The sequence below is a fragment of the Miniopterus schreibersii genome (genome assembly GCF_964146895.1).
Source record: "Miniopterus schreibersii genome assembly, chromosome: X".
Taxonomy (NCBI): domain Eukaryota; kingdom Metazoa; phylum Chordata; class Mammalia; order Chiroptera; family Miniopteridae; genus Miniopterus; species Miniopterus schreibersii.
Genome location: NC_138104.1, coordinates 5,426,191 through 5,570,369, shown reverse-complemented (window position 1 = coordinate 5,570,369; position 144,179 = coordinate 5,426,191). Strand labels below are relative to the sequence as shown.

At 37.3% G+C, this 144,179-nt stretch overlaps 1 pseudogene across 1 annotated transcript; it reads left to right on the top strand.

Annotated features, from left to right (window-relative positions):
- Positions 1–28,627: 28,627 nt before the first annotated feature.
- Positions 28,628–137,429, top strand: LOC308551702 (large ribosomal subunit protein uL30m pseudogene; annotated as a pseudogene). Its single transcript has 3 exons — positions 28,628–28,808; positions 29,626–29,636; positions 136,908–137,429. The product of its transcript is annotated as a large ribosomal subunit protein uL30m pseudogene (transcript).
- The last annotated feature ends 6,750 nt before the right edge of the window (positions 137,430–144,179 follow it).

Below are 144,179 nucleotides of genomic sequence, written 5' to 3'. Positions count from 1 at the left end.
GAAACCCATTGATGCAGCACATCAAGTTAGCTTCCTGGGCACAAAACTGTAAAGAAGCAGGAAGAAAGTATCTGGAGGGGGAAATGAAAGCTTATTTAGCCCACCTACCTCAGCCCTATTTTATTAGCTCTATTTTACCATTTTAGATGAATAAACGGAGACTCAGTGAAATTAAGTGACTTGTCAGAAGCTCTATATTAAATTCAAATACCTGATTCCTCTAATGAATGCACCACCCATAATCTTTCAAAAAATCTATTATCTCTTTGGCCAGTGGAGTAACTTAGGCTCTCTTAGGTCAACAATGTTTGATAATTGTTTTTAGATTGACTGAATAGAATGAGTCCTTAAATACAGAAAATAATTAATTTGTACTAATCTTTCATCAAAGAAGTGGATGAAATATTAAATTTTATTTTTTAAAAAAATCTATCTGCTTTACAATATATATTATTGGCTGTTATACCAGTGGTAATACTTTTATTCACAGTGCCAGTATGGAATTACAAAGCAAGATTTTATTTGTGATTTAATTGGTAACTGAACAATTAGAATGCATTGTACACTTGGAAAATAGTTTCCTAATGTTTACGCTTGCCATCTATCAGTATTGTTCTGTCCTTCAGGCTCACTTAATGCTGCTGTAGAAAAAAAGGATTATATTTTATGGATTTAATAGGTACTACATTCTAAGTCAGAACATATACTATCCCATTGTGGTGAAGTCATTTGCTTTCCTGTTTCACAAATATTATTAAAGGCAATAGTGGTATTCTTTCAGTTAATTAGAAAATCTAAGTAATCTGAATATTCATTTCATTGATAAAATCTAGAAGTTGATTTTAGAAGATTCAGGAAGTACTTTGGTACCATTCCTTAGAGGGTTAGTGTAATAGAAATAATCATTTATAATGAAAACAATCATGATCAAAGTCATACTTGTTTAATATTGAAAAGACAGCATGTTCCAATGCTTTGAACAATTTGGTTTAGATAATTCAAGTCTCTTTCTCAGATCCCAGAGGCATTTACCCCGAACAAGAGTTCCTCATACACAAACTGTTTATTTGGTATTTAAAAGGTAGCTTCAGCATATGCATCCTCTGGTCAGGACTCAAGCTCATTTGCATGTGTTATTTACATAAATAATTATCATAGTGTTCTTCCTATACAGAGATAATATTGCTGACCCAAAGTCACTCAGCAAAATTGAGTTAGCTTGAGGTCCTTCCTTGTTACTGGTATTTTATCTTTCTCCCTTACTAATTTTCTCCTTTAATTCCTGAGGATTGTCTGCTTTTTAGATTCCCTAGATTTCAGACTTCCAATCTTCCTCTACCTTTGGGTATCTTCATCCTGCTGGTCTGTGTCAATATTCCTAGATTTTACCCCTTGCTTGGTATTGACTTTTATTCTTTGCATGCCCTGACTTTGACTTTTCTACTCACTTGTGACATACAGCCTTATTCTTGCTTTCAGTATCTGAATTCACCATGACTCTGAATTAACTAGCAGCTTCCAGATCTGTGACTTTGCTTAGCCTGTGTCCAAACTCAATGATCAATCCATTGTTGTATTTTCTTATGCCCTGTATTTTCAATCTGATCCCATCTCTTCTGGCCCATGCTCATCACCCAAAAGTTCAAAACTTGTTGGAACTTCCTCAGAGACAGATTATACTGGATCAAGCAGTTAGCAGTGTCTCAGTTAGCTTCCTAAGACCTTATACATTAGAAAACCAGATCCAACCAGTGCTTAGGAATCTGATCAGTCACATCATCATTGTTCCTCTTTAGAAAGGAGTGGGATAATAATGGGTGGGGGGGGGAAAGATGTTGGAATTGAACCCATTTCCTTGGAGGTTGACTGTTCACATGGTATAATGATGGAAATGGGATCTGGTTGTAGAAGATATGAGCTCTCCCCCACATACCGGCTGTATGATTTAAGAAAAGTCACTTTAAACAAATTCTCAGAGCTTCAATTTACCTGTCTATAACATGGGGGATACTACTACCATTTATTTCAGAAAGATGCTGTGAATATCAAATGGGAGTATATATTTACATTTGTATGCATAATATATACACACATACATGTGTGTGTTTGTAAACACTAAAGAAACACAACTGACTTATTCAGAGAAATTTCTCTTTGCCCAGCCAAAGAAGAAATAAGATTGGGATATGAGTTATTTCATTCCATAAAACTCAAGTTTTGGGGTAAAACATGATACTGAAGGAAGTCTTCAGCCTCTGACCAAGCTTGAGTAAAAGGGACTAGATTTACCTTATGGCCTGAAAGAACTTTAAAACCCTATAAAATATATGAAACCAACAATGGTTTTCAAGACACTGTATATCAGATAATGAAGAACACTGATCCCTATGTCATGGGAAACAAATTAAGTAAGCCCTACAATTACCCAGGCTTACTACTGAAGGGAATTTTCAGGCTGTGACATTGCAAATGGCAGGGGGTGGGGTGTCTAATCTCACACAGGGCTTTAATAGTTCACTTTTCCACCAGCCAGAATGAAAAACCTCATAATCCACAGGACATTCAATAGAGTGCTCAGGAGGGTTTTACTTTAGTAGTTGGGCAATATTAGCCTTAGATTAAACACTTCTCTGGTGCTAACAGGTATCAAAACCAAGATCTCTAAAGAGAAACTTTTCCCAACCAATTTAATTGCATCCCAGAATAAAGCTCAAGAATATTTATAAGAAAACAAAAATATCTAGCACTCAAAAGTTAAAATTCACAATGTTTGTCATCTAAACAAAGTGATGAATGGATAAAGTGTGGTCTATCCATGTAATAAAATATTTGTCAATAAAAAGAAATGAAACACAGATACATGTTATAACACGGATGAATCTTGAAACATTATGTTGAGTGAAAGAAGCCTGTCACAAAGGACCACATATTTTATGATTCCATTTATATGAACTATACAAAATAGGCAAATATAGAGAGGCAGAAAGTAGACTAATGGGTATGGGGTAATTGGGGGAGATTCAAGGAGTGTGATGGCTAAGGAGTACATATTTTCTTTTGGGGACGATGAATATGTTCTAAAATTGATTGTGGTGATGCATAACTCTGTAAATATACTAAAACATTGAATTTTATATTTTAAATGAGTGAATTTTATGGTATGTGAATGGTGTCTTTAAAAAGCTGTTAAAATTAAAACAGATGCAAAAAAGTAGCAAAATATGCTACAGCCAGGAATAAAAAAACAAATCAATTGAAATTGAACCAGAAATGACACATATGATAAAATTAGTACACAAGGACATTAAAATAGTTATAATCATATTCTATATATTTAAGAAGCTTGCACATGTTTTGTTTGTTTTTTAAATTTTGTTTAAAATATTACAGATGCCCCTTTTTCTCCTTAGGCCCATTCCACCCTGTCCCCTCCCCCTCCCCAGGCCCTCTCCCCATCGTTGTCCATGTCCTTGGGTTATGCATATATGCATGTAAATTCTTTGGTTAATCTTTCCCCCTCCACCCACCTGCCCTCCTCTATCCCTCTGACATTCGTCAGTCTGATCTATGCTTCCATGTCACTGAATCTATTCTGTTCATTAGTTTATTACATTCTTTAGATTCCCCGTATAAGCGAGATTGTGTGATGTTTGTCTTTCTCTGCCTGGCTTATTTCACTTAGCATACTTTTCTCCAGGCCCATCCATACTGTCCCAAAGGGTCCAAGGTTCTTCTTTGAAGCTGCGTAGTATTCCATGGTGTAAATGTCCCACAGCTTTTTTATCCACTCATCTACTGATGGGCACTTGGGCTGTTTCCAGATCTTAGCTATTGTAAACTGTGCTGCTATGAACATAGGGGCGCATATATTCTTTCTGATTAGTGATTCAGGATTCTTAGGATACATTCCTAGAAGTGGAATCACTGGATCAAAAGGCAGCTCCATTTTTAATTTTTTGAGGAACCTCCATACTGTTTTCCATAGTGGTCACACCAGTCTGCATTCCCACCAGCAGTATAGTAGGGCTCCCCTTTCTCCACACCCTCGCCAGCACATGTCGTTTGTTGATTTGTTGATGGTAGCCATTCTGACAGGTGTGAAGTGATACCTCATTGTGGTTTTAATTTGCATCTCTCTGATGATTAGTCACATTGAACATTTTTTCATATGTCTCTTGGCCATCTGTATGTCCTCTTTGGAGAAGTGTGTATTCAGGTCCTTTGCCCATTTCTTATTTGAGTTGTTTGTCTTCCTCTTGATGAGTAGCATGAGTTCTTTGTACACTTTGGAAATTAGCCCCTTATCAGATACATCCTTGGCAAATATGTTTTCCCAGACCACTTGAGCATGTTAAGTAGAGACATAGAAGATACAGAGAAGATCAAAATCAAGCTTCTATAGATGATACAATGTGTGAGATGAAACATACACTGCATGGGATTAAGAGCAGATTAGACACTGCAGAAAAAAAAGATTCATGTACTTGAAAACAAAACAAACTATTCCAAATGAAATAAAGAAAGAAAAACAGAGAAAAAAATATTGAGCAGAGCATCAGTGAGCTGATGGACAAGTTCAGGTGCCTAAGATATGTGAAACTGGAGTCTCAAAAAGGGGTAGTTGAAAAAATTTTTTAAGAAATAACGGCTGAAAATTTTCCAAATTAGATAAAAACAAAAAACCCACAGGTATGAAAAGCCAAACAAATCTCAAGCTCAAGCTAAAAACATGAAGAAAACTACCCCAAGGCATATCATAATGAAGTTTCTCAAAGCCAATGATGAAGAGAAAATAAAAAATTAGCCACAGGAAAAATGATACTTTATGTAAATACAAAGATATGGATGAAAGCAAATTAATAGTTGGAAATAATGCAAGTGAGAAGACATTGGAGCACCATATTTCAAGTGCTGAAAGAAAACAAACAAAACCTGCCAAGCTGGAATACTGAGCCCAGAAAAAATATATTTCAAAAATGAGGGTGATATATTAAAACATCAAGTTGTACAGCTTAAATATATAAAATTTTGATTTGTCAGTTACACCTCAATAAAGCTGGAAAAAATTTTCTAGCCAAAAAAATAAAAGGTGAAATAAAGACTGTTCCAGATATACAAAAGCTGAAAAAAAAAAAAAATTATCACCGCCGCATCAGCACTACAAGAAATCTCCTAAAAAGTGTTTCTGGCAAGAAGAATATGGAACCAGATAGAAATCTAGATCTACGCAAAGGAAGAGAGAGTACTGGAAATTATAACTATGTGAATAAATATAAACAATTTTTTATTTAAATATTTTTAAAGATAATAGATTGTTCAAAGCAAAAATAATGGCAATGTCTATGGGACTTCTAACACAGGTAGAAGTAAAATGTGTAACAAAAAGAGCACAAAAGCTGGAATGGAAACAAATAGAAATATTATGCTTCAAGTTTCTTGTAGTACTGTAATATCATTGGAAGATAGAAGATGATAAATTGTATATGTATATAATTCCTAAAGCAAGCACCAAAATTAAACAACAAAGTTATGGCTAATAAGGATGAACAAAATAGACCCAGAGACATGGAAGCATGCAACAGACTGACATATAGCAGAGGGAATGGGGAGGGGGGGGGTGGGAAGTGATTAACCAAAGAATTTATATGCATATATGCACAACCCATGGACCCAGACAATAGTGCGGTGGAGGCCTGGGCAGTGTTCAGGGTGGAGGGGGTCAATGGGGGGAAAAAGGGGACATCTGTAAAACTTTCAGCAATAAAGATACATTTTAAAAGGGGAGGATAAATTGAATAATTAGAAAATACTCAATCCAAAGGAAGGCAGAAAAAGAGGGAAAAAGGAACAAAAACAGATGGGAAGAAGAAAATAGCAAGATGATAGATTTAAATCCAATCATATTAATAATTGTGTGAAATGTAAATGCTCTAAAAATACCAATAAAAAGCAAACGTGGTCAGATTGGACATGAAGCAACTTTTTGCTGCCTGCAAGAATCCCAGTTTAAATAGAAAGACTCAAAAACATTAAAAATACAAGTAAAAAAGGTATAAAAGAAATGTATGAAATAATAGAAAATATATGTATCTGTCTCTTTCTCTGGTTCCTAGCACAGAGCTCCTAAAACCCTTGTAATTTCCTAAGCAATAAGAGTGCTAGGAGTATCTCTTGTTCTAATATTTGGTCTTTGACTCTGGTTGCTGACTCAGAGTTCCTAAATCCCATGGAATTTCCTGGGCAATAGGAGCCTCTTTTGTTCTAATGAAGTGACTCTTGGTGGGCTCCTGGATAGCAGGACTTGGGTATGTAGAAGGGTGGAGGTTGATGGGAAGGGATTGGAAAAGAAACTATTTCTATTTTTTAATTATAAGCCTTGTACTACTATTTGAATTTTTAAACATATATGTATTACTTGGTAAAAATACAATTTCAATCTAAAAAAATAACTCTGGAGAGTTGAGTAAGAACTAATTGCTGAATGAAGTCAGAAAATACCAAGAAGAGTCGCATTTGATTATTTTGTTGGTTTACAATCAGTATAATAAATGGAGAGATGGATCTATTTATGGGTCATAAATCTCAACGGTGTTAACATATCAATTTTCTCCAAAATGATTTATAAATTTCACACAATACCAACCAAAATCTTATCAGTCTGTTTTTTGTTTTATTTGTTTTTTTGTAGAAATCCATAAGCCATTTATAAAATTCATATGGGAATACAAAGAACCTACAATATCTATCCAAAGCTATTTTGAAGGATAACGAATTTGGAGACTTTACACTACCTGATTTCAAAACTTATTATAAAGCCACAGAAATCAAGACAGTGTGGTACTGGCATAAATGTGAAGATATAGATCAATGATTGAGAATAGAGTTCAGAAGTAGACCAAGATATATATGTTCACTTGACTTTTGGTGAAAGTGCAAAAGGATTTTAGTGATGAAAGGGTGGTCTTTTCAATAATCAGTACTGGAACAAGTGGATAACCATATGCAAAGAAACAAAAACTGATCCATACTTCAGACCTGTACCACATTAGATTAAAATGAATCATTGACTCACATGTAGATTTCCTACAGACTTTGGAGATATCTTTCAGTGCACCTCTCTCATCTCTGGGACTCTGCCCTGTGAACTTAGCCACCCTGGCCCCTCTGGAGTCCCACTTTTATCTCCTCCATTCATGGCAACCACCAGACTCCACTTGGCTTCCCCTTCCTTTCTCCTAGAACTGCAAACAGGGACTACTGTTCTTTGTTACCTGGTGTTCAGTGTCTTGAAAACCATTATTTCATATATATTTTTCTCTTTAAAAAATCTTTGTGGTAAAAATACATGTAACAAAATTTATTATCTTAACCATTTTTAAGTGTAGAATTCAGTAGTGTTAATTAAATGTGTTCATAATGTTGTGGAATCAATCTCCAGAACTCTTTTTAACTAGCAAAACTAAAAATATATACCCATTCAACAACTCTCTGTTCCCTCCTCCCCATTTTCTCTCTATGAATTTGACTGCTCTAGGTATCTCATGTAAGTGGAATCATGAAATATTTCTCCTTCTGTGAGTGCCTTATTTCACTTAACATAATGTCCTCAAGGTTCAACCATGTTGTAACATGTGTCAAAGTTTTCTTCCTTTTTAAGATTGAATAATATTCCATGGTATGTACATACCACATTATGCTTATTCATTCACCTGTTGATGGATATTTAAGTTGCCTCCACTTTTTGGCTATTGTGAATAATGCTTATATGAACATGGGTATACAAATAGCTCTTAGAGATCCTGATTTCAGTTATTTTGGGTATATACCAAGAAGTGGATTTCTAGATCATATGTTAATTCTGTTTAATTTTTTGAAGAACTGCCATACTGTTTTCCATAGTGGCTGAACCATTTAATATTCCCATCAATAGTACACAAGTGTTCAAATTTCTCTATATCTATCATTGAAAACACTTGTAGTTTTCTGTGTTCTGATAGTAACCATCTTATTGGTTTGAGGTGACATTTCACTGTGGTTTTGATTTACATTTCCCTAATGGTTGGTGAGGTTCATGTGCTTGTTGGACATTTGCAAATTTTCTTCGGGGAAATGTCTATTTAAATCCTTTGCCCATTTTTTAATCAGTTTTGTTGTTGTTATTGAGTTGTAGGAATTGTTTATGTGTTCTAGATATTAACCCTTTATCAAATATATGATTTGCAAATATGTTCCCCATTGAGTAGGTTGCCTTATGTTTCTTTTTATCCTCAGTTTTTTAGTTGTTTTGAACCAGAGGGTATATTCGATTTCTGTTATTCTATCATTGCTGGCAGTGTAAGTGCTCCTGTTCTCTTGAACCTGTCACTTCACAAAAACTGCACTTTTATGTTCACCAATTACTCCACATTCCCAAATCTAATAATCATTGTCAGATTTCATATAACCTGATATGGAAGCAATACCTGAGTCAGTTGATCACTCCTTCCTCAGGCATTTCTTCTCATTGCTTCCAATATACCACATTCTTTTGATTTTCCTACTTACTCAGTTACCTCTCCTATTTCAGTGGTCACTTCTTTCCAGTTTCCTTTGCTTGACTCTTCTCATTTCCCTAAATTCTTAATATAGTGCTCTATAATATTTATCAAATCCTCACAATAATCCTATGAGCTAAGTGCTATTCTTTCCATTTTTATGGCTGAGAAATATCTTCATCTCAGATAAATTTATTTTCCAGCTTTACACAGCCAGTAATTGGCAGGGCTAATATTCAAACCAAGGCTTCATTTTTTAAAAAATCCTCACCTGAGGATATGTTTATTGATTTTGTTTTTGAGAGAGAGAGATTTGAGAGATAAACATCAATTGCTTGCCTGTTGTACATGTTCCAACCGAGACCAAACCTGCACCCTAGGTATGTGCTCTGAATGGGAATCGAACCTGTGATCTGTTTGGTTTATGGGACAATGCTCCAACCAATGGAGCCACACTGGCCAGGGCCAAACCTAGGCTTTCTTGATTCTAAAGCCTGTGCTAAACAGCACACTAGGTACAACAACCACAAAACAGATATCTTCCAGGAAGATATAAAGAAAGGCTTAGTCTTTGTAAGCATAATGTAGACACCTCTCTCTGTGAGAGTGAATTAATGACTTTCAGAGGTAGAAGTGGTTTAGAAATAGTCTAGGTTGGTCTACAGACTATATCTTACTCTATTTAAAGGAAAACTATATCTATCTATCTATCTATATCTATCTATATCTATCTATCTATCTATCTATCTATCTATCTATCTATCTATCTATCTATCTATCTATCATCTATCTATCTATCTCTATCTATCTATCTATCTATCTATCATCTATCTATCTATCTATCTATCATCTATCTATCTATCATCTATCTATCTATCTATCTATCTATCTATCTATCTATCTATCTATCATCTATCTATCATCTATCTATCTATCTATCTATCATCTATCTATCTATCTCTATCTATCTATCTATCATCTATCTATCTATCTATCTATCATCTATCTATCTATCTATCATCTATCTATCTATATCTATCTATCTATCTATCTATCTATCATCTATCATCTATCTATCATCTATCTATATCTATCTATCTATCTATCTATCTATCTATCTATCATCATCTATCTATCTATCATCTATCTATCTATCTATCATCTATCTATCTATCTATCTATCTATCTATCTATCTATCTATCTATCATCTATCTATCTATCTATCTATCTATCTATCATCTATCTCTCTCTCTCTATCTATCTATCTATCATCTATCTATCTATCTATCTATCTATCTATCTATCTATCTATCTATCTATCTATCTATCTATCATCTATCTATCTATCTATCATCTATCTATCTATCTATCTATCTATCTATCTATCTATCTATCTATATCTATCATCTATCTATCATCTATCTATCTATCATCTATCTATCTATCTATCTATCTATCTATCTATCTATCTATCTATCTATCTATCTATCTATCTATCTATCATCATCTATCTATCATCTATCTATCTATCATCTATCTATCTATCTATCTATCTATCTATCTATCTATCTATCTATCTATCTATCATCTATCATCTATCTATATATATATACAGCCTCTTCTGCTGCCACAGATTCAGAATTTGACATTCAAAGAAAATAAAATTAGGTTTTGGGATATTGGTTAAGAAAACAATCATCATTTAATATATCAAATCCCTCCGTGATCTTTTTTCTTCTTCCCTCGCAAGCCTAAGCTCCCGTTACGGCATTTAATACTCTAGCTGTTTTGTACATCACCTCTGTGATTTTTCACTGTGACTGATCATCCCTTCCCAACCCCTAAAACAAGGTTAATATTTTACTCATCCTACAAGGCTTAGTTTAGGTATTATCTCCTTCAGGAAAATGTTTCTGATCATCTGAGTCTAAGTTAATGCACCATTATGTGCTCCCACAACAGTCTCTGTTGCTGCATCCCAACACCTAGCACAGTGCCTGTTACATTGTAAGTGTTCAAAAATATACTGAATGACTGAATAAATGTATAAATTAATAAGTGAATGAACTGTGGTGGTCTTGGCAAGCAGTTGCCTGAGTATGGTTGATATGGAAGACAGCTTGTTAGAGAAGAGATAAATAGAGATTTATAGTAGCCATCCTAATGGTATCTCATTGTAATAGAGATTGGATGTGATATGGGTTTGAATTACACAGGTCCACTTATGCATGGGTTTTGTTAATAAATATGTACAGTACTATAAATATATTTTTCTTCCTTGTGATTTTCTTTTTTTTAATATATTTTTTAAATTTTATTATTGTTTAAAATAATACAGATGTCCCTTTTTCCCCCAATGACCTGTTTTTCTTAATGACATTTTCTTTTCTCTATAGCTTTATTGTAAGAATACAGTATGTAATACATGTAACATATAAAATATGTATTAATCAACTGTTTATGTTATCAGTAAGGCTTCCAGTCAACAGTAGGCTATTACTAGCTAAGCTTTTGGGGAGTCAAAAGTAATATGCAGATTTTTGACTGTGTGGGTTTTTGGCTTCCCTAACCCCTGACTTGTTCAACGATCAGTGTTATTTTGTATCTGTGAAGTGTACCAAACGTTATTTAATGTTGGGTAAAACATGGTGAATCCGCAGTTTCTTTACAGCTTTCAGTTAGTCACTGTATTTTTTGAGCACTAGCTATAGGATATAATTTGTTAAATTTTAAAAGTAATCTATTGCATTTTGTTACACTAGCCATGGCCCTTCATTTTCATTACTCATGATTATGGTTAGTGTTCTGGTCCCCAGTTTTGGTAGCTTATATCTTACCATGATATTGATATCAAAATCACCCTCTCAAAACAAACAAACAAACAAACAAACACAAATAGCCAGTAGCTTCCAGTGCTTTCTTGATTTGTGATTGAGGGACTTTAATGTGTTCTAACAACTCCTGAAAAGGCAGTGAGTGTGATGAAAACTTCATGTCACATTGTGTCTTTGTAAATGTCTAAGCATGGGTTACTCCTCTCTACTCAATGATAATTATAGGATTATTTTTTGAAAAGCACAAAACATGCATTTACTTTTTAATGCACAAAATCATATTTTAGACTTACCTTTCAAATCTGGCTTCATGACCATATTATTTTCAATGGCTCTATAATTTTCTTAAAGAATCTATAAAACAAAAACAAGATGACTATTTTATTTTTGGCTATTAAATGCACTTTATCTATCCCAGTCTGTTGCTGTGGAGATAGAGACAACACAGGAGCCTTGGCAGTATGACAAGCAATTAAGACACCAAGATGTTTAGCCATGTATGAGTATTTTCTCACAGCAAGACCTCAAAGCTTAGCCTGCCACTGACTTTGTTAGTCATTGAATCAATTACACAAGATGAGGTTGACAGGTGTAATTATATGTTTCTATGGTGATTATATATGGCCTGCCATAAAGACCAATAAGCCTGTTACTTTGCGCTCATTTAAGCAGTCACTTGTCTAGCAAAGTGTTTGGAGTTGGAGAACCTATTTGGAGAGAAGGAAATTCAAAACAAAGTCAAAATCTATTGCCAGTTCTAACTAATGTCATTGGGTTTAGGAACACTGGTATTGCAGTTGGAATGATGTCCAGGTTCTAGGTGATTGATTACTCCCTCATGTGTTCTAGAAATTATCTATGTATGGTTATATGAGACTGGAGTGAAGACAATTGATAGTAAAAGTACCAGATGTTTGACTAAAATCAAACCCAGGTTAGCAATCTGTTTAGAAACCCAGAGCAATCTTTTTTTTTTTTTTTTTTTTTTTTTAATTCAAACTAGTTTGTGTGTGTAGAAACAATTTGTGTCTGTTTTCACCAATTTCAGATTCTATGGGAAGAAAAGCCCAGACAGCATAGTTGAAGACATTATTTGTTTTCTATATGCAGTGTCCCTGTTAGAATAGCTTAAATTTGCTTTGGGAGATTATTCTTTTTATATTCCCATTTTCCCCCAAGTGAGATTTTTTTTGAAAAGGTGGAATTAAACAAAATGAGCCTCCAAGTATTTCATAGAGAACAAGGGGTTTGATTTAAGAAATGTAATTGTCTTTTTAATCTCCCTCCAGTTTCACCAAGGCATCCCTCAAAGGCAGGATATTTTTGTCATTAATGAAATCTTAATTAGCATATGTCTAGATCAGTGTTCAGTGCTGATCTGGGTCAAAGGCACCTATGATGCGTCTGCATTACCAGAGGGTGAAGTTGAGTTCTGTAAATTAGGTCTGTGCTCCATGTGTGAGCATATTGGGAAATATCCAGCAGAGATCAGCAAATGCATAGATTGTACTCATGTTGTCACGTCTGTTCTCAACCTAATTTTACAAATGTAACTCTCCTCTGAAATTCTCAGAACATGAAAGAAATGTAAAACAAATAAACAGCAAAAACTTGAAAACACAACAAGCCTGATTAGCCAAAATATACCATTTGTTATTATGCCAAGCTTTGCCAGTTTTTAACAATATACTAATCATCCTTAATTAATAAAATTATGTGATAAAAAGGATGGTATTTATTGAGTAAATACTTTTTGTCTAGCACTGCCATAGGTACTGAAGGAGAGGCTAAATGAACATTACTTAGGACATGGACCTTGAGGGAACTAAGTTTGGATACAAAGAGAACACATATGTAAAACTGCTCAACTACCTGCTTGCTAAACTGAGGAGTACAAATTAGAACTGCTATTGGACTTTATAGGAGGAGGAGATTAATGCAGCTATAACAGTCAGAAAAGGTCAGTTAGAGGAAATGGAGCAGGAGCCAGAGGCTGTGGATATTGATGGGCAAAGGAAAGATGAAGGCATTTCCTTTGACAGGAACAGCATGAAGTAAGGATTAAAGTCAGCAGTAAAAGTGTTGAGTTCAGGGACCAGAAACCTTCCTGGCTGGATGGGAGGGTCTGTGTTTGTGAGTATTGAGAAATTAGTTGAGGTTGTAGAGAGAGGGTGGGTGGAGCTTACACCCACTAGAGTCTGAACTTTATTGTGTAGGCAATTGTGAGCCACTGAAGTTATTTGTAAAGAGTAATACAAAAAAAAAAAGTGTTTTCAGATGATTGCTTTGGTGGCTGTGCAGCATTTGTTCTCCAAGTGTTGTTCCTAGACTAGTGGTGTCCGCAGCACCCAGGAACTTGTGAGAACTAATTCTTTTTTTAAATGTTTTAATTGATTTCATAGGGGAAGGGAGAGGGAGGGAGAGAGGTAGAAACATCAATGATGAGAAAGTCATCATTGATCTGCTGCCTCCTGTGCGCCCCCGACTAAGTATTGAGCCTGCAACCCAGGCATATGCCCTGACCAGGAATCGAACCTCAATTTCCGGGATCCTAGGTTGATGCTCAACCACTGAGCCACACTGAGCCAGGCGAGATACCAGTTCTTGAGCCCTGTCCCAGACCTATTGAATCAGAAACTCTGAGTGGGTGGGGCAGAAGTCTGTGGTTTAACAAGCCCTCCAGCTGATTCTGATGGACTCTGAGGTTTGAGAACCACTGTATTAAGGGATGTCAAGTAGGAGTCTCTTGCATAATTGAGTTTTTGAACAATAAGGACCTGAATTAGGATCATCTCACTAGTTGAAAGGCCACTCACTTGAGAGCTAAAAAGGTAAAAGTTGTGTAATCTACTTGTTTTCTCATCTGTGAAGTAATTATCTGATTGATGGATATAGGTAATGACATATACAGAAGCATTTTTAGACATATATTACTAAAAATATGTGATAAAGGGGGCCAGTGAGTAGAATGATTTGATTACTGAAATTTTAGAGACCTTTGAGTCTCTCTGCCTAGCTCACAAGGTAGCTATTTATCTTGCTCCAATGTTTTCTCTGTCATCTACATCATTGTAATATCCTCCAGGTTTTTTGACAGAGGCTAGTCATGACTAATCTATGTAACACTACTGGAAATTCTTGTCTCTCTGATAACCTGTTGTTAATTTCTCCAATGCTATTTTTTATGGTTGCCATGTGTTTTGGATTTCCTTATGGTTAAAAGTCATGTTTATTGCATTTGGGAAATTGAGGTGGTACCAGACCAGCTTGTCAGTACAGTCAATGGAGGGCTGGACATGAGGCTGGAGAAAGGAACCTTAGAAACTGTAAGTTTAACATTGGGAAATCAAAGCAGTTAAGTTGGTGATTTTGTGTAGTCTTTCAACCAGTTATTTTGTCAAAATGAAGGCAAATGAGTGTCTTGGCATTTAAAGAGTAGTATATCAAACTTTGGGGGTCAAAAGTCTAGAGTTCAAATCTCAACTTTGCCACTTATTGAGATATGTGACCTTGAGCAAGTTACTCAGTCTCCCTGAACTTTAGTTTCCTCCTTTGTGAAGCTGGGGTTGGTGTTTCAAAGGGCAGCTGTATACCTTTGCAAAATCTAGAGTGCTGAATTAGCTAATATAATTTTTCACTCAAGTTTCAGTGATATGATGCTTAATTAGGCAGCAGAGGCTACCAGAATGACAGAACCAATCCATGTCTGCTCATGGCTGGATGGATATGCCCTCAACCTAAGCCACCTAGATAGTTCCAGTTGGTACCATTTTCTCTGATTCATGGAGTCATGCCCCTTGATGGTTGAGTAAATGTGATGGTAGTTTGACCTGCATAATTAATTGTTCTGGAAGTCCTGGAGTTCATTATTTTCCTTAACTTGGCTATAACTCCAAAATATTTGACATTCAAGGATGTTTGGACAACAGGCAAATAGGAATTTTACTAAGTTTCAAGAGAATAACAACTAGAAGTATGGATTAATTACAGGATGCCCCAATTCAAAGCTTTGCAAAGAAATTCCATTCGGGAGGCAGTGTGGTATGGTGAAAAGAATACTGGATTTTGAAGGAAAAAAAAATCAGTGTTTTAATCCTGTTTTGCTTTACTATCTGAGGCTCAGTTTTCTCATCTGTGAAACGGGTATTATATTTGAACCTACCTCACGGGGTCTTTGTGAGAATTAAATTAGAGAATATTTGTACAAACGTCTTTCACAATGTCTGCAAATGCTGGTTTCTTTTTTCAAGGGCTCATTCTTTAGATACAGAGTTGCCATGAGTTCTCAGGACCTGTTCTTTCATAGGCTCCCAAAATCCTTGGATTCCATAGTATGGGAATATTTTGGAAGCACGAAGAGTTCTGAGACTTAGTATAATGAATGACACTGTTAAAAACAAAATGCTTGAGAATCTGGGGACTCAATGAATTCTTACTCCATATTTTTCCAAGTATAATATTTGCAACATATAAAGGCTACTAATTTCATGCAGTACCTTAGAGTGGAATTTGAGATTCTCTATGATCTGAACCTACCTACCATGAATTTGATTTCCTACTATTTCTCTGAATTGTGTTCCTGTCAAAGTGATTTATTCATTGTTCCCCAAATAAACTAAGCACGCTCCTACTTCTGCATCTTTGCTCAGGATATCCCCACTATAGAATGTCTTCCTCCTTCATACTTGTGTAAAAGTTTCATTCTTAAGACCTAGCTTCGGGAGTGCCTCTGTCATAGAGACTTGTCTGATCACCTCATCTCTTAGGGCAGGGGTGGGGAACCTTTTTTCTGCCAAGGGCCATCTGGATATTTGTAACATCATTTGTGGGCCATACAAAATTATCAGCTTAAAAATTAACTATGAAAAAAGCTCCTAGATTTATTGAATTTTGAGTCCCACCTGTGGCTGCCTTAGCAAGTCCAGACAATATGGCCTGTGGGCCCAATGTTCCCCACCTCTGCCCTAGGGGATCAAGTTGCTCCTCTGAACTACTATAGCATTATTACCCATGATGTTTGAATGGAAGGGTTGGGTGAATGAATGATCAATACTTACATCAGTCTGGAACTAACCCAGGTCCTGGGTAAGAGAGTCTTCTGGATGGGAAGACCTCTTTCACACATTTTCTGAGGACTTACTTTGCACCAGGCACTTTTCCTGATAGTTTACAAGTTCCAACAGTGAAGCCTTTACCATAGACTGCTTTGAGTTATGTTTATTTGTGTTCTCACCAGTCTTTCTCCTTCTTCACATCCTTAAGAACCCAAGTGTAATTTGTTTTTTGTTCTTCCCAGCATTTGGCACAGTACATGGCATATAGTATGTGCTAAATAAATGTTAAACAAATAAACAGAAAAATAAATGAATGAAATCATGTAAGGATCAAAATGTAGCCTTTAATGCTTTCCAATTTTTCTTCTAGAAAAGAGCTGAGTAAGTCTCCATTTAACATCTCAGTCAAAGATAAAAAGTCCCATGTCTTTCAGCTGGTCATTGCACTGCCCTTTTGTGCCTGGCTTTATGAAGTTGTTAAAAAAGTTTTCCTTGGAAAACTTTCACCAAGAAACTACCTAATGGGAGCCAGCTGCAGCCCCAGGTTTTATGAACACTTTGATAGAAACCACATTAAATAGCAACACTGGTTCACACATCAATTTTGCCATGTTAAATCCCAGCTTGGGCACATGGGGAGTTCATGTGATATTGACTTTTCATTATGATCATTGCAGAAAATATGATTTGGTCTGGCTCATTCATTAGCAGACATAAAGCAGAATAATCTCAAAGTGACTTAAGAAAACTGAACTTGGTCACAAAGCTCCCCCCCCCCATCTTCAGAGTTCAGTGAAGCAGGTGAGGGTCAAGGATTACCAGAGAAATACTCAAATAGTTCCCTAAGTGGTAGTAGTAGTTGGGCTGTTTCTTCTCATTGTTAACTTTGGTAGCTGTGTGGCCTCCCAGGTACTGATGCATTTTTTTTTCTTTTGCTGATTGCCACTGCTTTGGTATTTCCCCTTGATGCAGTCTCTGAATTTCATTGGTTCCAGATGTCTCACCCTTTTGCCTCTATTGGCACCCAAGTGGGAGAGGGTACAAATGACCCCGCAACCACTTAATAGATCCATGTGGAGAAAAAATAGGTGTGTCTTTTGAGCCACAGAAATCTGGATTATTACCCTGATTCTTCAAGGGCTAATTGTGTGCTATAGGTAAATCACTTAAGTTTGAAGAACTTCAGTTTGTTCATTTGAAAATTTGGGATAAATTATATCCTATATGATTGTTGGTTTGGTTTGAACAGTGGGTAAGAACATAGGTTTAGAGCCAAGCATATCTGAGTTGTCTCTTAGCTTTCCTACAACTTGTATGACTGTCCCTAATCTTCAAATTTTCACCTATAAATTGGAGATAAATAATCCCTCAACGGGGCTGTGGTCAGGATTAAATGAGATAATGCATGTAAAGTGTCTGATGCACCATAGTAGGTACACAATAATGCCAGCTATTGCAGTTATTTAATAAGAAAGACAAGAGAACAGGGTATGTATATGGCTAACTATAGCTGAAGTTTATGATGAAAGATTACCTTAATTCAATGGTTTTCAATGACAGGTAATTTTGCCCCCCAACCCCAGTGAACATTTGCCAATGTTTAGAGACATTTTTTATTGTCATGACTGGGGGAAGGTGTTACTGGAATAATGAGTCAAGATCAGAGATGCTGCTAAACATCTTGCAATGCACAGAGCAGCCTTCAATAACAACAAAATTATCCACCCCAAATTGTCAATAGTGCTAAGATTAAGAAAGCCTGCTCTAATTTGAGAAATGCAATTTACTTGGCTTATTGGGACTTTTAGCAAGTCATTTGATTTAGTGGTTAGCCTCATATATTTCTAATTTCCCTCCCTTCAATTTATGGGAACTATATACTATAAAATACCAAGTTAATTTATGATCATAGATTCCATCATGGATCATGGTAAAGTTTCCTTTGCAATAGTATTGCTTAGAATGCCCTATCTCCTTTTATTGTCATATTCTGCTGTCCCCAGAATACAGGTAATTAGATTACTTCTGATCTTGTAGTCTAACTCTTCTCACCCTGAATCAAATAAACAAGGTTGCTGTACCTCTAAAGGCCAAACAAACTCCATCCAATAACCCCTGAGACTATTTCCTTCCCTTTGAAGACAGTAGAGACACAGACAAGAAACTGCAACCCCTTGGAACTCGGTCTCATGTGAATGGACAGGATTCACTTTGTGGAAGGTATTTGGCTCTGAAAGTGAATCTGCCTTGAAAACAAAATAATTTCTAATAGCTATCACTATCAACATTTCTAAAGGATTTTAAAGCAGAATATAAGAGAAACATAGAGACTGGAATTGCAAGCAAAAGGAATCATACTAGGAAGAACCTATATGATAACTCTTGAAATGGAATAATAAATTTAGCTTAGGGCTTACTGGTTACCCAAAGTAAAAATGGAAATGCAATTCTAGTGTTCTAAAAAAAGAAAAAGAAAGAAAGAAAGCTGGATTTTAAAAAAAAGAGATTTTTCTGCCTTGGAACCAGATTTCAGGTAGACTTTATCTCATGAAGTATGATATAAAGTTTATTATATGCAGCATTTTATTGGTTTCTTCAGAGAAAGACTTTTGTAGCTCAATCTTGAATAATTTAAGGTTTAATAAATGCATTCTTACATAGACCTAAGACAAATCAATTAAGATAAATTACTTTCTGGTTATGTATTTAATTTGGCATAAAATTAGACCTTGAAGAATCTAAAGGATTGGATGGTCAACATGTTCTTTAGACTGCCTCTTTAATATTGCTTAACCAAATTATGTTTTTCACTTGGTAAAATAGCTTTTTATTCAAACTGAGTCTATCCAGTGAATAACTAAGGTACAGCTCTGGGAATGAAAAGAGCTATAGCCTTAGGTTCTGACCATTATTGTCAGAATAGTCTAGGATATACTGTGACAGCTAACACCACCCAAATCTTAGTAGTTTAACACAACAAAAATATTTTGATCACTCATGCTACATGTCTAGCATGGGTCAAGTTTGTTCTGTGTAGTCACTCCATAGCCTTTCATGATGTTCTCTCAGCACCATGCTTCAGAGATTACCAGGCCAGGGCTAGAGAGCTCTGGAAACTCCTAAATGGGAACAATTAAATGCTTCTACCTGGAATTAAAACATAGCACTTTCACTCACACATCATTGGTCAAAGCAAGTCACATGGTCATGCCTAACTTCAAAGGGTCTAGGGTTTGCATTCTCTAGGTATGCGCATTTCTTTTCCTAGAGAACTACATTTTGTTTAGCAGTTGTAATTCCTATCAGAATTGACAGCCAGCCAGGTGACAGAGTTGGCACTCTGTTTTGTAAATTAAGCAGGGTTCCCAGTGCTCTCACACAGATGGGTGGCCATCCCAAATCAGAATGGGACTGTACTTCAGGGATGTCTTCAGACAAGGCCACATTTCTGCTAAAAATAGAACTTAGGGGCTTCTCTATCGCTTGTTCTGAAATCTGCTACTCAAAACAGTTCATTTCTCTGTGACATGTCATTCCCATTCCCACTGGTTTAAAATTGGGGATATGCTCTCAGTACCTGAACTATCAAGTGATCACTTAAATATCTTCCATGTCTGATAATTTAGGAAGATTCTTTGGATAGTCAAGCAAGCCTATGAGGCTGTCTTACTTTCTGAGGACTTTTAAGCTCCTAGTAGCAGAGGCAAGTTTGGTCCACAGGTCATGCAGTTTTGTGCTTTTCCACTTCACTCTTTACAGGCCTCTTAAAAATGCATCTGTGATGCAATTTGGTTTTGCTGCTCCCAACTTCTTGGAATAAAATGAGGTGTGATGGGGGCAAGGTAACAGTTTAGGGTAAACTGAGGTAGACAGCTAGTAGCCCCTCTACCCTTTTCCTGCTGCCATGGTCCAAGTTGCAGAAAGTTGGAGTTGTATACACAACTGCCCCACAACACACTAACAGGTGTGTCATATTAATTATGGAAGTATTGACAGTGCTAGACTTTTTGAAAGAAATGGCATTACAGTTGTTATTCTTTGTTACTGAATTTACTCAATTTACTTGTCTGCATACCACAAACCACATTGTTTATTGATGTACAAAAATTATTTAATCTTAGCACGTTGGTTAGAATATACAACATGGTATAGGACAGCTGCAGCTAGCTGACCTAGCTATCAAAATTTTCCAGTTGGTTTTGGTACAATTGTTCTTCCTCCTCCTGTAATCAGAAGTGTCTGAGAATGCTTCTTTTGGAGGGAACTTGAAGGAGAAAGAAACCAGGACCTTAAGAAGTGAGATCCTTTGAGGGTGCAAGAGTTATTAGACTTTCCAGGAAGATGCAGTGGGGGGAGGAGATATGTAGGGGAGTGGAAAGGATGCGTAGGTCAGAAGAAAAATATAAGTGGAAAATATTTCACGGGACTGTGAAAAGGAGAAAAGGAACTTTCAAGTAAAGGCTTACTCCATAATATCCATTCTGTAAATCTAATTTGCTGAAGTAACTACCCCCATTGCACTACCTTCTACCTCCCTCAACCTTTTTTTATAACTGCTACCAAATGGCTTCAGTTTTTAATTCTTTACTTTCTGTTTTACGGCCTACAGCTTCATACAAAAGTGTGAGTGCCCTCTCCAGATGGACTGTGCACCTCATTTGGGAAGAAGGGCAGCCGATTTTCATCATCTGGGCCTTTAAGAACTCTCTAGGTAGCACTAAAATACATAAAAGTGCAAATGGTGGACAGGAAATTTAGCAATGTCTCTTGCTGAACAGTCAGAATTTGGATTTTAGTCAGTTCGTTTTTCTTTTACTGTTGGTTAGAACTACTAGCCTTGCAGGCAGGCTAGAATATAGGGGAGCAGGGAGGGAAGTGAGGGGATGAGAAGTGGTGGGAGAGACAAGCACAGAGCATAAGTCTGATCTTGCTAGGTGAAGCTTTTTATTCTGAAATTGCTTTTAGTGCAGACTTTCCCAGCAAGTCTGGGTGCTTCATTCTGATTTTGGCCATATGGCTCTGCTCATGAAATTCCTCAGGCTCTTCCAACTGATGTTTTCCCACTACCGTGACCACAGACTGACTACTTGCTTTGCCTAGAGCTTTAAATTGGTTTAAATAATAAACTCCCCAAGTCTTTGTTTGTTGGCACAGAACTGAGCACACAATTGCAAATGAGTTGGGCAACCTGCTTTGATTCAGTAATTAGTCATTGCTCTTAATTGTTTTTACAATGTCCACCTGAGCCATCAGGAAATGAAGCACTGCCTCACACTTCAAGCAAGTTGCAAAGGGCCTAACTATGGTATTTCCTTATTGACTGTTTCCTTGCTTAGAAGGAGGCTGTGTTCAGATGTTGTGGCTCGGAAGGCGGACGCCACACAGCTGACACCAAGCCTTGCCATTTTAAGCTAATTCCTGACTGACTCTGGGAAGTGATGGAGACAGATTAAGCTCTGTAGCATAAAAAGAGACAGGCCCCCAACTGGACACTGAAGCCCTGGTCACATCATAGCATAAACACGGAAAACATGACTGTGGCTTTGGGAGACAAAGCTTTCCTCTTGTCTCAAAAGAGACCTTTTTGTTTAAGGCGTTTTTGTTTTGTTTTGCTTTGCTTAGCTCTCGTTTATTTTCCTACATTATTGGTGCAGATGGAAGATTAGCGAAGCCTTTGGTTTTTTTCTTTGGTTCTGTTGTATTTTCCTTTGGTGGTCAGGTCTCTGAACTTCTGAAACGTAACTATCAGCAACTGTAATATAGACTTTTTGCTTGAAGAGAAGTTTGTTTTTCCACTTGAGAAGTTTTTATGACAGTTTCCACATGGACAGTTTCCTGTGTCAGGAATGTGCTGAACACCCCCCAGTCACCTACCACCTACGCCTTGTCCCCTTAGTGATTCTTATCAGGACTCAGCTCAAGGGGCTGTTCCTCTTAGAACACCTTGTGACCAGCCCTCCACCTAACACCCCAAACATAAGTCCATTTGAGTTATTTGTTGGCATTTTCCTCCCTTACTGTTACAGTGTGTACCTCCAAGGCAGAAGCCAGAAAGCAATGAGTGCAGGGTCTATTGAGGCTGTGTGGTCTATAGGAGAGGGCAAAGATCACAGATTTTGGAGTCTAAGCTTGGATCCCAGCTCTGCAGATGAATAAACTTGGCAAATTTGGGCAATTTATACAACTTCTCTAAACCTTTATTTCTTAATCTGCAAAGCAGAATCATGAGATTTACTTTGTGAGGTTCTTGGGAGAGTTCAATGAAATATTGAATATCAAGCATATAGTACCATACTCGGTATGGAGCAAGTACTCTGGAAATGGCCAATCCTCCAGGAAACCCCCTCCTTGCTCCCCTCCCATAGAAGGATTCTCTCTCATCTGATTTATACCCTGCCCAGCCTCCTCTTCCTTGGCCCTCACAAACCCTAAGATAATATGACTGATTTCTCTCACTTCTACTTTGTCAACCACCTGGTTGACAGCAGTACTTTGTAGCCTCTTCTGTCCCCATTTTGATGTTCCCTGCCTAATATTGTCATTAGATACGTATGCAACATAAAACTGTATTGAACTTACATGACCTCTTTCATCATGATGAGCCTAAAGTGCTTTGTAGATATAATGAGCTATGGAAGAAAGAGATTATGCTTAAAAGAATGTTCCTTTCTCAAGTATGCATTCTCTAGTTCCCTTCTTAAAAGGGCCTACAGTAAGGAAACATATTTTAAACTTTTTGAATGCTACAATTCCCAAACTGGTTTTACAGTATGCTTACTAACTTCTTCAAGAAATTATGTTTTCTGCAGATCATGCTTTGGAAAATTCTGGCTTATGGTAATAATATTTGTCTTTGCTAATGGAGCTGTATGGTGGTGAGATGGAAAATAACTCATGTAAGGACCTGTGGAGAGTGCAAGATGGTCTGCCTGGTCCTGTCCTCCCCATACAGCATCTTAATGACAAACACCAGCTCCTTGGTCTTCTCAAGGGTCTACATCTCAAACTTGTCTTGGATTATACTTTTCTGCTCTTGATCCCTGCAGTTCTCTATCTCTTGCCTAGCTTCCTTCCCATGGCCTCACTTCTCAGATATGTACCTTTGGCACTGGTCTTAGCTCCCCTCCTCAATTTAGATTGCCACTCAGCTCTTAAACTAGTTCTGCCTCTGGCCATTAAAGATAATGAACCATTGCAATTTATCCAGCTCAGCTCTCTAGAAAGAGAACCAGACATGTCAGCAGGTCATCCCAGAGGCATTACACTAATAGGAAACAGTTAGCGCTTACTCTGTGGCACGAGATATGGCTCCAGAGTCCAAACTATTAAACCCTAGGTGAATCTCCCTCTCTTTATAAAGTAGTAGCAGAATACAATTACCCTTCCTGAGATTCTACACTCAAGCGGAGACCACCAGACAAAATTGGTGGAACAGATCATACTAATACACAGGACACTGGGTGATCAGGTATAATACTACATGAAACAACAGCTCTAGAAATTTGTGTAGAGAGAAAAGCAACTCCATCAAAAACAAAACAAAACAGCAAAAGCAAAACCATCCAGAAGCAGGGACAAACTACTATTTAAAGCTATCAATAGCTTTTTACTTTTGCTTTGAGAATTCATCGTTAAAGAAATATTGGTCTTTCCTTTGGGAAAATCACTCCAATTGGCTTTTGATTTTGCAAAACTCTAACTCAAATTTTGTTCTAAGATGAAGAATTTTGAAAAATGAAGAGCTAAATTGCCCTATAGAAGAGGGTACACAGTGGGCTTCCTAGGGGTCAGAGTAGTATCTCTGTAGAGATTATGATGATTTCCACTGGAGGCAAGGAAAGCTTTCCTTGTCTCTTTGGACCTTGAAATAAAAGGTCAGGAGTGGCCTCTGGATAGTGTGGACAAGGCTGAAAACACTTTCCTCCATGGCAGCTAGGATAGGTAGCCCTTCAACATAGCAGTAAGTGATCGGACTAAAGAAAGAGCCAACCAATGGGGGCTCTTGTGGACAGACCTGGCCAGTAAGAGCCTAGGAAACAGTAATGAATAACCAACTTTAAGACTTTTTTCTACATTGTAATTCCTCTCTGTCTTACTCCACTTGTGCTGCTATAACAAAACATCACAGACTAGATGGCTTTATAAACAACCCAAATTGATTTCTCACAGTTCTAGAGGCTGAATGATCAGGATCAAGGTGACAGCATGGTTGACTTTTGGTGAAGACCTTCTTCCTGGTTTATAGCCAGGTCTTTTCATTGTGTCCTTAAATCGTATAAGGGGTTAGTTGGGATTTCTCTGGAGCTTCTTTTATAAAAGCACTAATTCTATACATAAGGGCATCAGTCTCATGACTGAAGCATCTCCCAAAGACCTCACCTCTTAATCCCATCATCTTTGAGAGTTAGGATTTCAACATATGAATTTTATGGAGGCACAAACATTCAGACCATAGTAACCTCTGTTATTCCCAAGCCTTCACTAAAGCTCCATATCCAGGTCTTAATTCTGTTGTCACTATCTGTGACATGGTTTGGATGAAATAGCAGCAGCCTGAGGAAAGTTGGTTATAGGGAGTCAAGAGGTGACTGACAGAGAAAGCTAGAACAGTTTTCCAAATCTAGAGGGGACAGATGACAATAAGAATGGATTTATAAGTTATAGGTATTCCTTAAAGACTTCCAGGAATTGTTGGCAAAGGGAACCTAATATTATAAAGACTAGCTTTCCCACAAATTAGATGAAACATCAATCAGGTAAAGTCTGTGTTAGACTGAAGTAACAATTCCAAAATTTCAGTGGCTTAAAACAACAAGGTTTGATTTCTTGCTCATGCCATATGCCCTATATCCATTGTGGCTTGGCTGGCTCTCCTCCATCTAGTCACTCAGGGTCATAAGCTGACAGAGACTCCATCTTCATGCTTCTATGATTGCAGAGGCATGGAAAGGTTCTTAAAGTTTCTGGTCACAATTCATTGGCTAAAGCAAGTCACAGGGCCATGCCTAACTTTAAAAGGGATGGCAAAGTGTAATCCTGTCAATGTGCCTGGAAAGCAGTGAGTTGGAAATATTTGGCAAACAGCACTAATGGCTGCCACAGAGGGCACTGAGAGCTTAGACTCTTACTTCTGTGTTTTAAGACTGAAGAACTTGCCCTTGCCAGTGTGGCTCAGTGGGGTGGGCATCGTCCCATGCACCAAAAGGTTGCTGGTTTGATTCCTGGTCAGGGCACCTGCCTAGGTTGTGGGCTTGATCCCTGGTGGGGGGGAATGCAGGAACAGGAGGCATCCAATAGATGTTTCACTCTCACATTAAAGTTTCTCTCTCTCTCCCCTTCTCCCTCTCTCCCTAAAAGTCAATAAGAATATATATTTTTTAAACTGCAGAACTTGGAGACATCTGGGTTGCAGTTCAGGGTAGCAACTGGATTCTGTCATTAATTCGTACTTGCATGGTTGAATTCAATAACATTTATTAAACACCTTCATGCCAGGCACTGTTTTAGGCACTTGAGATACATTCTTGTACAAAAAAAGACATGGTTACTGTGTTTATGGAGCTTACATTCTGGTGTGGGGAAGAGATAGACAGTAAACCTATTTCTCTGGGTGCAACATTCCTTGAACTAATACCTTATCTTAGGGCTCTTCAGCATCTCTTAGATGACCTGGTGTGTGTGTGTGTGTGTGTGTGTGTGTATGTGTGACTGTGGCCTTCTCACTGATGCTAGAGAACCTGTCAGCTTTTCATAGTCTCCTTTCTGAGTACAACAATCAGTGGCCTGGTCCATTAACTGTTTCTTTGAGCATCATGATTTTTTGTTCTTGTTATTTGAGTTTTTAAAAAACTTTATCTTAGTTGTTCTAGGGCTTAGGTAGTATCAGTGTCCATGGTAAGTCCTTTATTGGCTTCTCTGAGGCTCTGTATTCTTGCAGGAACCCGGTGTCTTGGAGACCACCAGGATATGCATACTGTCACCCTATTAATTCCATTCAGTTCTAGTGTTCCAAGCACTTAGCAAAAACCCAGGGTTACCGATTTTCTTGTTATTACATGTAGTATTTCACAGTGGTTAGGATAACTAGTTTTGGCCTCAGACAAACCTGGATTTAAATACCTGCTCTGCCACTTTCCAAACATCAGTTTTTTTATCTTTCAAGTAGTGGTAATAATAGCACCTACCTCACAGGGTTAATTCATGATTAAATTAGTTATACTTAAAATACTTAGCACAGAACAAAGCACATGGTAAGTAGCTAATATAAGCTAGCTGTTATCATTTATTGGCATAGAGTCAGCTCTCATGCTCTTAAACTAAGGTCCCCAAATTGATATAATTAATAGAGTCATTACCAATTCCAAATCTCTGCTCATGTATTCCTCATCAGACACAAGGCACATATGCAAACTAAATTCAGCTCTGAAGAAATGTTTTCCTAAGAAATATGCAATGTAAATTGTAACAGTGGGGTGTTTTCTTGCCTCATGTCCATGCCTGCCTCTCTTCCTGTTTCTTTCCTCTCTCTGGGCCCCTTCTTCCTCTAAGATTCTGTAATTTTCACATGAACTTCTAGTTTAAATGTCATCCCATCCAAATAGTCTATATTTCAGAGTGCACTTTTTTGGCAAGAAAATAAAGAAAATAACACATGACTTTTGTCATCGAAAATATGCTTGTGAACTTCCTTAGATACATGCCATACAGTTGATGCTTTCAAAAAATTGCACATCTTTTTACAGTGTGGCTATAACCACAATAGATGAGACAGGAAGAGATTTCTAATTTTGTGGCTTCTCTGTCCTGGGACCAACATGCATGCCCCAATCAGGTCTTTCTTGCCAGTCACCAGTGGCCTAATATCTCAACTGTGTAGAGTGGAGTCATATGGCAAACTTGTCTGCCCTGAACATATGTGAAAACTAGGAAGAAAACCAGAGGCCTGTGAGGGGCCAAAACAACAACCACAAAGCTATTCATTGAAGAGGCCCTCATTCTGTAACAGTTTTCTTTCTCTCTTACACAAGATGTAAACATGATTGGCTGTCTTCATTCTATAAGCATTTATGAAGTGCTTACTACCTGAAAGGTACAGTGCTGAACAGGAGATTAGAATGAGGAAGAGAAACAGTGTTGGCAGGCACATTAACAAAGAAGGGGACTGAAAAACCCCAATAACAAAGCCCACAAATATCAAAAGTAAAGAACTCTAGGGCCATTTAGTGTGGGAGAAAGTGACCCTATTCACTTTAGTAGCCTTAAAGACATTGTTTATAATGCACATGAGTCAGTACTAAAGTTACTCTTTCAGAACTGTAAAAAGTCAAATGCTCTCAATGTTCTTTCTTCAAAAAGAAACAGAAAAGTCTAACATGTTTTAGGTAGCTTTTCCCCCACAAATGGTTAAGGTGAAACATTTTTAGTATTTTGTTCAGGTTTTCTAGCACTCTGAGAATCCCCCAGGTTTCTAGCTAGGTGAGATATGAGTGAAGGTTGCTTAACATTTTTGTCAATATCGCTATAGATGAATAACCAGATTTCTGTACAACTAGCATTTTCTGACTTTCCATAGGAAGTTGAGAGAAATAAAGCCCACTAAACCAGATGCTAGCCTTAGAAAAAATAACACACAGAAAAGCACCCACCACTTCAGCCCAAATTGCCAGCATTATCTTTGAGATCTAATTGGAGTTTGATGACTTCTTACCTCCTCCACCCCTACCATCATCTCTCACCATAATTGTTCATCCAGCCTCTTAACTGGTCTCTAGCTTTCAGTTTTGACATCTGCTGTCTAATCTCAACATGATAGTTAGGGTGATTCTTTAAAAATGAAAATCATTGTACACCCATGTTTATAGCAGCAGTATTCACAATAGCCAAGGTGTGAAAACAACCTAAGTGTCCAGTGATGGATGAATGAGGGGAAAAAAGTGGTATGTCCAAACAATGAAATACTATTCAACCTTAAAAAAGGAGTTCTGACACATGCTACAACATGGATAAACCTTAAGGACATTATCCTAAGTGAAATAAGCCAGCCACAAAAAGACAACTCTAGTATTGTTCCACTCATATGAGGTAGCTAGAGTGGAAAATTTATAAAGACAGAAAGTAGAATGGTGGTTGCTGGGGGTAGGGAAAGAGGGAAATGGGGAGTTGCTTAATGGGTGTAGAATTTCAGGGATGTCCCTCAATCTAAAGATGGTGCCTTCGGCAGTGAGGGGCTCTATGGCTCTGCAGACAAGTACTGGCCAGCCCATTGCTTTTGACAGAAAAATTTTCTGGACTGCCACCTCCAGTAAGCTGGGAGAGCACTTTGCACAGTTTGGCCATGTACGAAAGGGTACTGTATCTTTTGACAAAGATACTGGCTTTCACAGAGGTATGGGTTGGATTCAGTTTTCTTCAGAAGAACTTTAGAATGCATTACAACAGAACAATCATGTTATTGATGGAGTAAACCTCCATATTCAAACTCAGAGACCAAAAGTTTTGCAAGGGGATCAAACAGATGATGAAGAGAAGGATTTTTGAGATTATTACTGCCTATTAAATAAAGTAACAAAACTGGGGAAAAAAATAAAAGAATTTCAGCTTGGGAATGATGAAAAAGTTATGGAGATGAATTGTGGTTATGGCTGCACAACAATGTGAATATAATTAATGCCCTGAACTGTACACTTAAAATGACTGAGATGATAAATTTTATGTTATGTATATTTTGCCACAATTAAAAATAATACAAAATTTTATTACAAAAAAAAGAAAACTGGATGCTATCACTGCTTAAAAGCTTCCTATAACTCCCCAGCATATTCAGAATAAAACCTGAAGGACTTACCCTCACTTCCAAGGACCTATCTGTCCTCTGGCAGACTCTTTATTTCTTACCATCTATTCCCCCACTCTTTATGTTGTGGATTGGTCTTTGAACACTTCAAGCTTTTCTCTTGCTCACGGTCATTGTTGCTGTTTCCTCTGTCTAGCACACTCTTTCCACAGATAACTTTGTCGCTTTTTCTATCACTTTCTTCAACTATCTGTTCAGATACTATCTCCTCAGAGATGACACCAGCCTATCTTAAGATAACTGCCATTCTAATCCTGCCCCAGGCTTTCTTCACCCTTACACATTGCTTTATTTTTCTCCATAGCACTCTAGATTACATAGTTATTTATGTGTCAATTGTCTGCCCCAGTTCTCCGTGAGGTAAGCTCCATGAGGGCAAGAACTTTGTTGTCTTCCACCATATTCCCAGCACCAAGAGAAGTGTCAAGCACAGAGCAAATGCTCAGTAAATATTTGCTGAATGAATGAGTGTTATAAGGGCTCTTTTAAAAACTCAGCTCCGACAGAATAAAGTCACTTGACCTCACTGAATAAGGTTCATTAAACCTTAGAAAAAGGCAGCTAAATGCAACAGTGCCAGGCACTGCCATCTCAATATGATACCCAACTTGTTTGCTTTCTTTTGCGAATTCTTTCAAGTTTATATGGTAATATCCAACAAGGGTTTACTCAAGAGATTTAGAAATTAGGTTCATTTAGTGTAATCATGGCACTTGACTGTTTGGATGATTTTTAAATACTAAATGTGACTATTCATGCTCACTGGTAGAGAGCAAGTATGGCATTTCAGAATGATTTTCACAGGCCACAGTGTCATGCCCAGCCTTTTCTTCACTTGAAGAGCTATGGAGAACCTTCTTTCAAGTGAAAGCTGCTGCCAGCTATAGTTTCTCTTGGATTTTAGTAGGCGTGATGACTCTAGGGACCCTTAGCAGAGGAGGAATTCCACTAGTGGACCTGGACTGGCTCAAAACCAACTTGGGAATTATGATCTGATTAACTCCAGTCTTTGGTCTTCTTTTCTGTGTCTTTCCCAGCCTCAGTACCCAGTGCCCTCCCTGGGAACTTTTACGAGTAGGAAAGTCTATAATAAACCTCAGCCTGGATAGAGTTTTACAGATTCTTCCTCAAAAATCCATTTGCATATTAGAAGAGAAGTGACCTGGAGAAAAACCCTGGAGTAGCTACAGTTTCTTCAGCAATTACTATGGACCAGGCTCTATCCTAAGATTTTAACATTTTACATCAGGATTGCAATTCATCCTCAGTTTTTCTCTGAAGTAGATACTATCATTTTCCCCATTTTATAGGTAATGAAAAGCAAAACTCAGGAAATGTTACCTGTGGACAATGTAGCTGGTGAGTGGCAGCTAAGGTATTCAGAGAAGTCTTTGTGGAAAAAGGCCTAGTAAATGTCCTTGCTCAGAGTAATATTCAACAAATATGTGTTTAATTACATTTTATAATAAGGTGTTTGGACTTCATCCTATAGATAATGTAAATTCATTCAAGGATTTATTTTTCTTTCAGAAAATCAGGTAAAATTACATGAAGGCAGGGACCATGTTTATAACCCAGGTGCAAAGCACAGCATCTGACAAATAGTAAGCGTTCAATAAATGTTTGTTGTACAAATAACAGAATCAATCACTGCATATGTTTGGATAAACCAAGTAAAAGTTCCTGGAAATACAACTACATACAGTAAATTCCTAACATAATGTGGTTAAGACCAGAACATAGATACATAATGGTCTTGCCTACAACCACTAGAGAAAAGAGTTTCATTATAATGATTGTGATTCTTAGGAAAATGACTTGGGTATACTTAAAATCAGGATAATTGTTCATTTTGAGCACTAAAGCATGAGTTCTGATAACCCCACTTAGCTTTATTCTCTCCCCTCTTTTCTTTTATTATTTAGGGCTTTTAGTGACATGATCAAGCCTGTGTTTTTAGAAATCTCTCTCTCATGGTGGATGTGAAAGACTGATTACAGGGGGAAAATTTGAGGATGGGGCACAGTGGAGGAGCAGTTCAATGATGGGGGGGGCATTGGAAGCCTGAACAAAGCAATATTTGCAAAAATAGAAAGGGGGAAGAAATTAGAGAAAGACTAAAGTGGTTGAATTTAGTAATAGTTATTAAGAAATCTTTGTAAATGATGGGATGCATTTTAAGAGGTTTAGGAAACTGTCAGGGATGCCCTTGAGATTTTCAGTGGGGTGTGGATAGAAATAGGGAAATCAAGAGCCAAACTCTTTTTGAAGGTGGTGCAAGGATTGATAATGAATTTGGATTTGAGCATCTTAAATTCCTTGTGCCAGAGGATATCCAAGGAGAAACATCTAGTAGATATTTTAAAATTATAATCTAGTAACAATTCTTTCCCCTCTCCCACTCCCACATTGCGATGTTTACTATCCATTTGAAAGAATGTGGTTCTACAAATTAGAGACTGCCCAATATTTAGATGCCCTACAGAAACTATGTATAGGCTAGTAGTGCTCTAGGAATCAGTATTTCAGACTGGATTATTTGGGGGGGGGGCAGATGTAGAGCTGCTATTGTGGGGCAAGGTTGTAAAGAGTGGGCTGCTTCCTCCATTCAGGAAGTACTGTGTGCTTGTACCTCTCCTTCCTCTCCAAGGCAGGCTAGCGAGTAGTGATTTCCAAGAATGTTAAGGCACTTAAATACTTAAGTACTTGGTAAGTAAGATTCTATATGAGCAATCAGTTGAAGAAGCAAATAAGATTCTGAGGGGAGCATTAATCATCTCTGTTTCTAATGGGTCTTCCTTCCCTAAAGCCACATCTACACGAGTGTGGAATTTTAAATAGGCTTTATTTTTGTAGACTTACAAAAGGATAAGAATTTTTTAAAAATAGATTTTTTTTTTCTGGTAACTCTTCCTATATGAAAATAAACTTTGGACCAAATGTTGTTTTAAGAAATACACATGATGAGTTTGCAAATGCTTCCTCTTGTTCTTTCCCCTAAAGCTGAGCAAGTTTTCTTCAATTCACAAACATTTGCTAGAGCATCTGGGGAGCTGAGCTAAGGCCAAAGGCTTTTGAAATGTAACCAAAAAGGCTCTTGCAGTTAAGTCACTTCTTCCTGAAAGTATTTGTGTCTATCAACAACATTTTCCTTGCTAAAGTAGACTTAGCCCAGCATTTTACATCTTCTAATTGAATAAATTATAAAGCTTGATGTCTTTCTTTAGGATTTGTGGCTATTTCACTTTCTTTTACATAAGAACTGAAAACATATTGGCAGATGTTAAGAGTTACCTTTGTTTCATCTCCTGAAATGCAGCTTACTTCAAAAATTGAGAGGCTGTAATATAGTCATGCCTCTCTGACAAGAAATATACCATGGAGATGGTTTCTTCCTTTTCTCTCAATGACAGAAACATGGAGAATTGTTAGTAAAAGTCGTCAGCATTGAAATTCTTAAAATGACTTGAAAAGAGAGTTTACAAGGGACACCGCCACCCAAACTCACTCCAGGTGTGGCTACTTTCCTGGCTCCCTGACTGAAAGTTGAGGGTACAGAGGGCTCTGCTGTGATTGTTAAGAGACATCTGGAAAACGGGCCATGGCTGCTGCATTAGAGATCTTTTGGCCTGAGAAGGAATATTAATTACTATTTTTGTCCCAATTCTTAAATTGGAAGATTAAGCAAGATTTATATCTTCTCAATCTGATTCTGAGGACTTGGTGACACATACAGCCTACATGGGGCAAGGCAGATGTGTTTTTTATTACCATGATCTTCCATTTCCCCCTCTGCTATATAGGGCTAGTAAAGACAGGAAGCACATTCATTAAAACCGGGTATGTGTGAGAATATATTTCAGAGATATTTTGTGTTCTGATATGTTTTTATATTTAAAAGAGAAAACCCACAATGGGCAAATTCATCTAAAAGGTTTATAGAGTAAATTATAACTAAGGAGCCCTAGGAAACATTTCTCTAGGCTGTGCCTGAAGCTCACTTTCACAAACCCTGAGAACATTCAAATAACACTCAAAACAGACATATTTAATAGACACCACAATGTTTGGAATACTAAAAAAAAAAAAAATTACTTACCAGTTTGAAATGTATGCCAAATCTGTGTCCAAATGAATAACCCATCCTACTTGAGAACAAATGATGATGATGATGGTGGTAATGATGATTATGCTAATAACCATCATCATCATAATAATAGCTGCCATTACTAAGCAATTACTATATACAAGGCACTATATTAAGCTCTTTGCATGCATTTTTCTTATTTAATTCTCATATCAATACTAAGGAGTAGGTACATAGTTATCCCTGTTGCTAGAGATTAGAAAGTGAGACTCAGAAAAATTTAAGTAATGTGCCCAAGGTTGCACAACTAGTTACTGGTAGATTTGAGATTCAAAACCAGGTCAATCTGATTCCAAGACCCAGGTAATTGACCATACATTATATTGTCTATCTAGTACATATAGAAATGGCAATGAACACTTACTTACTACCAGGAACACTTACTTTACCAGGAACCTGAGTAGGTTATATGAAAACAGCATGACTCTTGACTTCTTTTCTCCATCTCAACTGATTACAAAAAAGCACAAGATATCTTTCTTTTAGTGTAAATGAACCACTTATCAAGTTGGAATGTCATAGAATATCAGGAGAGATGTTAAGATTATGTAGACAAGTGCTTCTCAAATTTGAATGCATCAGAATCCCCTTGGAAGGCTTATTAAAACAGTATGCTGGGCCCCACCCCCAGAAATTCTGATTCAGTAGGTCCAAAGTGGGCCCAAGAATTTACACTAACAAGGTCCTAGGTGATGCTGATGCTACTGATCAGGGGAGAACTAGTTTGAGATCCACTGATGTAGTGATGTGAAGGCCAACATAAAAAATAAATTTATGAAAGGTAACTAGCCGATGGTCATATTAGGTTCTAACTGGAGCTTTTTTTGCTAGCTAGCTATGTGATCCTTGGGAAGTCACGTCCCTCTTTATGGGTTTGGCTGTTTCCTCTTCTATAAAATAAAGGAGTTGGATCAGATGATAGCTTAGTTTCATGCCCCCCAATTGCATCATTCTTTGAGGGAGAAGACCAGATAAGTAGAGCTCATTTGAAATTCAAGCATGGTCTTTGTATCTAGAAACTTAAATCTGTTTTCAGTGACAACAAATATCATACTGTTGAGGTTATTTGGGCCAAACTGATGACAACTGCTGGGAAGCAAAATCTCAACAGATTGAGAAAATGTTCTGGAAAATGGCAATTTTACCACTTATTTTATACATCAGAATCAAAGGGGAAGATGTAAGGGGCTACATAAAATTCATTGGTCGTAGATTGGGGAAGCGGGAGAAAGCCAAGCTGGGAAATCTCTGAGATTGGATAAAGAGAAAAAAGGAAAACACATACTTTTTTTTACATTGGTGAGTATAGGATAGTTAACAATTAATATTTATGGCACATAGAGATGGTATAAGGGAGAAGAAGATAACAATGAGGGGTTCTGTGTTCTCAAGTTCTGATGGAAGATTGTGCCCTGAGGGATTTAGAAAAGGCAATTTCTCAGACATTCCAAAGGTATGTTATTTTAGATGCAAAAAGACAATAGAAAGGCTCAGTTAAGGTAAAGATTGACCTTTGTCAAGGAAGATACCAGCCTAGGATATGACTACCCCCCATGACTCACTTTTACTTAGGAAGTTTTAATTTCATACCATCCTATGTGGTTACTTTAGGTCTCTGAGTTTGTAAGGCTACCATGCAGCCTTTCCCTGAGCTTGTCAGGTTTAGTATGTGGTCCATTTTTCATCCATAATACAAATGCAAGTCACATAGCTAGCTTGTGTCTAAAAGATTTTTACTTATTCAATGTATTTATTGAGCACCTATTATATGCTGGGTGCTGTACTAGGTACTAGGGATTCAGTAGTGAACAAAATGACATAATTTACTCTTATAGAGGTTATAGGCCATACTTTGGAAAACAAGAATTTTTTTTTCTTTTTTTTTGAGTTGTATGAGTTCTTTATTTTGTTTTTTTGTGTGTTTTTTTGTTTTTTTTTAAATTTTATTATTGTTTAAAATATTACAGATGTCCCTTTTTCTCCCCAATGACCCGTTCCACCCTGTTCCTTCCCCCTCCCCAGTTCCTTTCCCCACCATTGTCCGTGTCCTTGGGTTGTGTATATATGCATATAAATTCTTTGGTTACTCTCTCCCCCTCCACCCACCTGCCCTCCTCCATCCCTCTGACATTTGTCAGTCTGATCTATGCTTCCATGTCATTGAATATATTCTGTTCATCAGTTTATTAAGTTCTTTAGATTCCACATATAAGCGAGATCATGTGATATTTGTCTTTCGCTGCCTGGCTTATTTCACTTAGCATAATATTCTCCAGGTCCATCCATACTGTCCCAAAGGGTACGAGATTCTTCTTCTTTACAGCTGCGTAGTATTCCATGGTGTAAATGTCCCACAGCTTTTTTATCCACTCATCTACTGATGGGCACTTGGGCTGTTTCCAGATCTTAGCTATTGTAAACTGTGCTGCTATGAACATTGGGGTACATATATCCTTTCTGATGAATGTTTCAGGATTCTTAGGATACATTCCTAGGAGTGGAATCACTGGGTCAAATGGCAGCTCCATTTTTAATTTTTTGAGGAACCTCCATACTGTTTTCCATAGTGGTCACACCAGTCTGCATTCCCACCAGCAGTGTTCTAGGGTTCCCTTTTCTCCACACCCTCGCCAGCACATGTCGTTTGTTGAGTTGTTGATGGCAGCCATCTGCTAGGTGTGAAGTGGAAAACAAGTATTTTTAATAAAACTAAAAATAAGCATTACTAGAAGTTCAACTCTATTTTCCTACCTACACAGATCATATTTCATACTCCTGATTTCATAAATAACTAACTATACAAATAATGTTAAGTATATCTATGATTGGTGATATTTAATATAGAACAAGTTTATGTTAAAAAATGAAGTATAAAGCAAAGAGCTACTTGAGATCACAGCCTACAACTAAAAGAAAATAAACTGCAACTTTTATCCTAAAATAATAAACAATAGCTCAATTTAAAAATCTAGTTTAAAAAACACATAGACACAAACAACAGTATGGTGATTACTGGAGGGAAACGAGGGTGGAGGGAGAATGAATAGGGTAAAGGAGGTCAAATAAATGGTGATGAAAGGAGATTTGACTTTGGGTGATGAACAGAACACAAAATACAGATATATTAAAGAATTGTGCACTTGAAACATATATAATGTTATTAACCAATGTTACCTGAAAAAATTTAATTTAAAAATCTAGTTTAAAATCTTTATGTTTAAAAGTATAGTGTTATATTCCATAAATGCTTTATTTTCTGTGAATGTTTTCTTTGTACACACACATGAATACATACAGCATATGCACAGTAAGGGTAAAAGGCAGTAGTTAAGTTTGTGACATGACAATACTATTAGAGTAGATGTGCTGGGCTGGTAGTCAGGAAAGCTGTGTTCAATACTGGGCTCCACTACCAATAGTGACCTTGGGCAAATCATTGACCATTTTAGGGCCTTGATTTCTCTACCCGAAAATCAAAGTTTGCAGAAAGTGTTTCACGATATCTTTCTCTTACAACCTGAACACTTTATTAAGTCAGATGCTAACAACTAATTAAATGAAAGCACAACACAGCATTTTCACTCTCTCTAGAAAGCATATATTTATTATACTAAATTCAACATATTATTTTGCACATTGAAATCTTATACTATGAGGTACTTTCAAAAAAATCTAATACTATTCCACTGACTTTGAAAGCAAACTGGGCACATCAAACACTTCCTTTTAGATGGTAATTTCACAAGGGGACACACAGTGGGCCTAGCAAGCCTGCTACCAGAGACAGCCATGGGATAGTTTAAAGGTTGTAAGGTTTCCTTTCACTTGTGTGTTTACTGCCCAACTGGCTATAATAAGAAAAGAACCATGGTGGTGATTCTTCCTTCACCAAAATTTTCAGTTTCTGTGATTAGTATCTATGATTTTAGTCCAACTGTGTTGGTGTTAGAAACTTCAAAGCAAGTCGAAAGCCCACTATTTAGGGGAGTATATTTTAAAGGAATACTCACTACCAATTAGCCAAGGCGGTAATGAAAATCATCATATATTTTCAATGATGAAAGATCCCAGTAGGAGGTCTCCTAATGGATGACAGGTGCCAGAGTCAGGGGCGTCCAGCAGGCGGAGGGCAAAGCCTGTTTCTCAGTCAGCTTAAGAGAGCACAACATGTCCTTTAAACTGGACTCAGAACACATACAGAGTACAACCCACAATTTTTTGTTGTATTTCATTCAGAACATTGCCGCTTGGAGTCAAATAATCTGAAACCATCTAGGGAGACTAGATAGGTTACCACAAGTCCTTTCGGTGTCTTGATATAGCTACTGATCACCTAAAGCAAAGAACAGTATATATAGTTGCTGGAGGTTTAGGTTTTGGGATCCCTTTGTATTTCCTTCAAAAGGCTACCACACTTAATGCTAATAGGATATGACTCTCACTAAAATGTGAGTGCCACAAGGGCAGAGGTATGTGTTTTCTTCCTGAATATTATCCCAAGCATTTAGAATGGTGACTGTCATATGATAGTTGCTCAAGAAATATTTATTGAATGAACAAGTGTTACAATTACAAGAATAATTATTTGCCTGGCTCTCTCTTCTTTCTATTTTTCTTCCCTAACAGCTTTTCCAAGAAGTTCAACCACTTTATTCCTGTCTTTGTTTTTCCACATTTAAACCCCCTTTATACAGTAGTTTTATTGGTACTTTACTTTATTCAACTTATTAATGAAGTGTAACATATATACATAAAAGTATAAAAATTGTGTCAACTTTATGAATTTTCAAAAATTGAATATACTGATGTAACCAGCACCTAGATCAAGAAACAGAACCTGCATAGCACCTACAAGACTCCCTTAGTCACTACCTTCCCCTCCCAAGGGTAATCACCATCCTGACTTTGAAACCGTAGGTTAGTTTAGACTATGTCTACCCTTTATGTAAATGGAATAACATAGCACATCCTCTTTAATTCTGACTTCCTTTTTTCTAACATTCTATTTTTGTGATGTGTGCATGTACTTCATCCTCATTACTTTATAATATTTGAATATGATGCAGTTTATTTATCCATTTTACTGTTGATAGGCATTTGGGTTGTGCCCAATTTGTGGAAATTATGAACAAGCCTGCTATGTACATTCTTGTACCTGTTTTTTGCTACACTTTGTATGCATTTCTTTTGTGTATTCTTAGTCATTTCTGGCTGCTAAAACAAAAACACCATAGACTGGGTGGCTCAAACGACAGACATTGATTTCTCACAGTTCTGGAGTCTTGAAAATCCAAGATCAAGGTGCCAACTGATTTGGTTTTGGTGAGGGCCCTCTTCCTGGTTTGCATGCAGCCACTTTCTTTATCCTCATATGGCAGAACAAGGGAGAGAGAGAGATCACCTCTTGTGTCTCTTCTTATTATAATCCCGTTCATGAGAGCTCCACCTTCATAACCTAATCATTATTTCCCAAAGATCCCACTTCTAAATACTATCAAATTGAGGATTAGGGGGTTAACATGTGAATTTTGTGGTGACACAAATGTTTAGTCCATAGCAGATATATACCTAGTTTTGCACTATTTTCAATGGTTTGCATCTGAACTATTCCTCCTCTGTATGTCTTTTCCACTAGGTTTCCTGGCCATGGTAGAGAGGATTAGCCTTGTCAGTTACCACAAAAGTAGCCCTTTTAGCAAGAGCTAAAGACTGAAATAAGATCTGACTGAAAAGACTCCCTGCTATATGGCTGATATTCCTGCCATTAATATCCTAAGGGTTTTCTGGGAATCATGCACTCATGGAACAAAAATGTTATTGGTCATCTGAATGTATCAGTGTTCAGATATTGTGTACATTTTATTGATTGAAGCATTGGATTACTTTGTTGGTGACACATCAGTTAATCTGAATTAACCCATTACCACTAATCGAAATCTAGTTGAGAGCAGGGTCTTGTGAAATGAAGACACTGAACAGAAAAGTTATGAATAAAGCTGCTAGGAAAGGAGGATAATGGACAATTTATAGGCCCAGTGCAAACTGGAAAGCTAGGAAACAGCATGGGATTTGGTAGGTCAGGAGGAAAAGGGACTTTAACATGGGAATGAAAGTGCCACTATGTGAAACAGAGGAAACCAGAAATCCAGGAACATTGTTGACTCTGCAGCCTTGCCCAGAGCTTATGCTGATCCTATAGTGTACTCTGTCCATAGTAACTTATCTGATGGGGGTATACTGAGGTCAAATTAAAAACTATCATAGTTAATAATACTGTACTGTATATTTGAAAGTTGCTAAGAGAGATCTTAAAAGTTCTCGTCATGAGAAAAAAATGTAGCCATGTGTGGTGATAGATGTTAAATAAACTTATTATGGTGATCATTTCACAATATATACAAATATCAAATCATTTTATTGTACACTTGAAGCTAGTATGATGGTATATGTCAATTATACCTCAATGAAAAATAAGCCATTAGGAAAACTAATTTATCAGAAAGCCTAAGAAACAGCAAACCCAGAATGATGGTACAGATTATGTAGTACATACAGATAGGTGTTTTATTCATTCAGAAAAATTTAAACATCCCTCCACACAGCAGGAATAAAATCAGGAGCAAATGAATGAGTGATTTTATAGTCTGATGAGTAGACCCTTTACATGCTAATGGTCTAGCAGCTGAGGAGTACTTAAGCTTAGTACTTAAGTATACAACCTAATGCCATGATTGTATTTACATGGTCTTGGTTTCTATTTATAAAGAGCATTTTTATTGCCACAACTGTCCATCAGCTTTGACTACAATCCCACCAGGTAGCAATTGTGGAAGCTTAGGTCAAAGTGGGGGAAATGGTCAAACCAGCTGACTCTGAACAGTTTCAGAGACAAACAAGGCTGAGGTGATGGATGAATTCTGTCAAGGCTGAAATTGAGTATTTTGTGTCTCTTAAAATACTATTCACTGAAATGCTGTTACAATCATTGAAAAACTCAGCAGGCTTTACTTTTTTATAAATATGTTATTTTATTGGAGGTTTAATGAAACTTTTTTTTTTTTCCCTACCAGATCCCCTTTAGCTGATATCCTGCTTTAGGCAATTTTCAGACTAATAATAATGTTTCTGACAAGGAAATATCATCATGTACTATGCCTTCTTTTATAATACAGCTTTATCCTTTCAGGTATTTCATGTCAAGCCAGGCTTTCCTCTGGCTTGCCAACTTTTCTCAAGTCATATACTATGCACCTATCTTGAATTTATTTATTCCTACAAGTGTGTATTGAGCACCAATGAGCTAGGAAGTGCTAGTTATTGTTGGGGAAACTAAAGTGTATAAAATCTGTTCTGTGCCCTCAAAGAGTTCACAGGCTAGCAGGGGAGCTGAGGCAGGATTACAATTCTAATATAAGGAGGAATGGGAGAAGTGCCAACAGAGAAGTACAAAGGGCAATGATGTTCAAAGGAGAGTGAGATCATTTCCAGATGGAGAGATCAAAGAAGGCTTCGTGGAAGAAGGGGTATTGGTACTGCGCCTCCAGGGGTAAGATTTCTAGTGGAGGAGATGAGCAAAATAAAAGGAAAGCATTGTAGGTTCAGGACTAGTGAGAGTTGAAGCACAGGATAAAGTGGCTGAGCTGGAAAATATCTATCCTTTTGAAAGGACTGAGGACTTTGCAACAGATTCTGCTAAAATTTGTTAAGTAGGCTCCACTAAAGCCCAAGGCTATCGTATTACAAGCACACAACAGAAAAGCATTATTATTGACCAGAAGCTGTAAGAGAGAAGTTCTGTGAGACATCTGAACATGTATTACCCATTTGTTTATTCTTTAATCAGTACCAAGCTCCTACTCCATGTAATGACTTGGGCTAGGTAACCAGAATGCGGGTGAGAGGAAGAAGTCATACAATGCTGAAATATATTATTCTGGCCCCTTAGGACTTTACCATGTTTATTTCCTCCTTCCCTATAGGTGAAAACAATTAAATGGCAGTCAAAATAGCCTAGAGCCTCAGAAATTTAGATAAAGTTCAGGCCCTGGTCAGGTTTAGATGCTAAAATAGCCCATAGTCTGTCTGGATAACAAAAACACCAACACTAATAGCTAAATTTTTGAGCTTCACTTTTGTGCTAAACACTGAGCTAGCATTTTATATCATGACCTTTAAATTTTGCATCAGCCCTAGTAAGTAAGAATTTCCACTTCACTGTGTTGTCTCAATATGATGAGGTAGATACTGTCAGGGTGTGTAGAGGGTTGTGTGTCTGTGTTTGTTGGGGACTAGTGCTGGTGAGCAATGGGACAAGATGGAGTTTGTTTAGCAGAATATAGCAAGTTTTTCCTACATCCTGGAATGAGAAAATTCTTACAAAATTATCAAAAAGCCAATCTGTGAGAGAGATTTGATCATAATAGAAGCATACTTCATGAATGAACCCCCTTACATGAACACTGATTCTGTGCCTGTACTATACTAGGTATTTTACATACATGAATTAATTTAATCCTCACAAGAATCCTGGAAGATAGCATCACCATTTTTTAGATGATAAAACTGAATCAGAGAGACATTGGGGCACTTCCCTAAAAGTATACAGTCAATATAAAACAGAACCATAACCCATAATTCCATATTTTGTCCATATTTATGCTGACTCTATGAACAAGTGTGACATATTTGGTTCCACTACAAGGACACCTTGGCATCTGTTTTGGCATCCAGTTGAGCACAGAATCCTAACCTGTAAGAATAAAAAAAAGAACCATTATTTCCCCCTAAGTGCTGTCTATCTTAAACTGAGAGAAAGAGAAAGGCCAGGGAGATCGAGAGAAAGAGGGAGAAGGCCAGGGAGAAATTGATAGAAAGGTGGGGAGGAAAGTGGAGAGGGATAGAATGGGGGAGACAGAAGGGGAGGGAGAAAAGAGAGGAGAGGAGAGGGGATGGGATGGGAGGGGAGGGGAGGGGAGGGTAGCAGGTGGGTGGGAGGGGAGAGAAGACATGAGGACATGAGAACAAAAGGTTCTCCATAGGTCAGCCTCAATTTGGGCAACAGGCTGAAGAGGCACAGCCAAGGCTTTGGTAGGAAGGTTCATGTTTGTTGACCAAGAGTTCTGCTTTTTAATACTTTTTTTTTCATTTTTCATGAACTTCAGAAACATCCTGCTTTTGCTTCAAATCTCTATTCAGCCTGGATTTGGATGACTCTCCTTGGAGTTTTATTTTACTTTGTGCACTCCTAGCTATAATAGACTTAGGCAACTCTGAACTTCAGCTTGTTCATCTTTAACATGGGAATAATATTAATAATAGTCATAACAATAGCAACAGCAACAATAAATATCTTTCTTATAGGGCGGTGTTTATGAGACTTATAATAGGTAATTTGCGTGACTTGTGATACAGTTTGCAAACATTAGATTTTGTTACAACTTCTCCATTCCATGCAAAGCCATCTTTACTGGAGAAATTTCACTGTCTAAATACTAAATTAAATATTACATCTCAGAATGACACCCATAAAAGTGTTCACTGTCCATAAATTTTGTCTCAAAGTTCAGGAATAGTGATTACTGTTTTGTTCCTATTGCAAATCAGCTGACTCAGCAATTTCTCAAAGGGTGGACATGCTTCTGACGTGGTAGTCTATTTCATTTTATGTCTTAAAGTTTTTCATAAAGGAAAATATGTGAACAAGGCTGTTAGAAATGACTTAAGATGATTAATTTGTACTCATTAATCCTCAGAAAGTAATTATTTTCTTAGAGCTCATCTGTGATTTTTTGGAAAACTTTAGCTTTGAAGCAAAATACCCACATCTTAGTAGAATCTACATGTCCTCACACACTTCTACCCCAAATCTCTTTATTATTCTGTGTGAATTGTATATTTTCTAAGAATCTATCACTAGAATAGTGGAGTTTAATATTCTTGTTTCTTTGGAATAATCCAATAGTTTAAGTTTATGTTGTCACAGAATTATTGTGAGGTAATTAAGTGTGTCTTTAACTAAAAACAGTAGCACCCAAAACAGAAGAGACTTATAAGAACCAACTTAATCTTTATTCAAATAACTGAGTATACATAGCAAATGATCTTCAAAATGACAGAACACACATACAAAATCTCAAACATACCTCCAAATTTCCCCAAACTCGGGACAAAGGTTTTGCTGGTTTTTAATAAAATATAAAGCTTAATAATCTCATTGAAAAATTCAAAGCCTTCTTTTGACATCACATACCTATTAAGAAACAGTATTTGGAAGATTTTTCTGTAAATGAGTCACAAACATATGGATTAAATTTCTCACAAAATATTCACAGTTCCAGAATTAAGTGAGAAAGTGTTTCAAAGAAATGTGCAGATCTCAGAGGGAAGGCAGGAAGGAGGGCAGGAAGAGATTGACCAAAAGAACTTATAAGCATATATGAATAGCACATGGACACAGACAATAGACAGGTGAAGACCTGGGATGGGGTGGGAACTGGGTAGAGGAGGTCAGTGAGGAAGGAGAAATGGGGGACATCTGTAATACTTTCAACAATAAAATAAATTTAAAAACCAGAAATGTGCTTTGAGTTTTCTTAACTAAAATTATGGTATAATTAGTGAAATCCTTAAGAGGTCATACAGTGAGTTGGTTTGCTTCTAATTGTACAAAGGACTGTACACACTTTGGAATCAGACATACTCTTCCCTTTCTAAGGAACTGCATGACCTTGGATTAGTTGTTTTACTTTCTTGAGCTTCAATTTCCTCATCTCCACAATGGAGTTAGTAATACTTAACTCACAGTGTTGTTGTGTGGATTCATTAAAGTGGCTCATTTATGCATAGCATTTGCTAAATGTGTATGTATATGTAATTTTGAATGTATGTATTAGTGTATAAGTTTGCATATGTGTTTTATGCATATGAGTGTGCATGTGGTGTGAATATATGTGAGTGTATATGCATGAGCCTCCATGCAGATGGTGTGTGAGTGTGCATGAATGTGCAAATGTGTTTGAGTTTGTGAGTATGCACATGTATGTGTATGCATATTTAGGTGTCTGGGTGCCTCTTTCTCCATAGCAGTGTCAGCTTATAGATTATAAATCAATGTAACAGGATGTACAATGATGGACTCTATATATTGGAGTTTTACCCAATGCAAATTTGTCTGCTTGTTAGTAGGAAGGAATCAATTCATTAAGTTTTGAATTTCCAGAAAGCTGCCATTTAGTGAATTCATTCTGAAGCATTTTATACATTTGTAACCTAAAGACAAGAATGCTATAAGACTCTTTGTAGTGTGTATAAAGTCATTTTATATAATTTATGAAAAAAAGTTTCTGTAAGTTTTAAATTAGAATAAAGGTAGTTTAACACAGAGTAGGATGTTGTATGTATCTGAATAAAAGTAAAATTTATTACAATATACTTATGCTCTTTTCTTTAGGATGCCAGTGTACTTAGAAAAATTAAAGAGTCAACCGACATGCTTGTCATGATGTTGGCAACTACTCCTCTGTTGTCAGAGAGAATTTTGGAGACTTGAGATGGTTTTCTGTAGTTGTCATTACCAGCTTTAGATGCATCCTAGCTCAGGTTTCCACACAGAAACCTCAGTTATGCACAGTCCAACAAGGTATATGCTGCCTAATCTCTTTGGTAGAATAGTTCCTTGATAAAAGTTATGAGGTCTTTAGCAGCTTCTGGACTTTCTTCAACATGCTTGCCCTGATGGGGAGCTTGCTCCTTGGCTTCAGCTCCCCCTAGCATGTGGTCTCAACACTTCCAGGACCCAATTCTTCTGCTAGAGAGGATCATGTCCACTGCTCCAGGACAGGGTCTCTCCACTGGTGAGGATTAAAGCACAAATTTCAAAGGTGGTCCCATTTCTCCAGCTGACTACTTTGCCTTGACTTGGCTACTCCATGAGGGTGGACTGCCTAACTGTTCCCAATGGGCTGTGCTTCTCTCTTTGAGAGGCTTACCCATTCCACAGGCATAACTGGTTTAGTAGTCTGTGCTGGGGTGTTTTGGTCCCCTTGCTGTGGCCTCCTTGCTCTGCTGTGGTATTCTCCCTTCTAGTGTGTTGTGCTCTCTACTGGCACTCTTTCCTTTCTAGGGAGCTGGCTTCAGGTTTTCTCTTAGCTGTTGGATTCGTGCAGGTACCCGGCCCTTATTGAGGAATCCTTTTGATTTGATCTGGAGTTTCAGTCCCTTTCTGCTTCCCCACCCTCTGCTGCATTGCTCTCAACTCCAGAAATCTACAAGATTATCTGCCCGGAGCTCTTTCTCTCTATCTCTTCTCTGCACCCCTGGTGTTTCCAGCTCAGTGCTTCCTGAAAACAAAGATGCACCTAAGAGCAGGGTTTAACACAGTATCCTCTCCTCTATAGCTCATTTTTGTCCAACTCTTGACCTCCTTGATTAGGTCTCAATCTGCTTCTGTAAACTACTGGAACTAATTATGTAGATTAAGAGCTTCCATGCAAATTCAAATAATCACCATGAGAGTAATAGAAAATTTAAGAGGTTTTTAGTACAGGTCAGATCCTTTACATTAAGCTCCTGACACCCTGTCTATATTCTTTGTTGTTTAAAAAAAATTGTATCAGATATTTCTTGAATTTGTGATAATGTAGCTAGGATTTGGTCCCTTTTTTGTAATAAAGAGATTTGGGTTATAATAGAAATTGGCCTGTGGCATTTTGACAACCATGTACTATGACTGGTCAGCAAAGTCAACTCAATTTTTATTTCCTCTTTATCTATTAGTAGCCTTTATAAAAAAAAAAAAAGTAAAAAATAATTTTCAAGCATTTGTAGCTCTTTCAGCAATGTGTCAAGTTACATGGAAATTATAAAAGAATAGTCATTAGTGAGTTGGCACAGACTTTGAGAGACTCTCTATTACATGCTTTGCCAGTATCCAAGGCGAGTGCAGCTCTGGGTTTATGTACCAACTTGGCTTCTTACTAGCTGTGTGATCTCAGATTTTTACTTAACCTCTCTGAACCTTAGTTTCTACATTTGTAAAATTGTTCAGTTACACAAAAGGTTGTTTGCTCATAGTAATGGAAGCTTACATTTATTCAGCTTTTAAATAGCAGTTACTGTGCTGAATTGCTTTGTAGGCATTATCTCATTTTATTCTTATAATAGCATTCAAGGCATGTATTATTATTATACCCTAATTTTACAAGTGATAAAAATGACGCTCATGAAAATGAAGTGATTTTTTTCCCCCAAGCCAACCAGCTGATAAGTGGTTGAGACTTGAATCCAGATGATGGTGTGAAGATTTCCAGTGCACTTTGTTTTTAAACACTAGAAAGTGTTACTCTGAAGACCAAATGGGATAAAATTCAGAGGGTGTAACATATCATAAGGTGCTATATAATTACTTATTACTGTAAAAGCCATGATTACTACCCTGAGGTAATCATGATTAGTTTTATTTTATTTTAAGTTTTAGTTTTATTTTTCTTAAGCTCCTTGAAGCAAGACTATACAGAGCCAAGATCCCAACCTCACTGATTCTAATATTTGTGCTCCTATTTGATATTTCCAAATGATGGAAGGCACTATGCATTCACTTCTCTTTTGAGAGGAACTTGATGCAAAGGGAATCCTTTCCCCCTTCACTTGAGGATTTCTGTAAGCTGCTTCTGATTATTTTGATGTTTTCCTTAACTTTAGTGATTCCTGACTCTGATTTAGATACTGCTCCCAAGGAATCTACAATGATCCCCAAGATGGTCATGAAATTATCAAGAAATATAAAACACAAGTAATATTTAGTTTAAAAGAAATGCTTCCAGGCTTGTTAAAAGGTAAAAGAGAAGTTACAAAATCAAAGAATTTTCACTAAAGCCTCCTTGTTAGGAGTAGAGGCCTGCCTTAGGAGTCTCTACCCTTCTATTACTAGTTGTGTGACCCTGGGTAGGGTGTCCAATGACATCAAGTCTAAGATGTCATCAATTATATGACACATTATTATTTTGCATACCAATACATAAGAAAAGAAATTTCCAATTAAATGGTGACAAATGCCTTAGCTATAGTGCTGTGCAATGCATAAGTTGGTTCTCATTGCATACACAGGCCTCTCATTGCATGCCTTGAAATTTTTTGCATTTCTTTGTCGAGTTATTTGACAATTTCTCTTTCCTTTGGTTGCTTTGCTTGGCAATTCTTTTAGATATAGTAGTAACAAAATATAACAAAGTTTTCTTTTTGTGGGCATCTTTCTTCCTTATGGTCCTGTAAATCACTTAATTGTCACATTGGAAAAAACTAAGGAATTGTGGACACTCCTCCAATGATATATACTTGTTTCACTAATATCCAATTGCCACCCTGCCACTGCTTCCAGTGCCTTTCAGCATGCACAATACCTTTTCCTTTCAGTGTCAATTCAGAGTGAACACTCTTGAAAACATTTAAAATGGCAATAAAACTCACATGTTTAGTGCTACCACTGTATATAATATATTCAAGTGAACTGACAGTAGTATCAAGTATGACCAAGTATACACACACACAGGTAATAGCTATTATGCCAGGCTATCTTCTGGACAATAGTGATTGTAAGAAGCCACTTATTACAAAGTCATCCTGATTTCAGAAATGTGAAATGTGTTTTTAGGATCAATAAAATATAGTCCTTAAGCTTTATCAGCCTATTTCCTTATTTGAAAAAATGAGATTAGTGATGATATTTAACTCTAAAGGATAGCATGAAGATATAGTTAAATCCTTTAACACAATGTTGAGCACACAGTAACTGCTCAGACATATTAGTTAAAAACACACACAAATGCTATAGTGAATATTACTGTAAAAAAACAAACATAGAGCAGAAGATTAAAGGACAGCTATAGGAATATCTTAGCCAAATAGTAATCACATTTTGGCAATGAAACCATAAAACATATTTGCTGACAGAGGCCATGACTTCATAATGCCACAGTGACAACATGTAAAGGGGTCCAATTGGCTTATTTTAAACCATTTAACTGTGTTTTTTTTTTTAATGACAGTAAAAAGCAAGCTTAATTTATCTTTAATGGACTACTTTAAGATCCCAAAATATCTACTTTACTAAAATCCTACATATAAACTTTAAGCATTGTTTCCTCATTTAAAATCTATTATATATTGTAAAATGATGCAACTGCTATGGAAAACAACATGGAAGTTTCTCAAACAATTAAAAATAGAAATGACATATGATCCAGCAATTCCACTTCTGGGTATATATTAAAAGGAAATGAAATCACTATCTCAAAGAGACATCTGTACTCTGATAGTCATTGAAGCATTTTTCACAATAGTCAAAATGTGAAAACAATCTAAGTGTACATAGATGGATGAGTAGTTAAAGGAAATATAGTATATATATATACTATATACAATGAAATATTATTCAACCCAAAAAAGGTCATCCTGCTTTTTGTGACAGCATGGATGGGCCTTTAGGTCATTCTGCTAAGTGAGATAAGTCAGACAGAGAAAGACAAATACTGTATGATATCACTTGTACATGGAATCTAAAAACATGACCCATAGAAACAGAGAGAATTGTAGTTACCAAGGGCCAAGGGTGGGGAAATGGGGAAAAGGTGGTCAAAGGGTACAAACATTCAGTTATAAGATGAATAAATTCTGAATATCTAATGTACAGTATGGTGACTATAATTAACCATACTGTATTGTATACTTGAAAGTTGCTCTGAGAGTAGAGCCTTAATGTTCTCACTCTAAGAACAACAAACAGCAAAACAGTAATTATGTGAGGTGAAGGATGTGTTAACTAACCTATTTTGGTAAACACTTGCAATATATATGTATATCAAATCATATTGTATGTCTTAAGCTTACACAATGTTATATGTCAATTATATCTCAATAAAGCTAGGGGAAGAAAAGAAATGGCTAACTCCAGTTACAGGTCACATCATGAACTGATGTTGGGAACATGATATTAAGAAAAAACCTTTCAGGAGAATACATAAAGTATTCTATTTTACAGGGTTCAAAACATGGAAAACAGCAACTTATTGTTAAGGGTTACAAATATATAGTAAACACTATAAAAAAAAGCAAGAGGGAGATACACACAAAATTCAGGACAGTCTTTACATCTGGGTGCAGAGGGGCAGACATAGGTTGGTAGAGGTGCTAGCAGGGAATTTCCAATGCAATGGTAATATTTTAAAAATCTAGAATAGTTTATATTTTATACATATTCTTTTGTATATAATCTATAAAACCCCATCTCTTTCTCCTGATTCTAGATTCACTATTTTCTCCTCTCTAACAATAGTAAATCATTTTTAAAAAACCTAGTTAACACCCCTCTTGATATTTTAGGTTAGTGAGGATGAAGACAGAAAAGTTTTAAAGCAAGACCTCCTATGACACCCTGGAGTAGATGGCTTGGGGTGAATGGAAGTCCATGATAAGAGTGGAGGAAGTCGGGTGAGAGTGCATTGGGAATATAAACAAATCAACTTACAGAATCCAGTTGTTTTCTCAGGTAATTGTCGATAGTTCAAAACACATTTTTGTTCAACAACTTTTAAGAGCTGCAAACGGACTTACTGGCAGATTTTCTGATCTATTATGGCAATGGAAACCATCTGATGCCTGTTTGCAAACGTGTTTGTAGACGGCCAGAACTTATGACTCAATTAATAAAACAAACATGTCTATGAACTTAATATAATCCTTTTGACCTTAATAAAGTCTTAAATCCCAAGTAAAGCTGTTTAAAATTGAAAAATGTACACAAAAGTGAAACATTCCATACACTTGCACTGGAGTTTATGACCCTTGCCTCTTACCACTGCTCCCTGGCTAACTTAGTGCCATTTAAAGTGCTTCCTTTGGTGGTAGCAACTTATAAATCCATATCTCTGTAAGATGTTCTCATCAGCCACAGATTTATACATAAGTGCACATGCATGTACACACACACACACACACACACACACACAGTTTTTTCTCAGCATTGATTTTGTTGGCAGGTTGAAAAATGACCAAGGACCTTCTGTTCCTATTCTAAATATCATTGTTTGTAATGATAATATGCTGTTCATTTTCCTGGATTTTTCACCATGGAAATGCTAGACACATTACAATAAAATATATTCTTATGCAAATAATCCAAATAGGGTATTTTTTAACCCCCAGAAGAAATGTCTGAAAGAACGTCCTGTCAAAAGCAAAATACTAAAGTTTCTCAATAGGCCACTATTCTTTATTTGAGCTGTTAAGTCTCTAAGTTATTATATTACTGAATTGAAAGGATAATAAAATAATGCTGAATAGTCAGCCCCTAACCCCTCCCCATACATAGCAATTACAACTGCAGCTGAAAATAACTGAAATTTTATCACATCAAAGAAGACATCAGCCAGCCATGGCCTCATGAAAGCCTTTCTGGAGTTTTGAGTTAGATTAAAAAAGGGAGTTGTTTGGCATATTCTATAGTTTCACAGGCCCCTGTCAATCAGCACAGCAGTTAGTGAGGAACTCTACTGCTTGCTACCACCAGCCAATAGGCAAACTTGTTTGTCTCTTTTAACAGCTGGTTATCTAATCTATTTTTATTATGAAAGAAAAGTTAATAGATTTGGTCAAGGCTGAAATTAAGCCTGGATGTTTTAATGACAACAAAATTATTCTTATGTTACTTATATTCAAGCCTATTTTGAAAAATTATGTTAGTGGGAAAAGGAGGAAAGATCACTGAACTGGAAATAAGGAAATGTTGGTTCTATTCTCCTTATGAGTACAACTACATTCTTAAGATGCTTTGCAATGTCACCCCAATAAATTTAATAAGAAAAAAAGAACCTTGAGGATCAAGGCTTCATTTTAGGAGATGGTACTGGTTTTGTTTTAAAAGGAAGATTAATCATTTCTTTGACAAGTCAATATAGCAGGACTGAAATTGAAAAAAAACAAATGGGCTCCATATGTAGCATTTGGTATTACCTAAAACTTACATCTTGCACTGGCACCTCCAATCTTGTTGATGGTGGAAAACTTAAACTTACCACTGAATGCAACTCAATTTCTTCTAGTTTAAGACTCTCTTTTAGGCAGTCATTTCATTCACTGTTCTAACTCTCTCTCAGGGCTACATCAAGGGTTTCTTCCCTTCCACCAAGATGATGTCTGCATGCAAAGGAAGGTCTGTATATGGTGGCAGCAGCAGGACAAGGAATTTATAGTTTTTCTTCAAATATTCTGTATCCTGCTGACTTATGGAGGGATCCAGTGCTAATATTTACTGTCATATGGATGTTTCCCTGTATTATCCCACTGCAATAATCCAGAGCCCCTTTGGCCTTGTGTTCTCTGAACTTCCTCATCCTGTACCAGACCTCTTCTAGTTCATCAGTTCTCTCAGTGTCTTCCCTTGCCACTTACAGGCTGTCGTTCAATTGAAAATGTCATCTCAGAATTATCTACTTAGACATCTCTCCTGCTGATGCTTCCATACTCAGGGTTTCCAGTATATCATAATTTATCTTTCTCTATTAGAACATGACCATGAAAGTAGACCATCACCCAGTATGTTCAAAGTTCTCTCAAGACATGGAAGCATGGAACAGACTGATGCATCTCAGAGGGAAGGCAGGGGTGGGTGGGTGGGTCAGGAGAGATTAACCAAAGAACTTGTATGCATATATCCATAACTCATGGACACAGACTATAGTGGGCCACCACAAAATAGATTGATTGACTTCAACAAGTCAGTCAAACTACTTTGGGCCTCCAATTTTTGTATGTATAAAAATGAGAACATTTAACTGTGTAATCTCTAAATCCTCCTCTAATATTTAGTGAGTCTATGGGAAGTTCATATCCCACAGATCTATCATGTCTCTCCAACTCCCCCCAGTACAGTAAGGGTTTTTTCCTTCCTGGGTGGCAAATCCATTATATAATATGTTCTTCAAGCACTTTTACATTGCAGCTAATAATCTTTATTCTAACTGCCTGAGAAAACTCTTGCTATATAATAGCATTTAAAAATAGATTTAGAAACCCTCAGCTAAACCCAGCTTTCAAGATCATCATCCTTCTATGAACTTAAGAAATTTATGTTTGAAATCCAAACTGAGCATAGACTTTTTTGTCCTAGGTTGTATTGGAAGCCTCCACCCTACTCTTCCTAGTCCTGACACATTTATTAAATGGATGAGGAGCCACAGGAAAATATTTGTGGAGAATTAAATATACATTATTTCCACATTTATATATATATGTATATCAGCTCCATTATATAAATACATCTTTCTCTTCAATTATTGACCACCTTTTATAGCATAATTTTGATGCACAAGATTGCCTTGTCAGTGTTAAGCACCAGATACCCAATACAGAGAGTTAGGGAGAAAATATACTTCATTTGTCAAGCAAGGTTATTCAAATTGAAGAGGAAGATTTGGAGTATCTTTGACTTTGTAGACCCTTGTGAAAGTGATTGAGAGTATGCACTGCCTCAAAGTGCTGGTACATTACATAGCACAGTTATGTTTGAAAATATATTGGAAGTACATGTGAAAAAATGCCTTATGGTGTCTGAGACAGCAGGGTTGAAACTATCACTAGACAGAGGTATGCAAACTAAAATTTATTGTTAATTTCTCACTCAAGCTTCTCTGAGTTGATCCTGTCAATGATATAGAACCCAACTAGGAGTATTGGTGAGTAGGAGGAAGTAATGTAATAATTTTATACTTACTGAAGAAATGGTTGATCCACAAACATTTCTGAATTTGCCACATTTCAGGGTTCATTGTTTTCTAACATTGCCTACCTCTACAGTTCATAAATCTTATTTACTTTATGTTACAGGTTAGAAAATGAGATGGAAGGAGAAAAAAAAGTTACTATGTATCTTGTGGAATTTTGTGCTACAATTATGCTCAAATTTTAACTACAAAATAAATATCTACATAAAGCTCAACTTGTGTTTCATAGTTATGGTCATATAGCCACAGAATTATTGTTCAGATCAAATGTTGTGGGAGTACATAGCAAAGAAAATATGGAAAGCATTCAAATAATTTTGAGATTAATTTTCATCTTTGGGGGTTTTAAAGTATAATACTGTTATATCAATCTAGACGTTACATAAAATTTATTGAAAAAATACTTTATTGTGAGCTAGGAGATCTTGGTCCTTGGCCCTGGGCCACCACAAAATAGATTGATTGACTTCAACAAGTCAAACTATTACGGGCCTCCAGTTTTCTTATGGATAAGAATGAGAACATTTAACTGAGTAATCTCTAAGTTCTCCTCTGATATTTAGTGAGTCTATGTGAAGTTCACATCCCACAGATCTATCATGTCTCTCCAATTCCTAGATAACAATCAATCACTAAGCTCTGCTGACTCTATCCTGAATATTATTTGACTTTGTCCATACCCTTCCAATCCCAGCTACCATTCCCCTTATTGAGAGCCTCAGTATCTTTCATCAGCCTCCTAATTGTTTTCACTGATTCTCTTGACCCCTTTCAATATCCTTTCTTTAATGGTGTCCAGCGTGATTTTTCTAAAACATTAATTTGTTGACATCATACTCCAGGTTATAAGCTTTCTGTGGTTCCTCTATTGCTGTAGTATAAAGCATGGCTGTTATGATCTGGCTCCCCATTTTTTTCTACTCTTGCTCCTCATTTTCAATAATTGAACCAAGTTAGTCCTGTTACTGCCCTGCTTAAAAACTGCAGAAACAGTGTCAATATTCCCAGGGCCTGGTGTTTAGTAGGTGCTCAATAAAAGTTTGTGGACTGTAGTGAATGAATTTAGCTATAAGCTTGGCTCTATAATGGCTCTGTATCATGGCAATCACTCAGTCTCAGGCTCTTCATCCAGAACCTCTAGTATGAGTAAGGTACCCTTCCTCTTTGCTTCATCAGCCTGATCCACTGACTCCAGCACTCATCACACTGGATGATAATTGCCTGCTTGCTGTTTTGTCTGCCCATGTAGACAATGAGAAACCTGGGAGCAGAACCCAGGTCTTAGTCATCATTTTAATCAATGCCTAGCACATGACAGGTACCCAACAACTGAATGATTAAATAAATGAATGAATGAATGAAAATATGATAAGAAAGGGGACTCAGTTATATTAATAGATGCCTCTTTATATCACACTGGCTGCTACTTTTGTCAAAATAAGAGGTTAAAACATTCATTTAAAGAAGAAAGAGACTTTACCTTAATAGCAAATGTCCAAAAGAATGGGTTCTTTGGCCTTCAGAACTCTGACTTCAGCCACTTGATCCATTGAGGTACTTATGAAAGATGCAAGTGTTGGCCAGCCTAGGAGACTGCATCCCTAGAATGGGGAAAGGGAACAGTACTCCTTAAAGAATAGGGAAGAGCTGGAACTATGTGGCTTAGGCATCTTGAGAAAGAAGACAAATAATAAACTATCAGGCAGCCAAGGCTGAGAACCAGTTTCCACTGTCTTTGTGTTGATTTTTGAAAATGAGAAGTATTTATTTTACATGCTCTGGTAATTAAGCAAACAAAAACCTATATGACCAAGAAGTGAAGATTGATGCTTGCATTCAATGAGAGCAGGGAAAATTACACTCGTGGAGGAAAAGATTCCATATGTTCTCCAATACCTAGGCACAACTGGGTGCCGCTTTAATGACTTTCCAAATGCACCCCGTTGCTCTTAAGTATTGAAGAACATATGGCACGTTTCCCCTTTAACTGTGAATTTCCTTGCTTTTGTCAGTTGGTGTCTCAAGCTTAATGTATTTTAATGCAGCTTTTGTGGGTGTGAATACAGTCCAACGTTGTTGTTAGAGAGGCCATGTTAATAGTATATGCAGATGTTATCTCTTAGTCTTCCCCAAATATGCTGTGAAAATCTACATATACAGGTCTAACTTTGAAATTGTTAATAAAAGCCCTTCCAGAGTTTCCAAATCATTCTTCTCAGCTCCAAACTTAGCATGGATGATAAATGGCCATTTAGTTGCCAATATAGCACAATATTTCAATTTCCTGCCTTCCCAAAGGTATTTGAAAGGTTGTACGAAGTTCATACTCACAGTATGTGTTGTCTACAATGCTGTGATCTCCGACTGGCTAACTTTAACCAAAACCTTTTCAATTAACTCAACACATTCCTTGAGAAAACCAGCCCACTCTAGGCTCTGTAAAAATATCTCTTTATTGATTTTCTTGGCAAAGCCTCTCTAAATTATGGTGAAATCTGTTCTTTCAGATGATGTAAAAAAGGAAACATTGTCCTTGTAAAGCAAACACTAAATGAACAGAATGATGCTCAACATTTTATCTATAAAAGGTACAGATTTAACTGTCTGTATTTTTTTCACAAACAGCCTCTGAGAATGTTAATGAAAATCCAAAGGAAAGGAAAAACAAATCCTCATTCATAGTCCTGCCACACCCCTGCAAACCAAATTGTTTTCATTTTTTTCTCATCTTCCAATCCCTGTCCATGTGCATACATAATTTTTACATAATTATACTTCCAGTGTAGAAGCAATTTTGTAACCTGCTTTTTTTCTACTTAAAATTATAGCAATTGGATTCTAAGGAAAGCTATATAGCACATTGTTGTGGACAAATAAAGCCGAACCCAGAGCAGAAAACTGAAACTCATGTACTGAAAATTGCTGAACAGCTGAAGCCCAGCATTTAAAAATATGGAAAGGTCTCTGACTAGACTAGGTTAGCTCATTGTTTGCTTCTGAATCCTCATTGTAGGCAGGGGAGCCCAAAGAGGGCTGTTTGTGATTGTCCCATTATTCTGAGAGCCAGGCTTCCCAGAGAAAGGAGCCCAGTGCAGGCCACTGGTAAACTGCACTGGGGGCTTAATATCATCCAAATATATTTATATTATGGTATGTGTGTGCATGTATATGCTCTATATCTATCATCTATCTATCTATACCTATCTATCTATATCTATCTATCTATCTATCATCTATCATCTATCTATCTAGCTATCTATCATCTATCTATCTATCTATCATCTATATCTATCATCTATCATCTATCTATCATCTATCTATCTATCTATCATCTATCTATCTATCTATCTATATCTATCTATCTATCATCTATCTATCTCTATCTATCTATCTATCTATCTATCTATCATCATCTATCATCTATCATCTATCTATCTATGTATCATCTATCTATCTATATCTATCTATCTATCATCATCATCTATCATCTATCTATCTATCTATCATCTATCTATCATCTATCATCTATCTATCTATCTATCTATCTATCTATCTATCTATCTATCTATCTATCTATCATCTATCTCTATCTATCTATCATCTATCTATATCTATCTATGTATCATCTATCTATCTATATCTATCTATCATCATCTATCATCTATCTATCTATCATCTATCATCTATCTATCATCTATCATCTATCTATCAATCTATCTATCTATCTATCTATCTATCTATCATCTATCTATCTATATCTATCTATCTATATCTATCTATCATCTATCTATCATCTATCATCTATCTATCTATCTATCTATCTATCTATCTATCTATCTATCTATCATCTATCTATCTATCATCTATCTATATCTATCTATGTATCATCTATCTATATCTATCTATCATCATCTATCATCTATCTATCTATCATCTATCATCTATCTATCATCTATCTATCATCTATCTATCAATCTATCAATCTATCTATCTATCTATCTATCTATCTATCTATCTATCTATCTATCATCTATCTATCTATCTATCTATCTATCTATCTATCTATCTATCTATCATCTATCTATCTATCTATCATCTATCTATCTATCTATATCTATCTATCATCTATCTATCTATCTATCTATCTATCTATCTATCTATCTATCTATCTATCTATCATCTATCATCTATCTATCTATATCTATCATCTATATCTATCTATATCTATCTATCTATCATCTATCTATCTATCTATCTATCTATCATCTATCTATCTATCATCTATCTATCATCTATCTATCTATCATCTATCTATCTATCTATCTATCTATCTATCTATCTATCTATCTATCTATCTATATCATCTATCATCTATCTATCTATCTATCATCTATCTATCTATCTATCTATCTATCTATCATCTATCATCTATCTATCTATCTATCATCTATCATCTATCTATCATCTATCATCTATCTATTTATCTATCATCTATCTATCATCTATCATCTATCTATCATCTATCTATCTATATCTATCTATCATCTATCATCTATATCTATCTATCATCTATCATCATCTATCTATATCTATAATCATCTATCATCTATCTATCTCATCTATGTACCCTACATATCTAGTTGCAGTAATATTCTAGGTGAATGGTCTCTACATTCTTCTTTTTTATTAGTGGAGCATCTGTTGTCATATTGTTAGAGTTCAAACCCAGATTCATCATTACTTAGCTGCCCCTCACTTTTTTCACTTATAAAATGTGGGCAATAGCCCTGGTCAGTGTTGTTCAGTGGTTATTTTTTATGCCCTGAATCATTTTTATTTGACTTTATTTCTGCCATAAAAGTAGTTCTAATAGCTCAAATGTTTTATTTATTTATTTATTTATTTTTATTTATTTATTTATTTATTTTCGTTTTGTTTATTTTTCTTCAAAATGTTACAGATGTCCCTTTTAATCCCCAGTGACCCATTCCAGCCCACCCCCTCCCCCTCCCCAGGCCCTCTCCTCACCGTTGTCTGTGTCCTTGGATTGTGCATATATGCATACAAATTCTTTGGTTGATCTCTCACCCTCCACCCACCCGCCCTCCTCTATCCCTCTGACATTCGTCAGTCTGATATATGCTTCCATGTCACTGAATCTATTCTGTTCATTAGTTTATTACATTCTTTAGATTCCCCGTATAAGCGAGATTGTGTGATGTTTGTCTTTCTCTGCCTGGCTTATTTCACTTAGCATACTTTTCTCCAGGCCTATCCATACTGTCCCAAAGGATACAAGGTTCTTCTTTGAAGCTGCGTAGTATTCCATGGTGTAAATGTCCCACAGCTTTTTTATCCACTCATCTACTGATGGGCACTTGGGCTGTTTCCAGATCTTAGCTATTGTAAACTGTGCTGCTATGAACATTGGGGTACATATATCCTTTCTGATTAGTGTTTCAGGATTCTTAGGATATATTCCTAGAAGTGGGATCACTGGGTCAAAAGGCAGCTCCATTTCTAATTTTTTGAGGAACTTCCATACTGCTTTCCACAGTGGTTGCACCAGTCTGCATTCCCACCAGCAGTGTACCAGGGTCCCCTTTCTCCACACCCTCACCAGCACATGTCATTTGTTGATTTGTTGATGGAGCCATTCTGACAGGTGTTAAGTGATCCTTCATTGTGATTTTAATTTGCATCTCTCTGATGATTAGCGATGTTGAGCATTTTCTCATGTGTCTCTTGGCCATCCGTATGTCCTCTTTGCAGAAGTGTCTATTCAGGTGCTTTGCCCATTTTTTTGATTGGATTGTTTGTCTTCCTCTTGCTGAGTAGTATGAGTTCTTTGTACACTTTGAAAATTAGACCCTTATCAGATGCATCCTTGGCAAATATGTTTTCCCAGACCGTGGGGTTCCTTTGTATTTTGAGGCTGTTTTCTTTTGCTGTGCAGAAGCTTTTCAGTTTGATGTAGTCCCATTTGTTTATTTTTTTCTTTTGTTTCTCTTTCCCTAGGAGGTGTATCAGTGAAAAGTCCACTATGTGGGATGTCTGTGACTTTACTGCCTATGTTTTCTTCCAGGATTTTTATGGTTTCATGACTTACATTTCAGCCTTTTATCCATTTTGAGTTTATCTTTGTGTATGGTGAAAGTTGGTGGTCTAGTTTCATTTTTTTGCATGTATCTGTCCAATTTTCCCAGCACCACTTAATGAAGAGACTGTCTTTACTCCATTAGATGCTCTTGCCTCCTTTGTCAAATATTAACTGACCATAATGGCTTGGGTCTATTTCTGGGGTCTCTGTTCTGTTTCATTGATCTATATGCCTGTTGTACCAATACCGGGCCATTTTGATTACAATGGCTTTGTAGTACAGTTTGAAGTCAGGCAATGTGATCCTTCCCACTCTGTTCTTTTTTCTCAAGATGGGTACAGCTATTTGGGGTCTTTCTGAGTTCCATATAAATTTTTGAAATGCTTTTTCTAGGTCTGTGAAATATGCTGTTGGTATTTTAATAAGAAATGCATTAAATTTATAAATTGCTTTTGGTAGTATGGAAATTTTAATGATATTAATTCTTCCAATCCATGAGCTTGGTATGTTCTTCCACTTGTTTAAATCTTCCTCTATTTATTTTTTCAGTGTCTCGTAGTTTTCTGAGTACAGGTCTATTACATCCTTGGTTTAGTTTATTCCTAAGTATCTTATTTTTTTAGTTGCAATGGTAAATGGTATTGTTTTTTTTTGTTTCTCTCTCTGAAAGTTCATTGTTGGTGTATAAGAATCCCATTGATTTCTGGATGTTAATTTTGTATCCAGCTTCCTTGCCAAATTCATTTATCAAATCTACAAGTACTTTCATGGAGTCTTTCAGGTTTTCTATGTACAATATCATGTCATCTGCAAATAATGACAGTTTTACTTCCTCCTTTCCAGTTTGGATATCTTTGATGTTTTCTTCCTATCTGATGACTGTGGTGAGGCCTTCCAGTACTATGTTGAATAAGAGTGGTGAAAGTGGACACCCCTGTCTTGTTCCTGATCTTAAGGGAAATGCTTTTAGTCTTTACCTATTGAGTATGATGTTGGCTGTAGGTGTGTCAAATATGGCCTTTATTATGTTGAGGTATGATCCCTCTATTCCCACTTTGCTGAGAGTTTTTATCAGAAATGGGTGCTGGATGCTGTCAAATGCTTTTTCTGCATCTATTGATGTGATCATATGACTTCTGTCCTTCATTTTGTTTATGTGATGTAACACATTTATTGATTTGGGATGTTATACCAGCCTTGCATCCTCAGAATAAATCCCACTTGGTCGTGGGGTATGATCTTTTTAATGCATTGCTGGATCCGGATTGCTAGTATTTTAGTGACGATTTTAGCACCTATGTTCATCAGAGATATTGGCCTGTAACTTTCTTTCTTTGTAGTGTCTTTATCTGGTTTTGGGACTAGGATGATGCTGGCCTCATAAAAAGAGTTTGGGAATTTTCCCTTCTCTTGAATTTTCTGGAATAGTTTGAATAGAATAGGTGTTAATTCTTTGAATGTTTGGTAAATCCATCTGGTCCAGGACTTTTGTTTGCTGGGAGTTTTTTGATTACTGCTTCAATTTCATTAGTTGTTATTAGCCTAATCAGGTTTTCTGCTACTTGATTCAGCTTTGGAAAGTTGTATGCTTCTAGGAATTTGTCCATTTCACCTATGTTGTCGAATTTGTTGGCATATAGTTGTTTTCTGTTGGGTCAGTTGTTATATCACCTCTTTCATTTCTGATTTTATTTATTTGGGTCCTCTCTCTTTGTTTCTTAGTGAGTCTGGCTAAATGTATATCAATCTTATTTATCTTTTCAAATAACCAGTTCTTGGTTTCATTGATTTTTTGTATTTTTTTTTTAGTCTCTATGTCATTAATTTCTGCTCTGATCTTCATTATTTCCTTTCTTCTACTTCCTCAGGGCTTTTCTTGCTGTTCTCATTCTGGTTCTTTTAATTGTTGTGTTAGATGGTTCATTAGATCTTTTTCTTGTTTCTTGAGATAGGCCTGTAATACTATGAATTTTCCTCTCAGGACTGCTTTTGCTGTGTCCCATAGATTTTGGATTTTTGTCTGTTCATTTTCATTTCTTTCCATGAAGTGTTTGATATTTTCCTTGATCTCATTGGTAACCCATTCACTGTTTCATAGCATGCTATTTAGCCTCCATGTGTTTGAATAGTTTTGAGTTTTTTTATACTGGTCGATTTCTAGTTTAATGGCATTGTGATCTGAGAAGATGCTTGATATGATTTCAGTCTTCTTCTTTTGTGGAGACTTGCCTTGTGACCTAACATGTGGTCTATTTTTGAGAATGTTCCATGTGCACTTGAGAAGAATGTGTATTCTGCTGCTTTGGGATGAAATGTTCTGTAAATGTCAATTAAATCCATTAGGTCTAGTGAGTCATTTAAGGTCTGTGTTTCCTTGTTGATTTTTTGTCTTGATGATCTGTCCCATGCTGACAGTGGGGTGTTAAAGTCCCCACTATGATTGTGTTGCTGTCACTCTCCCCCTAAAGTCCACCAAGAATTTTTTTATATATTTAGGTGCTCTTATATTGGGAACATAAATGTTTTTAAGGGTTATTTCCTCATGTTGGATTGATTACTTTAGTATTATGTAGTGACCATCTTTGTCTCTTGTTATGGTCATTATTTTGAAGTCTATTTTGTCAGAAATGAGTATTGCTACTCCAACTTTCTTTTCGTTTTCATTTGCATGGAATATTTTATTCCATCCCTTCACTTTTAGACTGTGTGAGTCTTTTGCTCTCAGGTGGGTCTCTTGTAGACAGCATATATTTGGGTCCTGTTTTCTTATCCATTCAGCTCCTCTATGTCTCTTGATTGGACCATTTATTCCATTTACATTTAAGGTTACTATTGATATAAACTTATTTAATGCCATTTTTCCCCTTTATGCTGATGTACCTTTCAATATTCTTTCTTTTTCTTAGAGCAGTCCTTTTAGCATTTCTGGTAATGCTTGTTTGGTGGTACTGAACTCCTTTAGCCTTTTTCTGTCTAGGATACTCTTTATTTCACCTTCAGTGTTAAATGACAGCCTTGCTGGATAAAGCAATCTTGGTTGCATGTTCTTGCTTTTTATTACTTTGAGAACTTCATGCCACTTCCTTCTGGCCTGAAGAATTTCTGTTGGGAAATCAGCTGTCAGCCTTATGCGGGTTCCCTTTTAGGTCACTGCTTGTCTCTCTCTTGCAGCCCTTAATATTTTCTCTTTGTCATTGATATTTGCCATTTTAATTATGATGCGTCTTGGAGTGTATCTCTTTGGTCCCTCTTATTTGGAACCCTCTGTGCTTCCCGAACTTGTGTGGCTTTCTCCCTTGCCAGCCTAGGGGAGTTTTCTGTCGTTATTTCCTCCACCAAGTTCTCTATCCCTTGCTCTCTTTCCTCCCCTCTGGTATTCCTATAATGTGAAAGTTGTTTCACTTCATGTTGTCCCAAATCTCCCTTAGACTGTCCTCATGCTTTTAAATGTTTTTTCTTTTTGCTGCACTGATTGATTAATTTTTTTTACTTTGACTTCTAAGTCATTTATTCTATCTTCTGCTTCATTGAGCCTGCTTTTAATTCCTTCCAGTGTATTCTTGATATCAGATACAGCATTCTTTATTTCTATCTGATTTTTGTTTATGTTCTGTATCTCTCTTTTCATGTTTTCCCTGAGGTCCACGATCTTATCCTCTATTGCCTTGTTTTTCTCATTAAGTTTCTTGAACATCTTCATAATCAACACTCTGAACTCTGTTTCTGATAGCTTGCTTAACTCCATCTCATCAAGGACTTTTTCTGGTGAATTTTCCTTTTCTTTAATTTGGGGGTTGTTTTTTTGTCTCCCCATTTTGGTAGGTCTTAGTGTTTGTATCTATATATTAGATATATTTGCTATCTCCCAGTCTTGTGGGGTGGGGTTTTCTCTTGTGAGTCCAGTGGAGCCCAGAGGTGTGTTTTCCTTATATTTCTGAGCTCTTTGCTCTAGGTGTGTCCCTTTTGTGGGTGTCCCTTTTGTGGTTTCTTTATGTTGTCTTGCTGTGTTTGGGTCTAGATTGTTGTTGACCAGTCCTTGGGAGGACCCTCCTCTCAAGTTGACTAACTATGTCTCAGCCCCAACCTCATTGTGTAAGCTGTTGTACAGATGCTGGCAAGGCAGGACAATACACAACTAAACTTCCAGGAAACAAGGAGTATGTTACAAAATATCTTGACAATCACAATGAAAACAACCCAAGTGAAAATAGAACTGAGCGAGTGAAGGGAGAACACAAATTCTAGAGGGGAAAAAAAAAGTAAAAAAAAAAGAAAGAGAGAAAGAAAACCAAAGCTTAGAGAGAGAAAAGTATATTGTTGTTAATACTGACAAAAACTTAGAAAATAATAATAAACTAAAATGTAAAAAATAGAGAAGCTACTGGGAGATAATAGAGGCAGAAAAAAGATTCTCAAAGAAGGGCCAGCAAAAAATTAAGGGAGAGAATAGGAATAGGATAATAGTTGAAAATGAAAAAAAAAATAAAAATTCAGTAAAGAGAATAAGAGAAACTAACAATCTAACAAAAAGACAGGAAGACAGAAGGGAGGAAAACAAAGGAAAGAATAAAAAGAAAAAGAAGAAAGGAGAGAAAAAAGTTATGCCAATGGATTGAGAGGAGAGAGAGAAAGAGATAAAGCCTGGGCAGGGAGGGAGTCCAATAAGAGATTTGGGGGAAACTATAGAGAAAAGCAGTAAACTTGATGTTAAAATGATAAAGTCCTAGGAATTAAGCAGGGAATATCAAGAAAGTCTTGATAGTAGAAGCCAGGAAAACAAAACAAAACAAATAAACAAAACAAAAAACAAGTAAGCAAAACAAAATTCTTTAAGGAAAAAAATTAATTAAAATTTTTAAAAATTAAAAAAAAATTGTAAAATTTAAAAAGAAGAAAAATAACAATATTTTCCCCCCCTTTTCCCTTTTTTCTAAGGCAAAAAGAGAAAAGAAAAAGAAGACAATCATGTGAGTTTCTTTTGGGCAGCTTATGTTGTTTGAGGCTCACTGTTTTTGTGCTGATTTCCGTTCTCCTAGGAGGTACTTGTGTATCAGCCAATGTGAGGAGCTGTCTAGGTTTGGCTTTGGTGTCCTTAGGTAGATGGTTGATCTGAGGCTCTCCGTGGACCACCTCCTCTTGTCAGCTATTTTGCAAACTTGTAGTTGCCTGGTCTTACTCCAGAGTCTTTTGTACAGTCTTTAGCGTGCAGGCTGGCTAGTGTAGCTCAGGGTATCACTTCCCTTACTTAGAGGTTTTGCTGTCAAGCACTCACTGTGAGGGAGTTAATCTCTGCTCCACAGCCAGCTTCTCAGTCTTTACCTTATCCCCCGATTCTAGTTCCCCATGCACTGGCCTGCTGCAGTTTCAGATTGATTTCAGCCTGTATGGGCCATTTCAGCAGCCTGGGCTCAATAGGATCGATTAAAAAGCATTCTAGTAAACCCTTTGCCTGTCCAGCCCCCAGCAGGGGTTTTCAGCTTTTCCTCCTGTTCACAAACAACAGTCCCTTAGTGTCTTATTCTTGTAATGTCCTCCTGTGAGTTGTTCTCCCTTCCCTCAGGACTGTGCCCTTCAGGGAATATCTGGGGCCTCAGTGAGCTGAACCAACCCCTTTCCTGTTGGGGGTGGTGCTTCTAAGCTGCAGGAGAGGCAGGCATGCTCCGTCGCCCCTCCCTTTCCAGATCTGGTTGGCTGGTTGCACCAGTTGCACCATGCCTCAAACAGTCTACTGTGCGGACACAAATCCCAGCTTCTGCTGGTCTGTCTACCCAGTGCAAGCCAGGAAGGCGGGAGCCGTTTCAGCGATCAAGAACTCAAAAATGCACAAAGCAACACACAAGCAGAGTCCACCCTGCAAGTTCCCGCTGCCTGCAAGCCAAGGCCCCCAGCATGAGGGGACCCAAAGTCAGCTCCACCCAGCTCCCCTGCACTGCAGATCTCAGTAAAGCTGGGGCAGCTCCACATACACCACCACTGTGACCTCCAGGGCTGGTCCAAAATCCCAGATTTTCCCTACCAGGAGCTCAGGGAGGGAGGGCTCTCCTGTCCTTTCTCATGCCACACAGATTCAATGCTTTCTGGGGCTCAATGCAATGCCTTACAGGAAGGCAGAGGGTCCCTGTATGTGGCTGCTCAGTGCACACCTCTGGTCCCTTACTACTCAGGTGCCACACACTTTGGGACAGCCTTTCCTATGGTTAGCATCCTGAGCATAAGACACCAGTTGCAGCCACCATTAGAAGCTTTGTTTCACTAGGAAGGTACCATCTCCGCCTCGTGGACTCACAGCTCCCCTGGATCCCTCTGCACTCTGCGCAGGGCACTCCTTCCTCTCTCCTCTGCTCTGAGTGTGAGATCCCCACTTTTGGATGCCGATCCACACTCCCAAGGGGTGGGAACTTTGCAGCCTCCAAGCCTTGGGGCTCGGAGCCCAGCACAGGCTTCAGAGGGGACTCCCCCTTTCTATAGCCCTCCCTCTCTTATTGGACTCTATGATGTTTCTTCAGTGCTCCCTACTCACAATATGTCCACTCGGATATGTTTCTCTGTTTTTTGCAAGTTGGATCTATAGTATTTTAGGAGTAAATTGAGTCTGTGGCTGGGAGCTAGGGCACTCTGCTTCTTCTCACAGTGCCGCCATCTTCCCTCTGCTGAAAAATATTTAAATTTATGGCATTTCATTTAATCTTCACAACAGCCTTATGAAGTAGGAAATATTTTCTCTTATTTCCCAGTTGAGAAAATTGAGGCTCAGAGAATCAATATAAATCACCTAAAGTTATACTTAGCTGGTGGTACACCCAGGATTTCAATGAAAATCTTTTGACTCATCCACTACTTTTGCCATACTGTCCCTATTTGCCCATTCAGGGGAAGAAGATCATTTTCTTTCTTCATTTGGGTCTTATTTTGACTTCCTGTCCTAGGGGATGTTATAACTATATTCCCAAATACATTGTTGATAGTGTAGGTTGGCAATTAAGAGTATAGGACCAACCCGGCCGGGGGTGGCTCAGTGGTTGAGCGTCAACCTAGGATCCAGGTGATTGGGGTTTGATTCCCAGTCAGGGCATATGCCCGAGTTGCAGGCTTGATCCCCAGTTGGGAGAGTGCAGGAGGCAGCCGACCAATGACTCTCTCAACACTGATGGTTCTACCTCTCTCTCTCCCTTTCCCCTCCCTGAAATCAATAAAGATATATATATATATATATATATATATATATATATATATATATATATATAGAGAGAGAGAGAGAGAGAGAGAGAGAGAGAGAGAGAGAGAGAGTATAGGACCAAATTTGAATTTTACCTCTACTACTTTTTAACTATGAGACCTTTGGCAATTAACTAAAACTCTTAGAATCTTAGTTTCCTCATCTATAAAACGGAGACATTAGCACCTCACTCAAAGGGTTATAATGAAGCTGAAATTAGATGATGGCTGAAAAGTACTTCACATATTGTTGAAACATAGTGAATTTTCATTATTCAGGTATTATTATTATTACTGTATAAATGTAGGAAAGGAACAATACTAGAAGCAAAATATCCACTGACGTAATTATCATGGTAATCCAGGCATCAATTCCATTTAAAAAAAAATACTTTTATCTTAATTGATTTCAGAGAGAGGGGGAGAGGGAGAGAGAGAGAAAGAAATCAATGTGATAGAGAAACATTGATTGGTTGCCTTTGTGTTCCCCAACCAGGGATCAAACCCAAAACCTGGGTATGTGCCCTGACTGGAATCGAACCATGACCCTTCTGTGCATGGGATGACTCTCCAACCAACTGAGCCATACCAGTCAGGGCTCAATTCCTTTTTGATCAAATTACCCATATGTGCCAATATATGTGATCTCTCTGTTTGGCCAACTTTTTAGAGTCTTTTGAAATCTAGCTTGAGTTCCATTTTCCATGAAGTCTTCTCTTACTTTTCTATCCTGTATCAATTTCTCCCTTCTCTACATGCCTATAGAATTAGTATTGTTCATAGCATATAACTATGCACTTCTAAAATCTTTTGTGTGGTATCAGCTAGTAAATAAACCAACTGTTTTTGTCTCCCTAAAATTAGTATGTTGAAGCCTAATCTCCAATGTGGTGTATTTGGAGGCAGAGACTTTGGAAGGTGATTAGGTCATGAGGGTGGAGCCCCCATCAATGGGATTAGTGCCCTTAAAAAAGAGGCCCCAAAGAGATCCCTATCCACTTCTGCCATGTGAGGACGAAGCAAGAAGTCCGCCATTTGCAACCTTCGCCAGCAGGTGACCATGCTAGTACCCTGATCTTGGACTTTTAGCCTCCAGAACTGTGAGAAATGAGTGTGTGTGGTTTATAAGCCACCCAGCCTATAGTACTTTGATATAGCATCCCAAACTAAGACAGCTATATTGTAAACCTCTTAAGGATGATGTTTGGTTTCGCACAGTGACTAACACAGGGCTAAGAGAGCACAAAAAATAGCTACCTAACAAATGCTTGTGGATTAATTTTCCTGGATCATTAACAATATATAAAAAATCTTGAGTAATAATACCATATATGACATGACTTTATTTTTCAAAGCTCCTTCACAAGTATATTATGATAGCCTAATGATCCTCTGTGAGGAAGGAACAGAGGATTTTCAGTTACTTTGTTATGACCACAGAGCAATGAGAAAAGGCTTTCTTGTTTTTATTTCATTTTGTTGTGCTGTCTAGTGGAGTGAGTCTATCTTTCTAACTTTCTGTGCTAAAGTTTCCTTAAGAATAGATCTGGTTTTAACTAGGCAAACAGAAGACTTTGATAGTTCAGTCTTTAAGTAGCATCATATGTAAAAGGGAAGGGATTACTTGAAGGAGTCCTCAAGCAAAAGATCCATTGAAGTAACTTGTACAATGACTCTGAGCCTCAGTATCTCTTGCACAATGGAGGAGGTATTTAAGGGTCTTTTCATATATGCTCCTCTGTGACTTGCACAGCATATTAGTTAGGATAATTCTAGCTGCTGTAACCAATAAACACCATAAATTCAGTGTGTTAGCATAGTAAAAGTTTATTTATTGGTCACATAGTGGTCCACTATGGGTGTTCCTAGTCAGTGGTAGTAATGATGGGGCTCTGCTCTGTGTATGCATTTAGGGACCCAGGCAAGTGGAGGTTCTGACATCTTCAACTAGGGGGTATCCAAAGTTGCCCTTGGTGTCAACATCCAGCAAGTAGAAGGGGAAAGAGCATAGAGGGTTGTGCATGGAAGTGCTAGGCCTGGAAGGGTTGCACATAATTTTGTCCACTCTTCTTTAGCTAGACATGACTACTATTAACTTCAAGGAGGGTGGGGGTGGGAAATGTAGTCTAGCTAGGTGCCAAGGAAGAGAGGAGAACATACATGTTAATGAAGTAGCCTCTACCACAGATAATAATTAACATTTTGGGATAGTTCTTCTGTGCCAGGTCCTGTGGTATGTGAGTTATATGCATTATCTCTTTTAAGCCTTGCAACCCAATGAGATGTGCACTATCTTTAGCCCTGTTTTTCAGATGAGGAAATTTAGCTTTAAATCATTAAACAAGTGAGTTCTAAAGCTACACTTTGAACTTGGGTCTATCTGACTGTAGGGTTGGATGTCTTCATTTTTATAGTTTTGTAACTGTTCTATGTGATTTTTCTATGTTGGAATATATTCTATTGGTTTCTAACCTAATGGAAACAGTTGCTTTAGTGAAAGGCTTTTTTAGTTCTTTGGGTGTTTATATTATGTTATAGCTGGCCAACTTCCCAGTCATATTTCAGCTCTCCACAGGTGAGCCTTCAAAAAATGTCCATAGATGAAATATACTGCTTCAAGCAGATTCTTATCCACAGTTTCTCTTGGAAGGTTGTCCACACAGGGCATGTGAAGTGTTTATGAACCTAGGGAATGATGATTGGAAATGAGGTTGGAAATCTCACCAGCTACCTCTCTGATGAGGTTTCCAGTTCCCTTTGAGTCACATGGGACACTGCTCTAATGGCACTCTTGTGGTATTGGGAAAGTTCTGCTTTGGGTCTTGGCCATCATCAGGAGGGCTGGGAAGTGAAGCATTCAAGGATGCAAATTAGCACTGCTCTTTTGCCAAGGCTGTAAAGAAGCCAGACTGCCTGAGGTCAGGAGCCTAACACATAGAAGGCAACTGGCCTTTCAGGTGCATGGTTTTCAGAGGAGGAGTGTGCACCTGGAGAGAGCAGAGACCTAGTTACAGCAAAACCTCAGCTCTGTGAGAGGAGGGGGGCTGTGACAAACTTACATTTTATACCAATGACCTGAAATGGTAGCCTGATTGAGAGGGTTAGAAGCCTGCTTTGAGGTTAACCAATGTTGGGAGAAAACTATATAAACTCAAAGATTTGAAATCTGTAGTGCTTGCTTTTCAACCTGTTATTCTGGTGTCTCGTAAATATACTGTTTTTTCTTACCTAGTTTTACTCAGTCTGACTTTAAATTCTGAGAAAAACAACTACTCTTTCAATTAGCCCTTGTGGCCTGGACATAATATGAAATTTAAAACATTCTTCCATGCCCCCTCACACACCTCTCTCCATACTAGAAGTGGAAATTTTGTGTTTGCTGTTTAAAATAGGGAAATAAATTTCTAATGTAAATTTGCATGGTGGTTCCTCAACACCAACAGTACAGGTGACTGTCTCCACCAGGGAGCAGAAAGGAGCACATCAAATTCTGTTTGTCATTCAGATCACTTCATTTGAAAGGACTTCAGTAGTCCTAGAAAGTAGCTATAACCAAAGCATATATTTTTGCTTCTGTGAAAACATTTCCAGTCCCTTATTATGCAGAGTATTGTAGAATTTTATATCTAGGAGGTAGATTTAAGATCATTTAATCCAGCTATCTTATTTCACAAATGAGGCATCCAGACTTGAGCAGTCAGGCAGTTAGTGGCAAGACCGGGAACAGAACCAAGGGCTCCAGACTCCACAATATCAGCATAAAAGAGATGGTAATAAGTAATTATACTATCATATCATGCATTGACATCCATGAGAGCATTTAACACATACCCTTTGACACAGAATTCTCTTGAAATTTGCTTCTTCTGTCCCTTATTTCCCTCACACCCCAATTTAAAGGTTTAAACAAACCTCTTTCTGTCTCTATGATAGACTTTATAATATAAATGTTGTATGTAGTACATAGTATTTTACCAGAAAACTACAATAAGATAAATTTAGACTATGGTTTGAGCATATAATTATAACATGTCATGAAACAAAGAGAGTTAAAAATACAAAGCTAAGCCCAGAGCAATAAATATTGTATAAGACACTCATTGCTTTACGGAAACAAACAAACAAAAAAATGCAAAATCTCTTTTTGAAGAGTTTCATTTGACTTCATAGTATGGAATCATCAAATTGATCTGTGCTGTTGGATATGCCCATACCATACCTTTTAAAAATGCTAGCAGTTAAGGAGATTAGATTGTATGGCTTTTGGAATAGATACATAAGCTATCATATTTAGCTCACTTGGCCTAAATCAGCTCTGAGCAGCAAAGACCAAAAATTATGTTCACCTCAAATGTACATGTCCTCTTGAGAACTGTTTGGATTGTAACACTTAATGCTGTGAGCCCAAGCAGCATGGTTGTATTCCAACAATCTGCAGGATCGGAAATAAAGATCTTTGATGGGAGGTCTTGCCAAAAAGTTTATATTGAATGGGCAGAGATCATGCAAATTTGAGAAGTAATTATGTAGACAGGATTTAAATTGAGGTAGAAGGAGATTTGAAAGAGGATGGGAATCCATGATTCTATTCCTGTTTGAAAATATCTGATACATAACTGCATATTTCAGTGTCAGAATTCAAGAATGTTTTGTATCTCCCACAAAGGGAAATTTTTATTATGACAGTGGATAAGGGAGACCTCTGCCAATCTTGGAAAAGAAATCGTCTTAGTGGATGAAAGTCATGCACTACCAAATTTCTACTGTTGGGTTATATTAAAATGTTATGTCCCTCATTCTCATCAGTAAAGAGTTGAATTCCCTTTAGGTATGTGCCATGCCATTAGGCATAATAGAAGCTTATGGACTTGGGGCTACACTTCTGTGGTGGACAGAAGTTAGGCAAAATAAGTTTTAGCTCCATTTCTGTTACTGTGTGTCTGGGCAAATCACTCTTCCTCCTTAGCCTCAAAAGTTACCCTTTCTGAGTCATGAACACCTCTGAGAACCTGATGAATGTTACAGCTTGCTACTGAGAAATGCATACCAATACCCTGCCCCCAACCAACATACACACCACGTTCAGAATCTCTGGATGAGGTGATAGCCAGATCCCATCCTATTCTATTAGGACCTATGTTAAAAAAGATTTCTTCACAAAGTAAATTATAGACATGAAACCATGAATAATATGAGAGGGTGGTCTTAAATTTATAAAAGTGAACACTATCGCTTTAGTGATTACATTTTTAATGAAGGGTTTTCCACATCACATGTGTGTGTGTTTGTGTGTGTGTATACATGTGCATGTGCAACATTTGATGGAAGATAACCAATATGAAATACTTAGAAGCCACTCACTAAAACCATCACCATTCTCTCATTTTGGGTAACTGGTAGTTGCTCTTCACTAAGAAAGAAGGTAAATAAATAACTTAAATCTAATTGTGAGATTCCTATGGTGTGTGACTTTTTTAAAAAACAACTTTATTGAGGTGCGATTTACATACCATACATTCATCCATTTTAAATGTACAATTCAGTGATATTTTTTACTACATTTAAAGAGTTGTGCAACCATCCTCAGATCAACGTTTACATTTTCATCTTCCCCTCCAAAACAATCCCATATTTATTAGTAATAATTAATTCCCCATTTCCCCAGCTCTAGGCAACTACTAATCTACTTAAAAACATACTTTAAAAATTTTAATTATAATTGACATACAATATTATATTAGTTTCAGGTGTACAACATAGTTATTGGACATTATATAACTTATGAAGTGATGACCTCAATAAGTCTGGTACCTATGTGCACCATACAGAATTATTACATTATTATTGACTAATCTTTTGAGTCCATGAATTTTCCCATTCTGGACATTTCATATAAATGGAGGCATATAGTATGTGCTCTTTTGTGTCTGGCTTCTTTTACATAGAATAAGGTTTTTGAAGCTTATCCATGTTGTAGCATGTATCAGTACTTTGTTGCAAAGACTATCATTATAGCATTGAAAGAGAAAGCATTAATGACTGAGGAGAAGCTTCTTCCTTAGCTCTTCATCTGTAGATGTTTCTTACTGAAAATCTTTTGAAGATAGTTGTATTATGGAAACCATTAGAGGGAGGCAATATCAGGACTGCTAGATCTGCAGACAAGTTCGTCAGGTCATTTGTGGAAGTGTGGAAGTCCAGAAGTCCAACAAAGAAGTACCAGCACCTCCTGGCTGGCGTGGCTCAGCAGTTGAGCATTGACCTTTGATCCAAGAGATCATGGTTTGATTTCCAGTCAGGACACATGCCCAGGTTGTGGGTTCAATCCCCGGTGGGGGCATGCAGGAGGAGGCCGATCAATGACTCTCTCTCATCATTGATGTTTATTTCTCTCTCTCCCTCTCCCTTCCTCTCTATGAAATCAATAAAGATATATTAAAAAAAAAAAAAAGAGTACCAGCACCCAAAATTTATGGGATGCAGCTAAAGCAGTGCTTACAGGAAAATTTACCATTGTAGATGTTTTACCAGTTTATTGAAGGATATAATAAAGATATATATATATATATATATATATATATATATATATATATATATATATATAGGCATTCACATGGAAGGGATGCCCAAGGCAAAGTATGAGGAAAGGGTATGGAGCTCCCATCACTTTTGAAGGTACATCATTCTTCCCAAATCTCCACATGTTCACCAGTGCATGACTTTTGAAGTAGCCTATATTTGTCAGTGTGATATAGATGTGTATTTGTTAATGACAAAGACCTTAACCAAAACAGGAATCAAGAGGGCCTGTAGTTGGAGCTCGTACCCTATGTGGTTGCAAAAGTCCCACAGGAAATACTCTATGGTTATTACAGAACTCTATGTTTATAACAGAACTCTATGGTTGAAACAGGCTCCCCTAAATTTCTCATTCCGTCTGTAAATGAGCTTCCTTTTCCCTGCTTTGGGGACTTGAATCTAGCTCATTATGACTGCACATTTTGGATTGCAATCCTTTTTTTTTTTTTTTTCTGAATAAGTTCTATTTGCTGAAGAAATACTTGGTCAATTTCTTGTATGCGATTGACATATTTAGGGGCTGTCTGGGATCCAGAAAAGACCCCACAATATCTCCAAGAATGGTGAGCAAACAGGTGTGGCACACACAGAACCATTTGAGCACATTGTCTTTCTCCACAGCTCAGGAGCTTGAAGGGTTAGTTTTCTCCAGGATCTGAGCTTCTGCTCTTTTTGCATTTTGAAGCTCTCTGGGCTTTATTTGGGACCTCTTTAGAGATTTTGTTTTTCTTTTCTTTTTCTCTTTCTGTTAAAAGGCCTTGTCTGTTTGTGAGCTCTTGTTTGGCACTTTGGCCCGACTCCCTAGGGGATCTGGCTGTTTATTGGGACTGTGCTAGCTGTCAACTTGATTCTTTTGGAACTGGGTCATTTATGCTGGCTGTTCTGATTCTGTCTGAAACTGGACTGTCCTACTGAAACTATGTTGTTTAACTTTTGGCTAGGATCACTTGGGGGCAAGCTGTTCTACTAGAATTATGCTGTTTCAGCCGTCAGTCCCACCCCTTTGGAATCGGATAGTTCTAGTGGAACTGGTTGGTATTAAACCTGCAGGCTGCTTAATCAATTTAAGCTACTTGAGCTTCTTAAACTATTTTAAGCTGTTTGAGTTGTTTAGGCTATCCAGGCCCTTGCTCTAGAGAAAAGTCAAAAAAATGGGATCTCAGTTATCTAAATATTTTCAGGGCATCCTCAGACAGGAACCCTGGCTGAATTTATGTTTAAAAACTGTGGTCCCTCCTAATGTGCATTTTTAACTAAATGGACTGATCATACCAAAAATAATTTAGAAGATCAATAGTCATTATGGGGAACATTTGAGATCTCCACACTTACTTTTTAAAAAACTGAATTGCACAATCATAGCTCTGAAATCGGAAAACTTAATGTAGCACTATTTTGAGTGCTATTTTGAGGCTTCCAAATGTTACCAGGAATCTGAAGTTGCCTCTTTGTGAAATAAAATTTCAGAAATAATTGAAATTAACAAAATTTAAAGAGAAGATGATTTTTGAAGCCTCATGTTCCTTGCTTCTAGCACTTTCTTGCCCTTCCCTGTGAACTCCTTTTTCTCAATCTCCAGCTCCACACCATCTTGCCCTTCACTCCCAACTTCCTTGCCTCCAGCTCCACCTCTAGTGCCATTTTCCAAACCTCCTCTAATTCTTCCTCTGAACCTATCAGTATCTGTCCCTTTAAAGTTAAGCCTTCTGAGGATCCTAATAAATCTCAGGTTTCATATATTACCTGAATTAACGCTGAATGGTGAGCCATAGATAAAGAATTTTCCTAAGCTCCTCACAACTGCTTAACACTAATGGATCATCTCCTGAACTTTTATGATAATTTGTGGGAAACTTCTCTAGGTAACACTAACTTCTCATGGTTTACAGAAGATTATAGAGTGACAATACTAAGTATTGTTCTGGTTATGCTATTGTAACAACTTTTAAAATTGTTGAGGCAGCATTTTTACCTTTGGCTATTTCAACCCAACAGGCTGAATTATACTCTCTCATTTGGGCTTGTATTTTAGCCAAAGACAAAACTACCAGAATTTATGCTGAAAGTAGATATGCTTTCAGAGTAGCCTGTGATTTTGTAATGTGATGGAAGCAACATGGTTTCTTTGTTTCTAGTGGAAATAAAAATGAAAATGGCCAGTATGTTTAGGGATTATTAGATGCTATAATTTTACCTGTTGCTCTAGCTATTATAAAGATTCCAGGGCATTCTAAACTTGACTTTCTGGAAGCTAAGGAAGTCACCTTGCTGACACTTCAGCAAGGAATGCTGCTCTGAAAGGAACAAACAAGAGTCAAACCTCTGTTATGTTCCAAGGGGATATTTCCCCAGCTGATAACTTAGAAACACTGGCCAGAGAAGCCCAACAATTGGCTTCAGAAAAGGAAAAAACAAGATTGGGAATCCAACAATTATTGGTATAATAAAAATAGAAAGCTCTAGTTTGGACCAAATAACAACACAGTCCTGCCAGAGACTCAAAAATTCCCCATCTGAATTACTGTACATGCATTAAACCCACTGCCAAAATGATAGCATATATAAATCAATATTTGTGGGAGAATATTAATAAGGCCATGAAAAAAGCCTACCTCACTTGTCCCACTTGTCCAAAGTGTAACCCAGACTGTTCGAACTGCCCTGTTCACACTGCCCCTGGACATTTTAAATTGACTAATGGACAATTTGAGGTTTGGAAAATGGGTTTCATACAGCCTTCCACATCTCATGGATATAAATGTGTTTTAGTCATGATCTGTACATTTTCTTACTGGACAGAAGTCTTCTTTTGTAGATAAGCTACTGCTCTTATGTGGCTCAAATTCTGTTAGAAAAGTTTATTCCTACCTGGGAACTCTATTCAAATTCCATAGTGATCAAGGAACCCATTTTACTGGTAAGGTGCTTAAACAACTTTGTGCTGTTTGGCTGGTTTTATAACATTTTCCCTGTGCTTGCCACCCTCAATTCTCAGGTTTAGTCAAACATACCAACAGCATTAAGATTCAAATGGCAAAACTTGTAGAAACCCTTCAAATATCTTAGCCAAAAGTGTTGCCATTGGTCCTTTTAAATCTGAGATCTACCCTTTTGGAGTTCATAAAATCTCACCTTTTGAGATAATTACAGGATACCTCATGCATTTATCTCCTGCTCCTTTTGATTATCAGTTGATAAAGAGAGGCATACTTCAAAATTGTAAAAGACTTCATTGCTTCTTTTGAAAATCACCATGCTTTGGTAGAATAATCTTTTCACAGTGCACTCTAAGGAGGTGAAAATTCCAAATACCACACTCTTTGACCTGGAGATTTTGTGAACTGGAAAAGATACCTCCAAAAAGAATCCCTCTAGCTTTGCTGGAATGGCCCCTATCAGCTCTGGTCCTGATGCTTGTCAAACTTTTACACAAGCAATATTTAGACCATGCACTCTCCCTCCAACCTGGGACAACACCCAGAAGAGGTTCTTCCTGGCATCAAGGGACAAAAGGCTCCTGAAACTGGAAGACCTGATTGTTGATCAATGATTCTTACAGAGAAAGATCTTGATCAAAAGAGAAAAATGTCAAAACTTATGACAGAAATCTTAACCAAGATAGGAATTAGGAGGGCCTATAGGAGAAGCTCCCACAGCATATGTTGGTCCTGAAAGCCCTACAGGAAGAACTCTATGGTTATAATAGAACTTGAGGGCTGTAATAGCCCCTTCCCTAACATTCTCTTTATAATTAACCTGTGTATTCTTTGTTTATTTATCTTCTTGCATATGGCCTGCCATGCCTGCACACACTAGCTTGTAATCCTTTATTTTTCCTGAATAAAGTTTTTTTTGCTGAAGGATTATCTTGCCGACTTTTTGTTTCTAGTCAGCAAGGGATATGTGCTGTCATTATAATTAGTTGGGAAAGTCTCCAGGTTTCTTATTTCTTCATTAATTTATTCATTTTGGAATATGGTAATTAAGAAGAAAACAAGTATATGCCCAGATTTTTAGGGCCTTGAGACAGGACTCAGTTTTAAACCTGCTTCTAAATCTCAGTCTCCACCTATCATCTAATTGCCTCTATTTTCAGCTCCAAGTTTTCTTATGTCTTCCTGAAAATTTGGGTGAGAGTCCAATGTGCAAAAGTCAAACAATTGGTTTGCATGCTATAATTGTGGTCCTGTTCTCAGAAAGCGAAAATATTACTTATTAGATAATTATATTTTTCCTTTAGAACACTCTTCAATGGCTAATATGGCTAGGATTTTATATGTCTTTTAAATTGAATTTAAAATTAATAATTGAAGCAACTATTGGCTAAAATTAAGCCCATTATATATCAGAATAAAGTTAAAGATTTGTCATTTTGGGTATTTCTAATGATCTTTGCTTCAACTGGGTTATCTTAATGAGGTTCTCATTTTCATTTAGTCATTTTAATAAAATAATGGAACAAAATGCAATAGCATATTAAAAGGATTACATAAGCACTGGTGGTTGTATATAGATGGTAACCCAGATAAAAATGGAATTGTTGGATAGTAGTGTAGGTTGCATAGAAGTCTAATGTAGAATAGTAAAAAATCACCTTTAAGTTATACGGAAATCTAACCTTTGACAATGTTAACGGTCATCATATGCTCTGCATAGCTCTAGGAAGAAGTTCCAATAAATAGACCTATACAGATCTTTTTAAAATAAATTTTCATTCAGATACTTTGCCCATTTTTTAATTGTATTGTTTGTCTTCCTCTTGTTGAATTGTATGAGTTCTTTGTACACTTTAGAAATTAGCCCCTTATCAGATACATCCTTGGCAAATATTTTCTCCCAGACCATGGGTTTCCTTTGTATTTTGAGGCTGCTTTCTTTTGCTGTGCAGAAGCTTTTTAGTTCGATGTAGTCCCATTTGTTTATTTTTTCTTTTGTTTCTCTTGCCCTAGGAGATGTATCAGTGAAAATTCCACTACATGAGATGTCTGTGACTTTACTGTCTATGTTTTCTTCCAGGATTTTTATGGTTTCACAACTTACATTTGGTCTTTTATCCATTTTGAGTTTATTTTTATGTATGATGAAAGTTGGTGGTCTAGTTTCATTTTTTTGCATGTATCTGTCCAGTTTTCCCAGCACCATTTATTGAAGAGACTGTCTTTACTCCATTGTATGCTCTTGCCTCCTTTATCAAATATTAATTGACCATAATGGCGTGGGTCTATTTCTGGGGTCTCTGTTCTGTTCCATTGATCTATATGTCCAGTGTTGTACCAATACCAGGCCATTTTTATTACAATGGCTTTGTAGTACAGTTTGATGTCCTGTAAAGTGATCCCTCTCACTCTATTCTTCTTTCTCAAGATGGCTGCGGCTATTCAGGGTCTTTTTGGGTTCCATATAAATTTTTGGAATATTTGTTCTAGCTCTGTGAAATATGCTGTTGGTATTTTAATAGGAATTGCATTGAAGCTATAAATTGCTTTGGGTAGTATGGACATTTAATGATATTAATTCTTCCAACCCATGAGCAGGGTATATTCTTCCACCTGAATAGGCACTTCTCCAAAGAGGACATACAGATGGCCAAGAAACATATGAAAAAATGCTCAACATCACTAATCATCAGAGAGATGCAAAATAAAACCACAATGAGGTATCACTTCACACCTGTCAGAATGCCTACCATCAACAAATCAACAAATGACATGTGCTGGCGAGGGTGTGGAGAAAGGGGAACCCTGGTACACTGCTGTTGGGAAAGCAGACTGGTGCAGCCACTATGGAAAACAGTATGGAGGTTCCTCAAAAAATTAAAAATGGAGCTACCTTTTGACCCAGTGATCCCACTTCTAGGAATATATCCTAAGAATCCTGAAACACTAATCAGAAAGAATATATGCACCCTTATGTTCATAGCAGCACAGTTTACAATAGCTAAGATCTGGAAACAGCCCAAGTGCCCATCAGTAGATGAGTGGATAAAAAAGCTGTGGGACATTTACACCATGGAATACTATGCAGGTGTAAAGAAGAAGGATCTCTTACCCTTTGGGAGAATATTATGCTAAGCAAAATAAGCCAGGCAGAGAAAGACGAACATCACATGATCTCCCTTATATGTGGAATCTAAAGAACTTAATAAACTGATGGACAGAAATGATTCAATGACATGGAAGCATGGATCAGACCGAAAAATCTCACAGGGATGGAGGGGGGCAGGTGGGTGGAGGGGGAGAGATTAACCAAAGAACTTATATGCATGTATACATAACCCAAGGGCACAGACAATGGTGTGGTGAGGGACTGGGGAGGGCGTGGAAGGGGTGGAAGAGGTCAGTGGGGGAAAAAAGAACATCTGTAATATTTTGAGCAAAAATTTAAAAAATAAAATAAATTAAATTAAAAATTTAAACATCAAAGTGTTATTTGCAAACAGTTTAGTTTTGCAGTCCAATAACCCTAAAAGGCCTATAATGAAAAATCAGTGTTTTTCCCCACCATGCCCATTCCGTCCCCTAGTGGCAACTACTTTTAAATCTGTAGATGTTTTTTCTAATACTTACTTCCATTCTTCTAAGTTACACACACACTTTTAATTCGCATTTAGACATTATCTGCAAACATTTTGTTAAATTTGTATTTTAGTTCACATATATACTCTCCTCCCTCACCTCACACTTACCAATATATCTCATTTTTTTTGTTTAAATCTATATTATACTTTTACTACTCTGTTTATACCAATAATCATTCACTGCTGAGCCAATTAGTGAACTAAGACATTTACTTTCTTTTTCAACTTTTTGCTTTTCCTGGAGTTATTTATTGAATTTTATGTTGTTGAGTTTTTGTTTATTTTTAATTTTGTTTTGTGTTACATTTGATAAAATTTTCCAGTATACTTCATTAGTTCTGCTGAAAGATTTGTAATAATTTTTTATAACTTGTCAGATGACATAATTCATCTTTGAACTACACTAAAATGCAAATTTTAAGAAGTCAAAAACTTTGTTTTGTTTATAACTGTATTCTCAGTGCCTAAAACAGGCTCTAAAATATAAGTTCTCTATAAATAGTCATTGAATGGGAAATAAAAAGAATATCATTTCTTTTTTGTCCCTGGAAGCATCCCTGTTGAAACCGTCCAATTCTCTGCTCCAGTATGGACTAACTGCTTGCTTCATAGCTAATACCTTGGGATTTACCTTCTTTCCTAGCCACTGGGTTTTCTGTTTCTTGGATCCCATATTTTCTATTTTCTTGGTTTGTGCCCTCCTTTTTGTAAAACACATTCTCCAGAAGCTTCTCTGAAAAGTTTTATTAAATTTATTAGGGTGACATTGATTAATAAAATTTATAGGTTTAAAGTGTACAGTTCTATGATACATCATCTGTATATTGCATTGTGTGTTCATCACTCAAAGTCAAATCTTCCATCACCATATATTTGACCCTCTTTACCCTTTTACACTTCCCTTACCACCTTTTCCTCTACTGATCACCATACTGTTGTCTGTGTTTATAAGGTTTTGTATACTTCTTTGATGCTTTCAGTTTTATATCCCACATCTGAGTGAAATCATATGGTTCTTAACATACTTTTTTGGTTGGACTTATTTTGTATAACATGATATTCTCAAGATTCATACATGTTGCAAGTGTGACAGCAGAAGCTTCTTGCATTTGAAAGATTTTATGGAAGATAGATATTGCACTTATACATCTAAGACTTTATAATTTGGTCACATACCAAATTCTAATTTGAGAATTATCTTCACTTGGGGTTTTGAATGTACTGTTCTTCCAGTATTGATTGCCATTCTCTCACTTATGTTTGAATTTCCTCCTCTTTAATGAGCCAATTATCATTTCTCCACCTACTTTTCACCTCTAAATACTGTGATGTGGGGATTTATTCTAGCATTTCATTATCTATTGCTATGTGACAAACTACCACAAAACATAGTGGCTTTAAATAATAACCATGTTCTTTTTTCTCAAGGTCCTGTGCATTGACTGGTTTCCATCCCGTGAGAGGTCATTTGAGACTGTAGTCATCTGGGTGCTTGACTATGCAAGAATTTCCAATATGGTGCATTCACATGGCTGGCAATTGGTGCTGACTATTTTCTATGTGCTCAGTTAGAGCTTTCACTCAGAGGCCTTTTGATTCTCCTTCATGTGGCATTTCCATTTGGTTTGAACTTTGATTGGATGGCACCTAGTTTCCAAAATGAAGGGAGTGGATGCTGCCACTCTCTTTAAAGCTGTGTTCAGCAGTCTCAGAATGTAAGCTTTGCTTTATTCTATTGGTCAAAGCCAGTTATAAGTTCAGCCATGATTCAAGAGGAGGAAAAATAAGATCCATCTGTTGATGTGAGGTACAGCAGGAGCACAGAGAAAGGAGAGAAATTGTTAAGTATCATCTTTGGAGACTAGCTACCATATCTAGTTTTATCAAAGATAGAGTTTCTGTCAATGGTTTTGTGTGTTTTTTTCAAGAGAAGGAGACAGAAATATTTTTACCATCTCATAATCAGAAATACATTCAACTCTAAAAAAACATTTGCTTATTAGATATCACGAGATTATACTTATGAATTTTTAAACTATTATCATTGTCAGGACTTGATTTCTTAGACTGCTACAGTAGATTGTTTCTCAACATTAACTTTGGCTGCTCAGAGCTGGCCACTGACTTAAAAGGTGACAGAGTAGAAGTTAACATCCATCCATCTATTTATTTATTCATTCTTTAATTGTAACGGAGTATTAAAATAGGACTCTTTATATCTCAATTTTAGTTGAAGTTCCAAAAGGCTGGGAACAATACCCCCAATTCTAAAGTGGGACTCTTTTATATAAGACTTGCAATGGGCATTTCTAGAAGATGGTTTTGTAATCCATGGCTCATTAGCAATTGCGAATGTATTAAAAGGGTTGAAGTTAAGGAAATAGGGAGATAATTCTTTGTAGTGAATTGTTGGATTGCTGTGAATTATTGGAATGCTGTAGCATGCTCTGTTACTTCTCTACCTTGCCTCAATTAGGTTGAAGAAATGGGTACTTTCATACACCTTATGTCAAATGAAAAGGACTTAGACAAGACAATACTGAGTCCTTGATATGTGTCCCTTGAAGTTAAGGAGACATGGAATACAGATATCTGACTCTTTCCTGAGAAATATAGAGTCTATGTCTATGGACTTGAAGAGGAAGAGAAAGGGAAGAGGGAGAAAGAGAAAGCAAGAGGAAGAGTAAAGCAACAGAGGGAGAAAGGGAGATGTACTGTTTTGCTATTGTGTTTTGTTTTGTTTTGTTTTGTTTTAATATATCTTTATTGATTTCACAGAGAGGAAGGGAGAGGGAGAGAGAGATAGAAACATCAGTGATGAGAAAGTCATTGGTTTAGCCTGCAACCCGGGCATGTGCCCTGACTGGGAATCGAACCCCAATCGCCTGGATCCTAGGCTGACGCTCAACCGCTGAGCCACGCCCGGCTGGGCTGTTTTGCTATTGTTGATGATTGGCTTTTGTGCTATGAGTCAAGTGGATAGGTGGGGAAAAGTCATCTTGGAATCTTGTTTTAAGAAGGACTGTCCATGAAGCTATCTTGTAGCAGGAAGTGGAGCTCAGAATTCCATTGCTGAAATTTGAAGTCATAAGAGGCCATCCAGCAGGATAGACATATAGATCAATTTAATAGAATTAAGAGCCTACAAGTAGAAAGAAGACAACAAGATGGTGGGGTAGGTAACCACGGTCCCCCTGCCTCCCACAACCACATCAAAATTACAACTAAAATACAGAACAACCTCACTCAGAACCTCCTGAAAGCTAGTTGAACCTAAGTCCTGTGACAAGGGAACTGAAGAAGCAATGAGACCTGTAGGAAGGGCAGAGATGCCAGGCTGATCTGGGCTGAATCATGGAGACATGACCACTGTCCTGCACCCAGTGCCATGGTTCAAAGCTGGGAGGGATATCTCGGCAGTGGAGGTTTCCTGGAGGGCAGTGGTCCCAGCCCCACATTGAGCCCCCCTGCCCAGGGTTCCAGTGCTGGGAGGAGAAGACCCCATAATTACGGGCTGTGAAAACTAGCAGGGACTGTGGATAAGGGACTCAGAGGCTGAGTCCCAGGAAGCTCCTCTTAAAGGGCCGGCACATGGGTTTGCTCAGATACACTCCCTCTGTGCTCCAGTGCTGGGCAGCAGCTTGAAAGGAACCTGGGACATTCGAGGAGCAACTAACTTGTCTGAAATCCAGGTGAAAGTTGGAGGGACAGCTTTGCCCAAGACAGAAGGGCTGACAGAGGCCATTGCTCCTTTGATGAGCTCTTTCCCCACAGAACCAGCTGGCAGGTACCATATTTGAATTTCCAACAACCTGACTCACACCTTTGGCCCTGCCCTGGTGATTCCAGGACACCCCACCCCTCCCTACTTGCAAGCTCATCCAAGCCATTTCCAGTGGCTTTTCTATGCAAGTGGCCTCTCTAGCCTCATGCTTAGGACTTTCCTAAAATCTCTCAAATAAGCAGCAGCTGGCTTCAGCATGCCTCATATGTCTTGATAAGTGGCCCAGGCTTGGCACTACTGGCAGCCTGCATTGGTTCTTAGCTTGGCCTCTCCTGGGCACCTCTAAGCCCAGCACAAGTAGCAGCCATCTACAGGTTGCTGTATAACTCATGCTGGGTGGCCCTGGGCAAAGCACAGGCAGAGGCTGATTTTCACCTCCCAGGACGCCCCATAGACAGTGCACATGGTGGTCAGACTTGACCATGCTGGATGACAACCCTACTACATCCACGAGTGACACACTCAAGGGGTGCACTTGGTGAACACCAAAGCTCCACTGAAGTAAATCCTGCTCCATAGGGGTGTCTCCAGCACAGCAGCTCTTTGGCTGTAGCTGCAGCTGCAGCTGGTCCTCACAGCTGATTGACCAAGGGGGTCAATTCCTCCCAGTGATGCCAATAGCAACCAAGACTCAATCAACTACAACAAGACAGTACACACAGCCCACACAGGGGAGCACCTAGAGGCCTAGTTCAGGTGACTGGGGAGGATGAGCCACTGGGTCCTACAGGACACCTACTACACAAAGCCACTCTACTAATTCCAGGAGACATAATAGCTTTTCCTAATACATAGAAACAAACCAGGAAGCAACCAAAATGTGGAAGCAAAGAAACATGTCACAAAGAAGGAACAGAAGAAATCTCCAGAAAAGGAACTAAATGAAATGGAGCCAAGCAAGCTACTAGATACAGAGCTCAAAATAATGGTTGTAAGAATGCTTAAGGATGTTATTAAGTCTATTAAGGAAACTAGTGAGATCATTGATGATATAATAAAGTGCCAATCAGAAATGAAGCCTACACGAACTGAAATGAAGAATAATTTACAGGGAATCAACAGCAGAGGATGCTGAGAATCAAATCAGCAATTTGGAATATGAGGAAGAAAAAAACACCCAACCAGATGAGCAAAGAGAAAAAAGACTCCAGAGAGTGTAAGGAGTCTCTGGGACAACTTCAAGCAGCCCAACATTTACATTATGGGCATACCAGAAGGAGAAGAAAGAGCAAGAAATTGAAAACCTATTTTAAAAAATAATTACAAAAAACTTCCCCTACCTGGTGAATGAAATAGACTTACAAGTCCAGGAAGCACAGAGAGTCCCAAAACAAAAGGAACCCAAAGAGGCCCAATCCAAGACACATCATAATTAAAATGCCAAAGGTTAAAGACAAAGAGAGAATCTTAAAAGCAGCAAGAGAATAGTAGTTAGTTACCTATAAGGGAGCACCCATACAACTGTCAGCTGATTTCTCAACAGAAACTTTTCGGGCCAGAAGGGAGTGGCAAGAAATATTCAAAGCAAGAACCTACAACCAAGATGACTCTACCCAGCAAAGCTATCATTTATAACTGAAGGTCAGATAAAGATCCTCACAGATACACAGATAAGAAAAAGCTAAAGTTCATCACCACCAAACCAGTATTACATGAAATGTTGAAGAATCTTCTTTAAGAAGCTAATGAACAAAATAATCTGTCAAACAAAATAGACACAGAAACATTGAAGCATGCAACAGACGATCATATTTCAGAGGGAAGAGGAGAGGGGGATTCGGAGGGGGAGAGGTCAACCAAAGAAGTTACATGCGTATATGCATAACTCAGCAACACAGACAATAATGGGATGAAGGCCTGGGGAGGGGGTGAGAGGGAGGTGGAGGGGGTAAATGGGGGAAAAATATAGGACATCTGTAATACTTTCATTAATAAAGATACATTTTTAAAAAGTCTAGAAGTAAAGCCATACATCTAAAGTCAACTGATGTACTACAAGGATGCTAAGATGATACAATAGAGAAAGGATAATCTCTTCGAAAGGTGGTGTTGGGACAACTGGATAGCCACATGCAAAAGGATGAAATTAGATTTACTTTACACCATATACAAAGATGAACTCAAATGAATCAAAGGTATAAGTGTAAGAGCTAAAGCTATAAAATCCTTAGAAGAAAACATGGGATAAATATTCATGACTTTATATTTTAATAATGTAAATGATAACAGCTATCATTTTTTTGAGTTGTTAGTATAGCCTGAACAATTTTCTTTGCATTATCTAAATAAATCCTCACAACTATCCACTTTACAGACTGAGATTTAGAAAAGTTAAGTTACTTGCCCAAGGCCATGCAGCTAGTAAGTGGTAGGGCCAGGATCCAAATCCTTATCTACTTAACTCAATAACTCAAACACTTAAGCACAATACTGCATAACCACCTTGAAGTCTGCAATTGCTGACCTGATTTTCTTGTTGGGGGAAATCAAGCTGGACCCCTGAGGCCCTTATTGCTGAATGCCAGTGGATGAGCCCCCACATTCACTGCAATTCAGCACATGCCTTGCTCTCTCATTTCCTACCTCTGTACCATCTGCAGCTGGTCTAGGTCCTTCTGTTTCTGCAGGAGTGAAACAGCTGGGTTAACCCTTTATTTCTGTATGGGATCTCAGGGGAGGATATGAGCCAAGGGCTGCTCCTGGAGAGGCCTGGCAATACTTTTACTCTTCATTAAAAGTTTATGTGCATTATACACTTCATTATATGCAATTGGGTTTCTTATATGGCACTCCAGTGCATAAATGACTCCCTAGACACATTTGTGAGTTTCCATTGTTATAATATAAAGGCTGGCCAAGTAACAAGGCAGACATGTTTTAAAGTATTCAATTATTCCCGGTACAGCCACCAAATCCAGGGGAGGTTTTGCTTTACAGTTTCCACAGGATTGCTTACTGTTACTGGACAACATCAGTATTTCTATTGGTCAAAACCAGTTTTGAATCTGAATAATCAGGAAGATGGAAAATGCCATGGATATATTTTTACTCTCATTTTCAATTTATTGTGAATTGACTTATACCCTGTTGTAGTGTGGACTAGTTTATACAACATAAATGTAGATTCTAGAAAGGCTAATATTTTTATACTGAGAAGATAATGAGGCCATAGGTATGGTATACCTTTAAGGGCTGGTAAATAGCTATGCTTTTATTCATTCACTTTTTATTTTTTAAAAAAACATCTTTATTAATTTCAGAGAAATGAAGGGAGAGGGAGTGAGAGAGATAGAAACATCAATGATGAGAGAGTCATTGATCAGCTGCCTCCTGCATGCCCCCTACCAGGGACTGAGCCCACAACCTGGGCATGTGCCCTGACTGGGAATTGAACCTTGATCTTCTGGATCATAGGTTGATGCTCAACCACTGAGCCACGCTGGTCAGGCAACACACTGATTTGTTGTTCCCCTTGTTTATGCATTCATTTGTTGATTCTTGTATGTGCCTTGACCAGGGATCAAACCTGCAACCTTGGTGTACCAGGATGATGCTCTAACCAACTAAGCTACCTGGCCAGGTCACTTTTTCAACTGACATTTACTGTGTACCTAGTACAGTGGTAGGCAGTAGCTGTATAGAGGTGAATATAAGACATGGTGTTTGCCCTCAAAGAACTCACTGTTTAGTGGGGCAAGATGTAAATTTACAATTTCAGTATAGTGTAATAATTACTATGAGAGAGATATGTCCAGAGTGTTATGAGAAAACAGATTAGAAAGTGGTACATGAAGAAGAAATAGCTGATAAACAGCAGTTTATTAAATTGCTGTTCTTAGCAGAAAGGTATTTGGCTTCAAATAAGTGGGTGTTTAGCTGGTGGAGTGGAGATGGCCCCTAGGGCAACCTGAGAACCCACATATTAAAGATGGCAGAGTTGCTGTCAGCTTGATACCCTGCAAGGAGGAGGGCTGATCTGCCTACTTCTTCAGGTGCCCAGTACTGTTAACAAAAAATAAAACTTCTGTAGGGTTTGAATAATTATACACTTCAGATTTTACTTGTTATAGCAGTTAACCCATCCTCACCAATATAGTTACAATGTCATGTCAGTTTTCATAATATCTTGATTCTGGCTCCTCCTCTCCATCAGATCTGCCACTATTAAGATCCTCATTGTGTCTTTTCTGGACTATAACCTTCTAACTGCTTTCTTGCCCTTGCTTTCAGTTCTTTTTGCTAAGTGGAAAACTAATATATTTCATAGAACATGTTTTGGAGAAATAATACTTTAGACCAGCATGTTGGCCTAAAGAAATATTAAATAAATAATTGTAGTAATTGTGGTGGGGAACTGTTTCAGTGGAGACAACCCCTCAGATGCTCATCCCATGCAGGCAGCCCTTTCTTCTGCCTCTGCTGAATGCAGTTTGTAACTATGCCCATGAGCTGGAACCCAGCCAGAATTGCTTAGCTTTGCTCTAATTTAGGGACCCAGATAGATGTCTTATAACATTTGCTGTTAGACAGGAGAAAAGCAGGTCTGAGAGTATGGGTGACTCAGATAAATCTATTCCAATTATGAGAAGGAGAGCTCAAGGCGCATGAGCTCCTTATTTGGTGGGATGGTCAGGGTAAGTGATATTTTCATCCAAGCTCAACCACTTACTAGTTGTTGGGACCTTGGGCAAGTTGCTTGACTTCTCTCTAACTTCAGTTGGTTTTTTTGTTGTTGTTGTTTTTTAGCTGTAATATGGGAATAAAAATAACCATAAAATTAAATTCAAAAATTAAATTTAAAATAAAAATATCAGAGAGTTATGAGGATTACATGAAGTGATGCATATAAAGCAATTGGAATAGTGGTTGGCACATAGTAAGTTCTCAAACGTTTTTACCATTATTGTTTTTTTAATATGTTTTTATTGATTTGAGAGAGAGGGTGGGGGAAAGAGAGAGAGAAACATTGACTGGTTGCCTCAAGTACACACCCCAGCTGGGGATCAAACCCGCAACCTGGGCATGTGACCTTTCTGGGGCTGTAACCTGTGACCTTTCAGTGCATGGAACGATGTTCAACCAACTAAGCCACACTGGCCAGGGCTACTATTATTGTTTTTGTATCATGTAGAAAGAGTAGCTTTGTTACCATTATGATTATTTTTCTGATTAAAAAGAGCAATTATTTCTATATTTAATAAAAGCTTCTACTAATATTTAAGAAAAATAAAGTTACCAAGTAGCCAAAGACTTCCATGCAAGGTACAAATCTTCCTGGCTTGGAAATATAATTTGCCCTGCTGATGAAGTATATTTAAATCTATTTCCCAATGACTTCCAGTTACTGTAGATACAAGCAGAAATGGGGAACAATTTTCAGGAAATGCTCTTTAATGACATGTTAGCTAAGGCTGTGGCCAAAAGGAATGTTGAGGTTTCTGGACATGTTTCAGGGCCAGTAAAAAGCAGTGTGTTTTGAGTCAAGTTCTCTCAGGAGACTTTTACCCCATTATTTCTTGGTTTTGACCTCTAAAGCACCTTTATCTATCACCTGCTCTTTCTGCTAGAAGTGAATCATCATTTCTTGTATGTCTCTTAGATCTGAGAGAGAAGAGTTCAGATTCTCCTATTACACCTTTTCCAATAAGACAGGCCAGGATAGGCAAGGGCACAGAGAATAAGCTTTATTCCCTTCTGGATCTGATTAAGGACAATGGAAAATAGCTGCTGCTTCATTTTTAAGTTGCCTACCTATTGTAAATTGAGGGCAAATAGGTGCTGAGGCAAGTTTAGGTAAAGGCTGGTAACCACCAAACTTTCAAAATATGAATACAACTAGCTCCAAAGAAAAAATAGCATAGCCCAACTAGTACTCTACAGTACAAAGTCTTAGAACAGAAGTCAGAAAACTTTTCCTGTAAAGAGCTAGATAAATAAATATTTAAGTTTTGTGCCCAATATGATTTCTGTCATAACTACTTAATTTCAGTTTTGTACTGCGAAAACAGCCATAGGCTATACATGAATAAATAGGCATGACTATGTTCTAATAAAACTTTATTTACAGAAAATGAGTGGCAGGAAGAATTTGGACCAAGGGTATATAGTAGGTGTAGACTTCTAGTTTGGAGATTGATAGAAGTCCAGGGTAGGACAAGGAAATGAGCCTGGGACAGAACATACAGCTCCTTCTGATCCCAACCATGATAAGTGAGGGGCACAAGCATGACCCTCCATTGAAATCTGTAGGTAAATGAAGGTAGGAACACAATCTGTGGGCCCCTATTCCTTAGAAACTCTAAAGAGGTGGGGGTAAGGTGAGAGAAGGGGCATTCTGGCTAATCCATGATGATTTATACTTTGGTATGTTATCAGAAGGGTTCAACTCAAGGTGAGGTAATAGAAATACCATGATCTGTTGACCTTCTAATGTCATCAAAACGAAAAGCTTTTGACCAGAAAATGGTGGATTTCTTCCTAGTGATTCCAACATTACCCAGAAACCTCTAGCTTGTTGCAGTTCTTTGTAAAATTCCAAATGTGTCAATAACAATTTGCTAACACAACAGTGAGTGTGTGTGTGTGTGTGTGTGTGTGTGTGTTTAAGTGAGCACTATGGTCAGTTCCTATGTTCATTCCCTTGGGACAAAAATCAGATTTGTCAAAAGGAAGGGAGTGGTGGGCAGCTCTTTGATGAGTTTGGCTTGAATATCACCTTCATTGGCCTGCATACATTTGCACAAAGGAGAGTATGATCCAAGGAAAACCACCCACACCAAGAGTGGGAATGACTGAAGGCATTTGATGTCTCATGTATTTAGAGGAAATTAAAAATACAAACATTTGCCCATAGTTGCAGTAAGGAGAGGGATCAGCATAGCTTACTGTAATACTCTGAGTAATGTCTACTTTCTAGAGGGGGGAAAACAACATGTATTTAGCAGAGGCAGACCTTCATTTAATTAGCCCTGATGTAAAGGTTTCTTGTCTTTTGCAGCTACACAGCTTTAAGAGAGTGCCTGGTACCTGAAGGCCAGCTCCTACTGGGACTAATTCCATCCAGACAGCCCCAAGTATGTTCATTAGGCGCTGATTAGGTTTCACACAGGTGGAGAGGGTTAGGGGCACAGATAGAGAGGCAGTGCTGATTCTGTTCAGCATAAAATACCATCTGTTTTCCAAGTAAGAAAAGGAACTGCATCCATGCTTCATGAAGGATACCAGGCCCTACTGAAGCTGCTATTCCCTCATTTACTTTTTTTTTTTTTTCATTCTCTGGCTACATTTACAGGTCTCAAAAAAGTTGGTAAAAATAAAGAAAACATAAAATAATATATCTAAAGCTTTTGAAAAAGCTATTATTTTTCTAACCATCACATTCAGGCTTGCTGATCTGAATGAATGGGAGACACCCCCCCCCCCCCCCCCCCCCGCCCTGCAATGCAAGCATTATACTTGGCACGAAAATAGAATACTACATTGATTCCTTTTCAATGTACAGACTTATTTTCCTTCAAGGCAAGCAGCCTTCCCAGTTAGCCAGCTCTTCAAGGCACTTTAATATGGTTTTGTTTGGGACTAAAGAATGCAAATGAGCTGACATGCAGACTCCCCTTTTAGAACAAAATAAACAGCCTGGAGGCACTTGGTGGAGGAGGGATAGCAAATGATGGAGTGAGTTGATGGGCACTTGAGTTCACCTGATAAGGGGTCCAACTACTGTGTTGCTTGCCCACACAGAGCCGGAGATTCACAATGCTACTCTCATTCCAGTTAGCCTCCCAGAGCAAGCCAGCCCACCACCTGGCCTTTCCCCATTCACCATTCCTAAAACTTTCGTGCCCAGCAGGTGGTGGTGGGGGATAGTGTGGTACAAAGCTTGTTCCCCGCCCCCCTTCTGCTCTTCAATTCACTACCTCACTGGTAAAGAGTCTCGTATTTATTATAGTTAGAGCTCAGCAAAGCCAGCTGGAAACCAATTGGTGTGACTCCAGTCCCTACCCGAGGCAAATGAGTGGAGCAGGCAGCCTTGCCCTAGAGCTTGGCCAGCAAGCCATTCTGAGGCTTTGCTGGTAAGCTTCAGCTGTGTGGGTGAAGTGTGGGCTGTGCAGTCTGGGGCTGGATGGGGAAGGAAAGAAGAAAGCATTGCTGATGCCTGCCCCTTTGGATTCTCTGGGGCAGCTTTGTTGTACTTGGGGAGTCAGTACTCAGCATGTTGTGAGGGCAGCTGCAGTGGGGGAAGGGCCGCTCATCACCACTGTCAGACACAAAAGACTCAGAGACTCCTTGACTACAGAGACTGATGCTCGATAACTAACCTCCCAGCCTCCTTCTTGAAGCACAGTGGTACTGGCTGTTTCTTGATAGTGGTCACTTTATATTTAGGCAGGGCATGACCTCAGTAGGAATGTTTCCCAAATTGAAAATCAGTTTAACAATAAGGTCACTACTTTACAGATCGCTCTTTGCCAATGACTAGTGATGCTACTCAGTCTGGCACTGAAGCCCCTCCACCATCCAACACTCCACATCCCCTTCTGTACCTCCTGCCTGCTCTCCAAGGATCGATATTTTGTGCCTGGCTGTCCTCCAACCCTGCTGAGTATACCTCCACCCCCTCATTTGCACACAAGTCATTTATTCTGACTGGAATGCCCACTTTTATTCTTCCTTTCATTATATCCCAACCTATTCTTCTAAAGGCATTTAAGCCTCCCCAAGTTTGTCAGCCCATTTGGACCCATTTCTCCTCTGAATACTTCTGGCATTTACTGTCTATTTACCTTTGGGGCAATTAACCATATGCCTGTTGAGATTCTTAAGGTGTGTCTCTCATGATTTTCTTGCTTCTACCAAAATATTGTTAACTCTCTGAAGGCAGAGGCTTTTTGATATCCCTTCATCTCTGCTATAGAACTTAGCACAGTGCTAGGAAACTAGTAGGGGCCCAGTAAATAGCAATTCATTTGGCCACTTGTAGATTGAAAACCCTTGATAGTATGGATTGATGTTTGTTTTTCTCATATTGGGCCTTTGTGTACCCTAAAAGGGAAAGAGAAACTAAGGTTTATGTGTATGAAGTATATAGATTACACTCATATATCTACCACATTTGTTCCTTTCAATAACTTGATGAGGGTTATTATATACCACTGTATAAACAAGGAAAACTGAGACTCAGAGAGTAAAATGACTTGCCTAGGTTTACACAGCTAGGAAGTTGCAGTGATGGATTTGAATGCAGGTTGTTCTGATGTCAAAGACAAAGTATTGGCAGTTATGCTGTGTCCCTGACACTTGAGTGCCAGCGCCCAGGTAGGGGTTGGGGATGGGGATTGTAGTCTAGGAAGAATACATTTAAATTTTTGATTATTCAGTCAAATGTGATTTAATAAGCACAGATGTGATTTAATAAGCACATATTCAGTAGAACATGTGATACATATTATATTGGATACTGGGAGGGATACAAAAAAAGCAAGTTAAAATCGCTGATTTCTGAGAGCTCATAATCTCACAGAAGAAAAAATACCTGAACCAAATTCTGATAAAAAGCTGGTTCTGACACAAGTTTTTGAGGGAAGTAGAGAGGGATTGATTTTGACTGAAATTGTTGGGGAAGTCATCTTGGAAAAGATATAATTTTAGTTGGGTTTCAATGGCAGTGTCATATTTTTACAAATAAATAGAGAGAAAGAGCCTTCCAGGCTAGGGGAAAATTAGAGCAGAGATTGAGGTTGGAGGGCCCAGGATATATGTATGAATAAAGATTTGCTCTGAAGCCCAGCACCATGGCTGAATAGTGATGTGTTAATAAAATCTTGGTTGGAAATACACTATCTTGTTCTCTTCTTGAGCTATGCCAAGGTCACAGTCCATCTACAAATGAGTACGATTCTTCACCTCTGTGATTATATGCTTCAACTCAGGTGGTGAAAAGCCCATCACAGTGGCCTATGGAACTCTCCTCTTGACTCAATGAATTGTTGCAGGCTGGTGATTTCATAGAGACACTGCATATCCCTTTTTTATTCTTCTTGATTACCACTTAGAATAGTTATAGGAGAGAAAATGCCCAATTAAAAGTCATTCAACAGGGAAGATTAAAATTCTACAATCCATTTCCTATGAAGTTGATTGAAAAGGTTCTTTGGGGGAAAACAAGTGTGCACCCAGAAATTTCAAATCATTGTAATTCTAATCCTGAGCAAAAGTTAATGTTATGAACTGAATGTATCACCCCAAAATTCATATGTTGAAACCTAATACCCAGTGTGCAGTGGGACCTCTGGGAGGTGATTACATCATGAGAGTGAACCCCTCATGAATGGCATTAGTACCCTTCCAAAAGAAACTCCAGATAACTCTTTTTCCTTCTGCCATGTGAGGACACAGTGAGAAGACAGCTGTTTATGAACCAGGAAGCAGGCCATTACTAGACACTAAATTTGCTGGTGCCTTGATCTTGGACTTTTCAGCCCCCCAAACTGTTGGAAATAAATGCTTGTTGTTTAAGCCACCCAGTCTATGCTATTTATTATAATAATCCAAACTGACAAAGATAGCCAACAGGAGGGAAAAATGATCTGGCTTTTCTAGAATGGGAAATGATGATTGCTCTCCTAACTGCCTCTCTAGAGGCAATAGGGTATCCTGAAAAGACCATAAGCTTTAGAATAAGACAGTCATGTGTTTAAATCCCAGCTCTGCAATTAAGTAGCTGCATGATCTTGAACAAGTTACTTTACCTCTCTGAGTCTCATTTTCTTCATATGCAAAATTAAGATAAAAGAGCCTCCTTGCTAGGTTGTTGTGAAGATTAAAACACATTTATGTATGTATTTATGTATGTATGTATGAATGTATTTATGGTACCCAGCTTAGTGCATAATATACAGTAAGCCCTCAGAATTACCACCATTTGATTATAATCCTCATGATGAATAGGGACCATGCTTGCTTTGTCTAGCACATAATATATGGCATTGCTATTATAAGTACTTAATAAATATTTGTTGGATGGATGGATGGAACAAACAGCATCTAGCAAAGTGCCTGACACCTAGCTGACAGTAATTATTTGTTAAATGATTTCGCAACCAGCTCAACTGGGTAAGGGATGAGGAAACAGAGAGACCAGAAAGTCCAAGAATACTTAAGGTTCATATCAGCTGTCTTTTTCTTACCAGTCTTTATAAATGGAGGGTTATGAATTTCTCCTCTCTGCCTTTTAGTGACCTATCATCATCTCCAAAATGTAATTTAAACAAAGGGTAAAAGCTAACTCCTCAGCTGACAGAGTAAAAGTTGACAAGCCACAAGGGCTTCACTTTTCAATGCAATTACTTGCTCATAAACTTAAAAGGAGCATCTCCTGGGAGGCTGAGAGGCTGAGGTGCTCATTGCTTACACTAAACTTGATATATAGCTTGATCAGGTCCTAAGAGGCCTGAAATTTGCTTGGGTTCAAGAGAGAGAAAGGATAGTGTTTAATTCATTTTAGATGAAAATATAAATCTGTACTTCAGAATTGCTGTTTCTTTTCCTTCAGCCCTTCTACAGTTTGAAACCACACCTTTAACATTTGCTTTATACTCACTGTATCAGCCAATATTTATGTAAAAGGCTCAGCCGTCCATAAGACTTAAGCTGTGTCTTTTTTAGCACATATTTACCGAGTACTCTGCCAGACCCTGGGACTTTTCTCCTGGCTCACACAAATTTGCTTAATCCATGCCAGCAAAGTCTGTATTTGACTAAATGGCATCACAACCATTGAACACTAAATTTGATTTCAAAAATTTTAGAGATGTTTCCACCTTCCTTATGTCAGAGTGGTCAGCTGCCTCCATGGCTGCAATGGAGGGACATGGGAAACATGTCTATCCTAAAATATCCCTTTCCCCAACCCCAGACCCCAAATCTCCATCCTTAGCATCACCAACAGGTCAATAGCAAAAGAGGGGGAGCATTATCTTTTTTTGTAGAGGGCCCAAGGTGGCTGAAGTATGTTTTACCATTTCTATTGACACGGTGGCCAAGATTTCTTGATCTACTGAACTAGGTGGAAACTTAGAGTCTGAAGGGATTCTGTGGAGGTAAGATGGCTAATGCCACCTGAGTGGGGGCTAGAGGGCAGAATACTTGAGTGGACAACTGTGGGATAAAAGAAAATAGAAAAGATGCCTGTAGGATGGAGCCACAGACAAATGTAATCTACCTCATAAACTTGCTTCAAGATAACCCTGTGGATGAGCCTCTCTCGCAAGAAAGCAAAATGTAGTCTGGATAAACTGTAGGCTCAAATTCAAGAAAACCCATATTTTTAGACCATTGCCTGCTATTTTGGTTGAAGTAAATGTTTTTACTTTGTTTGTCTATGATATAAATGAATTAGTGGTGCTCATTTTATGAAGGTCATCAGCATTATTCCCTAAATTTAAGTTCAGAGGCCAGGGTATCCTTAGTCCATAGGTGAAAAAAAACAATAAGCAAACAAAAAACTCTGCCAAAATTCTCAAATGTGGAATACATTTTCTCCAAAAATTCTAGGGAGATTTTTCTTCCTCTGAGATTCATCTAGACAAACTGTACATATGAGTAATAAAGGGATCAGGATACAGAGCAATGAAAGGAGAAAGAGAGAGAAGAAGAAGGAGGGGAAGGAGGAGGAGGAGGAGGAAGGGAAGGGAAGATGAGAAAGAGTGAGAACCAAGGAAAACTATAAAACCTTATACTTTGTTATAATCCAACTATTGTTAGAGTCCAGATAACATAACAGAATGAAACTGAATAGGTGTAACCCTTGCTCTCATGGAGCTTACAGTACAGTAGGGAAATATAGACAGTAAGCAAGATAACCAACTGAAATACACATTAAGTCAGTGTTAAGTGCAATGGAGAAAAATAAATTAAGCAAGAAGAATGACAAACAGGGACTTGCTCTTTTAGATAAGGTTCACAAGGGAGGCCTTACTGAAAAGGTGACATTTGAGTGACTTTCTTAACCATGTGCTAACTTGTAGTTTTTGGTCAGGGTAAATTCTTTTCAGTATGGTAGCAAGCAATTCCAGGATGTGCAGTGATGATGCATGGCTCCAATGGAAAAAGTAACTCCTCTGAAGGCAAGTGTCCTGAGAGGTCATCTCTTCCAGTTCCTGTATTTGCTTATGGTGGTAAGTAATTTGCCCGAGGACATAGGCAAGTGAGAATCAAAGCTAAGAAAATAAATGAGCTTTTCTGATTACTAATCCAGTGTCCTTCCCATGCTACCCAGGGGTAATAAAACAGGTATTTCCTCCTACCCCCTATAGAAATAGAAAATGTAGATATTACTTCCTAAGTTAGCTGTTCTCAAACTTGAATGTGTATGTGAGTTTTCTGAGAGATACCAGGGCCAACCTCCAAAGGGTTCTGATGCATATGGTTCATGGATCCATTTTGGAAAACCCACCTAGGCACTTGGGAAGAGAAGTAGTAGATCATTTTATCAGAGTTTTGTCTTGAGTGATTTTCAGATCTCAATTCCTCATTAAAGTATAATTTTAACTCACTTTATTTGTCTAGTAGTATTGTCATTTTTTTCTTTAAACAAGTAACCATTTTTTCTCATCTGTATTCTCTTAGAATCTTATGTCCACTGAGGATATAAGCATTCAGATTAGAAATATCTAGAGCACACGAACTGTGAAAAATATAATGCATATGAAGCAGCGAAAGGGGATTTGAAGGCAGATGATAGAGGAACTTTAAGTTCAAGCCAAGGAATTCAGACATAAATTTGTTAAAAGGGCAGCCTTTGTAGACTTTTCAAGAGAGAGGTAATGGTATGAGATTTGTTTTCTCAGGAAAATAAGTCAGATAAGATTATGTAGGATAGATAGTGCTGAGTAAATGGTGGCAATAGGATAATTTTAGGAGGTATTTTTAAGATTGCAGGCAAGGCTGGGGCCGGGTTTGACCTGAGCTGTCAGCCAGGCCCATTGCCCAGGCCTTCACATTAAGGATTAGACTGGCCAATCAGAGGGCCAGGCATCCTGACCTTTTTTCCAGAGGTCCTGATGGCTAGAGCTGTAGCCCTTTGGGGAAGGGTAAGGCATGTCCTCAGCACCCTCCTGGGGTGGTAATTATGTTGTTTCTCTCCTGTGCCTGGGTCTTTGGGATCTAACAGGCTGTGGTATGAGAGGCTCCATGTGGCCTCACACAGGACAGGCCCTCCCTCGCAGAATGTTCCATCTTGCAGAGTCCAGAAGCTTCAAGGAGCTCCTTCAAGTAGGACTCCTTCATCCTCTCACTGGCTTTGGCTCCCTCAATAAAGTTTCTGTGGGAACCTGAAAAACAAAAAAAAAGAAAAAAAAAAGATTGCAGGCAAGGGCAGAAATGGGCTGTGAGGATCAATAAAGAGAGAGGATGTGAGCAATGCAATCTATTGGAGAGGTTAGAATCAACAGAACTTGATGACCAATTGGCTCTGTGTGGTACAAAAAGATAAGGGAGTCAAAATGACCAAACATTCTGGCTTGCAGTGTCATGATCTGAGATAAGAACCACTGCTGGAAGAGCATTTTTGGTGCAGGAAGAGGGAATGGCTTCAGTTTGGGCCATGTTAACCTTGAGATGTTGGTAAGATAATCATATGGAGATGTGTATTAAGAGAGGGGTTAAGAGATCTAGGTATAACAGTTATTATTCAATAAAATCTATTGAGCACCTACTCTGTTCCAGGCACTATTCCAGATGCTTGGTGTGTATAAGTGAACAAACAGACAAAATCTCTTTCTTTTATGCATCTGACCTTCTAGCAGGGGTGAGGTTAAGTGGGCATAATGAACATAATACTTAAGTAAATTATCTCATAAATCAGAACATGGCGAGTACTGCAGGAAAAAAATAATTGAGATCGAGGGAATGCCTATGATAGCCCCAAAAGAGAGGGATACAAGGGGAGAAAATGCAGAGAAGCAAAGAGGACCAAGGGCGGACACTTTGGGACACTAACATTAAGAGTGTGATGGAGAAATAATAGTGATTAATCAGCAAAGGAGATTAAAAGTGAAATAATAAGACTGAGAGTAGTATAAGGGTTATGGAAGATTTTTTTTTTTTAATCTTAAACTGAGTATCAGTGTCAAATGATTTCAGGGATCAGAAACAATGAAGACAGAGTTGAGGCCACTGAGATGGAAATTAAGAGGCCTTCAGTGGAATAGTAGAAACAGAAGCCAACTCATAAATTTGACATTTACTTTTTAATATGACACACACTCATAAGGGATTAAAGACAGAATGGATGATTTAAATAAAAGTAAAGATGATGAATAAAGGCCACTCTTTTAAAGTTTATAGAATAAAAGGTAGACTTGGGCTTATACCTAGAGCTTGCAAGAAATAAGGTTATAGAGAGCATTTTTGGTTGAGGGAATCAGTGCAAAGAACTTGGGAGTGTCTGCTGGCTGAGAGAAAGGACCCAATGGAAAGGGAGAGTGTTATAATTTAAGAGAATGAGAAATTAACACATGAAAGTAGAATTAAGAGCAAAACAGAAATTTATATTTTTAAAACTAATAAAAGTGTTGCAGTTTACTTTGGAATAAAAGTAAAAAACAACAGGAGACAAGGAAAAGAGAAGTTGAGTGAAGATATGGAAAAATTATAGTGGGAGGGAATGTGAACTCAATAATGTTGTTATTTTATAATTTGACTATTTGAAAATCATGAAAAGGATGAGAAAAACAATGAAGGATGAGGGAACAAATAAAAAGTATTGGACCAGCAGTGCTGTGGGTCCAGCTGAGGTTGTTTATATGAGTGTGTAATGGAGTTAGCATGATGAGTTGCATGTGAGTGTGTTCACTAGGATCTTTATAGATGGGGAAAATTAAAACAATAAATATGAGTGCATCCAGGATTGAGTTTAGAACAGTAGTCTCAAAAGAGGGTGAAATTAGGGGAAATAGGTTATTGTTGAGTTTAGAGTAGAAATGGTTGACTCTGGTTTCCTAAAATTGATAGAAATAGAGGTGAAAGCAAGTGGCATTAGGAGACAAGAATAGGAAGGTTTCCAAGGAGGGGAAAATCCAATGGAGTGGGAGAGGGTGTTTAGTGGAAGTGAGGGAGAGAATAGCTGGAAGTTTGTTGGAGACTAAAGTAAAAGGGATATTTTAAAGCTTAATATTTCAAGGTTAGGACAATTTCAGGTGATAACAAAGTCATAGTGCGGCCACTGAGTTGATTGCTAAAGTAGAAAGGAGATAAAGGTTATTGAAATAAAGGAGGTCAAGGCCCAAGTCATGAATGAGTCATCCACATGCAGGTTGAAGTTGTTCAAGGAGACAAGAGGGGCTATGATGGAAAAAAGATGATCATCTGGGCTCCAGAATGTTGAATGAATATGATGGAATGCTTGGGAGGGAGACCTGGACATGACCATGAAGAGGATTTATTAGATGATAAAGATGAGTTGTTGATGAAAGTCCAGAAGATACATTGGGGAGTCTGCAAAGGCCTATCAGTGCTCTTTACTCCAGTATATATAGAGTGTAGATGAATGAAGAAACGATAAAGCTTTACTAATTCAAGTGTGGCCTGCAGACCAGCAGTATCCAGGAATCACCTGGGAGCTTGCTAGAAATGCAGAATCTCAGATCCTACCCTGGACCTACTGAATCAGAATCTGCATTTTATCAAGATCTCCAGATGATTCATACACACATTAAAATTCAAAAAGCACTGAAGGAAGTGTCATTATAAGAGGAAAGCTAAATTTTAGTGAAAGAGTAAAAGAAACTTTTAAAAAGATTTGTTAACAAGACTTAGATGCCGGTGGAGCTGACCTAAGTGGAGAATTAACCAGTTATAATTGAAATGAACTAGGTGTGAACTTAAACTGCTTGAGTTTCTATTACTGTTTGGGTATACCCAGGCACATTTTTTTTTAAATCCTGGGTTAGCTTCAGGTGGTGGAGGGAACTGGGCTGGCTTTGGCTGCTCAGGCAATTGGTAAACCTTTCTGGAAGGTTCTTCTTAGGTAATAAGAATATTGGTGCTCATTGTCTGAAAATGGGTTTTTGGCCAACGCATGGTGGAGTTGCTTATAATAATGAGGCTCCTTGTTATCAAATGGAATCATGTTGGAAGGCAACATGAACATTTCCAGTTAGTTGGTTGGTAGAGTAGATTAAATCCTTCATGTGGTGATCTGTTTTGAGACACAAGTTAATTGTGCAATGATGGGGCCTGGGAAAAAGTTAAAGATGTCAACAAATGCTAGAGACAAAGGTGCCTCCAGCTGAAAACTTGTCAAAGTTGCCTTTAGTTTTTTAAAGCTTTGTTTACTGCTTTTTTTTCTGTATTTATTTTACTAGCTTCATCATTTCCCCTTCCAAATAAGAGGTGAATATTGATCTAGGCAATGTTAATTAAAACACTCTAAAAACTTAAAGCCTTGAAAAAGAATAACATATACTGGCTGAACAAATGTGCATGTAATAGTATCAATATTGAAAGCCCATGCTGAGAGAAACCATAACAAAGCATTTTTAGCAAACTTACTTCTGGGATCACTAATGGTTAATTAGCATGTATCATAATGTAAAGCAAATGTCACCCTAGCTACCTGGGGTTGCTGTCATTTGAGAGTGGAGTGATTTCCTGTTGATTACCAACAGTAAAATGTAAACCGCCTGCCATCTTGTGGAAGATGCTGGGTATCTCATGCCCAGGGGAAAAAAGCAAGAAAGTTTCCTAGAGTCTAGCATGCTCTCTTGGGGTTTTCATGGATGCATTTTTTCCTGTAGAGAAGTGCAGTAAGGATTAAAATGGAAATCGTCACATCTCAATTAAAAAATGCACAATTGTATTTCCTTTCTCACTACATATTTTGAAACATAAGCATTTAGCCAGAACAGTAAACTATTGTATCTTTCCATTGGGTGGCTGCTTCTTAAAGAATCATGAGTTGGCCTGACCTGCTCAGTTTATTGGCTAACCCCAGGAGAAAGTGTAGCTGAATGAGTATTTCAGATTGCTAGCTCAGAAGCAGAGTGCAAATTATGAAAGGGTAAACTGAATGCCAAGCTAGCAGTTCATGGACTGAAGCAGAATTCTTGGAGCACTCAGAAGTTTACCCTGCCCCTCAGGGGCCTTCAAATAGTTTTGTTCAGGGCAGCCATCAGCTCAGTTGATTACTGTAACTTGCTCAATCCCAGGAAAATATGTGTCCTGGGGAACAAATAGTTATTGCCTAACTCCAATCACAATTGAGAAAACAACTGAATCAGTAAAGGGCTACATGAAGGAGAGACATGAGTAGAACAGTGGAAGGAACTGATGTTTGGAAAGAGCAGAAAAATAAGACTATCCACAAGTTCCTTAACAAGTGGTTTTGGTCAATTTGTGGTGGAAGGGTGTTAAGTGGCTGTTTCATTAAACTGACTGGTCAATTTAGTTAAAATTGTCAATTTGGTATGCTTGTATAGACCCAGTCAGTATCCTTTTCAGAGACACTTTTATAACCTGTATTTAACTCAATCTTATGTGTCTAGTCCTTAGTCCTGCATTCTATCTATGTATCTATCTATCTATATATGCCTATTTATTATTTTAAATATCAAATTTGACTTCTGTGTTTCACATACGTACAGGGGTGGGCTAAAGTAGGTTTATAGTTGTGAGTACGGTAAACAGAGTTTATTCTTGTATTATTTATTAATTATTGTATTATTTATTATTATTAACCTACTTTTTCCCACCCCTTTGTATGTATTCCTGACTATCTTGTAGTAGTGCAGGAGCTTATCTTAATGATACCAAATTTGTTTTGAAAATATGGAAGGAGACTGTATTAAACAATGCCTATCTCTTGATGGATGATTTAGGAAAGCTTAGATAAGAACTTAAAAATCATTTTTGTGGCTTTGCAGACTATATCTTAATTGAAAGGCATCCATACAAGCTTTCCACAATAAATACTTATAGAGTCATCAAAAATAATAGAACACTCTCAAACATTTATTATTCAGGAACCAGGTTATATATGAACATGTAGTCAAAACTTGTATTTCTCCAATGGCTAGACACTTGGAAATGTAATTCTACAAGTTGGTACATTCTGCAGTTTCATACTGAATCTAGTTCCTGAGTATTTATGAAAGTGTTCAATTATTTTTGAATCACCCAATGTTGTCCCAGTTATACCATCAAAAATGAAAGGAATAAAAAAATACTACAGTCAATCAGTAGAAAATAGATTATCTGGTGACTTTACCTCCATTTTTTTTAACCTAACTTCTTTACTTGTAAGAATATAAAAATGTCCCCTCCTTATAAATTTTGTTTCAAGAATATTTATACCTAATTAACTAAAAATGAGAAATATATCTCCCAGAAACTTCAGTAGCTTTTGGACATAATAATGACCAATGGTGAAGAAAACAGTTCAAGTATCTTATCAGTGGTGTCATTCTCTCTTTGGATATGTGGCACAAGAGTACAATTTTTGATAGACAGTAAACATAAAACCTGATATGCAAGTTGAAACCAAACTAATGGGGAAAAATTCTCATTTTCTATTATGCTTTTAACAAGTTGCACATTTTAAATGTACACTTCTAAAATATGACTGTAGCTATGTATTTTACCTATAAGAATAAATGTCAACCATGAGCATTTCAACTTTTTCTTCTTGTTGTTTAAAATATTACAAATGTCCCTTTTTCTCCCCAATGACCCATTTCGCCCCATCCCACTCCTCTCCCCAGTCCCTCGCCCCACCATTGTCCGTGTCCTTGGGTTGTGCATACATGCATATAAATTCTTTGGTTAATCTTTCCTCTTACACTCACCCACCCTCCTTCTTCCCTCTGAAATTTCTCAGTCTGATCTATGCTTCCATGTCATTGAAACTATTCTGTTCATCAGTTTATTGAGTTCTTTAGATTCCATGTATAAGCGAGATCATGTGATGTTTGTCTTTCTCTGCCTGGCTTATTTTGCTTAGCATAATATTCTCCAGGTCCATCAATACTGTCCCAAAGGGTACAATATTTTTCTTTACAGCTGCGTAGTATTCCATGGTGTAAATGTCCCACAGCTTTTTTATCCACTTATCTACTGATGGGCAATTGGGCTGTTTCCAGATCTTAGCTATTGTAAACTGTGCTGCTTTGAACATAGGGGAGCATATATTCTTTCTGATTAGTGTTTCAGGATTCTTAGGATATATTCCTAGAAGTGGGAACAATGGGTCAAAAGGCAGCTCCATTTCTAATTTTTTGAGGAACTTCCATATTGTTTTCCATAGTGGTTGCACCAGTCCACATTCCCACCAGCAGTGTACCAGGGTCCCCTTTCTCCACACCTTCGTCAGCACATGTCGTTTGTTGATTTGTTGATGGTAGCCATTCTGACAGTGTGAAGTGATACCTCATTGTGGTTTTAATTTGCATCTCTCTGATGATAAGGGATGTTGAGCATTTTCTCATGTCTTTTGGCCATCTGTATGTCCTCTTTGGAGAAGTGTCTATTCAGGTCCTTTCCCATTTCTTAATTGGGTTGTTTGTCTGCCTCTTACTGAGTAGTATGAGTTCTTCTTACACTTTGGAAATTAGCCCCTTATCAGATCCATTCTTGGCAAATATGTTTTCTTAGACCATGAGGTTCCTTTGTATTTTGCGGCTGTTTTCTTTTGCTGTGCAGAAGCTTTTTAGTTTGATATAGTCCCATATGTTTATTTTTTCTTTTATTTCTCTTTCCCTAGGAGATGTATCAGTGAAAATTCCACTATGTGAGATGTCTGTGACTTCACTGCGTATGTTTTCTTCCAGGGTTTTTATGGTTTTGCAACTTACATTTCAGTCTTTTATCCATTTTCAGTTTATTTTTGTGTATGCTGAAAGTTGGTGGCCTAGTTTCATTTTTTTGCATGTATCTGTCCAATTTTCCCAGCACCACTTATTGAAGAGACTGTCTTTACTCCATTGTATGCTCTTACCTCCTTTATCAAATATTAACTGACCATAATGGCGTGGGTCTATTTCTGGGGTCTCTGTTCTGTTCCATTGATCTATATGCCTATTGTACCAATACCAGGCCGTTTTTATTACAATGGCTTTGTAGTACAGTTTGAAGTCAGGCAATGTGATCCCTCCCACTCTGTTCTTTTTTCTCAAGATGGCTGCAGCTATTCGGGATCTTTTTTGGTTGCATATAAATTTTCAAAATGTTTGTTCTAGCTCTGTGAAATATGCTGTTGGTATTTTAATAGGAATTGCATTGAATCTATAGATTGCTTTGGGTAGTATGGACATTTTAATGATATTAATTCTTCTAATCCATGAGCATGGTATAGTCTTCCACTTCTTTATATCTTCTTTTATTTCTTTTTTCAGTGTCCTGTAGTTTTCTGAGTACAGGTCTTTTACATCCTCTGTTAAGTTTATTCCTAAGTATCTTATTTTTTTAGTTGCAATGGTAAATGGTATTGTTTTTTTAGTTTCTCTCTCTGAAAGTTCATTGTTGGTGTATAAGAATGCCATTGATTTCTGGATGTTGATTTTGAATCGAGCCTCCTTGCCAAATTCATTTATCAAATCTAATAGTACTTTGATGGAGTCAAGTTGTATGTTTTAAATGTATACTTCTAAAATATGAATGTAGCTATGTATTTTACCTATAAGAATAAATGTCAATCATGAGCATTTCAATTTTTTAAAAGGTACTTAGAATTAAGTAAAGAATTGGAGTTTCAGAAACCAAAATAAGAATTCAAGTTTTCCAGTTGAGATAAAACTTTCTTATGGGTGGAATATATATAGGGCCAAAAAGCGCAGTGATAAAAATAAGTAAAATAAATTGCTTACCAACTGCTGTAGCAGTGTAATACCCCTCAGTTTGATTGTTAACAAGCTGCTGTTAAGATTGTTCTAAGACCATTCAAACTGTGAGTCATATCGTTCTCTTCTTCAGCATTAGATGGTAGACATCATTTAATAAGAGCAAGTTCATTAAATTTTTTACTCTTTATAATTTCAGGCTGCTAGTGATGAACAGAACTGTATTATAACAGGAAGTAAAAGCTGATGGTATAAAACCATTTTTTTTCCAGTCATTGGGAAAGATAGGGTAGGGTTATGCTACCCCAGGGCACAGTTATTATACTTTTAACTAATGGAAATATTCTTTTAGACCCCAAACTATTATGTATTTCATTTGTTTATTAAACTAGTGTTTAAAACTACATGTTTGTTACAGAAGATTATATACCAAACAAGAAAGTGGCAAAAAATAGGCTGCAACTATAGTGAATGATTAGAAATGATAACAATTTCATTTGCAATTTAAATTTCTTTTTCTGTAGGTATCATCTCAGTTCTTCATGTGTTTTCACCTGTTTTACTTTGTGTTATCAATGACTTGTGCAATATGAAGACTGCCTTCCCTATGCCCTCTTCAGATGAGGCAGCCTTCATACATCAGAGTCATCTTGTTCCTCCTTCTAATGTGCTTTTGTTTGAGATGTGGTTTCAGTGGGTGTTGTTATCCAGCTTAAGCAGTGGCACTTGGGAAAGTCTGTAGAAACTTTCAGTTCATCAAACTGGGGAAAAACCTCATTTTCTAACACACATAGCCCCATGTTTGGTTACTATAAAATTGAACATGGATTTCAGCCCTGATTAGAAAGAAAATCTTTGGGGGTCACACGGCTGCCAAGGTAGTGGGAGGTGCAGAGAATGGTTGGAAAGGCTTAGATGGGAAAATATCCAAATAGAAATAACTTCAGGTGTCTAATATTTGCAGTCTTTAAAAAGGAACATTTGAGAGGTGACAAAGCCTGATACCTCATGGAGAGGATGCTTATTATACAAGAGCCTTGATTATGTAAGTAGTGAAAATTGAGTCAATCAGTTCGATATTTTGAATTCATAATACCAAACAACTGATCTGACCTCCACTCCCAGCCGTTAGGTGACTAGAAGTGATTATAAATACAGCCTCTTACCCCACTGTTCAGTCTCTTGGGTTCATGCTGATGGTCATAGCTCAGGACAGGGATGTAATTACATCAGACACCAGCATGTCTTCTGATTTATTTTATTTTTATTTGTTTATTTGTTTTGTCAATTCAGACAAAAAACTAGGCAACTGAGAAGAAAAAATACACCAGGTAAACCAGTCATTTGGCTGGTTCATTTGCTCCAGTTCCATAAAACCAACTGCTCTAGTAGCGTTGCCTGGCCATGGTCTGATTGTGTCCCAGGGACCAAACGCAAGAACAGAAATTGGAACTTGAGTTGTGTATTTGCTGGACAGCATGAATCCATTGGCAGGGATGCTGAGGTTGATTAAGGTTCAATTGTTTATTCATTCATCCACAATATTTCTTGAGCATCTGCTATGTGGCAGTCACTCTGCTGATGATGAACAAGAGCGATCAATTCCTGGGATATAGAGGCATTAAAGAGGAAAATGACAATATAGTGTGATTTAAAAATCTATAACTCTCTTTTGCCCTTTGTGAAAACCTGCCTCCCTTCTTTAACCACTCTTTTCTCAGGCAGAACAATTGGGACCTGCCTTCTACACTCTCTCCCATGAGGTGATGCTTTGAAATTCCAAAAAGTTCTAATACTAACACTTCTGTGCTAGGTGCCACTGAGTCGGAAGAACACATAAAGGATTTCTCTGTGGCCAGTTCCACAAAGGAAATCTTTTGTGCTCCAGCCCAGCACTTGTGGGTTGGCTTTGCTTGCAGACTGCTCTCCTGCCTGTGAACTGCGAAAGAATCTCTAGTGAGCAGGCTTTCTAGCCACAGCTGTGATTGGGTTTGCTCTTACTTTTCTCTTACATCTGCAAAGTGCATGCAGATACTCCAGGCACCATTTTCCCCTTAAGCACAGCATGAGACACTATCACAATCATTACTACTTTAGAAGGCACCAGAAGCATTTTATTTTAATGTAGTCCCATTTGTTTATTTTCTCCTTTGTTTCCCTTGAAACCATCAACAAAATGAAAAGGGAGCCCACTGTATGAGAGAACATATTTGCCAATGATACATCTGATAAGGGATTAATTTCCAAAATATATAAGAAACTCATACAACTTAACAAAAGGAAGACAAACAATCCAATTAAAAAATGGGAAAAGGACCTAAATAGATACTTCTCAAAAGTGGGCACATAGGTGGCCAAGAAACTTATGAAAAAATGCTCAAAGTCACTAATCATCAGAGAAATGCAAATTGAAACAACAATGAGGTATCACCTCCTACCTGCCAGAATGTCTACCATGAATAAATCAACAAATGACAAGTGCTAGTGAGGGTGTAGAGAAAGGGAAACCCTAGCACACTGCTGGTGGGAATGCAGACTGGTGCAGCTTCTATGGAAAATAGTATGGAGGTTCCTCAAAAAATTAAATATGAAACTGCCATTTGACCCAGTGATCCCACTTCTAGGAATATATCCTAAGAAACCTGAAATACCAATCAGAAAGAATGTATGTACCCCTATGTTCATAGTGATGCAATTTACAATAGCTAAGATCTGGAAACAGCCCAAGTGCCCATCAGTAGATGAATGGATAAAAAAGCTGTGGTACATTTACACTGTGGAATACTATGCAGCTGTGAAAAAGAAGGATCTCTTACCCTTTGAGACAGCATGGAGGGACCTGGAGAGTATTATGCTAAGCAAAATAAACCAGTCTGAGAAAGACAAGTATCACATGATCTCACTTACATGTGGAATCTAATGAACTAAATAAACTAATGAACAAAATAGATACAGAGACATAGGAGCATGAAACAGACTGACAGATATCAGAGGGAAGATGGGGGTGGGTTTGGAGAGATTAACCTAGGAATTTATATGCATATTTGCATAACACATGAATACAAACAATAGTGTGATGAAGGTCGGGAGGAGGAGGGGTGCAGGATGGAGATCATCAATGGGGAAAAAAAAGAGGACATCTGTAATACATTCAACAATAAAGATTAAAAAAAGAAGAAGCCATCAAATGGATGTATCTTAGTATGTGTTGGAGTGTCAGCTCCAGTAGTAGTTTGACAAAATGAAGACCTCCTTAATTTAGTCAGTCAAGGCAGAAAACATTGGCTTTGGCCAATCCTAGAAGTAAATTGTCAATAAGATCAGCTTCAGTAAAAAAATTACTCCTTATATTTCTGTATCTCTACACTCTCTCACTCAACACACACACACACACACACACACACACACAAACACACTTCCCTTTTAGGACTGAAACCCTCCTGATTTGGTCCTCATTAATCTCTATCTCCAATGAACTTACTGTTCAAATCACTCACATGACACTTTTACCTTAGTTATAGTGTTGTTAATACAAATTCTATCTTTCTCTCACATCCTACATCTAGTCTTTCAATAAATCCTTTTGTCTTTATTTTTGAAATATATCCAGAGTCTGACCACTTCTCACCATCTCTAGGCTACCATCCTGGTCCAAGCCACCATCATGTCTCTCCTGAATTACTGCAATAATTTTCTAACTGGTACTCCTGTTTCTATTCTTGACGTCTATTTTATACATAACTGCCAGAGTAATTATTTTAAAATATAAGGTACATTATGTTACTCCTCTGCTTAGAATTTGCTATTATCTTCCCATTGTCCTTAGAAATAGAGTAAATTAAAAAAAGAAAAAAGAAATAGAGTAAATTATTTACTGTGGGCTCCAATCTCCTATGTAATCTGCTCCATGCTTAGTCTTCAATTCCATTTTGTATTATTTTTCCATCTGTTCATTAAGCTTCAACCACGATCTCCTTTTTGATTCTCAAACCTGCCAAACTTATTCTTAACTCAGGGTATTTGTATTGATTATTCTGTCTCATATTTGCTGCCCCCAGACCTTCTCATGGTTTGCTTCCTTACTTCACTCTGATCTCAGCTCAAATGAACTCCTTCTGCCTCTAGATTTTCACATACTTGTATTTGTTCCTTTTATTGTCTCCCCATCTGTCTTCTAGAATGTGTTTTCCATGCAGACAGGAACTGTCTACCTTATTAATTACTGTATCCATACAACCTAGAACAGTCTCTGATATATAGTAGGAGTGTTGGCTGTTAATGACTCATAGCTAAGTCACTCTCCAGGTTCTGGCCTCATCTAAAGGGAACCGCCTCACCCAGTATTACACTCTTCATTTGGAGAGCAGCCCATACCTGGTGACTGGTTGATGTAGGACCTGGTCCCCTTGCCTCAGTTTAGGAAAACTTTGAAGGGCCATCCCAACATCAGAACCCCCTGTGGGATTGGCTGAAGCCTTCATTGCAACCGCATGGTAGTTTAAATCCTTCCTGTATTCAATCCTGTTTCTGTAATTCTTTTAGAAGTGTTATTTGTGAGAGAATCCCCCACAAAAAATCCACCTTCCTGTATATAGATATCCATCTCAGAGTGTGTTTACCAAGAAATGTGACTGAAGACTAAGTTGTAGGAAGAAAACTCTAAAATGGGATTTTGGAAGTGGATTACCCACCAGCCAGCTCAGAATGAGAACCATTTCACTGGCAGTAGGTGGAATACTAACATTTTTGGCATTCTGTAGCTGGGACATTGTATAGACCTTTATCACTTGTGAACTGGGATATAATATCAGAGGATGTGAACACACTGGCAGGAGCAATATCTTGTACATTTGAGTATTTGGGTGAAGTAGTAATTATAAGGACTGGGGAATTGGATGGCTTTTTCTCTATGTTATTGATGCCTTTGAAAAAGCCAATAAAAGGCTAACGAGGACTAGTAGCTGATTTAAGGTGGAGTGTGAATGCCAAATATCCTTGGCAGCATATAAAGAAACTCTCATCTCTTTCATCTGGAATGCAGAACAACTTGAAGCTCAAGCCTAGGATTTAATTATAAGGATCTTAGATCCCCAGATAAAGCTGAATTCTCAACCCTAGCAAGTCAGGTATGCTAAGGTCAGGGCATTGATGGGAAGAATTGGGACTCTGAGGCATGATATAAGGGCATCCAGGTCAATGCACTCTTGACTTCCAAGATGCCCCCAAATTCTCTATGCCTATAGAAATGGTCTACTCATTCTTATTAAAATCTAGTGCTCTTTCCTTGCTGAAAGATGTTACAGATATTTCTGCCTTGAAAGAAAACATGTACACCACCTCCCAGAATCTACATCCAACCCCCAATTGGCCACAAGATTCATGACTAAATTTAAGTTATATTACCCTCATCTGAAGGGAAATGCTGGGCCTTTTAAGAAAGAAAATGGACTGTCTACCAAAGAAGCTACATTACCTAGGCAATATATATATTAACAGGAGCCAGGACAGTATATATGGGACTGGGTCCTAAGTGTGCTAGATCAAGGGGAGCAAAACATAAAATTGGATAAATGACAGTTTATTGATATAGAATTACTCTTCCATAATATAGGACTTACTCTCTCAAAGACCCTAGGTAATAGTGTTAACATGCTACCAGGACACCTCTTAGAAGCATGGGAAAAGTGATCATTCACACAAAGTGAAATAAAAAAGCCAGAAATTATGTGGAAAATGGTGGAGGAAGAAATAAAAAGTCTCCATAAATAATCATACCAATGGAAGGGAACACTGCAAAACCAGAAAACTCACCAGTCAAATATTTTCTGCAGAAAGACCCGGAGAACATTCAGTTTACCAAAGCAATAAAGAATGTGGCTGGTGAGAGGGGCATCATTACTGAGTGGCTTACTGGCTGTCCTTCCTATGCAGGCCAGGGATGACAGTAGGAAATGCTGTAATAAAACTGGGCTACCTGATGGAAAAGGTGATGATAGGATCTGGAAATAATAGAGGCCAGATGTCAGTGATTTACAATCAGGAGCAAAGTGGATGCAATTATTGTAATGAACAGCAAGGTCAGAGTGGCAGCCAAGAAGTCCTAACCTGCAGAGAACTATGGCAATGGTTAATAGAATATGGTGTACCTAGGAGCAAGATAGATGGGAATCCAACAAGTTCTTTTCTTCATTATACAACTGAAAAAACACACAACAAAAGTAGATGTTCAGAAAGGGCAGCCCCCCCAATCATTATCCTTTGCCCAATTTCTAGTCCTGAGCCTATTCTCATATCCAACACCAAGGTAAGCAGAAAACCCTGTAACGCTTCCTCCAATCCTTCCCTAATGAGAGTTAAGACCACCTATTTGAGTAACTGTACACTGGAGAAAAGGGAATCCCATGTATTTTGAGAATTGTTAGGATCAGTTGACATTGATACCTGGATGCTAGAAGTGTCATCATGGCTCCTCTGATTGAGAGAGCGTGTATATAAGGGCAGGTAATAAATGAAGTCCTGGCCCAGGTTTAGTTTACAGTCGGTGCACTCTGTTTATTCATGTATTCACCTGGTGGTCATTCCTCCAGTCCACAAATGTATAATTAGAATAGATATACTTGGTATGTACTTGGCAGAACCCCAGCTTTGGGCCTTTGGCTTGTGGAGTAAGAGCTATCATAGTGAAAAGTCCAAGCACAAGCCTGCTAATAACTCCTTCCCTCCTTTACTGCCAGCCAAGAAAGTAAATAAAAAATAAAATGGCATTGTGGAGGAACAGTAGAGATTAGTGCCACCTTAAAAACCTGAAAGATGCAGGAATGGTAGTGTTCATCATATCCTCATTAATTTATCAGTCTGGCCCCTACAAAACAAAATGGATACTGGAGTATGACAGTGTAACTATGGTAAATTCAATCAAGTAATAGCCCAAATTACAGCTTCTGGCCTAGCTGTCTCTATTAGAACACATTAACATAGTTTTAGGTACATAGTATGTGGCCATGGATATGGTGAATGCATTATTTTCCATTCCTATCACGAAGGAGGAATCAAAAGCAGTTCATATTCACATGGGAGAGACAGTAGTACACATTTTCAGTCTTGTTCAGGGCTACGTTAACCCTCCCATCCTCTGTCATAATATACTCTGAAGAAACTGAGACCATTTGGATATCCAGCAGAAGATCACATTGGTCCAATATGTCAATGACATTAAAACAGCTATAGTGGTATTTGCAACTTTTTCAACTTGAAGTCAGAGGTAAATCACTGATTAGTGATTTTAAGGGACTAAGAAATGTTGCCAATTATACAAATATAGAATGTAATCATTATTTCAGTATAAAAGTACAGCTAATTGAAAAATTGCAAAAATGTTAGTATACAGAGAAAGATAATCTTGAACTACACTCTCTTAGGAGCTACCTTTGAGCTGAGTTTCCTTAAAATCGTGGTGAGCATAGTATCATTACCTAAACTAGGCTTGAATCATTAAGAATTGCTTTGGACCTTTGAAAAGGATGATTCTGGTTAAAGTGCCCATCAGATTCCATTATAAGCCTCATTCAACTCCTTTTTGTAATAATGACATTTGGTTACGTCGAAAAGTACATTAAAACAGTGGATGATAGATTGGTGTGGTAATAAAATTTGACCTGAAATCTGAGCTGCTATGATAGGGGCTCCATGAAAATGATTTTTTTTATATCCAAGTGTAAAACCCGTATTCTCTAGCATTTGTTTTTCAGACAAAATTTTACAATTTAACATAATTTTAAAAACAACAGCTCACTTTTGGCTTTGAAGAAGATGTTTTTAACAATTTTTTTCTAACTAAAATATATTTTTTCCTTATAAACCTGCCTGTAACTTGCTGGATGATTTTTTCTTTTTTTTCTTTTTTTTTCCCCCATCACCATTTATCCCTCTATACCCTCTTTCACCTCCACCCACCCTCCTCCCCCTGAAATCACCACACTATTTTTTGTGTCCATGAGTTCTTTCTCCCGTTTTTCTATCTTTTTAAAGAATATTTTTTATTGATTTTTTTTTTTTTTTTTATAGAGAGGGGAAGGGAGAAGGAGAGAGAGAAACATCGATGTCAGAGTAGAACATGTATAGGCTGCCTCCTGCACACCCCCTACTGTGGATCGAGCCTGCAACCGTGGCATGTGCCCTGACCTGGAATGGAAGCAGCAAACTTTTGGTGCACAGGATGACACCCAACCAACTGAGTCACATGGGCCAGGGCTCTTTTTTTCTTTTTTGTACAAGCCCTACACCCCCCCACCCCACCAGAGCTATCTGCCTGCTCTCTATCTGAGTCTGTCTCTATTTCGTTTGTTAGTTCAATTTGTTCATTAAACATATGATTTCACACATATTTAGAATTTCATAGATGATTTTTTCAAGTTGCATTTATGTTTCCTGACTTATTTTACACCTTTTTATAATGATGATAATAGTAGAGTATCAAAGGTTTTATGAACACTTACAGAGAAACTTTATCTTCCAAAAGGATATGAGGATAAATACGAAGGCTATTATAAACCCAAGATTCTAGGACAGAAAATAGATAGAAAAAAAAGGAAAATATGTAGATAGATGCATATAGATAAATAACAGCTCCCAGAACCAGATATCCCTTTACATATACACAGTGTTTTATAGTTTATAAAGTGTGTTCACATACAAGCAATTGGCAAGGTGGATGTTATCAATTCTCTTTTACAAACAAGAGAGGTAAAGCTTGGAGAGGTTAAGATTTTTACCCAATGTCTCCTGGGTAATAACAACAACTGGGAACCTAGGTTTTATGATTAGAAAGTTCAGGGATCTTTTCACTACACTAAAGTTGCCTTGTGAAATGCAAGAAAAAGAAAATAAAAATGAGTTTAAAAATCCCAAAACACAGTAGGGAGTAAGAAAAAGCATTCAAACAGACATTTTCAGAAACATACATATGTTTTAAAAGTGTTTTTCTTCTTTAACAATTTCAGCTGACATTTATAAAATGATTTAATTGTCCTAAGTTCCCTTTATGAGAAATCTAAATCAACACAGGAGTAATATTTATTGGGAGCCTATTATGTGCAAGATGCGAGCACTGTGCAAGATGCTTCACAGAATTAGTTTTTGTAATCTTCACAGTTACCCTACTGTTTTATAGATGAGGAACCTGAGATTCAGTGAGGGTAAACAACTTTCCAAAAGTTCCATAGCTTATAAGGAGCAACATTGGGATTTCAGCTCAAGTTGTCTGACGTCAAAACCCTCATTACAACAATCAGTTAATGCAGACTTACTTAAGTAACGTCAATTGTGAGCTCAGTATTATGAGGATCTATACAAGTAATATAAGACAGGATCCCTGGTCTCAGAGACTTGATAACCTATATGGAGAGGTAAAGGAGATTAGAATTAATTGTTAAATTATGTGGTATAGACTTATACTCTTAAAAGTATGATCTGTGGATCAGCAGCACTTTCAATAACTGGGAACCCAATGGAAATACAGAATCACAGGCCACCAGCCCAATCCTGCTGAATCAGAGTCTGCATTTCAATAAGATCCCCTGCTAACTTGTATACATAGTAAAGTTAGAATTATTCATGTATAGATCATCAATGCTCTAAGAAGTAGGCAAGAGAAGTGTTAAGGAGATACCTGGAACTAGGCTCTGAAGGCAGTAACTCTATCATCTTCAAGTTGGCTTGTCTCTTTTGCAAGTCATATCTAGTATCCTAAGGGCCTGGGAAGGCTACTCTGAGAATAGTGATGGGAGGATAGAGAGGGAGGGCTCTCTTTGAGTATAAGGGAAGAATTCAGAGAAGCAATATCAGCAACTGAGGAGTGGCAAAAGTGTGGGGCTGACCAGAGTTCTAATTCCACCTATAGGAACAGAGAACACAAAGATGTCATTTACACCTTTACCTCACATCCCTTCCTTCTCTCTTCTGTGCATGATTACCCCTCAGGAGGTGGGCTAGGGGCAGAGGGACAGACCACTAGCTGGCAGCCTAGTGTGTGTATGTATCACTGTGTGTCTTTGGATGTGCATATACAGGAATAAGTCTCCACTTCAGGACTTCTTTAATGCCATAGGCCTAATTGGTGCATTTTAATAATAAAATCTCTTTTCAAATAAGTTCATGCCATAAAGCTGCATTTTCTTTGGTAAAACTGAGTGTAACTGGCCTTCAGTAAAATTTCCAATTGCTCTAGGGACATAAGAACATTAAATGTCTTATTCTTAACTGAGCACTATTCTAATTAGGAAAAAATTGCATTAAGGAGCCATGTGAATGTCTGAGAAGGCATTCATTCTTGATTTTGATATTTTAAAATATAGCAGATTGCAGAAATGCAGATTATGGCATGGATATAGTGCTAAAATTGCTTTTCCATTATAAAGATAAAAATAGCTCTTGGTTCAAATTTCCTGCTGCTTCTTTCTAAATGAAGGAGTTAAATACTGAAAGGCAGGTGGATGCTGACGCTCCTTTAGAATGAGATGAATAGAGTTGATGGCAGGAACTACAGGGAAGCTATTGAGGCTGCAGATGCATATGCTGCCCTTACTTCCCACAAAGTTCAAAGTGGGGTGAAGCTGCCTGGGTAATTGGCTATGAAATAGCAAACCCTCTGGATAAAAATGGCCCTTGTACTTAATTGCCCACGTTCCGGGCAGCGGGTAGCCACCTGGTTGATTAGTGACCATACCTATATTCACAACCACCCATGTTTAAGTGCAAGTGTGATTGTTAGGACACTGGCACCAAGTTTAATCAGGGGCCTTAAAGTTTCAATCAGTTCTGACCACCCCAGGTCTGGTCCCCCACATTCCAGATCTAAGCAGATGGTGCTACAAAGCCCCAAGGCAAAAGCCCATTTCAAAATTGAGCAGGAAAAGGACATGCATATTTGTAAATCAGCAACTACAATAGTAACTGAGAAAACAAATGAGAAAAAAAGGTATTTTATTTTTATAGTACTTACTAATCTGCCAAGCTTTTTTTTGTTTTTTTTTTGAATTTCTATTATGTTCTTCAGAAAAAGCTTGTAAAATCAACTTATAGTGCCCATTTTATAGTTAGATACATTAAGACTCAGTGAAGGTGAGTTTCACAAGGTTGCACAACTATTAGGCAATAGAACAGGCACTCAAATGTCAATCTTTTGACATGAAACTCAATCTCTGTTCATAGTAGTATTTTAGCTTAATTCCATCCTCCCTTGCAGGACTAGTCCATGACTACCTTAACCACAGAATACCTTTGTGTGGGACATACCCATATGTGAATCATGCAGAGGTTTACACAGGCTTCCAGTCTGTGAACCAACCAATCACACTGACTGTCTTTTATTCTCTAATAGTCAAGTACCATAGCCTATTCTAAAGTAGTTACAATGACTAGCTTTTAGTGTTTGCCGAGTATTATACTAAGAACTTTCCATATATTAACTCATTTAAGACTTATCTTACAACAGCTCTATGATATAGGTTTTGTTTGTTTTGCCAACTATTCCCTCAACTTTATTTTTTCCAACTTTATTGAGATATAATTGACATATAACATTGTGTAACTTTAAGGTATATAACTTCTTGATTTGATACATTTATACATTTCAGTATGATTATCACCATAGTGTCAGCTAACACTTCCATCATGTCATATAATTACTGTTTTTGGTAGTGAGTACATTTAAGACCTATTCCTTTAAAAACTTTCCAGTATATACAGTAGTACGGCATTGTTATCTATAAAAACTCTGCTGTGTATTAGATTTCCAGAGCTTATTCATCTTATAACTGGAAGTTTGTACCCTTTGCTGAACTTCTCCTTTTCCCCAACCCCCAGCCCATGGCAATAACCATCATTCTACTCTCTATTTCTGAGTTCAGCTTCTTTAGTTTCCACATATGAGTGATATCATACAGGATATGTCTTTGTCTGACTTATTAAATAGCATAATTTCCTCAAAGACCATTCATGTTGTCACAAATGACAGGATTTTGATCTTTCTCATGGTGACTAATATTCTATCATATATATTTAACATCCTCTTTATCCATCCACTCCATCCATTGACAGGCACTTAAGTTGTTTCCATATCTTGGCTATTGTGAATAAAGCTGCAATAAACATGGAGGTGCAAATATCTTTTCACTATCCTGTTTATACTTTTTTGGGCAAAATATCCAGAAGTGGAATTACTGAAATGTATGGCAGTACTATTTTTAATATTTTGAGAAACATCCATACTTTTTTCCATAGTGGCTGTACTGATTTACTTTCCCACCAACAGTGCATAAAGGTTTCCTTTTCTCTACATCCTTGCCAACACTTGTTATCTCTTGTCTTTTTATAAAATTTATCTTTATTGTTGAAACTATTACAGATGTCCCCCTTTTTCCCCATTGACCCTTTTCTCTTGTCTTTTTGAAGATAGCCATTCTAACAGGTGTGAGATTATATCTCATTGTGGTTTTGATTTGCATTTCCTTGATGATGAGTGACGTTGACTGCCATTTTATCTACCTGTTGAGCATTTGTATGTCTCCTTTGGAAAAATGTCTATTCAGTTCCTTTGCCCTTTTTTAAAAATCAGATTTTGTTGTTGATGTTATAGAGTTGTATGAATTCTTTATATATTTTGGATATTAACCCCTCATTCAATATATTAACCCTGCATTCAATATAAGTTTCCCTTTTCATCTTGTTGATTTTTTTCCTTTGCTGTGCAAAAGCTTTTTAGTTTGATATAGTTCCACTTATTTATTTTTACCTCTGTTGCTTGTACTTTCGGTGTCATATCCAAAAAGTCATTGGTAAGACATTTATCAAGGAGCTTTTTTTCCTATGTTTTCTTGTGGGATCTTATAGTTTTAGGTCTTACATTTAAGTCTTTAATCCATTTTAAGTTAATTTTTGTGAATGGTATGAATTGAGTTCAATTTTATTTTTCCACTCTTCCTAGCACCATTTATTAAAGAGACTTATCCTTTCCACATTGAGTATTCTTGGCTACCTTGTCAAATGTTAGGTGACTGCATGTTACAAGGATTATTTCTGGGCCCTTGATCTGTATGTCCATTTTTATGCCAGTAGCATACTGTTTTGATTACTATAGTTTTGTAGTATAATTTCAAATCAGGAAGTATCATGTTTTGTTCTTTTTCAGAACTGCTTTAGCTATTCAGGATCTTTTGAGATCCCACACAAATTTTGGATATTTTTTCTCTTTCTTTGAAAAAAATGAATTTTGACAGTGATTGCATAAATGTGTAGATGGTTTTGGGTAGTATGGATATTTTAACAATATTCATTATTCTGATACATAAACATGAAATATCTTTCCATTTGCATTTGTCTTCTTCAAGTTCTTTCATCAGAGTCTTGTAGCTTTTGGTGTACAGTTCTTTTACCTCCTTGGTTAAATTTATTCCTAAAAATTTTATTATTTATGTCACTATTGTGAATGGGATTGTTTTCTTTATTTCTTTTTCAGGTATTTTGCTGTTAGTGCATAGAAATGAAAATGATTTCTGTATGTTGATTTTACATCCTCTAACTTTACTAAATTCATTGATTATTTTTAACAGTTTTTTGGTGGAGTCTAGGATTTTCTCTCTATATGATATGATATCATCTGAAAATAAAGACAATTATATGTCTTCTTTTCTGATTTGGATGCCTTTTTTTTCCCCTCTTGCCTGATATTTCATCACCATTATAATTACAGTTATCCCTTAAATAACTAGCTGATTCAGGCACAAATCTCACCTTGGGTTTTGGCCTAAAGTTTGTAAGATTTGTTGTTTTCTCCAGTGAAATATGGGTCATATTAGATGGAAGGTTATTTAGATAAAGAAAGAGCATTTTTCATTAGCATTTTCATGTAGACATTAAAAAGAATAATAAATTAAGCATGTGGTCTAAATACATACAATCTTGCTCTTTCCAGTTCACACGACAGGAACACAGTCTCTCAATCTGGGTCTCCCTTCATGAGTTTTTTTTTTTTTCTCTCTCTCATAAGTCATAGACATTGAACAAAGGCTGGCTCCAGTTCAACACTGATATTTTTCACTTTTGTTCCATTCATTTCCTAAGAATCAATTCTAAATGTATTCCAGTGCATGAAGAACAGAAGATTAAAAATGATTCCATTGTGCAGCTTCACAAATCTAGTGAGGTTTTCAGTTATTAGAAGCCTTAGCAACTCATTCTATATTAATTGAATTGGGGGATTCAGCCATGTCAGTGTATCATGGGTGCTATGTTTCTCTAAGGCTGTCATAGGGAAGAAAGTACAGATCTAATTTATACTGAGCCTGAGAAGAATATAACTTAATCAAATTTGACTTGTATTTTATTATGCTGTGACTGCTATTTCTCAATGCTGGAAAAAGCTTTGGGTAAACAAGTGTACTGTGCCCTTCTGAGAAAAAACTATGTGGAAACTCAGAGAACTCACTGTGTCATTTATGTCACCTTTATGAGTCCTTAGAACTCTGCATTTATAGGTGAATTCCCACCACTTTAATTTTTTTAAAAATGTAAAGATTAGATAAAAGAAGAAAAAACATTGCTTCCTTTTGTCTGCTTTGCTTCCAAGCAAAAGATGTCTAATTATTCTATTATTTAATTTATTTTTTAATATTTTTATTGATTTTAGAGAAGAAGGGAGAAGGATAGAGAGAAGCATCAATCATGCCCTTCCATGCCCCTACTGGGGAACAAGCCTGCAACCTAGGCATGTGCCCTGACTGACCGGGAATTGAACCAGTGACCTCTTGGTTCATGGGTCTATGTTCAACCACTGTGCCACACCGGCCATGCTTATTGTTTTATTTTTAAATTACAGTTGTAAATATACAAATTTTTCATCAGTGAGAAATGTCCGCTCATTTACAATCCTATGGTGTACTTGTTGTGGTGTGGAATGTAGGGGAAAAAAGAAAAATTAGTCAGTGCTTTGTAGAAGCCTAAGAATGTCTTTGAAACAAAACAATTGAAAAAGTGATCTTTTAAAAATGAAGAAAAACATATTAGTGGAAAAAACAAGACAATTGCAGAATTACAGCAATTTAACATTGAAAGTAATCCTGAGAGTCACCCAGCTCAATGTCCTAACCGATACAGGAATATTCTCTTACTGTTCTGTTTGAGTACTTCCAATGATAGATTCTTTACCACCTCCTCAAAGCAGCCACTCCATCTCTGGATAGCTCTGACAGACAATTGTTTCTTATACTAAGCCATTTTCACTTTAATGCATATGAAGATAATAGAAGAAAAAATAAGCAAGCCATTTGCTAACAAAGGATTCCAAGGCACTGTCTTTATGATGAGCAACTCATGCTAAACTAATTTAATTTTCTTCTGCCACAGAGTTGCAAGTCTTGAACAAAGAGGAGAGCAATCAGTGTAGGACACATCTGGACTTCACTAAAGCTTTGTGGATCTGTAAGGCATTTCTATTAAAGAGTTAGGGATATCAAGCTGGGCTGTAGTGTTATATGGGTCTTATTCCAAAGGCACTAAAAAGTGCTTCAGGAGGAACCTGGGACAACATATCCCAGAGACCACATAGGTTTGTCTCAGAACTTTTAAATTTTTCCTACAAGGTCTGAAGTGAGAGGAATAAGAAAAATCCTCCTAAATTGATAGAAGACACCATATTAGGAAATGGGGCTGGAGGGTAGGGGAAATAAAAGTTGAAAATTCCTTGCAAGGCAAGAGCAGAATCCAAGGTGACCTTGACCAATCAGAAAAATGTTCTGTCAGAAAAATGCTGATGTTTGATGTTCAACAGGGACAGTGCTCCCCAAATCCAAGCAACATGAATCCCTGCTGAGGAATGGCTGGTGAAACCATCACTCTGAATCACACCTTGAATAAATGGAAACGAGACAGGGCCATTGTATAAAGATCTGGGGTTTGTGGACAGAGTTATGATGTACAAAAGCCAAGGAATAACAATTCTTCCCTGTATTCTGCATTAATTGGGACTTTATGAGATACACTCAAGCATTCAGCCTGTTGGTCTTTATATGAAACATAGAAATAGAAAAGCTGGAGAGACTATCAAGACAAAATGGGTAAAAAGCAGTCCTCCTAGAGAATATGTGAGAAAAGTTTAAATGACTAAATTTATTGGAAGAAAGGCTATGCTGATTCTTCTCTTGCCTTTATGTCAGTTGATTTCTCCATACCCACCTGAGTATAATACCTTTTCTCCACATTGCTCATGAAGTTCTATCTAAAAATGTTCCTGTACAGACTTGTTCATCAGGATATCCAAATTCAGGTAAACCGTTTCTTATGTTTGGTCACATGCCATGTGTATAAGCCAGAGTGAAAGAAACATTGGGTACTAAATGAAATGCCTTATACATGACACTATCAGCAATCTGGGCTGGTACACAGTAGATACTTAAAAACTATATGTTGTGTGAAGGAATGGGAGAAAAAAGTCACATAATTAAGTTTTTAAAAAATCTGTGTTCCTCTCTATCAAAATCAAGTTAATATAGGAATGCTGTGAGGAATAGTATGATTAATTATAAGTTATTAGTTGCCTAAGGCATTGGGAGTAATCTCTGGAAGAGTACTTAGTTAGGAGAAATGGAAGATGTAAATCCAGGGCAGTATTATCGATGTCTCTAATTGGTACATGCTAATATGATTTAAGATAATTATTTGTTTTGTTAATAACCCTCCTTAATTAACCTGACTGGATGTATCTAAATCACTTTGCATGATACCTGGCATACACTAGATGTGAAATACATGCTAGTTATTGTTTTGTGAATTTCAGAATATTTTGTAAGTTAAACCAATTATACTGGCATTGATTTCCCTGACTCAGCATTGACATTTCATGTTGTGCTCTGAATTCTACTCAAAATATGCTGTAAGAATTTATTTAACTACCCTCCAAAGCATAGAGTCCAACAGCTATCTAGTTGAACCCTTGAGAACTGTTCAATTTGAAAATTTACTGAAGCACTTTCCTGCTAACATCAGGTACAAGGAAAGGATGTCCTTTTCAGAATCATAGTGGAAAATTTTTGCTAATGTAATAAGGCAAAAAGGGAGATAAAATTTTTCCAGATTAGGAACTAATAAAAAACCCCGTCTTTGTTCACAGATGACATGATCATTTATGTAGAAAATCTGAAAGAATCAACAAAGATACTCTTGGAACTAATGATCGATTACAGTCATGTGTTTCATAACAACCAGGATACGTTCTGAGAAACGTATCATCAGGTGATTTCATCATTGTATGAACATAATAGAGCACACTTACACAAACATAGATGGTGTAGCCTACTCCACACCTAGGCTGTATGACATGGCCTGTTGCTCCTAAGCTACAAGCCTGCACAGAATGTTGTTATACTTAATACTGTAAGCAATTATAGCGTGATGTGCTAAGACATTATGCTGGCTACAAAGTCACTAGGTGATGGTGTTAATGGAGGAGAAAGGGCCTTGTCTTCCTTGGTTGCTCGTGGGAGTGGGATTCTGCGATAACCCAAGATAAACAATTTTCTGAGACTCGCGTAGGAGGATGCAATATAGCAGAAAGCTTTATTTCCATGGAATTACACCCCTGGTTTTCTGAAGCCCCATTTGCCTTTGTCCAGTCACAAGAAGAAGTGTAGCTGGGGCTTCAGCAGAGCTAAAATCAGAGTCAATGTCCAAAGTATCCTTTCCATATTGAAGCAGTGCCCAGTCCAGTGTCAGGCTAGCTTAGTTTATGTTTCCCACTGCACTCTATTTGTCCATTGCATGTGGAGCCTGCATGGCCACATGTTTATGGAGGAAACACAGGCGAATGCAAAGAAGCCAAGCATGAACTAAGAGCACAAGAGTCGTGAGCAAAGTGTACCAAGAGCAACAAGAGAGAGAATTCATATGTTTAGGGATTATGTATCCCCAAATTTTCATATGCTTGCAGTGGCCACGCCCATTCTGGCTAATAATCTCTGTTCCCAGGTGTGACTGACAGGCAAATGCCTTCCCTATGTCACCCCAACATTACTAGTCATGCATCTATCTTCTCTTTGTTGTGTCCCTCCCCCAGTGTTTTGTAAGGAATAGACTGGTAGTTCCTTGGAGAGTGCAAAGTTGCAGATTCCTGGTGAAGCTGCCCAAATGAAATGTCCCTTTGTTCCTTTTCTACTATTAATAACTAGCTAATTACAATGGTATCAATAGGAATTTTCATTTCCATTATAATCTTATGGGACCACCTTTATATATGTAACCCTTTGTTGATCGAAATATTGTTATGATTTGCATGACTGTATAGTAAGGCTGCAGGATTAAAGGTTAATATACAAAAATCAATTGCTTTCCTATATACCAGCAATGAACAAGTGGAATTTGAAATAAAAAACATAATACCGCTTACATTAGCACCCCCCAAAAGTTCAATAATTAGATATAGTCTAACAAAATATGTATAAGATCTATATTAGGAACACTACAAAACTCTGATAAATCAAAGAACTAAATAAATGGATATTCCATATTTATGAGTAGAAAGATTCAATATTGTCAAAATGTCAGTTCTTCCCAACTTGGTCTATAGAATCAATGCAGTTTATAACAAAATTCAAGCAAATTATATGAATATTGAAAACTGATTCTAAAATGTATGTGGAAAGGTAAAAATGTAACTCAATATTGAAGGAGAACAAAGTCAGAGGATTGACATTTCCTGACTTCATGACTTACTATAAAAGTAATAGTAATCAAAGCAGTGGGGTACTGGTACAAAAATAGACAAATAGATCAATGGAATAAAATAGAGAGCCCAGGAATAGACTCACCATAATATGTCAACTGATATTTGACAAAGGAGTAAAGGCAATACAATGAAGCAAATATAGTCTTTTCAAGAAATGGTGCTGGAATAATTGCACATCCACATGCAAAAGAAAAAATAAAACAAATCTAGACACAGACTTTAAATCCTTAACAAAAATTAACTCAAAATGGATCATAAATCTAAATGTAAAACACAAAATTACAAAACTCCTAGATGATAACATAGAATACCTAGAGGACCTTGGGTATGCCATGACGTTTTAGATACAACACCAAAGTCTTGATCCATGAAAGGAATAATTGATAAGCTAGGCTTCGTTAAAATTAAAATAAAAATAAGTTCTGTGAAAGACAATGTCAGGAGAATTAGCAGACAAACTATAAACCGAGAGACAATATTTGCAAAAAACACATCTGATAAAGGACAGTTATCCAAAATATACAAAAAACTCTTAAAAGTCAACAATAAGGAAACAATCTGAGAAAAAAATGGGACAAAGACTTTAAAAGACACTCTACCAAAGGAGATATACATATGGCAGGTAAGCATATGAAAAGATGTTCCATATCATATGTTATCAGGGAAATGCAGATTAAAACAACAATGAGATACTGCTACACATATATTAGAATGGCATAATCTAGAAGACTGACAACAGCAAATGCTGGTGAGGATGTGGAGCAACAGAAAGCTTTATACATTACTGGTGAGAATGTAAAATGGTACAGCCACTTTGGAAGACAGCTTGGCAGTTTCTTACAGAACTAAACATACTCTTACCATATGATCCAGTAATCATTCTCTGATATTTGCCGAAAGGAGTTGAAAGCTATATTCATATAAAAAACCTGCACATGGATGTTTTTAGCAGCTTTATTCACTATTGCTAAAATTTGGAAGAAACCAAGATATCCTTCAATAGTTGAATGGATAAATAAACTCTGGTATATTCAGACAATGGAGTATTGTTCACCACTAAAAAGAAATTAGCTATTGAACCATGAAAAGACATGAAAAAAACTTAAATGCATACTACTAAGTGAAAGAATCTGAGAAGGTTACATACTGTATGATTTTAACTACAGATTCCCCTCACCCCCTTTTTTGACTGAGCCCTCCCGTACTCCCAAGGCAGACTTTGGTGTCCCAACTCTGCTCCCATGCTGCCCATCCCCACATCATGGCAGTCATTGCACTGATTATCTATTATTCTTCTCTATCCACTTAACTTGACCTCCTTGAGACAGGGGCTGAGTCTTTCATTTCTATGTATCTATAGAAGCTATATAGTAAGCACTGAGTATTTTTTGAGAAACAAATTAGTGATTCATATCATTAATACTCATGGGGATTTTACTATATATGCTTACCTGATTATTTATAGAAAGATTAAAGTCCTAGTGTTGTTGATCCTGGACTTCTACCATTTACTCTTCTCCACTATTTGTTTTTATTCTTTCTTTGGCCTTTTAAAAAGCTCTTAGTTATTGATAATTTGCATTTCCTCTACAAATAGCCTTCCCTCTAATAAGTTATTAAATATTATTAATCATAGCTTATTAAAAGAAACTTTTTGAAATATGTTTATTGTTATACTTTTTGTAATTGTTATGAAGAAGAAAGTAAATTTGGGCTTGTAGGAGGAAAACAATCAAAGAGCCCCACTTTTACATGACGTGCCTGTGTTTATTCTTACAGTGGTTACCTATATTTGTGTTGGTGACAGCAGACATCAAATAAAGTATACAGAGATGGAATCTTAGAGAAATATTATGTTAACAGCAATTTCCAACTCTATGAGAAAGTGCATAAATTCATGAGCTGGCAAGGAAAATTGTCTCCCTTGACTCTTTTGTGGTATAATGAGGACCTTCTACATATTTTTAAAAATGAAGCCTTTATAAACTAGCAACAAAAGGGATCATTTATATTTTTATGAACAGATGTTTTAAATAATTTCCCAAGTTATAGAAGATTTTAATATTTCTGTAACTTCATTTTTCAGTCTCCTCTGGATATGTACAATTCTTTGTCAATTAAAGGGATGTATAGAAATGCAAATGTTCCAGGTTATAAAATTGTACCAAAGGACTGTCTGCTAAATTGATTTCAAAGCTATAGGGGACTTTGTATGCTTAGACAAAAGAAAACTGGAATTTAACAAAAAAGAAGAAAGATTTAGGTAAAGAACTTAATGCAGATAAGTGGGAATTAATGCATAGCTTAATAAAAATGGATTTGTATAGAAGTCAGACATCAGATTGTTCAATTTAATTATCTTCCATCCTTACTATTTTTTTACTCTCAAATTGCACAAACTATATAAAATTGCATTCTTTTTTTCAAATATGGGACAGTGTTAGATATACTAAAACAACTATACTATGGGAAGGAATTCATGGCATGCATAATTATATTAAGAGCAAATTCCATGTGGATCAGGGTATATACATTGTTTTGAGATTTCTACATATGTAAATCAACCTGTGTTATTAGAATTAATAAGATGATGCTGAGAGAGGAGGATCATTTAAAAATTTGTCAGAGATCTTATTTGAAGATAGAAGGTGACAACATGGATTTAAAGGAACAGTGATTACTTTTAGGGTATGCTGATAAAGTTTAGAAAGAGAATGAATATCAGTTTATCCAGAGTCTGGATGCTTATTTTTAAGTTGTCCTCCACCCTCCTTCTCCCTATCATTAGCTTTATGGAGAGACATGCTTTATTCATTTGCACTCACTTTTTATTTATAAATGGGGATCCAAAGTCGGTTCTAGAGTTCAAACATTTTACAATTTGAGATTGTAGCAATGTAAAAATGCATGGTATATTTTAGGAATGGTGAGAGTGCAGTGTGTTTAGAAGGGTGTGGTAATGGATGGTGCTGGCAAAGAAGGGCAATGCCAAGTCACATAAGGCTCTAATGTCCTACTAAAATAGTGGTGCACCGTTGGAGGTTTTAGAAGACAGTGAAAGGATTTAAACTACTAACCAAGGCTTTATTAAGCACTCATTAACTGCCTATATTGTGTGATGTAGGAAATATTTGCCTTTATAGAACCTATAGTTTGCATTTGCAGGTAATCATTATTGCTTTCAGAATGTTTTTTCTGACCCAAACCCATGGCACTCTATATTTCCCTCATCATAGCATCTATCACTGTGTATCGTAATTTCTTGTTTAGTTTTAAGTTTCCTCCACTTGGACTGAGCACAGTGAAAGCAGGAACAATGTCTACCTTGTTTATCATTGTAGTCCCCGTGCCCAGAACAGTCCCTGGCATGTAGGAGGTGTTCAATAAACATGTGTTGAATAAGGAAATAAGAAATGAATCATATGATCATTGATTTACTATAACTACAAAATGTAGAGGAATTATTTATAGAGCATTTCTACTGTAAGATAAAGATAATTTATTTGTGATATTGGAGAGTCTGTGTCTGTTAAAGGTGAAAGGCCCTGATGAAGGGGAGATTTCTGTGAGCTACTGAGGTCTCAGTTACAAGTCATAAGTTTCTGTTTAGTGTTGGGATTTCTCTAGGATGCTTTGAGTCTTGGGGTTATTGCCCAATAAATATTTGTTGAAGGACTAGATCAGCTACCTATGCAAAGTGTAGGAGCCAATAAACATTTATTGGAGGCTTATATTCATTTGTTGTGGCAAATTGTGTTTTCCAGAATCACCCCACCCACGTTTTTATCCCTTCTCCTTTGCCAATAAGAGGTGAAGCTGGTGTTTTCTCGCCTTGGAACTGACTGAATCTTTGTAACTGCTTTCACCAATAGAATACATTAGAAGTAAAGCTATTGGAATTCTTGCTTCATCAGAAAAACACGATACAGCTTCTACTGTTTCTCTCTGTCTGTCTGTCTCTCTCTCACTCACTCTCTGGCTCATTTCTGAAATGATCACCTGTGGAACCCAGGCACCATGCTGTGAGGAAGCCCAGACTTGCCCATAAAGAGACCATACAGAAAAACTCATGTAGACAAAAACCAAGGCCCCTAACCAATAACAAGCATAAACCACTGGATGTGTGAGTAAATGAAACTTGAGAAGATTTCAGCTCCCAGTCATTGAGTCTTCTAGCTAAGACCTCAGACATGCTGGATCAGGTGTAAGCCATCTACACTGCACTCTGTCTAAATTCCTGACCCACAAAACCCATGAGAGATAATCAGTGATTATTATTGTTTCAAGACACCAGATTTTGTGGTAATCTATGACTTAAAAATAGATAATGAATAATACACTTGTACTCTATAGACAAAACCAGTGGTTTATAACTTTTAAAAAATCTTAGATCCATTTGAAAACCTGAAAAGCTAAGGTGGCCTCTGTTTTCTCTGCCTCCTGGTGTTCACAGCCTCAGATATTCCTTGATAGCAGCCTTACAGATGATCCTGGTAAGCCATGTGCAGACTTCAGACCAGCAGAAACTGTAAGATAAATGTGGATGTTGTTTTACACAGCATTAAAATTACTATGAAAGCTATAGATCTTCTCTGAGAAAAAATATACAGTGACTGACATACACATATAATTATTATGCAATATTTTATGTTGTTATGGATATCTGATTCCCATGAATGGATTCTAGTTTAAGAACCACTGTTCTAGATCATTTGCCCTGTAGTCATATGTAGAAAAATGCAAAGACTACAAGATTTTCTTTGTGATGTTTTATATTGAATATATTATTTACTTGCTTAATAGTTCATTACCTTATAATTGAGCACTGTCTACCTCAGGATTGAATTTTCTCTACTTTTGCATCTCTGGAGGTGGGTAACTGATACAGTTTCATATTATTATTCCACCCATAGAAGGAATCCACCCCCAATCACTTTCTCCATCTCTCAGCCAGGGGAAAATCAACAGACTTGAACAAACAGTAAACAAACAGGGACAGAGGATGGAGTGAAGCTAATGAATTAAGCATTGAGAAAACACTATGAACACAATTCAGTAAATGGTTTACATTTTTCCTCTATTTCTTTGTGAAGTTAAATTTAAGATTCAGCAGAGTTATTTCTTTTGATCATAATTAAAATGCAATACAAATAAAAATCTCTCCCCTAACTTCACTGTTAAACCAAATGTTTTCTTTACCGTCTTTCTTCATTAATAATAACTATGCTTTAATAAAATTATAGGATGTAGAAAATACTTGTTATGAATTCTCTAACACTGGCTTGAAAACATCCTCATTAAAGGCAGTGAGCTATGTTTTGTTGTGTAGATAAATGTTTGTAATTTTTGCTTTTTCTTCTGATTATCCATTTCTTCGCTGAATAAACACAAATGCACTCTGACAGTGTCAACTCCCATATTTGATAGTACTGAAAGGGAGGATCAATTCTCTAAGGAACAAATGGAATTGTACAGAGGAGCCCCAAAGCAGTGAGAAGCATAGGATACAACTGCCTTCTCTCCCCCCTCAATTAAACTGTGAAGAGTTAACCCAGGGAAAGCAGCAAGCAAATGCACACGACTCCCTGGAACCAGTTTCTGCACTAGGAATAGCTGGCTTGTGGAGATGTCCCCATCTGCATCACACATGGGGAAGGCAGCCTACATATGGGCCAAGTGGGAATGGTATGGGAGAGTCTGCTTGCTTGCTTGCTTGGTAAATGACAGCAATGAAAGTTACATGTAGGCATGCCAACTGATTTAATCTTTCTCTACTTTCCCAATCACAATTTGTCTTTGCCTATTAATTTTTGTAGATACCATTAAAAGGAATACCATAGCTAATGTTATATCAGACCCAATTACGCTAGTGAACTGCTTCTATTTTTTTTTTCTTTCATGCTGTGGCATTTCCTTTCCCCTGAAAACACTCTTTCACTCAGTCTAGCAATTAACTGCTTGAACAGTATAATAAGGAAGCAATTAAGAGGTGACATAGAAAAATTAACACTCCATTTCACATTAAAGGCTAAATGAGTATCCTTGCCATTGTGAGTTAAATGTGTCTTTGAAAACCTGTAGTTTGGATGTATTTTCCTTTTGAATAAGGAGCCCAGCTCCATGTTTTTTGTCTAGCATCCCAATCTGAAAATGGATGATAACTAATTGGGTGCTGTCTGCTTAAACAGGCTATATTAATTGTAGTTTGTTCTCCTGTAAGTGTCAAGGAAAACAAAATCTTTGTAATGTGTAGGCATAAATGTACGGCTGCATTCATTTGAATATGCAGGCCATGTCCTAGTGCAAATAAAGCAAACTCCTGGATGCTATGTTGCCATGGCAGGCAGAATTTGCATAATAAATAACAGCTATCATGAGACTTTCTTTATGAAGTTCTCTGTTGTGTTGTCAGCTCTAAGAGCCTCCACTAAAGCAGCCAATATTGAGGAAGTAGAGTGTGTTTTGCTTGCAAATGCAATACCCAACCCAAGTCACTATCAAGAATCCATTATTTTAGTGTTGCTGGCTAAATGGGATGAATTATATAAGTATATACAAGGAATACGTGGTGAACTGTATCAACACACATCACATGATGACCAGAATGGTTGGATTAACTCAGGAACATCATTAGCTTGCTCTTCTGTCCCAAGGTCTTTCAGCACAATAGTGCTATCTGCAACCTCATCCTCTGTATTGCTTAAGTCTGAATCAAACAAGTTAAAAAATTTCTCTTATTCCTACTGATAGGGATTGGAATGATATTTAAAGGGGGAGTGAGGTTCTCTATAGCGTTTTTCTGTGAGGTTTTATTCTCATACTATCTTAAGCCCACTAGAAGTCTCTTGATACTTGTTTGGGGGTTTTCCTTTAGGCACTATATAAATTTACTTTGACTTGTTATTAGCACAGGAGACTGGACAATAAGGAAAACTATTTTTCCATTGATTACTATATCTTCTTTCCCTTTTACCACTTTCACAAAACCTGAGACTCAGAAAGATGGAAGGTTAATTGTATGTCTGTCTGTGTGTTTGGGTTTCCCAACCATTCATGGAATGAGATTAATAAGAGCCTTGCTTTACATGGATTTACACATTCTGCCAATCTCTTTGGCCCTGGTGAGTCTATATATTTGTCCCCAAAGAAAGAAATCATAGCCACCCTCATCATCACTTTGGCTACTATTTATTGTGTGCCTACTAAGCACCTGACACTGTGCTAAGTAATATTGTGTGCTTTATCTCATGTTACCCTTACAATCCATGTAGACCCTCTTGTAGGCCCAAGAAAACTGAGGCTCTGAATCTGGAGCCAGGATTTGAATTTTGTGCTATTGCTCTCAAGAGCTAATGCTCTTTTCACCACTTAATGCCCCACGGGCAGAATTTTAAAAAGTGAACATTAATGAGACCTTCTTTAAACAATGGCTATTTTAATGACTACAAACAGCACTGTATTTTCTTCTAAAGCCAATGAAAATAGCAATATTCATGACTCTAGGAAAAAAAGGTGCAACAAATCTGGAGCTGATTCTCACCTCTTTATAGCCTGATTTATAAGGGCAAAGAAGTTAGAAAGAGGTCTGCTCTAGATGGAGGCCTAATAGGTTGTCTGTTATTTCCACAAAGCAAAAGGGGGGGGGGGGAGGAGAAAAAAAAACCCACAGCAAAACTTCAACTCATTTTCAATTTTTAAGAGCTCAGAAAAGTAGCCAAAGCTATTAAAGACTATTCATTATCTTTTTTTTTTTTTTTTTTTAACATTTCATCAGCTTAAGATTTCCTTGCTCATATGAGAACTTACTGTTGAGGTGTCTTTATAGAGCAATTTTCTGTAGCCAAGTTACACATCTTAAAATAATGACTCATAGTGGAAATTGGGTATGAGGTGGCTACGGCATTAACTAAAGAACACCATTAGAATATGCTATATATTTTTAAAAAATAAATACTTGGGTATTTCAGCTTTTAAAATGAAATCTTTAAAAGGAAAACATCTGTGGCAAATGCAGTAATAACATTTAATAATTGTGAAGAGAGTGGTGAAAATGTCAAAAATTGACCAAACAGTTGGAGAACCTGGGCAGGTTGTATAGTTAAAATCTGTCCTGCACCTTCCAGAAGGATTTAGGAATCAAAAATAATTTCTCACAGCCTAGTTTTCTTTACCTTCTTTGTGTTTTCTATAATGGCTGATCTGCTGTGGGTTGGGCAGCAAGGCTTTTCTTCTTTCATTATTTCTTTTAAATCAACGTTTTCTTTAAGTTATATCATTGCCTTGCCAGTCAAGTCATTCTTGGATTATTGAAGTTTCTCTCTTCTGCACATTGATGGAGTTATATTACCAAAGAGGCTAGCCTTCCTTTTACTCCTGAAAATAAATCTTTGAAAAAATAAAATCACTGTTTCTTTTTATTACTCTGATAACATGCCAGTCCTTTGATGTGAAGCAGTAACAAATTCATTTTTTATTATTAGGAAGTAGCTGGGCTCTTTTACCATTAGTGGACTGGGCAGCATTTTCCCCAGTGTACATAATGTCTACATTCCTGGCTCACCCACAACCACATTTCAGTGAATATTTTGAAATTTAACTATAGCAGTACTCATTTGATACATTACTACTCAGTCAAGAACTTGAACAAAGAAACCCTTCATCTGATCACAAAGAGAATGAGTGGGGGATGAAATTAAGGAGAGCATTTATATAACAAATTTCATGTGACCTCACTTATGCTTGAGCCTCCAAGTACCATATATGTGTGCCTGTGTGTATATGGGTATTTAAAAGTATGTGCATAATGACTTTCCTCCAGAAAGCATGGGAACTTTGCAAAATTTTCAAAGAAGAGAAAGTCCAGGATTCTGTGAGGAGGTTACTGTTATGAACTGAATGTTTGTGTTGGTCCAAAATTCGTATGTTAAGATCTAATCCCCAATGTGATACTATTAGGTGGTAGAACCTTTGGGGGGTGAATAGGTGGTGAGGGCGTTTCCTCTTTAGCCTTATTCAGATGTATAGTTTGATCTGTAAATGGCTGGAGGGCCACTAGGAGGAATGGCATACAGTCCCCTTAGGATAAGTATGTGAAGACAGTATCCCAGAGTGATCTTTCTGACCCCCAGATCTCTTGATCTCCTCTGTTCTCTTTCCTGCCAGTCAAATTATGTCTCATTAAAAATGAATATTTTCAAGTACCCACATTTACATATAACATCCATAAGATAACTTTTGTCTACTGTAAAAAAGGAGGATGATTAAATTTCACATATAATTGAAAATGGAGTTGTTCATCACACACATGAAAACCTCAATCAAGATAGTGTGGGGAAGGCCTGGGGAAGGGGCATGAATGGGGTGGAAGGGGCCAATGGGGGAAAAAAGGGAATATTGTGTAATAGTTTCAACAATAAAGATTAAACCTATTAAAAATTATTTGTAATTGATCTTTGGTCCTTATTATCAGTGCCTGGCTGAAGCCTCTCATTGAAAGTGAATGTTACTTACCTTGTGAAATAACTTTCTGGTAATATATTTGTATTCATTTTATAATTGTTGGAACCCATAAGATATTTAGCTCTCTAATTCTGATGCTGTCAGTAATGCCCTGTGGAAAGCTAAAGCAGAATTTAAAATGCAAGTAATAGAGACTTCAGATAGAAAGCTAAAATGCTACTGAGAAAACCCAGAGTTAGCTGGCCTTTATGCCCTTACAGGGTCCTGCATTGTATTACCACAGAGATTAAGAATATCATAGCATTTTAGAGCTGGGTGAAACTTTGAGATCATCTAGTCTAGCATTCTAATTTTGCAAATGGATAAACTGAGACTCCAAGAAAGAAAGAAAGAAAGGAACTCACCTCAGGTCATATGCTAGTCAATAGGCAAAGACAGGATTAGACTCCCAGACTAGATTCTCACTAGAAGTGGCCTTTCCCCCTCTGTCATGCAAAGATAAGAACCAAGTTATTCAAAACAGCTAAAAATTAACATAAGAGATGTCGTTAAATTACATAATTAATTTCAATGCCCTTATTACCCCAACAAATTAAAAAAAAAAAAGCACTTAATGAAAAAAATGTGTAATAGGTTTGTTACAGCCACTAGCACTTATTTCTGTACAAAAGTGTTTCTTTAGATTTTTGACCCATGTGTCATTTCACACTGTCATGTGACACAAAGCTACTTAATATAACCTGACTCAGAGTGACATTTCTATTGCACTGCATCACAGTGAAAAGAAATAACACTTTCTTTCACAGGTAGGTAATTATCTCCACCAGTTGATACTGTTTTGCTATTTGCAGGTAGAAATGGAAAGCAGGTGTGTTTTTGAGAGTGTAACCTGTAAAGAGATACTAGGATAAGGAATTTGTGGGAAGTCTATTTTATAGGGTCACAGGAGTTCAGGCACCATGAGGGAAAGAAAATACTATGTTTAACAAAAGACGTATGTTTGCATTGAGAAGCAGTTTGATTGGAAGGCAAAATATAAAAACGTACATCGGAAGCAACCTTAAAGTGGGACAATGATTACAAGCTAAGAGGAGCTTGTTTGAAGTAAATGGCAAATTTCTAAGCCTAACCTATAGAGATATTCACAAGGAAGTTACCTGGACATAGAAAGATAAATGGTTTGACGGAGAAAAAAATCATAACATTAATAACACACATTTACTTATATTTTGAGCATGAATCTCAGCACTTTATATGTTTTTATGTTTTATTTCTTACAACTACCCTATAAGGCAATTATTATACTCATTTTACAATTGGGGAAGCTGAAGCCTGAGAGGTTAGGTGTATTAGTTTGCTAGGGCTGCTATAACAAAGTTCCACAGACTGAGTGGATTTAACAGTAGAAATTATCTCACAGTTCTGCAGTTTAGAAGTCTAGGATCAAGGTTTTAGCAGGGTTGTTTTTTTTGTTAGGGCTGTGAGGGAAGAATCTGTTCCAGGCCTTTTTCCTTTGCTTATATGTGTATGTCTCTTTGCTACATCTGTTCATATCATCTTTCTGTGATAGTTTTTTTCTGTACAAATTTTCCACTTTTATAAGGACACCAGTTATATTGGATTAGAACCCACTGTAACTTTAATCTGATTATCGCTGTAAAGATCCTCCCTTCAAATAAGGTCACACTCCAAGGTACTGAAAGTTAGGACTTAAGCATGTAAATTTTGGGGGACACAATTCAACCCATAACACTAATGTAATAGGTCTAATGTGACAAACTAGTAGTGGTGAAGCTACAATTCAAACCCAGGCAGTCTGGACCGAGTCTGCTTTGAATCACTACTTTATAACATCTCTCAATTTTGACATTAATAGAAAATAATATCAATTTTATGCCAATTGGAACAAAACCTGAGAAATCTGTAGGGCCTAATGATGTAAACGTGTTCCTTTTCAACGCAAAAGTTACCCAAGATTGAACCAGACCATGGCCATGTCTACAACAGTCTGATGGAAATCATCATGTGGAGGTCAAGGGTGAGGCTGACTTCCCTTCCCTGAGTGATCTATTATATGCTATTTGTTTTACTTTGAATGCTTTCAACATATACTGCTAAAATTTTATTGATCCTATTAAGTTTATCTCCAACCTCATCTCTCTCTTGAGATCCCCAACCATATGTGAGCTTTTCTTCTTTTGAAATAAAAAAAGTTTTTTGAGGATATCATAGCATATCACATAATTTCTCTTAGGACAGTTATCATATCTGTAAATCTTAACCTTTTAATCTTGCCCCCACTCCACTCTCATTAACAATACCTTTCATTACCCCTAGTGATACTTATTTTTTATATTAAAAAATTCCCCAGCTTTATTGAGGTATAATTGACAAATAAAAAGTGTATATACTTAAGGTATACAATGTGATCTTTCGATATAGCTATATACTGTGAAATGGTTATCACAATCAAATTAATTAAAATATCCATTACCTCATGTTTGTGTGTGGGGGCGGGGGATATATCTTAAGTCTTCTCATCAACACACACACAAAATTGTAACTATGTAGAGGTGATGGATAACTTATTTAGTTTGAGTGTGATGATCATATATATATATATATATATATATATATATATATATATATATATGAAAATATCAAGTTGTATACTTTAAATATATACAATTTTTATATGTCAAAGATATCTTAATTAAGTTCTTTAAAGAATAAAAATAAAGACATGTATTAAAAAGAGTGTGTATGTTGGGGGTGGGGGCTCTGGGGTGTTGATGCTGATAGTCAAGGTTGGAGAAGTAGTGAGAGTGAGAAGGTGATGAGTAACTACTGCCAAATTGTAAGCAGTGGGAAAACTCTGCTAATGTTGCTCTGTGGGGGATGGATTAGAAAAGGGACAAGTCTAAAGGTAAGAAGATGGGTTAGAGTGTTGTTAGAGTACTTATACTCTTGGTTAGAGTTGATGATAGCTTCAATTGGAGCAGGGGTCAGCAAACTACAACCCACAGTCTAAATATGGTCCACTATCTGTTTTTGTAAATAAAGTTTTATTGCAAAAGAGCTAGGCCCATTCATTTATGTATTGTGAATGGCTGCTTTTGTGCTAGAATGTCAGAATTGAGTAGTTATTATAGAGATCATGCAGCCCACTGAATCTAAATTATTTACTATCTGTCACTTTACAGGAAAAATTTGCCAAATTCTAAACTAGAACAATGACTGGGAATGAAGAGAAGTAGATGATTCTAGATGATATCACAAATGAACTTTTTAATCATGTGTTAATTCTTTTTTATTTTTCTAGTTCTTATTTATTAGAATGTTCAAACATAAAGAAAAATAGAGGTTTGAGGTAAGTTCAGGCTTAACGACATTTAGCAAGCGCCGCCCCTGCAGAGGACAGTCACCACATTCATGGTTTAGATTTTGCACTCAATAGTTCAGAGGTCCCCAGGCAGACTACACACTGTGACAAAAGGTGTGGAGTCTCTCATTTGTACACATTGGATTCATCATAAATTTACCAAGTCAAGAATCCCAGATAAAGTGTTTCAGCCTTCACCTGAAGATCATGAAAAATATAGTGGGGATCCACAGCACCCTCATAAACTGCATATTGTTACCAGAATAAAAAGTACAAAAAGACGTCCACATTGGGAAAAAGATGTAATAAAGATGCTTGGATTAGAAAAAATGAATGCTCCTCAAGTTCACAAGAACATCCCTTTGGGGAATGTAAAACTGAAAGTGGTTAAACATTTGATAAGAATCAAGCCCTTGAGGTTGCCACAAGGATTTCCAACAGAGGAGGACATGGCTCACACCTGCCTCAAGAGCACTAGGGAGTTAGTAGTGTGGTGGCACCTAAGCCCCGTGGACCTGAAAGCAATTAAGTCCTAAAGCCAGAGCTGTTTCAGATTAAAAAGTGCAAATCATTTTTATTTAAAGATTGTTAGAAAGGGTTCTCATTAAAATGTTTTAAATGCTAGTCATTTTTACTGACTAAAAAAAAAAAAAGTAAAATAGAAAATAGTACAATGAATACCCCTATCATTAAAATTTAAAAATTGTTAATATTTTGTCATATATGCATCATCTATTTTTCCCTGTGGCAATATACATTAGATATTTAAACCATAAATATATCCATAAGAATCTCTTAAAAATTTACTTTATACATCTAATAGAATTAATTCCCTAATATCATTTAATAACCATCAATTTAAAATTTTCTGTTTTGCACATGCTTTTTCTAGAGTATTTATTCAAACCAGATTAAGAATATAATTTAATAAGCAGAATAAGCTTTAGAGAGCTCTTATTGATCTTTTATAAGGAGTCATGATGCAAACAGTTTTCAAGAATTATTTCCTTAAAAAATCATAACAGCTCTGAGAAATATATATTATTACCTTTTCAATTTTACAGACATAAATATCAGCAGAGAAGTTACTTTCCCCAAATTACATAGCAAGTAAATAGCAGACCCTGGACTCAGACCCAGAATTGTCTTCTAACTGCTATACTATCCTTCACATTGTATTCTTTAAAGGACTTGTTGCCTAATTGTGAGTGGTGGAGGACAGGGTTGTGGTCAAGGATCAAGCCCATAGTTTTGGATTTGAGAACTGGGGACCATTCACTGAAAGAAAGAATTCAGAGAAAGGAGCAGGTTTGGGGTCAGGGTTGAGTTCAGTTTTGAAACTTTTGAGTCTGAAGTGCTTGTGGGCTACACATACAAGTTTTAGAAAGAGCCCTCTAGGGGCAGGGTGAGAATGAACTGTGAGAAGGCAAGGATAGAAGCAAGGAAAGCTGGGTGATTACTACTGTGGTCAGAAAGACAGATGATGGGAGTATGGAGTAGGGTGGTGGAGATGGAGAGAAATGAACAAAACATTTTTGACACTGGTTCCATTTGCTTAGATAGGGAACACTAGGGGAGGAAAATCAAGAGATCGTTAGAGTGACCAGGGTTAAAGCACGAAGCAGAGATTGATAAGCAAGGAGATCCAAGAGGTGAGCAGCAGCAGTGAGGAATTTAGAGACTATATTGTAAAGCAAATGGGAAAATACTGATGTATTTTAAGGAAAGGAATGACATGATCCAATTTATGTTTTTATAAGTTCACTCTGGCTTCTCTATTGAAAATGAATAAATAAGAGGAGGTTGGAGTGGAGGCAGAGACCACTTAGAAAATGATTGCAGTGTTCTAGGTGAGAAAAGACAAAGGCCTGAACTAGAGAAGTAGCAGAGGGGATGGAAAGGAGAAAACAGTTATGAGAGATGTTGAGGTATTATAAAATTTTAAAAGGTACCATGGAAGGGGGTTGTGGCAGTTTATCAAAATGACCACAGTTCTGTCACGCTCCTGCCATTGATCAGTAGAGTGTATATCCTCTCCCCTTAAATCTAGGTGGGTTTGTGTCTGCTTTGACTTGTGGAGTATGACAGAAATGACATGATGTAACTTCCGAGGCTTGGTCATAAAAGGCCAAATCACTGTATCTTGTTCTCAGGAACACTTGCTTTTGGAACTCTGAGCCACCATGAAAGAAAGCAAACTACCCTGAGACAGGCATGTTCAAGATGACACATATACTTTCCTATGGATGGTCCCAGCTGAGTTTGTCTTTCAGCAATTCCATCCCAGACACTAAACATGTGAGTGATAAACCTACCTTGGAAGTAGATCCTCCAGCCTCAGCTTTTGTAGGCCCCAGCTACTCATGTTACTCCACTGAACATTTGCATCATAGAATTGAACCTCAAGCCATCATGAAATAGATGTATAAGATATGGGCTTTGCCTGCCAGGAGCTTACAATAAAAGCCCAGACATGAGAAAAATACACAAACAAGAAATAAAAAAATTGTATATACATGTTAATAGTTATATAAGCCATGTTCTGTGAAAGCACTGGGTAAGAGCAATGAATAATACCAATGGCTAACTTTTTGCCAGTGCACTATAAGTAGTTTACATATTAAATTAATAAAGTCTCATGTATTTACTCTTTATAACAGGCCTCTGAGACATAGCCAATTATAGTCACGTGAAAAGATTAAGGCAGAGAGAGGATAAGTAATTTGTCTAAGGTTTCAACAACTTGGATTTAAACACATATACTTGGCCTCCAGAGTTCTTACCTACTATAGTATATGACTTATTTAGTCATGAGATATTAGTCATAGAATAATAGGAGAATCTCTAAGCATATGCTTATACCCTATGTTATCTTCTATAGGAAATTTTAGATTGATTTTTCATTCAAATGTAGGATATGAAAAAAATCCAATCCTCAATGCAATTTAATAAATTATACCAAGTTCCTTAAACTCCTGCTCTTCTTTTTCTTTGCATGTATTGCCTCTTCACATTTTTGTCTGGTTTTAGTTAGAACTCCATGTTTTCTTTCAAAACAAACTTTGACAGTTCTCTCAGTTTCTATGTATGTGCAAAGATGAATGGGGTTTGTCCTGAGACCAGCATCCTACAGGTACAATGCTGTAGCATCATCTTGTGGATTCTAAAGAGAAAGGCACTTTGGGATTATTCCATGTACCTCCTCTTTCACTGGATCAAGTCCCACACACTTGCTTTCCTAGAACATTTCTCCCTGATTCCAGACTTGATTCTATTCTTGGTCTAAAAATATTGCTCAACTTGGGCAGATTTAGTTAAATATAAATGTGATTATGTCACTCCACCAGGACTCCCATTGTTGCTCAACAGTCTTTTTATTTGGTTAATTTGGATTTCCTAGGAAACTCCTGCTACTAATCATTCCAACCCCTGCCTTCATAATGGCAATACCACCCCTTACCTCCTACTGTATGATGATTTCAGGTCCTACTTCTACCTCCACAACATGTCTCTCCACATACTTGTTCTCTCCTCACTTCCCAACTAGTCTCAGAGGAGAATGTGTTTCTTCTCTCTGAGACTCCCTATATGACTGATGTTCCTAATGCCATTTTGTCTCACTACCTTCAAAACTGTGCTTCTCCAGCTATTTTTGTCAGCTATCTTCAATCTCTCCTGTAAAATAAATTTTAAAAGGCTCAGGTCATTTCTCTCTTGAAACAGACAAGCAATCACATTTTTACTTGATTCCACTCATCAGGTTACCTGCAGGTTTACTTTGGTTCATTTTTCTCATTCTCTTTCAACCCTTTTCCATCTAAGCTATATCTGTTTTTTGTCTCCTCCTGTTCATGCCCCTTTGCGACCTGACTCCTGAACATTCCACTCTACTCTTAGAGTTATAATAGTCTCCCCAATCCATTCTACAGGCCTTGTAGCAGTCCTTCCCCCTTGAGCATCTATCCAGCTTTTCATAACACTGGTTGTGCTCTTCTTCAAAATTTTCCTTTCTGTACAAATGTGCGACTTAAAAAAACACTGATTTTCCTATCTCAAAGACTGCACCTTCTGTGATTCCTTTGGTATCTTCCCTCTGCTCCCAGCTATCCCCTACTGTGGTCATTCCCTGAGGGCCCATTACACACCCTCTGTAGAAGATATAGAGCCCCAGTCTCCAAGACTGGACATTTTCACTGAGTTGATCCTTCAGTTTCAACTCCAAATCAACATATCTAAAACATTGTCCTTTCTTAAAGCTACTTCTTTTGGCCTTTGACTTCTCCCTGTTTCTGCCACAAATTATGTGCTTGAGGGATACAAGTCCATGGTAATATTAGCATAAGAAAAATTAATTAGAAAGCCACACCTGCCACACATACACACAAATCACATAGTGCATTCTCAGGACCAAATCTAAGTGATTTATTTATTTATTTACTGTTTCAGCATTTGGATCTTTGAGATTGTACATTAACAGGCCCTTCCAGAGTTATTGTCTGGCATCTTAATAGGGTTACATTGTGGAACAGCCATTTTATTTAATTGTTTAAAATTTGGGATCCTCTTTTCTTCTAACCCAGAAGAAAGCAATGTTCAAACCATGCTAATTGATGTGTTTTGATCAAGAAGAAGCCAAGGTTAGTATGAGGCTTATTTCCACAGTGACTAAGTGGAAGAGTCAACACATCAGTCTTTTGAGCCCACCACAGAACTCTCATTTCCATTATTCTATCCAACAACTGACACTCTAAGTAGCTCAGATTCAAATGCAAATGCAAGCACAAGAAAGCAGACACACTTTGAAATCAATAACATCATTTTGTCAGGCAACTCATTTAGTATTTCTAAAAACCAGTGAAGTTTTAAAAACAAGGGAGTTGAAAGCTTGCATTCCTGTTCCAAGTTTTAATGAGCCTATTCCTCACTCTGGGACAGAGAAACCCTCATTATAACTTGTCAATAGAACATTAGCACCCAAGATGGAGGGAGTCCTATGATCCCACTTAATTTTCTTTTTTCCCCCATCTGGATATAGTTGAAAAAAGTCTTCTAATGGGAAACTACCCACTTATTTCAATTGCCTCTTTCTAAATCATAGATTCATCTATTTAAAAATAGCATGTTACTCTTGCTATGTTGGTAAAAATGTTTTTGACTGAGACTTTCTACGTTGAGATATTGAGTGCTTATAAATAACATGCAGCTTTCTACTCTCTTTAATGAGTTGAGGTTGCATGGAGAGAGTCCAAGCAGCACACTGAACACTCGGAACTGCCTGAGCACTTTTGTGCCCACCTCTCTCTCATACTTTACCTTAGTCTTCAAAACAGGGAAAAATGAGATTTAGGATTCCACTTTAGAGGAGGCTTTTGGAGCTAGAGATGAACACAGGAGGAGAATGAGTGTTGGGGGGAGCAACTTGCTTACACCTTGATGTTTCACTTGATGTTTCACTTGATGTTGCAGCCCTTGAAACCATCAAATGTAAAAGCAAAGTGCAAGTAGCCCTGGTTTCTTTTGCTTTGCCTGCCATGCTATCTGAGCTAGGTTTTGTTGTTTTAAAGACCAGGTCTCATTGATTGTTATGGATTGCCATGATATAAAGTTTTAGAAAAAATCTGTTGTACAGACTCCGATTGAGGCCAATCTGGTGCATGCAATAGATCCTTTAATTGTGTAATGCTTTTTCATGCTTTAGAGCCTCCACTGAGTTCCCAATAGCCAAGCCTACTATCCCAAATTGAATGAACCAGGTTCACATTCTGGGAGACTTCTAGAACTTTTATGGCCTTTCATATTCTACCAAAGCCCCATTTGGTTTGGTTTCACGATGATCTATAAAATCTTTTTGATTTAACTACAGTGCATTCATTCAGCAAACATGTATTCAGTTCTACAAACCTTTTAATGAACATCCACCATGTGTCAAATACTGCTTGGCACCAGGAATACAAAGGAGAAAAATGCAAGGCTCTTACTCTGAGGGAGACAATTCTATCTGAAAGGAAAGACTTGTGAACAAAAAATACACTAAGATGTGCTAAGCATTCAAATAAAAAGAGAAACTGAAAAAGTCAGTGCTATGAGGACCAATGAACAAACAACCCAGGGCTTTCTTGGCTCAATTTTTTAAATTTATCTTTTGTTCCTTTTGCCTTCACCAATTTTAGACAATTGCAAGTCAAAGCCATTTATAACATGTTTCTTTACAACAAAAATTTCTGAGTGACAAAGTGATCAAGTCTATACTACTAGCCTGCTTAGTGATGCAATATTTTCCAACAAAAAATTATGTTTACTACATTTGGAAAGGTATTTTAGGCCTAATTAGATTGTAGGTTTAGCAAAGAATTCTCTGTTAGTCAAAGTTTCAAATAACTTGCTGTAGGGTACTTAAGAGCATAGTTTTAACTCAGTATTTTCTTCTTCACCATATTCTAGTAGCATGATGGCAATGGCTATACAATCACATAGGTCTGAGTTAGAATTCTGACTCTGATTCTTGCTAGTTGTGTAGTCCTGAGCAAGTTAGTCAGTTTCTGAATCTGTAAAATGGGAATGATAATAGTACCTAATTCCCAAGGATATTGTGAGTCTTAAATGGGCTTATGTATGTAAAGAGTTTATCATTGTTCCTGGGGCATAGTGAATTCTTAGCAAATATCAACTCTTACCTGTTGTTATTCAGACAGATTCACATACACTTACTTTTACTGCCTAAGAAAACATACAAATAAAAATGATTCCTGGGTTCTAGTCCCAGCTTTGGGACTAGCCTTATGGTTTTGAGTAAGCTGTTAGGGCCTACGTTTCCATCTGTACAGTAATGGCAGTTGCACTAGATGACTTCTATTGTTCCTTTTAGCCCTGACAGTCTGAGGTTGGCTCAGTTTTTGGAGTGACATCATGAACTTCCAGACATGATAGTCACCCTGGGTGTCTTGCAGGGTCTAGTGCACCCCACTTCCTGTGCAGTATCAAAATAATGCTCCGCTTCCAGAAAGAGGTTCTAAAGGCAGTAAAAATGATGCCTTAGAAGACCTGGTAATGATTTGTTACCCAGTTTTAAGTGGAATACGTAACTGCTGAGGAGGCAAAGTCTATTAACCCCATAGGGGTTCTCTTAACTGTGCAGAACTGAAGAGATTGTCACTCAAAAGAGGTCTTAATTCTGGGGTTTATTCAGTTATGCTTTTTTTGCCCCTAGCAAAGACACTGAAAATGGAAAAAAAAAAAAAAAAGAAAAGAAAGATCAAGTATTTTGCCAATACAGTTGTTCAAAATTT